This window comes from Chaetodon trifascialis, chromosome 10 (assembly GCF_039877785.1).
Source record: "Chaetodon trifascialis isolate fChaTrf1 chromosome 10, fChaTrf1.hap1, whole genome shotgun sequence".
In the NCBI taxonomy this organism is placed as follows: domain Eukaryota; kingdom Metazoa; phylum Chordata; class Actinopteri; order Chaetodontiformes; family Chaetodontidae; genus Chaetodon; species Chaetodon trifascialis.
The window spans coordinates 9,134,523-9,278,701 of record NC_092065.1 but is presented as its reverse complement, the minus strand read 5'-3'; the positions used below and the strand labels follow the sequence as shown (position 1 = coordinate 9,278,701).

Here is a 144,179-nt window from a genome sequence, read left to right as displayed (position 1 = left end):
ACAGGCTGCTGGCTGTATATTTAATGAAGTGTGTGAGTGGTATTGATCCTCTCTTCTAACTCTGGGTGAGAAAGCAATGCACTTATTCCCAAAATTACACTGCTTTGATGTCATGATGCTGAGTGCTAGATTGTAAAATCATACTTAAGAGAGTAAAGTCAGATTAGTTTGTCTTAAAATTCAAATCTCACAACATTTGCAGAATAAAAGCTCAGCAGAATTTGGACTTTTTTGGACTTTTTTTTTCAAAATACTCTCTTATCTTTCTCTGCTGTTTGCACTCTCAGTGTGGAAACGCCTTTTGTTTGGAAATCGTGCCACAAAATAAAGACGCGCATCATTATGTTTATCCCGAAGATCTTTACCACACACAGCCGTTGTGGAAGTCGGCATTTTATTTATACAGATGAGACAATACGCAGTCATTACTTGTGAGGAAAGTAATGAAAAAGTCTTGCAAGTGCAACAAATTGCTGCTTCTTGAGAGTTTCCTGGGGGATTAAGTAATATTATCTCTGTGAGAGTAATGAGTATTGCTTTCTGGAGAAACGAGCTCAGCACTGTTTTTGATTCCAGCAGCAGATAAGTGACAACTCTCAGATAGGCAGCTGATAGTTTTATTGTTTGTCCCTTGTTAATTATTCATGCTGTGCGCCACTCTCACAGCCACAAAACAAGAGCAGTGCTTTTGTGTCAGGTTTGGAGGGGGCGAGAGGGGGGCCTGAAGTGTTTTCTATCCCTCTGTGCTCCTCGTGTCACAAAATCTACTACAGATGGAGAGCAAGATAAGCGCTCCAGAGACTGATCTTTTTGCCTTCTCCTCTAAGGTCGTGACACTGACATTCCCGGTGGCATACGTGATACTTCCAACCCCCAGTCTCCTTGTGTTTTCTGTTGATCCCTTTCTTATTGGCCCTTAGGAATTCTGCAATTTTAAGAGCGCATTTGAAGTCAAGAATAAGCGACAACCAGCGGCTTAATGTGAAGTTTAAAACAAGGAAGAGATCAGCTTATGGGAAGGTTGGCTTCGATGGCTCGTCAGGATCTCGGCTCAGATGTAGGGCCTCTGCCTGTGTAAGAAAAGTATCGCAGGAATGGCTTGGCTGCAGAAGGAACAGCTGTGAGGTATTTTCTTTTTGGCTCCTTGGGTATTTTCAGAGGGCTCAGCGAGTAAAGAAAGGCTGAGGTGAATCACTGACTAAAGCGTCTCCTCCCCCTGCCTTTGAGCGCTCACATGGATCACTGGTGTTGGGAGAGGTCCTCTCTTCAGGCCCTGACACAGCTCAGCTCTGTCATTATTTGTTTTTCTTTGCTAATCAGTGATTGATCAACAACTGTAGTGATCTGTGACCCTGGGGATGTACTACACCAGTCGATACACAGCTCCAAAATGAGTTTACAGTCTCGGGTTTTGGCCTTTTAGTGATTGCCTGAGTCACTTTGCATAAAATCCAGGGAGATATTTCAAAATCCTAAACTCATTCAAGAAAGAAATCTTCCAAAACTGGCAACTGACACAAAAGAAAATGATGCTATTTACTCTGCAGACTCTAATTAATGACATTTGAGGTGACTCAGATGAGGTGATGGAAGCTTTTGTTGCCGCAGGGAACAAGAAGAATAAACTATTTACTTCAGTGAAAGCTTTCAATGAAGCCATGCGGATGTTAAACCTTAGGGAATTTGGATTGCACACTGTGTTCACTAAGTGTACAAAAATCATTTTTTTCTGGCATGATTTGGTGTACGGTCGACTTGTTCCTCCTACAGTCAGACTGCTGGCAAAAAAAAATTTACTCTTGTGTCCATGTTAATCACATAACACACACACACACTGAGAGGCGGACGATGCTAGCTTACAGGCCGTTCCTCACATGCACATTCTTATCGCACACAAACCCATTTAATTCAATTTACACAGCCCGCGCTTCAATTTCACACACATAGCATCATACCACATGCTATCTCATTAAACAGGCTGCGGACATGCTTCACAGGCTCTCACAAAGTAGGCCTTATTGTTGTGCACGCACACATACACACACAGATGTGCACAGGGGATGTAGTCTTAAGGAATTTCCGTGGCAACAGCATAGTAATTTAATATTGCATTTTTTAGTAATGTGGTAGTGTGATGCTGGATTGTTTTGTCTTTAGATGTTTTTTTTAATGTGTAAATATTAAAACACAGGATGCAGTTTCACCATTTTGTTCGGTGGTTGCTGCGTGGAGATAAAACTGTCTCTTCGTCGCGTTAAACGACACAACAACATGTAGTGCAGGTTTAAAACGACATGAAAGCTCTTTCTCCACTGCAGCTTCCTTTGTGTTGACTCTGACATGCATTGTGTGGAGCTCAAAAGAGCAGTTTGACATTTGAGGAAATACGCTTATTGGCTTTCTTGCTAAGGTTTGGATGAGAAGATTGATACCGCTGCACCAAGCAATTATGTTATCGATCTTTCAGTTTATTCAATTAATGTTATTCTATAAAATGTTAGTGTTAATGCCTGTTACAATTGCCCAGAGCCCTGCAAGATAAGTGCTTCTTTTGTCCAACCAAAACCAGTAAATACTCACTTGACACCATTCACAATAAAAAAAACAAGCCCAAAATTGCAGACACTGAAACGAGTAAATGTTTTGCCATTTTTGCTTGAAAAATGACATCAGTTATTGATTGATTATCAAAACATTTGCCAAAGAATTGTCTGTTGATCGACTATTTGTTTCAGCTCTGATGTGAAGTACAGTATGTGGCTCGAGCCAGGAGGCCATTAGCTTAGCTTAGCATAAAGACTGAAACCAGGGGGAAACGGCTAGCCTGGTTCTCTCCATGTTGTGTCTAATTTGTTTAATTCACACACAAACAGAAACAACAAGATGTGTCTTCACAGGGAAGAATGTGCTGGAAGTATTTCTTGGCCAGACGCAGCGACTTCTTGGAGTCTCCACTGGTTATAGCAACCTCACCTTGACCACAAGACTTGAAGTCTTTGTAATCAGTCTGTCAGCAGGAAATAGTTCCACCATGTGACCCTCATAAACAATAACTTGTCTTTATTACAGTCCCATGCCCAGCTGTTTCTTTTAAAAGTGAATTTTCTGTGGGCATCAGAATCAGACTCAGAGATTGAACATAGACTGATCGGATTAGGCTTGTTCGCAAAAAAAGGCAATTAAAAAGTTGTTTGGCAACTTTAGGAAAAGTAAATAGAGCAGAAATCGCAGCAGGAGGATGAGTCACAGAGCACTGGTGATTGCTTTTATGATTCATTTATTTTAGACTTTTTATTTCATTTGTTTGAACAAACAAAACAAAGCCACGGAAGTCTTTTCCCAACTGTGCGGTTTGCCTCCCATTACTCTGATAAATGTAACGTAAGAAACACACACACACAGATACATAAACACTGACGCACACACCAAGACGCTGAACACATCTTTGCAGCCTCAATCTGTCAGGGGGCATCAGCCAGCGCCCGGGGGAAACGTGCCATGCCATGCCCCCTCTATGACTCCAGCGCGATGATCAAACTGTGAGATGGGGTGTAGACGGGCAAGACGCATCTCCTTGGTGCCCTTTAGGCGAACCGCACACAGAAACACTCACTTACACTCATGCTGAATACGCTTGCAGTCCTTGATTTTCCATTATATTGTCTGAGTCATAATTTGGTTTTCCAGAATTTCACTTCACATGCATTTGTCTTGAGGTGAAACCTTTTGGAAAATAGTTCACCATAACCTTGATTTTGAAGCAGAAACCGTCTTCATGAGGCAAGTGGAAAACATGCTCCCACCCCCAAGAATTTGTCTGTGACACCACTCAAAATCAGTGTACATTCACATGAAATCATCAGTGAACTCATGCATCTCCATTTGGCTTCGTGAGCCTGTCTGCGTCTGTCACATAACCAAGCTGACAGAGAAGAGGGTAGAGGAAGGTGACAACAGAGACGACAGGTTCACTCTCTAGCTGGAAGGTAATGAATCATCTTTATTTGGAAACACCTTCATCTTAACAACTCCTGTGGTAATGCCGTGTGTTAGCAACAAGCCTGGAACACTGTTTGGAGGAGTAATTGGAAAAATCTGTCGGAAGAGGCGTGAAGAGGAAATCAGAGTATTAACACGCTGAAATCTGAAATTAGAAAGACATTAAAGATAGTCTTTAATGCTTGTGTGTTTCATTTTTACTGTCTCTCCGTTTCTGTGTGCATTCCTCTGCATTAAAAAACACCTGTGGGCGATGTAGAGTGAGGCTTTCCTCTACCTTAATAATTGCGGATGTCTACCTGCTGTAGCTCAGGCCGTGACAGGAGCCTGAGGATACGAGAAAGCGAGAGAGAGAGAGAGAAAGAGAGAAAGAGAGAGAACGAGGGAGGAAGAGTGGGAGGGAAAGTGGGAGATGAGCGTAGAGATGTGTGTCAATCTGCCCAGATATTTCATACTCTGCTTCTTTCAGGAATTCACACAAAAGAAACATCTGCCGGGTCTGAGCTTAGCCAAGCAGCCAGAAAACACACACGAGGCAGCGAGGCTGCAGAGCAAGAGTAAATGGAGAGTGGAAAGATGGAAACAAGGAATGACTGGACCATTTTTGCCCTTGCTCCCTCTTCATGTACAGTAAGTGTGCTGACTGACTGACCCCCCATTCCCAGCCCCTTGAGTGCAGCCATTTCTTTGCTCTGCTGCAGTGACAGGCCAAGCGTGGCTGAACTCCCTCCGTATACTGTACCTCCAGTGCTCCCATGAGGATGAACTGGCTGGTGAATGGAGAAAAGTAGGCCAGGGGAGCCAGCACTGCATCCCCTCCTCCTCCTCCTCCTCCTCCTCCTCCTCCTCCTCCTCCTCCTCCTCCTCCTCCAGAAATCTGATTCACGGGGAGGGAAAAGATCCATTTGTCTGTCACACAGAATTTCTCTCCTCGTCCATTTTTTTTTTTGGGGGGGGGGGGGGTTAGCATTTACCTCAGGTAGAGCATGTTTTTTTAACGCTGTAGATTTCTTCTATTCACTGCACTGCTATGCTTTCTCTGTGTTTTGACATCACTGTTTAGTTTAATTCAAACAGGTTCGAGCCACTTCTTCTGTCAGGGGACTGCGGTATGGAGCTCTGTGGTTATTGGTCCAGCCCAGACACATTTTCTGGTCAGGGAGTCTTGGAAGGTGGAACTGTGGGATATAAAAGATTTTAAAAAGTGAATTATGATTTGTGGATGAGGCCCTGTGGCCCGGTACACTGTAAAACATTACAAGGTAGTTAAACTTTAGAGCATAAAGAGAAACAGAGGCAATCTCTTTAAACTACAAATCTTCAAACTGAACTGATGATACAAATTCATCTTCATCCCTTTTTTAGCAGCTTTTAGCAGTGGAGCTCTCCTCACCAGTGACTGAAAGCACAGATGTTAACTTAAAGTATTTTACATCCTGGCAAAAAAATGTTTTTTTTTTTTTAAAGAAAGACTCCAACAGCCACAGCAAAAATCACGACGTGGTAATTGTTGAAAATAAATTGTTGAAAATTGTTGCTGAGCTATTAACCTAAAGGTGCTTTCAAACACCTCCATTATTTCCATTGTAATGCCGTCAAAGCTGGTGATGGTGCAGCTTTTTCCAACTTGCAGCTATAACCTGCCATGTGACTATGGTAACCACAACGTCCACAGAGAGAAAAACAACACAGGAGCTAATTTTGATGATACATGAATTATCACCAGCAGAGAACAAACTGATTATGTTGTAATGTGCCACGGATTAACAAGGATTGAACCTGAAATGCAGACCCAGAAGGCAGAGCTGGAGCAATTTTCTAAATGTATTAACATCAGTGACAAATACGATCAAGACTAACAGGATGGTGAGGTAGGTGAGGGTCAAAGGCAAAGTCAAAAGTCCAAATAAATCCAACAGCATAAGTCCAAAAAATGAGAAATCAAGCAAAGTGCAGTGGAAAAGAAAGCAAAAGTCCAAAATCACAGGGTGCACAGGGACAGACTGACAGAGGCAAGCACGTCTGACATAAAAGGTACAAAGATGATCTGGCATAGACTGAAGGACAAACTTGACTTAAATACACTATGAGGGAAGACTAACAAGGTACAGGTGAAAACACATGATGGACAGGTGACACAAACCAATCACAAGGGCGGGAAAACACAGGAGGTGAAACAAACGATAGCACATGAAGTAAGCTATCAGAATAAAACAGGAAATAATAAGACCAAACAAACCAGATCATGGCAGATTAATGTAAACAAATGAGTCCACACTGGTAAAGCTTTTCATCAACGGCGAGAACTGAGGGAGCTGAGGGCCTGAAAGGTGATGCCATGGTGGCTGTATTTCTGTTGGACAGGTAATTACCTGGTTGATCAGGGGGGATGTTTGTTGTTTATGTTCATTATGATAATGTTAGGTGTGTTCTTCCATGCGAATGAGATATGAGCTGGTTAGATAGCGATGATAATGCTGCGCTGAGCTCTTCTTCCCTCTGTGGCTGACTCGTCCTCCAGCAGCAGTCAGGCCATGAGCGTTCATGTTTTGGGGTAGTGGCTTTGAAGGGAAGCCTGAAGGGAGCCGATAGGAGTTTTTCAGTTGGATACTTTCAAAATCTGTCTTACTCTTGCTGGTTTCCCAATGCTACCCACCCCTGCTTTAAGCTACATCCTGCTCAGTTTAGCTCTGTGTTGAGACCTTAGGCTACCACGTGGATAGCAGCAGCCTGTGTTATGGTAGGCTGGTAGGATTCAGGGTTGCTGGTAGCTGCTGCAGTGATGTTGGGACCCAATGCGGGCACGACGGCTGCTACCCGCTGTCTGAAACCACTTTTAAAAATAATGCTTTAATAGACCTGCTGAACGCAGCAGCTTTAGCCAGTGACAGACTGAACATTACCATTGAACCGAAGACAGCCAAAATCAGTGCTGAAGTGATGCATTCACTTGCTGTCATACGTACTAAAATACATTTGGTAATGCGATCACTTTGCATTGTGTCAGTGGTTAAGAATTTTTGTATTGAAATTAACAAGATGACTGAAGATAGTGATTTCCGCCTCTAAGGAAAGCTTAATGAGCTTCAATGGGCATGTTCAATCAATGTAAGATGCACTCAACATTTCTTCTGTCACGCTGACATACATTACAGTCATATTTCCTTTCATGTTACACACTCTCAGCAGGAAGGGTCTGTTCTTCATTTGCCTCAAAGTCCTCCCAGCTTTGTTAACTTAGAAGTGTAAATTAAGAGGGAGTGATGTGAATACTTACCACCATCAAGGTTAGCACTGTTTCATTATTATCAAAGGAAACAACCACGACAAGATTTAACATGTGTTAAAAGACGCACATCAAGTCCCCGTCATGTATGATTTCTTGAAATGATAAGAAAGAAGCGTCTGTGTAGTCAGATTTATTATATCAGGATAAACCTCCTGAGATGGATCGTCTTGTTTTCAAATTACACTCACGAGAACAAACAGAATACAAGAAACAATATGAAACACAAAACACATGAACCTACAGAAAGAAAACTCAATAACAAAAACAAAAGAGACTTAGTAATTACAACCTCAGGACAGACACGTCAGAGGAGAAATGATCAAACTGTAGGGAAACAGTCAGCGGTTGCATTACTGAAAACACATCATTTGTTTTAGGGTAAGAGAGTTCAACACTTCAGAAGTCAGAAACACAAGTGGCCCTCAAGAAGAGCCTTGAGAGAAACCTTTTTGCTGAGTAAACAAATCTCATTTACGCCATTGTAAACCAACACATTGCCTCCTGCCTCTGAAGCATTAACACCCTAACATGCTGATCACTCCTCTTTAGAAACTTAATTTGATGAGTTTAATGGGCTCTTAGCTGTACATTCATTCAAATCATCATTTTAAATCACAAGACTTCAGCTTCGAGGATTTCCTGATGTTTTACAGTGTGCTCTGGTGGCACGTCTGCAGAGGTCTGGACGTCTGGTTTTGAGAGCGTTTAACTAGAAACCAGTAACCAGGTGTGGAAACAACGCTGTCATGGTGGTCACTGTTTTTCTCTGCCTTCAGCGGGTTGGAGACCCCTCTCGCCAAGATGAATGTGGAGACCTGTTAATACAGTTTGAGCTGGGGGCTTTCAGAACCATAACTCTTGCTACTGTCCTATCCCACCACTAACGTTGTTTTTTCATGTCCGCGACCCGATAATGACGTTCCCAGAGTTTATTTTGGACCTGCTACAATTTACGCTGCAGCCTTTTACAGATGCCCAGGTAATTTTCCCCCTTCCCTACCGAGAGCTAGTATACATAAATGAAATATGGATGCAGCTTGAAATCAACTCCAGCGGCATCCAATCTCTTGAATCAACTTTGGGGATGTTTCCCTGCCAACTCCTGCTTGGATACCAACACTTCCTTAGCAACTGCATGGCCAGCGGCTATATATGTGCATTTAATGCTGGCAGGAGCTGCAGGGCTCAGCTGTTGATGGAACACAGTTATCCTTTTTCTCATTACTGTCTGCTCTATGTGAGATCCACCAGGCCTGGGGACAACCATCAGGGACTTACGTGTGTGTGTGCATAGCGCGGCCAATAAGGAGAACAGGCCTGCTCCTTGGAAACACCTGTCCAATACCATGAACAGATATCTGAGCGTACAAACAAAGGATTTTTTTTCCTCATCACATTCCAGATGTCGTCAGATTTGGATGTAAACAAAACTCCCTGGGAAAAATGAAAATTGCTCAAACATGTTCATAGTGCCAGAACTCGCACGCATAATTTCATTTGAGACCATAAAACACAAATCAGGTGCTCTTCCCGTGACAGCAGTGTTTGCTAACCTGTTTCTACATGCACGAGAGCTGCAGCCCTGCTTCCAGGGACAAACACACAAGATAGGGAATTCCCAAAAATCAGTGTCCAAAACAAAACCCACCGTGCTGAATGTTTGTTGTGACACCTCAGGCTGGAGAAAAGGTGATGCCATATTTGGATATTTTTGTTCACCAGACAGCAGTCGTTAAAACTAGCTGTAAAATTAAAAATGTCAGAGGATTCTCATAAGGTCACTGGTGATCTCGGAGGAAAAAGCAATATAAACTCTGTATTTTTGCTTTATTGATCCCCCTCCGCTGCACGGTGGCGCAGCAGGTAGTGCGGGTGCCTCACAGCAAGAAGGTTGCCGGTTCGATCCCCGGGTCAGGCGGGGCCTTTCTGTGTGAAGTTTGCATGTTCTTCCCGTGCATGCGTGGGTTCTCTCCGGGTACTCCGGCTTCCTCCCACAGACCAAAAACATGCTCATTAGGTTAATTGATGACTCTAAATTGTCCGTAGGTGTGAGTGTGAGTGTGAATGTTTGTCTGTCTTTGCATGTGGCCCTGCAATCGGCTGGCGACCGGTTCAGGGTGTACCCCGCCTCTCGCCCATTGTAGCTGGGATAGGCTCCAGCCCCCCGCAACCCCGAAAGGGATAGGCGGTATAGATAATGGATGGATGGATGGATCCCCCTCCCCATACTGAACTTACTGTAAAGTGGGCTCCACACTCAGCCCCTTACTATCACATTAGCACTGGCTTTCATCTCTTCGACATCCCTGCAGCAAAAAACATTCAACATTCAAAAGCAGCGTTGAGTATTTTAAAAAACACAGCCGACAGGCCTTTAAATTTCAACTAAAATCTGGAAACATATAAATTTAATCAACAGAAAATGCAAAAATTGATTATTTTCTTGTTTGTTTAAAGTTCCTCTGATTAACATTTTATAATAAAAGTGGATCGAATGACAACATAAATGTGAAAATGGTCCCTCCTCGTGATAAATCCACAGATAGTTGGCACACTCTGCACCCCTTAGAGCGCTTTAACCTCGTTTTGCTCACTGTTCAGGTTTATGGCCCAAAACGTTGATTCACTCTCGCTGCTCTTATAGCTCAGCTAAAGCAGGCAGCAAAAAACTCTTAAAACCAGCAGTGCACGACCCACTGAGCACCAAACAGCAAGACACAGTTAGCAACTAGCTGGTGACCATCGTGGAGCATTCAGCAGCTAAATAGATTATTTACCTCAGGAGATGGTGGAGACTAAAGAGTTAGAAGAGAGTGAATATGGGACTAACATTAATCATGTAGACACAAACAGGACTTAAATTAAATGCTAATGTTGTTTAATATCTGCTGGATGTGGAAATAGGCAACTGTTTGCTAACAAGTTTGCCTCATCAGCTTTAAAGGTGATAGAGGTGATCTCTGTTGCAGCCAGTAAACTGATATCTCACAGGTTTAAATTTTGTATGCACAACTTAAAGCGAATTGAGTTGAATTGTTTGTTGTCTTCACTGGGGGATCAGGACACTTCAGCCCCAAGATGTTTGCCTTCATGGGGATTAAATACAGTATTCTGCTCACAACAACACCCAGCTGCTGCATCAGATACAGGAACCATTCTTTATGACCAATAAATAATACGTTAAAGAGAATTATGTACAACAAATTTTAAGATTACTGTAATGAATTCAACTCAAATGAAGATGGCAATAATGGTTCGGTCACCTATACTTTGACTGCAAAGGTCATATCTGTCAAAGACAGTGAAGTGATGGATAAGAAATGGACAGTTCTTTGTGCGTCGGGGCAAAGATGAGAGTCATCACGTCTGAGCGATGTGACACTTTATTTTACAGATGGATCTCAGTTTCATTATTTGAAGATGTGATCAGCGTCCTGAGATAATCCAGGTGATTGATTGGGACAGTCTATCATGAGAAAGTGAGGCAGAGTGGTGTAATTATTTCTATACAAGCACAAGACAAGGTGAAGGTGGAGAGTCTGATTTAACATTTAACCTTGGATCGGTGGTGATTCAAAGCTCAGCCAATGAGCTGACAGCATCAGTAGTGAAATATTGTCAGATCAAAGTCCTACCTCAAGATCAAGCATCACAGAATGAACGTCACACATATGAGATGGAGGACGTAATGAAAAGAGGAAGCAGCGAGAGGGGAAAAAAAGCAAATTGGAAAAGCAGCTCAGGTTGGCTCTTGTTTTCTTCGTCATTCAGAAAGTCAGCAGGCAGTTTCAGGGGAAACACCTGACTGCCGGGTTTCATATAAAAGCTCATTTTTAAATCATAAATCCAAGAGTCCTGGTCCATCAGGGGGGAATTGATGCCTCTTTCAGTTGGCAGCGTACACATTCTTAATAAAAAAGGATCTGATTCTTCAATGAGATATTTATATTCCCTCAGGGTGAATGTTCAATTTGCTCTGACTCTGTGATACTCACGCTCAGACAGTGACGGATACATGAAATTTTCTCGTGTGATGTGGATTCAGCCAATACTGCTCATATAAAAACATGTGCCGCTTCCATCAGTTTGAGATTTACAGAAAGTAAATCTGCTCTGACCACTCACGTTATGTCAAGAGCTTTCAACTCAGCTGCTTTCCCTTTCTTTATCAAACTGTTTATCCTGAAGGAAAGTGCATTAAGAAGCAGTAACAATACAGATGTTCGTTGCCGGAGGGCCTTGTTTAATAATTGAAGCGTTTTCCTCTCGTTGGCCAGGGATGTACACTACTAGTAAACTGGAACAAATTACTGCTTGTTTTCATTTAGGCCAACAGTGGTCAAAAGATACCACCCATGAGTCAAACTCGGGAATGAAAAGAGATATTATGACTACAGAGCATTTTTATTCCTGACTTTTATCTGTCATTATCTAGCACCACCAGAACAGCTGTAGAATAGGAAACAGAAAAACTGCATCAACAGACTTCCTCTCGTGGGCTAATGGTTTCATAGACAGGTAGACAAAGGCTTGACTGTAATTAGCCAGCAGCTTGACAGAGGTGAGTTCATGTCTTTCTCTAAAGTGGTGTACATTGTCTTATAGTGTCCAAATAAGGCCCTGTGGTACAAGCCAGGAAGCACTGGAACAGTATTTGATTAAATGAATAGAGTAGACATTTGCTTATCTTAGCTTAGCTTAGCTTAGCACAAAGACTGGAAACAGAAGGAAACAGCTAGCCTGGCTGTGTTAGTTAGCTTCATATTTACTGCACAGATGTAATCAGGTATCAGTGGTCTCATCTAACTCTAAGCAACAAAGTGAATAAAATAGACTACTTACCAAAAAGAAGTAAGCTTTTTATATACTAGGACACTAAGTTAATATATATTTTTCATATTCAGAAATGTTATTAGCTGATGTAGTAGAAGATACTTTCCATGTAAAAGGAAAGGTGGAACTATAATTGAATGTAATTTTTGAGGACAAGATGTGGGACGATTTATCTGCAGGTCGCCTCCAAGATATTAACAGTTCTTGGTGAAAAGAATTTCACTGGAAGTTGAAAATTAGTATTAAAAAAATGTAATAAAGACTTCAGCAGTAGTTTTAGTGTTGGAGGAAACTTGGACAAAGGAGCAAACATATATTTTCTACATCCTCTTATTAGCTGCTAAAGAATAGACAAATACATGATCATAAAGTGACTGAAACTAGTCCTAAAGACCCTCTTACATACAGAGTGACAGTCCATATGAGGAAGGCGATGAAATCTGTTCTACAAAGACTCCAGTCATATCGTGCCTGAGGCTACAGTATGCCCATCTGAAAAGAAGGACATGGTTTGTGGTGTTATTGTGTTTGAAAAGCCTTGACTGACTGTTTAAAATAGCGATATATATTAACTCTGTCTTCAAAGAGTAAATAGAGTCCAGCTTTGAATGACAGGAAAATATTGGAGCCTTTTGGCAGAGCTCCTTTTGTTTTTAACTAATGCTTTAAATCGGTGAAAAGTGCTTTTCTTCGGCGTGAGAGGCGAGGAGAGGAGAGGCCACATCCTCCATTCACCTCATTCCCTGTGAAGTCCTCTTCTAATGGCTATTTAATTCATAGTACTAACGGATTATCAAAGCCATTTAAATTAGTCATCATGGAGAGGATAGATTGCGAGACAGCCATGGGAGGTGGGTCACATTAACCAAGAGGCCTGGAGGAAAGATGAGGAAAGCATGCAAATGAAATAGAAAAAAAGATGATTATTCTTCTCTCCGTCTGTAGATTCCACAGGCTCTACTTATGATTTAATCTGCTATAAAGCTGAGCCCACTGTGCGAGGCCCTCGGGGAGGAGCTTCTATCCCACACTTTTACCAGAAATAATGTTATAGATTCAAGAGAACCTGAAGAGAAAGAGGAGAGACAAAAGAGGACGTGTGTGTTAGAGAACAAAGCTGGGGAGAGAAATGGAGGAGCGGCGCGACGAGCGTGAAACACAGGCGGCGCAGAAGCCAATAAAATATAGATCTCCCACATCACAGTGAAGCGACAGGGTGACCTTGTATTCAGTGAGTGCCACTTATGAAAAGCTAAGAAAAGTAAAAACAGGTTGGACTATTTATTTAATGTAAGTCTGATTTGCTCTTCCTGCTCTCTCTCTCTCCCACTGGACTGAATCCAGACACAGTAAAATCCCCATCACAATGAGACCAAAACCACTTCCCTGTCTGGTATTGAGGGCTGTATCAGTGTGAGAAAGATGTTGCCATCTTGGGTTATGGTAAAGGGATAGTTCGACATTTTGGTATATAGATTTACTCACTTTGAGCAGACTGGAACTACTCTGTTCAGTAGATATACAGCTAGAGTCAGCAGGCAGTTAGCTTAGCTTAGCATAAAGAGTGGAAACAGAGGGAAACAGATAGCCTGGCTATGTCCAAAGGTCATGACGTCCACCTATGAGCACCTCTAAAACTCAGTGAGTCTGTATGTCCTTTTCCCTGTGCAAGTACATTGAGTGCAGTGTTTATACTGGAGTGAAACTCCTTGTATGTGCAGACAATACACAACTACAGATTTCATCCTTTATCAGTTAATTTATCAGCTATTTTTGGATCAATCAATTCCTTGTTTTCATGTCAAACAACAGTGAACTCAATGGTGGCATCTTTCCATGCTTAATATGTCTGATTTAAGCTCTAAAATGGCAAAATATTCCAATTTATGATATTAAAGAGGAAAAAAACAATTAATTTTCACATTTAAGAAGCTCAAATCAGTCAGTTTAGTATTTTAGCTTGACAATTGAGTTACCTAATTAACAAATTACACAAACCATTGCCCATACATTTCTTTCTTGGTTGATTTATCATTGCAATCAACAAATTGTTGCAGCACTCTAGCGTCAAAGCATACAGTGCTGTAAACATACTGCAGCATCAGACTCTGCAGATTAATGAGTCCAATTTAGAAAATTGCTAGAGATGAGTGAGATTTACATGTATGTGAAACACAAAGCAGTTTTTGTGGTTGTTAAAATCCTACATTATTGTTCTAACTGTATAACCAGGTGAGATCAAAGGCTGCTGAGAGATGCACTTGTGCAGTCACAAATGTCTGACAGACCACTTCATTGGCTCATGTCTCTGCCCGCCACAGGCCGCCGCCTCTCCTCCACCGTGAAAATATCCTCTGAACCATATAAATATTTATGTCCATTAATAGTAAAGAGGCAGCACGAGTAGATGCATAATGCTCTGTGCTGGTCTTCTTTTTGTAGGAGATGCACTCCGACTGCCACGACGTCTCTGTCGCCATGACAACCGAGTTCAGCAAGCGAGCCAAAGCAGGACTCGGCCCCGTCGGTCTGCTCAGACAAAAGTAGCTTGATTCTCTCAGAGAGATACGTTGTGCACGTTAAGTGTGCTCCAGCAGCAGTGTGCATGCTAATGATAACTTGTAGTTAGTTAAAGATCACAAAGACATGAGTTTTAGCGAGAGAGAGTGCACAACACGCTTCAGGGCTACCTCTGTGAACAGGCTACACCGCAGATGTCAAAATGTGGACATGATTAGATGATCTCAGGCCATTTCTAGACATTGTTACCAAATAGCAGGAGCCACAGAATACTTTGACCATATAAAGATGTGGACGCTTATGAGGAAAGCAGATGTGAGGAATTACAAGCTATCACATTCACATTCCACAGACCAGTGTGTGCCTGAGTCCAAGTCCAAAATATTGTCTTAACAAGGAGCCGCAGATTTATTGTCCTCCTGCCGTCAGACTGTAGTCAATGTAAGAATTTTGAAAGAATCATTAAAGTACATATGAACACATTCGCTCATATAAACAGACAAATAATTTCATCCTCTGCTTCACTTCTTTCTCTCTCACGCACACACATGCCGCTCCTGGTGCTCTGGGCCGAGTCTGTCAGAGCGCTGAAGTTTTGTGATCACGGACACGATTCCTCTTTGTACTGACATCTCTTCTGGGAGCAGCGACGGCTCTGGGGTGGAAGATGGATGTAGGATGAAGAGGGGGATCTGTCCAGCTACAGCTGGTGGATGGGAACGAATGAAAGACAGGAAGCACAGATAAAGCTGCGGCGTGTGTCAGAAAACAGAAGCGGAGCGTTATTGGACTGTGTGTTGAACACAGCGGCTCCATGAGGGATTAGGAGGCCGAGCAGCAGGAGCGATTTGCTCCAGAGAGAACAGCTTACTGACTTTCTGCTTTCAAGGTAGCACAGCTTTCACTTCCAGACTCTGCATGCGTGCACGCTCGGGCTCAAAGTGCATACTGCAAGATTAACGAGGAAGTTTGCTCATTGTGTGAAGAAAATATCTTCCACCACAAGACGAGGATGGAAAAGTTGAAGCTTTTCCTGATGAAAAAAGTTTGTGAGGTAAGGGTTTACATTTAGTCATTTTCCCCGTGATGAGAGAGTTCCTCTGCAGTGACAAGCGTCTTTCCCTCAAGTTGTCCTCAAAGACATCCACTTTCCAGCAGAGAGATGACCCGTGAGAGAGTCGGGGCAAGTTTATTTATACTTTCAAACACAGAGGCAACTGAAAGAGCTTTACATAGGACAAAGACATGCTTTAAAAACAGTGACGTGGAAGAGTGAATCAATTAGAGTGAAAATTAAACAAAATAAAAATAGAAGCTTTTTGTCAAAAGATGTGGGAAACAAAAGATGTCTTAATGTAAATTGTAAAGTGGTTGAGTGTGTGGTGCAGGAACTAAATGCAGCTTCATTGTGCTTTGTTTGGGTGAAGCTCTTCTGGTTGACTTCTTCCTAAAGATATACTTGGTTTATATTCTCCAATGCATTCTGGCCCTGAGCCAGTGAAGTAATCTGTAAACTACCAGCAGCTCTTTAAAATCTGGTCTATGAGCTTCATGGAAGCCAGTGTACAGATTTAAAAGACAGGTCCTTTAATTAGTGCTTCTCCAAAATGTTCTTTCAACAATGACCATCAGACAACTGCAGCACAGTCTGCAGCCAAAGCTGAGCACATCACTGCTGTTCCTAAAGGAATATTACAACCTGGGTTTTCTTTTCAGAGTTTTAGACATCTTTTGCTGAAATCTAGCAAACTCATCGCAATAATCCACCAGAGAACGAAAGACAAGCAGCAGACAATCATACAGTGCACATGTAGTGTCTATAATGTCCCTCATTCCACAGGAAATCTGTGTGTGTGCACAGTTAGAGTGGAACCAGGAGCTGTGGTGCCTCATAACAGACAGCCTGGGTTAATAACACTTCACCTCTGTTTTCTCGTCTAAATAAGTTTGGCTCGCCAGATGATGAGCTTGTGTGAACAACTTGCCTGCCATTCGACACTGCTGTGCTGCCGACCCATTAGAGGTGCTGTTATTTGTTCAGACTGCGACCCTCAACACCCCCCTCCCCTATCTGAGTGGGAGTGGGAGAGAGAGAGACCCCATGTAGAGACAAAATAGACAAGGGTGTGGACGAAGACTGCCTGCCTGCGGTGACAGCAGGATGTTCCCATACACACACACACACACACACACACACACACACACACACACACACACACACACACTCACACACACACACACACACACACACACACACACACACACACACACACACACACACACACACACACTCACACACTCACACACACACACACACACACACACACACACACACACACACACACACTCTCCCTCTGTGTCCCACTGATACCCCCCAAAAAAGCTGTAACCCCAGACAGCAGGAGAGGAGGGTGGAGGGTCAGAGAATGTTTTTTTCAGAGGGGGTCTCAGCTGTGCCTGAGGACAGTGAGACAGCAAAATCCAGGACAGGAACACACACACATATGAATACACTTACACACACAGACACACACACAAACACAGAGCCATGCCACTCACTGTTATTAATACAGGTCGTCAATTAGGACTGACCTAGAAAGCTTGTCTGCACGAAGACTACACAACAAGCTGAAACAGACTGATGGGGCTCCAAATCCCTCCACTCAGCTCACTGTCTGAAAGCCTGGATTAACTCACACACATACAAACACACATTTTTGAGACAACACACACACTGACAGAAAATGGCACTTTAAAAAAAGCCTCTTCAGCCCCAAGAATTGATTTACAGATGCGGTAACGTGCAGAGAGGCGCACAAACGCTGCATGTCGCAGGACAAAAAAGACAGGCGGGGTGCCAACGCTGAAATTAGGCAACTAATTTAAACCCTTTGGAAGTGCTCCGTGTGCAGTTGTCAACAGAAGAAACAATTAGTTCCAGCATGTCTGTAACTTGTTTCTGTGGCTCTGCAGGTGCAGGATATGGCGAGGAAGCTGGCAAACCATGTAAACAACACTAACCTGCAGTGAGCGATATGGATACAGTCACCTTTCTGCCTCTGTGTTTTTCTTTCCGTCATCTACAGTGCAGGGAGCAACTGTCGCGAGTCTTAGGGGCCATGTTTGAGTGCATTAGCGGAGGAGGAGGGGGTCGACCGTTGAGGCAAAAGGATGTTCTGAAGGTGAGGAGGGTGAAAGTTGTCCTCCTGTGCCAGGCATGTGCTCTCAGTTAGCGGGCAAGGACGCGCCAGGGGCAAGCACTCATGTTTGGCTCTGTTCCCTGCACCCCGACCCTCTGCTTTCATTCACGGTCTCGACTTAAGAGCTTTTTCCTCCTCCATTGTTACACAAGGCCTATCTAAAGGGTTTATGCTTCTGACTCGTGCTAAGCACTCGGGGTGACAGAGCCAGAACTCGTCACAAATCCTAAAACCCTCTGCAAATGCTTTTCCTCCTTCCTCTCTGCTTTCTGCCTTTATTATTGTTTTTTACTGCCCCCCCTTCCCTCGGTCCCCTCCCTCCTCGCTCTCTGCTGTCTTCATATCTTAATGCTTCTATCTCCGCTCCACTCTCACTGTGACAGTGGAGCGCAGGCGGGCTCTAATCTAAGCCAGATGAGCTAGAAAAACACAGGCTTCCTCCGTCCTTTGCTTTCCCCATTAAGCAAGAGGCCCATCATCTCTCTCTCCAATCACAGGGCAGACTTCTGAGGTTTACCAGCACGTCTGCATATGCATTATAGCAGACGAGCCAGTAAAACTGCTCTATGACTGATTTATAATGACAGTTGATGGCTTTGCTGCTGTCATCTTCTATCTCCTCACCACAGACTATTGGACGGTGGCTCGGAGCCAGACTCATAACACCTGTTGAGAATACAGCAGTATCAAAGCCGTTTTACATAATGTTCACTTTTTATGGATGGGTGTGGGTTTCCAGCATATTCAGGATCCTGAGGGTACTTTTCCAGTGTTGCATGTAAACGTGGCTCCCGACCAGACCAGGCTGAGAGTCCAGTCGCCGTCAGGATTTGAGCTGAGGCTCCTTCCTCTCTGTCATGGTGAGTTTGGGCTGAGGCCTTCATTTAGGACCGGCTGACTCTCGCTCACTGGTGAGGCAGAAGGACATCACGTCCCTCTGGGGACAGTTGCCATCCCGCCCTGTCACTTTCACTCTGTTATCCACAGGCCACAAAGCACATGGCACACAAGTCCTGACTACAGGAGGGGGGAGAGGAGGGAAAGAGAGGGACACAGATAAACTGGGAACTATCATTTTTTAAATGATAGTTAAGAGTTTTTTACCCAATGTTTATCTGACTTAAAGGAACACTTTTTAGAAATAAGCTTATTGGCTTTCTTTTGAGCATTAGATGAGATGATCGACACCACTCTCATGACTGTGTGGTAAATATGAAGCTGGAGTCAGCAGCCTGACAGCATAAAAGACTGTCAGCAGTTTAGCTTAGCATAAAGGATTGATAAGGAAAACAGCTAATCTTGCTCCTTCCAAAGGGAAATCCAAATCTACTTACCAGCACCTCTGAAGCTCACTAATTAACACCTTATATCTTGTTCATTTAATCTGGACAAAAAAGCGTTAAAAAAATGACATGTTGTGGTTTTTAAGGTTTTGTGGAGAACTATTTCTTGGCTGGCGGCAGTCATTTCCTCGAGTCTAGCTGTTTCCCTCGGTTTCCAGTCATTGTGCTAAGATAAGTTAGTCAGCTGCTAGCTGTTGCTTCATATTTAGTGTATTATTCCTTTCATTAAATATGTTATATTGCTGTTTACAAAAGGCTTTTATTGAGAAATATAACCAAAACAAAGTTTTGAAAATCATGGCAAGTGATGATTTTATCTATTAGGCTACAAACTGTTTTATGTGAAACAGAGCCAGGCTGCTTCCTAACTAACCAGCTGCTTTTACTGTCAGTGTACAACATGCTTTAGCTGCACAGGAAACACATTTTGAGGATCATCATGGAGCGGCAAGAGTTCTGCTACGTGACAGAATAATGTTGCTGACAAATCAGAAAGCCAATTTTTCACCTGATTTCATGTGAACACAGGATTCATCACTCAAAATGAAACATGCACATAATGAAGCAGTAACATTAACCTAAAAACACCATATACACTAACAAACTCTTTGGATAATAACTGTTACTATTGATATTTCAATTTATCTGATAATACTTACACACTTTTACTTAAAACTGCAGTAGGTAAGATCGAGAAGAGAGCAGACTTAGCCTGAAAATTTGAACCAACACAAGTTCCACGTTAGTTCGCAGTGTGTGTGAGGACTGATTGACAGATGTCAGACACTCCCTCAGATGCTCCTCTGGCTCTGATTGGTTGTTTTGTGTCGGGCGCGGTGGATTCTTGCAAATCGCAGTGGGAGCAGTAGGTACTGTAGGACCAATCGAGCTGTTTTTTTGTTTTTTTTCACAGATTACATGTTTCATTTACTGCTGTCTGGGCATAGAGACAGTTTTAGCAAATATGACAAAAAATACTTTTATATAAGTTACCTACTGCAGCTTTAAGCAAGGTTTTGAATGCTTGGACTGATTATTATCACAGTGCAGCATTACTATTTTTACTTATGTAAAAGATCTGAATACTTCTTTCACCATCGACTGCACGCCAAGTCAAGCCTTTCTTAAATTCTTCTCCCTCACACTCCTCCATCTCCCACCTCCCTTGCGTTACCCCTTCATCCACCCACCTACACTTCACAGCCGAGGTTACAGTAAGTGAGGATGGTGAGATTTCTATCAGCATGGAGACTTAGGAAGGGAGGAAAAAAAATTAGGAAGTGAAACTTTCCTCGAACAATTTATCATTTTCCGAGTCCCCCCTGTGACTACTCCTCTTTTACAGGGCACATCAAGACACTAAGTTAATAACACAGGGAGGAGAGCATAGTGCGGCAGGAGAACAGGCTCAGGACTGCACAATAACACTCTCACTAGCGAGTCCCACATGAATCAAAATGACAAAGCCAATCTAGCGAAAAATTCTCTCTTGCTGGCAGTAAACTGCTCGGCTTTCTGGATGGGTGGATACGCGAGTACAAGCTGGGGAAATTGTGAGCTCAATTTAAAAAGTAAAATTCTGTTAGGTGTGCAGCCTCTATAACCCCACCTCTTATTCCCTGCGGTGGAGTTAATCACATCCTGGTTTATGGGACTAGTATTCCTCCCAGTGATACAGGCTTTCACTTTCTGCGGGTGCACATGTGCATCATAAAGGCCTGTCAGTGGAGACGGCGAAGGTCAGTAAAAGTCGAGTGAGTTCACTTATCCCTGCAGCTGCCTGTTGAGTATAAAACTAACCAGAACCACAAGCTAACCTCAAGTGGGCACAGTAATCTCTATATATACTGCTCGCCCTCACTGTTGAATTCTGCTGCAGAGCCGTGATGGCAACAGGTCATCAGAATAGAGGAGTCTCTGAGTGAAACATAGCTGGGATATATGGTGAGCAGCAAACTTGGAGTATGGAAAAAGCAGGGTTGAGAAGAGAAGGGGTTAAGGTTCTTTCTCCGTCCAGAGCCCAGGTGCACCATGTCCCACCCCGAGGCTGTGAGAGTCTCCATGCTGGGGAGACCTTTAATAGCCCTGAGATGGAAGCACACTATCCCTAAAAGCCTATAAAATACAGGGTTCCTCTGTCCTTTCCCCCCTATGTCTGGTATGGCCTCATAAAAGACTTAAGTGGTCTCACATGACTCCTCCTGTCCACTTGTGGAGTGATTGGCTGGATCCTCAGGTGCAGGAGATGTGATTGGATGGGGTTAGACTGTAAAGGACAAGGTGGTTCACAGCTGAGCTCATCCTGTCTTGCCATCTGGTCGGTGTGAAGAGGGGCCCTTCCTCCGCCAACATCAGCTGGGTCTGAGCCACTGGAGATAAATGTTGAAATATTACGAAGGAATGTTGACCAGTGTGTCAAACAGCTTAAATATCACTGATTTAGAATGACCTTGCTAAGACACTGTCAAACTCACAATAAAAAGAACAGCAAAATTGATGGGCAAAAACAGAAACACTGTCTTTTCTAAATCATGTATTATTCTCCCTCATCAAAACATGTTGCCTACATTACCCATGAGGCAACTCAGCTGCTGAGAGGTCAGTCAGAGGCTCAGTTGTGTTATGCCAGTAGTGGCTGATGTGTCCTTGAGCTGTTGGCCTCAGGCAGAGATGAGGAGCAGGCTGCAGAAGTAAATTCACCTCTTTGTAACTCCACAGATTTTTAAAAATGTCAAAGATGTAGTCTTCAGCCATAACCAGCGCTGGAAAGTAACTAACCTCATTTACTTACGTTACCTAAGTACCAATTTGCTGTAATTTACTTGGGTCTTTTCTCCATTTCTCTCTTCATTTTCTCCAGTCCATTTCTTACTTAATTAATCAACTAATCAGTTGACTGATGGTGTAAAAAATCAGATTAATCCAGAAAGAATATAATCAGTAGTTGCAGTTGTATGCAAAATAGTCCTAAATTAGCTCCACCTCAACCGACTACAACTGTAAAACCACAACAATTATTGGTTTAATTAAAAATACATGATAGCATAAAAATCACAGGGCATGATACTTTTCATACTGTGAGTATAAAGGTGAGGTTTACTGCATGCATATTTCAAATAGTGTTAATTATAGTCCCAGCAAAGTGCAATAAACTTCACCATGACCTCAGTGAATCTTCTATTGGAGGCGAGGAGCCAACTTCACACCTAAGTATAGATTTAAGCAAACCTTGCCTTACCCATCTGGGAATAACAAACCACTGAATAGTGTATCTACACATCAAAGAGTGAGCAGAATAAAAATGACCAACCAACAATAACTACAAGCAAAAAATAAGTAGAAATGAATGAATGGAACAGTCAAAGTGTGCCCACAGCCTGCAGCCGTACAGTCTGGACAGAAGCTGTGTACAGTAACATGTGGAGGACTTTGCCCTGGATGGTTGCTTGTGGTTTTCTTCTGCTGTTTTTCCTCAGCTGGGGGAAGTCGGGTGTTGTGACCAGAGTGCAAACGCAGCACCCTGGGATCCATCCCTCCATCTGACCTATGCTGACCTCTCCCTCTCTGTCACGACGCTCAGGCTGCAGCCGCTCAGCAAACATGGCTGAGGGAGCGTGTGGCCTGGGGGAGGCCATTAGTGCCGGCCTGACTTTTTGTTTTTCCTGTCCTGAAACAGGATCACCTACACACACAGACACACTTCTGCTTAATAGGGGCCACTTAAGTCTGGCAGAAAACACCTCCAGCCCCCTTTCCTGCTGTCCACAATCACAGTCTCAACTATTTCCTTAAAAACCTCTCTGTCGCCCCCGATTCTCCCTCTCTATCTCCCCCTCTCTCATACACACAGTCCTTTACAAACACACCCTCAGGCATTCCAACACATTTGTTTCTGTTTCTGCATCTGGCTAATGTTTTATTCTTCCATCTTTGTTCTTAAGTGCTCTGATGCCAAAAAAAGTAATTAGGTCGCAGTTTATCTGAACAACAATACTTGCGAAATAGTTGCATCTCCAGCTTTCTATCTTATGAATAGGATATGTGCACATGTGTCCTCAAACTAGCTGGATTAAGAGTTTCTTTCTGGGGTCAACAGAGCTGAAAGCCTCAGATGTTCTTGCTATGAACTCATCCTCAAGCTTATTGAGCTAAAACATCTGGGCCCCCTACTTTCTCTGCACAGCTTTCAACTGAGCCCAGAGATGGATCCTTTGGGATTTGGCTGGTGGGCAACACACATACTGTGTACACACAGACACACGCATACACACACTTGTGACACACATACTGAACCGCTCTGTTGAGTGACGGCACCTGAAAGTCTATGAGTGCTGCTTATAGGTGCAGAAACCGACAGCAGTGGCCCGTTTGTCATTACTCCTGTTGATGTCGCCCATCTGCCTGCCTGTCATGTGGCGTCACCCACACCTAAATCCCAAGGTGCTTTGCGTGTGTGTGCGTGTGTGTGCGTGTGTGTGTGTGTGTGTGTGTGTGTGTGTGTGTGTGTGTGTGTGTGTGTGTGTGTGTGTGTGTGTGTGTGTGTGCTGGCTGGCTGATCCTCCCACTTAAAGCCCCTCAGGAAGAAGACACAGGACGGCTGTGCAAAGCATGTGGTGTTAAAGGTATGACTCAACAACTGTGATCGTTTGAGTTTGGTGGAAAAGGCCAGATCCCCCGCCGTCTCAGTCCAGTGTAAACACAGTTCCCTCCACCAAGGAGAGACAGACCGAGAGGAAGAAAGTGGGAAAAAGAGCAAATTATGAGACGGCGATGGGGACAGAGAGAAAGGGACGGCACAGACAGCCTCAGCAGGGGGCATGCTGTTCTCCGTATTAGACTGTCAATGAATCTCATTAACATGGCTTCTCTAATCAGCATCTGAGAATATTCCACTGAAGGCCATCCGCTCAGCTCCGCACCTCCTTCCTCTCATTTGATTACACTGATGCATAAATTTACCATGACTTTTTTTCCCCCTTTCTATTAAAAGAGGACAATTTAAAGCGAGAAAGCCAAGTCTGTTGTTCCCTGCTTCCACTTTGTCCAGCAGCCTTTCTTCATGCAAGAAACAGAGCTGCCATGTTAAGGATATCCACTCTGCACGCGTCACACCGGGAGAGGCTTGTTTTCCACCATTTCAGCCCCACTCAATAAGCAGTGGAAATAAATGAGCACTCATGCTGAAAGCCTGTCTTTTCCATATGACAGCTAACTAGATAAATACAGTCAAATTACTTTCAAACGGTGCTCACAGTGACACTAAAAAATTTGGGTTTCTTCAACATAGCAAAGTCATTTCTAAGATGCCAGTAAGAGTACTTTTGCTTTTATCTTTTTAGATTTGTTGATACCACTTAATGGCGTCCTCTTCATATTTTTGCAGTTTATGTATGTGTGAATGAGAAGCACAAGGATGGCAGGATGTTTGCATTTTCAAAATTTAGGACAGTTTATGCACCGGAAAGTCGTGGATGAACTCCTAGGGACAAAGAGGTGCCACATGTGTTACATGACTGGGCCCCAACAGGAACCTGGCGAGTTGTTAAACAGGAAGGTCTGACCCCATGAAGGGGTGTTCCTCTTTTTTTTGTGTTTGCCCTGTGCTTCTCCTTAATGAGAGCAGCTGGTATCCAAACAAACAAACTCCAGCTATTGTCCAGAGACATCAAAACAGTAATATTTGATTGCCCTCTGAGAGATTTACATGGCATAAGATGAAACAGAGGAGATTAGAGGTTGGAAGCAAAGAGTCATGCCAGAGACATTCCCGACACCACACATGCTCATTCTTTAATCATGATCAAGTCCTGCCAATATTGGGAAATCTGAATTCCAAAGGCTGATCAGCGTCAAATGGGACCAGCGAAGCCTCGTCTGTCTATCTAACATCTGACAGAGTGACTAATGGGAGCTACTGAAGCTTTGCTTTCCCAAAACACCAAACCTAAAGACCCACAATGCACTCATAGACTCAGAGTGACTCCCTTTATGTCTTCTGAAGCAGCCTTGACTTCACATGCAACAGTTCTGACAACCATCTTTAGGTCCACGCTGATTTACTGTCGGTCCTCTAAGTCCTCTCTCTTTCTCTATATTCTCCAGCGAGGCAGCGCTCCACAGCCCTGTGTGCTGTCAGGGTGTGTTCCTGGCACTGAACGTGCAGATAGGATAAATAAATCACACACAGGCCCTCTGGAGAGAAAAAAAAATGACTGGAGCGGGCTACAGGGAATAAGGAAGACATCTGGCAGAGGAGCTGGAGCCTTCTGGTGAAGAGATGAGGACTTATAGAAAGACATTATGATAGGATGACTAGTGGAGCCTGTTACACCAGCGCTTCATATGTTCAGCCTCATCCATTATTACATGTTTTGAAGATTAGTAGTAACTAAATATTAACACCCAGTAACTGCAAGCAGTAGAAGGGAAATTGTGGGAATATTCCACTTTTCACTTGACTATATTTATTCATTTGATAGCTTTAGCTTGAGTTACAATTAAGATTTACCTATGAAACATGCAATCATGTTATATAATATCCATTGTTAAATATTCAACTATTTAACAATATATACTGGTAACTGTCAGGTGTGGGCTAATGGTCGCATGATGTTAGCTAACTGAACCAACTAACAAAGCTAACGGTAGCTTGCTAATGATCTATTAAGAGATAATATGAAGTCTAATATGGACAAAACTTGATAAAACGATGTTCAGTGACGACATAAACTGAAGGGTTTATCACCAAAATGGCACAACATGCCTCAAATTACAAAACGTCTTGCCAGTAACATTTTGCTAAAGGCCCAGCTAATAACATCAGCTAAGTTAGCATATTTCACACTGATTCTAAACTGCTTGAAAACACACGTTTGCGTATTTAAATAAAACAAAGTCTTAACTACATTTACAAAGAATTGGAAGAGATGTTAATATAATCATTGTTAATCATCATGTTAATATATCATTTGCCCCCTTAACACTGTAATTTTCATGCTACAACCCATGATGCTACACTGCTTGTAGCTAGCCTAGCTGATTGCTTTTGAAGATGTATCTTAGCAATCAATGTACACACGTCTTACGCTTTACTAGCTAAGAGATTTTTGTAAAAAACACAAACCTGTGAACTTATAACTACTGCAGCTGGTGCAACCAAAACCTGGTGTTTTAAGTAGAAAGAAGGCTGAGACAGTCTTCCAATTATGAGATAAAATGAACCACTGACCAGAAGGAGAGATCACATCTCTGTCAGCCGGCACATGAATCGACTCAGAGGGGCGTTTGTTGTGTGATAGCACATAGTGTTAGCCATTATGGAGAGGGCGCTGCATTTGTAGTCCATACACAAACTTGAACAGTTGATCTCCTATCAGCTGTGGTCCCTGTGAGTTAGTGAACACAGATCCTATTAAATACTGTATCTGCTGCGTTCAGTAGGCAAGGGGGGAAACCTGCACCAACCTCCATCTGCTATGGCCAGCTCTGGCACAGAGTCAGCAAGTCTTTCCAAACGGCGCAGCTTACTTTGCTTGTGCTTGTGTGCGTGAACGTACAAGAGTGCAGAAGAGATTGAGAACGAAAAGAGAAACAGAAGGAGATAGATGAAGCAGGGAGGGAAGTCAGGCGGAGGGGAAAAAAAGCGAAGAAGAAGCGAGAACAGCCATCCGCAACAAATGTGCTGTGAGGCTTTTGTATCAGGGTGACAGGTGCATTATCATAGGTTAATGAGAAGCCGAGTGCTGCCTGTAGCTTCAATCAGGGGAGCGCTGCCTCCACTGCCACCTCCATCAATCAGATCAGACATAAAATCCCACTCAGGAAGCACTCACACTCACATACAGCAGGTATATACAGTATGCCAAAGAATACAGCACAGGTGCACATACAAACATACAGCATCACCAAGTATTCAATGCAGAAGTAGGTTATTATAGTTTGGGGGGTACACTGATACAACAATATTGTGTCTGCATGTTTGTACAAGAGATTACAGTGCGATTATGAGGTATTTATGGGCACAATGAGAAATAATTAGCTCCTCAAGCACAGCCCACAGTTGTGATCATCAAAAGATGTTAGGTACAGCTGGTGCTGCAGTCTGCGGTCGCTGTTCAAACAGACAGTGGTGTTTTTCTCAGATGCTTTACTTCAAGGCCTTGACAATATTTCTCTCCTCAGTCAGATTGAATGGGTCACGGCATCCTACATGAGCACAGCATTCAGCCAGTTTTCACATGGCTGTGATGGAAAAAGGTGATGTCAGATAGCTCCATGCACCAATCAGTGTTTAGCACTATTAGTAGTGGAATTAGAATGTGATGACTGTAAATCCAATCTGATGAAGTCACACCCACACGGTGCGGATTATATTCATTAGCAGTTAACCACTGAAGCTTCCTGAGCCACCGAAGCAGCACATCTGTCTATAAAATCACCAGCTAGCTAGTTGTTTCTAAAATGACCAGAAAATGGGATTTAAATAGGAAAATATCTAAGAAAATGATGACATGAATTTGACCAAGCATTGTGTGCCAGTTGTCGGTATTTGACAGTTTTTAATACTTGATGCTACTGACACAAAGTACAAAGTACTAAGGTTCAATATCCGGCCCAAACCTTTACTATTGCATTACTGTTTAAATGGCATTTTATTGTTGCAGCTGATTTTAACTACCTCCAACTGGTAGTTGCATTGTATTTTATAAAGTGATAATATGTTTTTGATGTCAAATCTTTATCTGCAGAGTATCTATGAAGTAAAAAGTACAATATTATTCCTCTGAAATATCGTGGATTAATAAAAAACATGAAGTAGCTTCAACTTACTAAAAGCTAATGTTAGCTTGCTAATGACTATGCAAATAAAGTACAAGTCCATTAATATTGTAGATACAGTACTTGAGTAAATATACTTACACCACTAGAAATATCTTTTCTTTGCAAGCTACTGCTAGTGTGGTGTTTTGGGGGGAATACAGAAATAAGTGGCACCCAGGTGTAGTTTCTTTCTCTCTAATTCCACCCTCTTTCTCTCTCAACTCCATCTCACTGTGCAGGGGTAGAAAGTGTGTTTTTACTGAGTCACGTTGCTGAAGTTCACCGGTGTTTGGTGAGGCGGCAGCAGCATGACTTCAGAGGTCTTTACTCACTGAGGGCCAAAGAGGCCACGTGGAGAGAGGAGAGCTTGCCCTTATCACAATGGATTAGCCCACGAGAGGAATGAGAGAGAGAGAGAGAGAGAGAGAGAGAGAGAGAGAGAGAGAGAGAGAGAGAGAGAGAGAGGTATGAAGAGGAAGAGAGAGAAGGTGGCTCTGAGTGTGAGTCAGTATTTCTTTCTTCTCCGGTGCTGGATTCTACAAGCCGCTGGGCAGGAAATGAGGCGGAGGACACCCACTGACCTGCAGCCACTTGCCGCCTCTCAGCCTATCACAGAAACAATTTAAACAGCTAATGGAACTGGGCTGATCCTCTTTCCATCTCATACAGGGGCACTGTGACTCATACTGCTCATTTCTGATCAGAGCTCCTCAGGCTTTAAAGTAATCTACACCAGACAGGGGATAGCCCGGGCTAGTTATGTTATTATACATATCTATCAGACGGATACGTGTACGTGGGTTGACTGCACACTGTTTGTTTATGTATGATCCCTGAGAGAGATTAAAAACAGGAAAGCAAGCGAAGGTCTGTGCGGGAGGAAGGGACCAGGCAGATGGGTCAATCCACAGGTGGAGGTGGGGTCCACTGTGGGGTGACTGGGGGGCATGTGGGGGTGCTGCCTGAACATGTCCATGACACAATGTGAACAGGATGCTGGGAGGAAGAGCACAGCAGGCAGTGGGGCAGCCACAGAGAGCCCCCCCACCGTCATCTGTGCTGGATGAGCACCAATGGAGCAGAGATTTAACTAAAAACACACATTGACAGGGAGGCTAATAGTTGCAGAGGGAACATCCTGGTAAACACACATCTCATTTGTATGCGTGAGCTCTATGCAGTGGTGTAAAATGCATGTACAGTGTGCTCCACACTAAGAAAGGAGATGGTTATTAAAGTGTTACCTGCCCATCACATGTTCTCAAGAGACAATCAGCATTTTCTCTTAAATCAGTGCAGGTGACTTAGTGCTAACTGAACACGTGGACGTGACATCGTCATTATTCATCCTTTTATTTCATTTGGTCTCAGTGGGATCATCATCCGTCCCACTTCCTCTGCCCCGGACTCGCTGACTGACAGTTATGTGGAAAAAACAGGGGAAGCTTTCCTTCCTTGTCGTGTTTGGCATGGAAAATGTGTGTGTGGGTGCGTGTGTGTGTGTGATCTGATGAGCCCAGCAGCAGCAGCAGCAGCTGCAGCAGCACACTATCCTGCCTATAGGCCCCACTTCATTTCCCACAACCTGTTTGCAAAGAAAAAAATCCATCTCACATACATGACTGCAATCATTATTTTGATCATCAGTTAATCTGATGATTTCTTTTTCAAGCAATCTATTAAGGTTGCAGCTAATAATTGTTTTCATCATTTAATCATTAACGATCATTATCTTGATTGACTGATTCATAGTTTTGTCTATAGAATGTCAGAAAAGGGGATGTCTTCAAATGTCTTGTCTGAGCAACACATTGAATTTGCTACCATGTGTGACAAAGAAAAGCATCAGATCCGCACATCTGAAGCTGGAGAGAGCAAATAGTTTTTGCTTAAAAAAAATGACCAAATGATTTTTTTTTTATTATAATCATTGCAGCTCTATAATCCACACAAAAAAGTAGCCATCATGATTTCCCAGAGCCCAAGGTGACGTCTTCTAATGTCTTGTTTTGTTCTACCATCAATCCAAAATCCAGATATATTAACATTTATATTTCATATATTTCGATATATATAGTTCATATCGAAACAGAAAAAAAAAGCAAATCTTCAACTTTTAGGAGCTGGATAAAATCAGTTTTGTGCCATAAACCTGGCCTTTGGTCATGTTGGCCATTTGCGCGATGAAGATCCAGTTGAGTCGAGATTTGGCCTCTGTTTCATCCTGTAACACTCTGGGAGCTTTGATCCAGTTTGTGGATTCTCTCTTTCTTTTCTCAAGTAGCCCATAGCTGATATTCTGAAGTTGATGTTTGGCGCTTGAAGCACACAGCATGGACAGAGCTCCCTGATGAGATGAGGCTCTGTTGAGTTACTCCTCAACAGTCTCCTGAGACAGCGCTAAGCTCTACTCATTATACCGAGGCTAAGTGTCTTAGACGATAGAGGATTAGAGCAGAGAGGTCCGTGCTGTGATCGAGCTGTTTTGTTTAAAAGCAGCGCTGGTTGAGTCAGTGATGAGGTATTGGCCTCTGGCATGACATGACATCATGTGGCTCTCTTTCCTTGATAAGAGTCATTGCACTTAAATCTTATGAGAGGAAGTCTTGTGTATTTACAGCAGAGGAAAAATCGCGTTATTAGAGTGGAATGAAAGGATGTGGAGCTCTTTGTTCTGTTCAGACACAGAGTAGTCAGACTAAATTAACAAGAAAATGCAAACTCTAATAACGATAGATATGAATTCGCTTAGAGGTGTGGAAGTGGGAAGGTAGTAAAGTAAGTCATTTCTTTAGAATCTGCATGAAGCTCATAATTAAACCTGCAGCTTCGACAAATCAGGTTTTTAAAACACAATTAATGCACTGATGAAAAATCTTTCATTTTGCACTTAAAGTGACTAATTCTGCTCATCTTATGCAGATGCATTTCTGTCTGTGGCTGTGACACTGCTGATTATATACTGCCATCTTCTGGTTGCTTTAGGTACAAAAACTGACCAATGGAAAGATCAAAAACTAACCGGCCAAGTATCGGTCTACACATCAGGCTCTGTAACAACTGACAAACTAGGTTTTAAAAAAACACACAATGAAAGAAGTGTTCAACAGATCCTAGTGGGTTCAGGTTTATTAATACTTCTCAATAATAAAAAGAAACATTTGTTTTTAAACATGGCATACAGGTCCACAAATATTTTTTTCTACTTAACATCATTTTTTGTAAAAGCGTAAAAATATCTTAGACACACAGTAAAAAGCCTTCATCTCGCATTAAGTTAAATTAATCATTCAATTTGGCAGGTCAGAAAAGAACTGATAGATGACTGTTTTTTTTTTTTAATGACCGGCTTCCTCCCTCTTGTGTAACTGCAGCACGAGGAAAATAAATTGAAATGACTCATGAGAGATGGCATGAAAAACTACCAGCCACATGAAAGTGCAATCTATCAACCCCATTAACCATAAATTCAGCCATAATAGTGTGTTTGAAGTCAAGTGGAAGGACTGAGATGATGAGATGGATAAGTGGGATGAGGAAACTCAAAGCTACATCAAAAAACAGTTATAGAAAAGATAGCATGAGTTGATGAACAGCCACTGTCTGATCATGGCGGCCTCTGAAAATATGCAATCACCACTAGCTTCCAACATTTTTCTCTGCTCTCGTTACCGATAATATAAACCAGGCAATTTGACTTCTGCGAAAACAAACAATCAAGCAGAGAAGGGAAAATACACTGTGGTCACACAGCTGTTGTTTCATTTGTTACTGTTATGAAGGTAAAATGGAGGCAGGAGTGCGGAGCTTAAATAAAGATGTCCGAGCACACGCTATGGTAGGTTGTCTGTTCACAAACTCGTGCTTTGCTAAAGAAAATAAAGCTTCAAGACACAGTTACTCTGAAGGGTTCCCATTTCTCTGATTCAGACCTAAATAGTGCTGACGAGCTGCTGTGGAAGCCACATTCTGTACATCTAAAACAACAGACAGGAAATGAAGAACAATAGGACTCTTAAAACAAGAGCATGTGGGTGACAGCTTTCCCATATAAACGCTGACCAAGCACTAAAGTGCCATAATCCCTACCAAAGTCATATGTACAGTTGTAAAAAAAAAAAAAAAAAAAAGAGATGACACGAGATTATAAAAAAGAACAAAAAGAAATAAATCACTCACTCAACACGTCATACACACACTTACTTCATGCAAAACTAGTCATTTTGGAAAGCTACTGCTTACCAGTCAGACACACCCGAGAGGAGGACAGAGACGTGATTTAGAGACGCTAACAGATGGACAGCGGGAAGGAGGAAGAGCGGTGGCAGTGGGTGTAAACAGAGGTTAATATCAAGGCTACTGAGTACAAGGAGCTGATGAAAGAAGCCAGAACCTCCACCACAGCAGCCCTGCCCTGGCGCAGGCCAGGCCTCTCCTCCACCCTCTGCACCAAAAATACCAGCTGCAGGATCACAGAGTGGCATTAATCCTCACCACGCAGCCACCCACACCCTCCCGTCTCCCTCTCATCTCCGTGCCCCAGAGTCAGAAGATGCTCTCGGCTCACCAAATGCCACTAAAGTGCTCTCTCTACTAATGTGTTAAGCGCTTCGATGAGGTCAGCCAAGGAAAACAATAAAAAACACATAAATGAACAATTGCATAGTATCAAACTGGAAAAAGTCTCAGGCTTCCACCAAAAAAATCTTATTGAAACATTAGAAATGTCTGCTCAAAAAAAAAAAAACACTTAAAAAATCATAAGACAACAATGGTAACTTGTGGATTTGTGGTCCGACAAGCGTGTCAAGCTTGATTGAGAGATGTGTGTGTTTGTGTGTGTGTGGGACATATGGGGTGTGAGAAATCTGCACAGCTGTCGAGGCAGGAGAAGCTAAAATGGTGGAGACAGCTGTCTTAATTTGTGTGTGCGCATGTGTTCATAAGAATGTGAGACAAGGAGAAAGAGAGAGAGAGAGAGAGAGAGAGAGAGAGAGAGGAGAGGAGTCGTCCATCTGTGTGTGGTGTGAAGCTGGCTGTCTTCAGCTCAGTACTTCGGTACTTTGGTATAATCCTCCTGGACGACACTCTTGCACAGACACATGGAGAGGATCATCCCAAGGAGCTGGAGGAAATGGAGATGTCAGCTTAGTTATCAGAGTTGAAATTGACAAGTGAAGGTGGAAAACTGGTGGAAAACAAGGTTACTATCAATGCACCAACCTTTCCACCTCAGACAAATTAAAAAAAAAACCAAAACTTTACAGTCAGCTTTTTAATTGACCAATCCGCATGAGTTGATTAAATCCTTGGTCTATTAAATTACAGTAGATGGTAAAAATGGCATTCAAAAATAATCCATTTACTATCAAATCAGACACAGAAAAGCAGCAAATCCTAACATCTTGGTAGTTGGAGCAAGAAAATGTTTAGCATTTTGCTTGAAAAATAAACTACTATCAAATTATCAAAGCAGCTGTGTGATCACAGATGGCTGTTTTGATCGAGATCAGCAGATCACGCAACACGAGAATCCACCTTTCCAGACTAGTGGAGACCCATCAGGGTTGTGTGAGGAACTACTAGCAGCTACATGTGGATGTGGTTTAGGTGTGACAACAACACAATTATTTGTTTGAAAACAGCAATGGCTGATGTTAGCGTAGATGTATTTCTTCATTGAAAAAGGGCAACGAACAGCACTGAAGGCTTTTCTCCATAGATTCTTTCAATCGTCTCCTGATTGGCTTTGGCAAGTTTTAGTCTCCTGCAACATCATATGGTTCGCTGATTGTTTAAGTTAGCCTGTGAGAGACAGTGATAGGCAGAGGGTTCTTCCAATCACTTGCCAAGTGCTTTTTGAAAGTGCCTGCCTTGAAACAATTTCCCCCTGGGATCAATAAAGTATATCTGCTTCTGATTTTCCAAACAGTTTCCATGGACGACGTAACAAACCATCAGTACATCCATTCCTCACATGACTCCGCAGTCTTGTTCTGTTTAAAATTGCCTTTCAAAGATCAGCCAAAGCTAATATGAGGTTTCACAAGTCAGATTGTGACACACCTAGTTGGTATTTTGGTCATGGTAAGTGTAGGTTTACTGTCGCTGTTCTGTCTCACAAACAAACCCACGTGTGACCACCATGATATCCCGTCTTCCAGACTGATGAAACCTCATATTAGCTTTGGCTAAACTAAGAATGCATTTTCTGTGTGGATTCAGCCCTCCATCTTTCACAATGAAGTTGTGTCAGAGAGGGATTGATTCATAGGCATGAACAGGAGGAATGATAACAAACTGTTTCAACATACAGTACATGTGGTATGAGAGTATGATATTAACCTAGACCAGAAAAAAAATCAGATCTCATCCTTTAAGGCGAGTCTGAGGAAAAGACAGATACCTCAATGACTGCCACACCGACACAGATTCCCAAAATAACTCCACAGTTGTCCAGGAGCCATTTCTCCACAGTGCTTATACAACCCTAGAGGAGAGAACAAGAGAGGGAGAGACAGACAGAGGTTAAGAAAGACATGGTGACGGGGGGGCTGCAGGCCAACGAGCAGAGGAGAGATGAATGTCTACGTGATTCCAGCCGGACATGAACAGAGCCTTTTCAAAACACAACTGTTGGCTTTGGACGGAGTCAGTGAGGGGAAGAATAACACGGCTTAGCTGAGCCGAGGAAAACTGTAGAGAGAGAGAGAGCAAATTTCTGAAACACGCAGACCAAACAACAGAACAATGGAGCTTTCCCAGCGTTTGAACAAATCACACATCACAAACACGCCTCAGCTGTCGGTGTTCACTGTGCTGATTAAGGACGACCACAGTGCCACACTGAGCTGGCAGAGTTACACAACACGAGTCCAACCGGCTTACGTAATGAGGAAAGGTGTACAGTCTATCAGAGCAATGCAGGCGTGCGGGAGCACTGTACGCCCAGCTGAAGTAACACTGACCAGGGTTTAGACTGGGGTCTGCTAGCATTCACAGATAGCAGGTTACTATTCATTTATTAAAGAAGACAAGGTAGAGGTGTCATTGTGACAGCAGTGACAATGTAACTTACTCAATTACTGTTGTAAAGACATATTTTAGGGACACATTTGCTGCTAGTGCTTTTGCACCTTTACTTCGGTGGGATTTTTACTTGCGAGTAGAGAGTATTTTTTTATTGTGGTATTACTACTTTAACTTAAGAAAAAGACCTCAATACTTCCCATGTCACTGTAAACAGAGTGTAGAAGTATGACACAGACTTTCAAAGACTTCCTGTGGGTACCAAAATGTTGTAGCACTCACTTCCTGTCTGATGTTGCAAACCCTCTGATAAAGACTTGGTCTTAAGCCAACAAAAGTTTAAAAAACATTAAAAAGCATGTTATGTGTAATTTTGTGGTTTCACTTCAAGATATTGTGAATGAAAGCAAAAACAGCTGAACTCTGTGATACACATGTCTGCGTAGTGAATGAATCATGGCTGATCTTGGCCACAGGTAAAATCCTGCACTGAGGGAAAAAGTCCCAGCAGTTGGTTGATCACCGTGAGGCAGACTGCAGAACCAGGCGGCAGCTGCTCTCCACAGCAGTTTCACACGGTGCCTTTGTGACCACAAGAGCGATGAACTGAGTTGGAAGGATTTTACAACCGATTGGAAAAATATGCTACTCTGTAACAAAGAGTAATTCACATATACTGCTTGAGTAGTGTTTTCCATGTCAGCCTTGATACTTGATACTGAACTGAGATGGGGAAATTGGATAAACAGCTGTTGGCTTCATCAGCATGTTCACAATTCTGATTTTCAAAATGATTTTCAGCCTTGGTGCAGTAACAGCACTGCAGATTTTAGTGTTGTGTACCGTTTCGTAGATGGGGAGCTCTGTGGAGAGGTGCTCACACAGGCCGACGTCCTTCATGTCCGTGCCAGGCAGGGACTCGTTGCGACAGGAACATGAGTAGAGGTACTGGGAGCTGTTCTTGATTGCGAGGTTCTCAGACCAGTTGCCCGGACCAGTCCATCCACAGCACTTCATCTGGAGATATGAATGAGAGGGAGGATGTGAGTGAAAGGATTGGAGGTAAAAGGAAGAGCAGAGGATGGAGGACAGGTTGAGAGGTGGAAATTAATGCTAACATAAATAACATGTAGAGAAACTACAGTAGCAAATCCACTGGTTCAGTTAATGAGCATTTCTTTTATGGTTTTTGAGAACAGTCTCTTCCTGGCTGCTGTTTTCCTCAGAAAGATAAGAGATCGTGTAAAGAGGCTTGACAGGAAAGAGACAGACAGAGATAAGGAGTGAAGAAAATGCACGACGTTAATGGTGCAGGAGCAACCTGACTTCAGCTTGCTTCAGACCTGATTTTATTTGCTGTGGGCTTATTAGTTTAATGAGTCAGTTCATGCAAAGTACGAAAAACAAAAGAAAACAAACAAACAAAATGTACAAAAAATGCCTATAACAGAAACCTATTTTCTCACTGAGCCTTAAAGTGTTTGATCATCCAAATAGCTTCAATTTTACATGCTGTGATTCTGAGATATCTTTCTCTGAACCTGCTGCCAGCCCAAAACAACAGCAGTAAATGGAACTTTGTTTGTTCTCCTCAAAGCATTGAAACTTTGAATTTGAAAAACTCAGCAGTGACATGCTTTCCTCAGAACAACATCTCAGTTATTCAGGATAAACTATTTCATCAGTAGAGAAACGCTCCATTGAAAATTGTTCACTGTGAGGTTTGTGGCTTATCCAGAGAGAATGTCAAAGACAGGCTGCTGTTGACTTAACTAAATGTCATTTTTGTGTTCGGAGCACCCTGAACACAATTCCCATCACCTCCATTGTACAGAGATGGAGGCAGAAAACTAGATACTAATTTCAAAATGCTGTGCACATAAAATCAAAACTACCTCATGTGAATGTCTGTACACCGCTATGGTCACATCATATCGCTTATACAGCAATTATGAGCAGTTCCTTGTGGAGGGGGTTAAGAGCTCAAGTCACACTGGAGACACCCATTCTAAAAATATATGCACTCATGTTACTGATGTTACTGTAAGAGTCACTTTATATAACAACTCTGACCAAATGACATCTGTTAATCCAACCTGCTGCTGTTCATGTATCCCTGTAACACACATGAACGCAATGGGAGATAATAACTAATTAAGTAACTTCTGGTGTAGTGAACAGACTTATCAGCTGCTTCCTCTCTGAGAGAGGAAGGTGGCGACTGGTTTTGTTTCTTCTTCTTCTTCTTCTTTGAAGTTGTAATGGCGGTTGGCAAACAACTTCTGGTTCGTGACCTACTTCTTCTATGCTGTTTGCTACAGCCATGTGTGCCGTAGCCTGCTTGCTTGATATTTTGAATATTGGCAGTGTCATGGGCTGTTTTTCAAACTACAGGTGTATTAAGAACCACCTGAAGAAAATGATCATTCAAACTGTTCACTGTTACATTTGACCTTTGTGTCTCTTGTACAAACCAGGTTGAGGACTCAACTCACCGTCCTCTGAATGTAGTCCCAGGTGTGCTCTGTGGTCCTGTTCTGGCCAGTGTAGTTGGTTATCATGCCCTTTATGATATTGGACATCTCATATTTCAACTGGAAATGAGATGAGAAGACAGTTTATGCATCACACACACAATACTGATAACTTGTTTTTAAGCTGACACAAATATCATAAATAAAACTGGCTGTTCATGAACACTTTGTACATGCATGTTTGTCAAAGATAAGACTTTATTGATTCCACACCGGGGCAGGTTAGTATGTAATCCATAAAAAGAGCAAACAGATCGCCCGAATAGACATGAATCTTTGAAGCAGGGTAGAGAGTCAGCGTTGAGGAAAAGGAAAGAAACACAAAATTTACTACCAACATCTGAACTTGATGTTTCTTAGGGCAACACCTCAGGTGGTACTGCGCTGTGAAGTCTCAGGCTGGCCTGAAACACTGCACAAATACAACTGAGCAGGAGCTTGACTCTGTGTTTATATGCGTAAGACCACAGAGCAGAGGCAGCGATGTATCTTCAGAGCTCAACTGGAGATGAGTGACTGCCTCACCCTATTCTGGGAAAGGGCACCACCCTTCCCTGTGGTAAGCCTTAAACACAGAGAGTGTGTCTGAAGCTACAGACACACACATGCTCTCTGAAATACACACAAAAATGCATGCACACACACAAATGCAGTACACGCTGGAGGGCGATAGCTGCCTCTGCCTGTCCTGAGTGCTACAGGTGTGAGGTTTATCAAGGGAAAGGCTTTTTACGTCCTGGGAGGGAATGCCAGTGTATGAAACCAGTCTCAGAGGTTGGCGTGTCCAAACACACACACACACACACACACACAGTGCAAACAAACAGCCGGTTCTTTTGTTAAGGCCTGGTTTATTATTGCTTTGACCGCAGATTCAACAGGTTTTCGAGGAAAAACCCAGGAGATGAGAGCAAACCCTCCCTCTGTTTGATGGTCACCCCACTTATGCTGCCTTTTGTAACTTACAAAGTGTGTTGAGTGACCTGTTAAATATGCCCAAATCCCCTACAGATATACACCTCACAAACAACATGTGATATCTGGATGGACTTTGTACTATTAGATGAATTTTTGACATCCGGCTGCAGTGTTTTTTCTTCTAAGGTTTGGTTTCATACGTACTCTTCTACTGGTCTTGTTTTAGGTGAATCACTTGTGATTTGTCTTTGAACTAATTGGCTCGGCGAGGTACCCTGAACAAACGTGTCCTCTTGAAATGTGTAGTAGTGTTAGCATTGTATTGTCAGTACACAAAATTTTGCCACATTCAGAAAGTTCAGAAAGCCACATTTGTTTTCAGCTTTGTGACAATGCCTTTTTTGTTTTAGATAATCCAGTGGGTTTTTAGGGTGTTAATTTAGCTTAAGATGTGGAGCAAGGAACACTTCAGCATTCAGTTACTCAAAATTGATTCATTTATGAGACTCATAGTTTCACTGAACAGAGGCAGTACATTGTTTGTTGTGACCTGTCTGACTTGTTTTCTACTTAGCCCTGACTAATGACTAAAGTTTTCCTTGTGGTCTGTCTGTCTGTCTGTCTGTCTGTCTGTCTGTCTGTCTGTCTGTCTGTCTGTCTGTCTGTCTGTCTGTCTGTCTGTCTGTCTATCTATCTATCTATCTATCTATCTATCTATCTATCTATCTATCTATCTATCTATCTATCTATCTATCTATCTATCTATCTGCCAGCCTGTCTGTATATCTGCCTGTCTGTCTGTCAAAGGCTGCAGACATTGTTACAGCTTTTTGTTTGTTTTCCCAAAACAGGTTGACAAAACAGAAACATATTCAATCAACTCTGGTGAGTTGGCAATCTCACCTATAGGGGGCACTGTTTCATCAAAGACTTCAGTAGAAAGTGGTTTCTGTCCCTGGGGTGATAATTACAGTCTTGGGACATTGTTAGACATACCAATCTACTATGTCAGCATAGCCTAGCTTTAGCAACACTCAAAACATGAATTTGCCCTCTCCTTCTAACACAAAAACCCAAAACACCCAGTGGGGGATCTGAGACGACGATGGAGACATTCAGTGTAAGTATACACTCTCTTCCTCCCCTACGGTTCAAACATCTCTTTCTGTCTATATGCTTCATCTCACTTTCTACCAGCATCTAACGTCGCATCAGTCACAAACAGACATTTTGTCACTTTGCACTAATTGAGGTACAAATTTGTGTTTCATCACAGGATGCATGAGGTTCCCTAACAGGGTTAGCTAAGACCTAAATGAAGCCAGTCACAGCTGTGAAGGGGGAAGTACAAACACTCAGTAGGCCACAGCAGTACCAGCGAGAAGGGAGGGAGGGAGAAGGCATGAGGAGTGGGGGTTAAGTGTGAAAGGAGATCAAATTAGGACAGAGTAAAAAAAGGGCGGAAAAAAAACCTAAGAAGTCTAAAACACATAGTGTGATAACAAATTATAACGAAGTGAAATCAAGAAAAAAAGGAAAGGAGAAAAGTACAACCCTGATTCTAAAAAAGTTGGGCTGCTGTGTAAATCCTAAATAAATACAGGACATAACAGTTTTATGAAGTGTTCCTGAGCCCATGTAGTAATATCTTTTATACAGTCATGTGTTCACAAAGTGGTGAACCTCACTCCATGCTCGCTTGTGATTGACTGAGCCTTTCCAGGATTCCCCTTTCATAGCTAATCATGATACTATCACCTGTTACCAATCAACCTGTTTACCTGTGGAATGATCCAAACAGGTGTTTTGGGGGCATTCCACTACTTTCTGTCTTTAGTTGCTCCTGTCTCAACTTGTTTGAAATGTGTTGCTGCATCAAATTCAGAATAAGTGTGTATTTACAAAAATTAATGAGGTCAAACATTAAATATATTGTTTCTGTATTGTTTTCAATTGAGTATGTGTCAAAAAGCATTCTGTTTTATTGATGTTTTACACAGGGTCTCTGCTTTATTTGGTATCGGGGGAACTGTACACTGAATAAGAACATTGGAGCTAATGTCTTACCCGATCTCTTTGGAAGTAAATGAGAACTCCAGCAGTGACCTGGGCGATAAGGATGAGCAGGAGGCAGGTGAAGTACTGTGGGGATAAAGGAAAATGTCATCATAAAATATTTACAATCTATTATTTTAAAACATTGACAATACTGCAGGAAATCAGCAAGTTTATAAATTATGGAAAATCAAATAAAGAAAAAAACCCCCAGCTATAATCGAATATATCAAAGGGATTATCCCCTCAGCTTTACAGAGCTTTATAGAGAGTTTCAGATCATTGTTTCCTGCATGTAACTACTATTTTGGTTCATTCTCACTGCTCTCATATCGCATTTTTCAGCTGCAACAGGCAGCGGTTTTCAGAGGCCTGCTCAGCACTAAATGACAGACAGCTACAGTTAGCAGATAGCTTGTGAACATAGTGGAGAGTTTACCAGCTTTAGAGTCAGATACTTTTCTTTGGAGTCGTCGGAGACCAAAAACAGAGCTAAAAGACAGTCAATACTGGACTTCGATTCATGAGGTGGACAGAAAAATGACTCCAATTGAATGTCAATACCTGCTGCGTAGACAAGAAACTGTCAGCTTAGAGTTTGCCATATCAACCTAAAAGATGATGATATGTCAATATTGTGTCAAAAACTTGTTTTCGCTGCAGGTTTAAAAATCCCATATTATATAACAAAACAAGCAGAAAAGAAAAGCAGTCCCGGGTAGACATTTTTACCTTTAAGTAGTCATTAATCTGAGGTTACAGTCTTACACATAATCTCTAAAGCCTTCTTCAAGAATAATGTAAGCCATTAAAGATCCTTCCACAGCCTCATCTATGTCCTCTCTGAGTGTGAAGGTGGTGGTGGTGGTGGTGGTGGTGGTGGTGGGGTGTGTGTGTGTGCGTGTGTGTGATGGGGGGTCCTCTGCCAGCTGGTCACTGTCACTGGGAGAAGTAGGTCACAGCAGTTCTTCAGTTAACCCCTAGCAGGTTTAACGTTGTCAAGGGCATGTACCCATCCCCACTCTTGTTGTACCCCCTACATCTCACTGGCTTTATCCCTGTCACCCCCTCCCCTCTGTAAATCCACACATGCTGCGAGCCCCCAGCCCACACATAAGCAGAAATGCGGAAGGGCTTTACTGTCAGCAGGAATCTATCATGTGTTCTTAGCCAAGCTTGTAATCACATGCAGGTGTATTTAGGTGAATGTTTCACTCAAAAGATAAATGTTCAATAACTCTACACATAAAGTTGGCTGGTCCCATAGAAACAAAAAAAAAGAGTAAACTATGACATAATAGTCTTTAGTGGCGTTTTATGCCTGTGTCTGTAGCATGTCAGCATTGGAGCTTAAAGTGAATGCAGTTCCTCACCAGACCCAGCAGACAACGAATTTCGTAGATGGCTCCTATGCAGCCGAAGAAGCCCATGGCCATTGACAAGGAGCCCACTCCGATGAGGATGTAGGAAGCCACTTTCACCGTGTCTGATGATTCCTCTGGAGAAAACAGATGTGAACAGACAGAAAAACACAAGAAGAGTTCAGCTTACACAGAACCGCTGAAACCAACAGTATATGGGTGAAGAAAACTAGACACCTGCTACAAGTTTTATACAGTTTCTAGTTAAATTCAGCTCATTTTTAAAACAAAAAAACACAACCACAAGAAAATCAAAATGTCCCTGACACACATGCTTTCTGATGAGAGAACAGCAGAAATAGGGCCCTGATCTCTGCTCTTGTTTTTCTACTAAAACCACAGTGCATGTGCCTGCAAACAAATGCAGCTCAGAGGAAGGCCTCGTTCACATGCAAAACCATTTTCATGCAGTCAGAGCCAGCCAAAAATGATTCACAGCACAAACCTTCTACTTCTCTGAATTCGGAGCATTCTCGTGCTCCTCTCCCACAAAAGATTATTTTAATAGGCCACCAGAGAGAGTTGGACCAAGACAAGTCAATGTGTGGCGAGATTAATTGATTTCCCTCTTTGGTATGTAGAGCGGGAGAGCTCCTCGAGGAGGAGGACGCAGGGACTGAAATGGAAGATTGGAAGGTTGGAAAGGAGATAAATTGGAGCCATTATGTGGCTGTGTGTTATCTGGGGCTGGAGGAGCTCCAGAGAGTCAGAGCTCGGTCTGCAGATGAAGCCAGAATCTGAGCTCTGTGAAATGGCTCCAGCTCCTAAAGCTTCCTGGGCCAAGCGAACCAGCCAGAGCTATCAGATAACTCACTCCCATCCATTTGTTGAAGAAGCTGACAGCAGCTCCTCCACCGCTGCTCAATGAACACAATGCAATGCTGCTCATTGGCTTGCTCACTGGGCAGCTGAACAGATGTAGTTATTCTAAATTCCCCTCACCATATTAACTGCTGGTGCTTCATGCAGCAATTATCATATAGAGTATGCACTCTGGCAGATGGACAATCATTATAAATGATCCCATTGACTGTTTTCCAAGTACAACTCTGCTGTGTAAAAAGTCATGACTGTACTTACAATGAGTCAACATTTGTCCAAACATACACCACAACAGCCAGACTACAAGATGCTGCTTACAAAACACTCCATAATTTAGCACCACCTTACTCTGCAGACCTCCTCTGATACATGATTTTACATTCCACCATGTACTGTACACTCATTATCCCAGGATGCAGGCTATGTCCTTATCCCAAAAATGAATAAGCAATATGTAGGGCAGCAGAGCATTTTTCTATCATGCCCCAATTAATCACTATACTGGATCACAGACGCAAACACTAACGAGATTTTCAAATGCACAGTAAGTAATTTCTGCCGCTAGGGGGTCTCTCAGTCAAAACAATGACAAAAGATGGAGTTTGATGACATTGTGCAGTAGCGTGGGATCATGGGAGTTGTTGTGTTCACTGTTAAAAAACCTCCACTGCTGATAAAAATGAATAACTGTGCTCCATCTTGAGTGAGCAATATAAATAATGGAACACAATAGAGCGGGGAGTGAGCTCGCTCAACAACTTTCTTCCTCACTCTGATGCATCATTTGGTGTTTCTTTTGTTTCCCAGAAGCCAGAGCAAATCGAGTGGGCATGACGGCACTGACTAAATGAAATGCTGTACCTGGAATAAAATGATTCTTTACTGACATTTTTTACAAAAAGTGCACCAGGTAATCAGGAAAATCATTATTTTCAGCCCTTATGCCAAAAAATTTAGATTTTATGTACATCATATGACACTTAAAGGTTCACAAAGACATCATTACATGCACGTGCTTCGCTGGCTCGACATGGGTTACCAGGGCAGCACATGTGGTGGTTTGAGAATAATTGAAAGCTAAAACTACTTCAACATATGCAGAGTGCTTATGTGGCTAAAGGGTAGCATTTAAAGGGAGGCAGACAACCATACTGTATGTTCCATATCAAGCACTTTGTTGAAGCATGTTATTTCAGTCCCTCTCTCTCTGTCTCTCACACACACACACGCACACACATGCAGGGTCAAAAGCAACAGATGTCCACAAGTTCCACAAAACAGGAATTATCTGAAGAATTTGGGAAAATGCACGAAATGATTTAAACAGAATCATCTGTGACTGGTCAAGAGACTGAGTGAGACCATCAAAATACACTGAACATACCAAACCCAAGCTTGCAAGAGACTGCTGGGTGTCTAGTCAGAGGCACAACAGATAAATATGCAGAGCAGAGACAGATATAGAAAGCAGTGACGCATGTTTCAGTGCTCAAATGGGATAGTATGATACATCTTCATCACTTTTCCTGCTAGATACTATGATTACAGTCTTTAGCCTCAATGTTTGCTTTAAAGGGCTGAGCTACTTGTGGCACATTTAATCAACATGTAGATCCATGTAGATCACAAGCCAGTTCTCCATGATCATTAACTGTGGCAAGTATAATAGAGATTGATGTTTGTGTGTGGCTTCCCTGCAGGCCACTGATTAAATGAACACTTGTTCCAGCAAAAACATACAGTACACCCTGGAGTTAGAGGAAACGTCATGCAACACTAATGCAACCTCAAAATGATTCTCCGCCCTGACCACTTCTAAAGTTTTCATTGAAGGAGTTTTCTAATATTCTTGGCAATACATCTAACCTTTGGACTGACTATTTCCTCCAACATCATGCAGCATCAGTAGCTAAAAATGAAACATATTCAGGGGGACTTTAACTGCTTAGTTGTTATTTGTATTCTACATTCTTAAAATGAAAGTGCAACTCAAAAAAAGCCCCTCTGCCAGGTGGAGCAAAGGTGAAGAGCAACCAATGCTGAACTTTACAGCCATTCTGCTGTGGAGCTAGCATCTGTGCTCTGTGGTAATTTCACATACACCTTTTTTCAAGTCAGCATGTGTTTGCCTAGTTTCTGTGCTGTTCTGTTGTGTAATGTGGCAAGCTTCCATGTAGGACTCTGCGAGATATTCTAAAATAGTTCCTTAGGTGGTTTCCATGGAACTTTCCATTTTAAGAGGCAAGAATCATGGTGCCCTTCAAGAAAGCTGCTGAGGGAGGCAGGGGACTGTTTGGTACTGCAAGTCCTTGTGTAAACATGGCCAGAGTCACACATTCAGCTTGTACAGAGCTGACAAAAAAAGTCATGGTTGACATTACGTACAGATTTAACATGTAAACATAAGTAGATCAAAGTGGTGTGACATGAAGCACCCCCCCCCCCCCCCCCATTCAAGCAGGCAAGCTGTGTTTTGGCAAGTGCCAGCAAAATGAACTCAAGGCATCACAGCGCTGAAGTTAAATATTACTAACACTGTGCTGATATAGAGGGGTGTACACTAAGGGGAAGATCCCTTTTAACCTAAAAATAAGGGACCAGAAACCAAAACATTCCCAAAGTTCCCCTGCCTGAAGTCATTGGGACAGCTGCAGGGGCCTCTATTAATATAACTCATAAAGAATGGAAACTGAAAACACACAGATCCTGTTTATGATCAGGCACTGTTAAAACTTCTGAGGGGAACACACAGTCAATAAACAGAGTTGCTTGCAGCACTGGTTTTGGTTCCTCTACAGGGTGCTAAGAGATTCCAAGTAAGGATAGAAATCCAGGGGCCCAGCGTGGAGCTGAGGTTGACCCATCCTTGGTACAAGCAACAAAAATACATGGGAGGAGAGAAGGTCATCAAAACCCACACAGGAAGGGATATCCCTGCTATCTCTGGAGGAACAGCTGGATTATCATAACAATAGGACTGGGGCTGGCAGGGATGATGAATACTGTACTGCCTTTATGTTCTGGATGCCTGACTGGAGATAAGCAATCTCAGCTCAATAATAACCTTGGAGCAATTCCTCCCTGTGTAGTGACCTCGAGAGCTGAAATATGAGCTGGAGAAAGACAAGGCTGGGTCTGACTTGTTCTGGACACAAGGTCAGTTTTGGTCAGTCTTCGTCAAAACTCCAGCCTTTTCAACCACTAATCAGTCAAAGCAGCACAGTCCTCCAGCCTAAATATAGATTTCTCCAGCTTTGCTCAGCCCTCAGAGACTGGTCTTTCTCATCAAAAAACTTCACATTGTTACGGACTGCAAACACAAGCTAAAAAAGTTAGAGCTGAAACCTACAGTACAACTATTTTCACCAACGATTAATCTGCCAGTTATTTTCTTATTTAATGAGTTTATCTTTATGTCTGCAAAATGTCAAAAAATAGTGAAAACCACAACATCCCAGAGCAGCACAAAACCAAAAGACATTCACAATGATATAAAAAAGACAGAAGCAGCAAATCCTCATGTTTGAGAAGCTGGGAACATCTGGCATTTCTGATTGAAGAAGAACTTAAAATTGAACAGTATCAACTAATACTTTCAGCTCAGAAAAAGTTCTTTGAGAGTGGCACAGTGTTGTATGTTATGACCCCATCTGAGCTTGAATTGAGTAGATTAAAACTCATCATCAGACATAACTTTGGGACCCACACCATATGCTCATCTCCCAATTTAAGGGGGTTATCTCATCAAAAGAAACACTGTATTTGACTTGAAACACATATTAAGCAGGCAGATAATAAACTGAAAGAATTCTTCTTTATAGACTGATGTTGGGAAAAAAATCCTGCTCTCTGCAATGCTCCATCTGGGATGAATACACTGAAAGCATTTATTACAAGATTTATGGCAACTAACAGTTTCCATCCGTGGTTCCTCGGTCTTTTCAGGCAAGGCTGGAACAGGGTTTCATTATGCCTTCTTTGGTGTCTTCCTGGTAGATAAAGTAAGTTAGATATATTGTCGTATAAGACTAAGCTTTTAACTTAGCCTGTTAGGAGAATGCCATTTGGAGGCTTGATTTATTTTTCCACTATGCAGCGTCTACAAATAGATCTGTGACAACATCTGTGAAGGTGAGAGGTGTGGTGGGAGATTCTATCTGAGCACCTCTGCCGTCTGGCAAGTTCAAAGTACAACTGTGAAAACTGTGAGGAACCTAAAGGTGTTATTTTCCAACTTAAGATAAAACAACTTGAGATGCCTTAATAATCACCAGTCTGTCACCTCCCCTGACTAACCTACTCCCCTGGATATCCACAGATGTGTTTGTCTGTGTGTCGGCTTGTCTACCAGGCAAGTTTTCTGAGTGGCTGAGGAAGTCATTAAATTTCATCTGTGAGTCACATTTTTGGTTCGGTGCAAACATCCCTTTGTGCCTCCCTGGGAAGGAGTCCTATGGGGTAAAATCCACATAAGCTAAGAGGCAAAGACATTTTAGGATTTGACAAGCATGCTCTCCCATCTCTATTTCTGCTTGCACTGTGCTCAGGACAGCTGAACCGACATAGGTCAAATGTGCTGAATGTTTGCTGACATGAGGATTATCACGAAAAGAGGTGGCAACAGGACAGCGGGTGTGTGTGAGTGTTACAACACTTACGCAGGACAGCAATGAAGCTCTGGTTATCGAAGAGGACCCACAGACCAAAGCCCATGATCAACGCTCCGAAGATCTGTGGAGGCGGAAGAGAAAAGAATCAGGCGCCAAATCTCCTATGAGGGTAGAACACAGAATCTGTGCTGGCGTGTCTTAAACAGAGGGCCTTATTTTTGCTTCGTCAGTCCGTCACATCTGGGATTAATCAGATCCTGACTCTTCTCTCTGTCTCTTTCTCTCACAGCAGAGGGAAAGAGGATGTGGAAAGGATCAAGAGACCCACTCTGCTGGTTTTTCTCACAATTAAGACGAAGCCAGCCACACGTCTACTTGTCATCATCAGTCTTCAATATCTCATCGGGAACAGCAAAGTGAACAGTGTTAAGGAAGGATGAAGAAGAAAAGAAATGAGAAGAATCATCACCTCTAGACTGGAAAACATTTTCACTGGCGTCTGAAAGCCTCAGAAAATGATCAGTTTTACCTTATGTATCCTTGTAATGAGGTTATGAAGTGCAGAACTTCTATGTAATTAAGAGGGCCGCTGTTTAGACATTGTGGGGCACTGCAGCGGGGGCAAAATCCATAGATGAGAGGCTCTGTTGATTCACCAGCTTCCCCCCTTGCACCGCCACCCCTCCCCAACCCCACAACAGTCATTAGAGCCCCGGTTAAAAGCTGTTCATTTAGAAGGACTGTTGAGCTCCCGGCAGCCATCATTAGCCCACCACTTCCTGGCTTCCCCTAGCCTCCACTAAACTAATCTGTCCACATGGACAAACACTGACACAGACACACACGCTTCCTATTAGACACCATTGGAGTGTTCACATCAAACGGCCTGCGTCAGGTTTACAGGCGCAGTCTCATTGGAAAGGTCTGGACATCCTTGCAGAGGCAGTTTTAGGAGTCTAGGGAAATATCAGCCCCTGAACTTTATGTTGTGGCCAGTGTGAGAGCGCAGGAAACAAACAGAAACCATCTGCCGCTGTTTAGACCTGGCTGTGCTGAGGTATGCTGTAAAGCATCTCTTCCCAGGCAGAGTAACAGGAACATTCCCCTACGTATCTCCACTAATCTCTGGTGCTATTTGAATACGGATGCTTATTCAAATAAAAACCACTGAAAGGCATCAGTCGGCTCTCAATGTGTCTGACTGAGCTGAAGTAGCACAGCATATCTAACTTTCTATCTTAGGTAAACAACAGAGCTGACAAAGTGGAGGTCACGTGACATATTGACAATGCACGCTATGTGCAGCGCAGCCACCGAAGCAATGTGATTACTTACAAAGAAGAGGAGGTTGAAGAGGAATAGAAAGTACTTGGTGACTGTGATGCATCCTTTCCCCATGGCTGCGCCTCTGGAAGACAGAAGTAAACAGAATTTATTGGCCTATTTAAACATCAGATGGTAATATTGCAGTATAGTATGGGTGTGTGAAATAAAAAGTGAAGACAGACAAAAGATGGAGAAAAGATACAATTACAAAACAAAGAAGGCTAGCCTTGACATGGTCTTGCTTTAACAGTATAATAAGGGAGCCACAGAACAAGGACACAGGAAAATCTGCACAGTTGGGTTCCTGATTAAACACTTTAATCCCCAAACAACATCAGCCTCATTGATTTTCAACAGCCGCATTTCTCCAGCCTTACACAGCGCAACGCGCTCTAATCTCCGCTTTTACAAGACATTAAAGGCTGTTGCCTTAAAATATTACATTTTATGACGTGTTTTTCAAAGCAAGTTTGTTAACAAATATAGTTTTATTCTTGACAAACAAGGGGAACCACCCTGGTGAAAAACGTATCGGAGGGAAGACCACCACAAAAGTGTCAAGTGGTGAAGTCATGATGAGTGCGTGGAAACCATGACAGCGTGTGGTTAGCCATGCTAGTGTCATCACAAGCAGATGGAAACAAGGCTGATCTTCAAATGTGTTTACTAGCAGCAACAAGCTTGGTTAGAAGCAGTGTTTTACAGTGAGTTTAGGGAACTATTTCAAGGCAAATGCGCAACAAGAGCATCCCATTTAAAGCCATATGCAGCCATATTGTAATGTGATATAACCACATGACAGACAACACAATAATGCTGTGACTCAGACCCTCAAAGCAAGCTGAGAACTGTCCCTGTCTGACGTTTTAAGTTTGGGCATGTTACACTGACGTCTTCACTGTTTTCCAATCAGTTTACCACCCTGTGGGTGAGAAACACACATCTAGATGCATCTAGATGTGTGTTTCTCACCCACACAGATGTATACATGCACAACCCTGCACATGTGACAGCAATGCACAGAGACTTTCCTGTGAGTAACATGTTCCTTTGAGGAAACACCTGTACGCCAGGCCCGTGCCACACTTACAGTGCAGTGGGGACACTTTATGAAACTCGGCTCCACGAATCCAAAGAAAATATTCACCACAACCAGACCTTTTCCTTCACTGGGAGCACTGAAAATACAACCAGCCATTGTGGTTATTTGAGGAGTCTGAAAATATCTTATAAAGACAACTCCCCATGTATCCGATGACAAGCTGTTCTCTTCTCCCTGTCTCTTTCACATCAAAACTGTATGTTCTTCCTGATGTATGTGTCCATAATGGTGTGTTTTTAGTTCTATTTTTAACAGTGTATACTACTTTTGGAAGCAAAAACCCATGACCTTATGTTTACTGTGCATCTGAATAGAAAGGATAGCTACATATTTTGCACTGATTTGACTTTGTTTTATCCTTGTCTAACATACTTGTTTTGTAATAGTGAATTCCTTGTTTAGAGACTTAATTAAAGACAAGAGCATGACACTGAACATTAACATTGGGTTATGAGCAGAGCAAGTGCTGGCTGGGTAAGTAAAAACCACAATCTTTCATTAAGCAAAACCTCCCTTTCTACAAAGACTAGCATGTTGCATTACCCCTTTAAATTACTTTTGAGTTACTCTGAAAACACGCAGTCAAATAACTTATAATAACTGGCATCTCTCAGTCACATCTGACTTTCATCTTCCTCTTCAGTTAGTTAGTGGTGTGTCTGTGTTTACACACACCAGTAAAAGTGACGCTATAATATCCAAGCATTAAATGCATCATGAAAACAGGAAATGAACTGCGGCCTAATCTAAATATGAGACAGGGTATTTAAAAAGAACACCACCTGTCTAGTTATTTATGGTAACAAAATACAAATATGGACAAGTGAATACTATATATCTTTCCAATCCAAAATGCTTGGCTGGGGTTTCAGTTTCATATGGAGGAGAACAGGCCTGTCAAAAGACGACTGAGGTTAATATTAATATTACTAACCTATAAGACGTACTTGATAACCTAAACATCAACACAATTTGATGTTTACAAAATCGAACACAGTATAAAGCCCAAACCACAGAGCAGATACCCCTGCAAAGTAGATAATCCTTAAAGGAGATTGCTGGTCTTTATGTCTAGATGGTGAGCAGCAGGACGGATTAAAAAAGGATTAGTTATGACAACCATTGTTTGTTGACTGAGCCCCGTCCATCTGAAAAGAATTCCAAGCAGTGCCTCAATGCTCGACCAACAGGCCCAGCCCAATCCATTCTGAGGCAGCCATCCGCCTCTACTGAGGTTAGCAGGGAAGCCAAACCATAAATACAATCAAAGATTTTGGAGAACTCCCATGCAAGCTCACACATTCAGCAGATACTGTAAACTATGGGGATATTTTATAGGTTTATTTTTGCTGAACCTACCTAGACAAACCCAGTCACACTGGACTCCCTGAAAGCGAATGACAAATCTGTTCCAAGGTGAAAATAAAGAGTGGAAAGTGCAATGGAAATTCAAAGCAGAGCCAAATGGGAACTTCAAGTAACAGTTGCACTATAATCTTGTGTAACAGCTAGTATTCATAATGCCGATGGCATCAAAAGACAGTGTAATTCATCTGAAATGTGACAGCAGAAACAGACAGGAGTAAGCTGGGGCTTTTGATGCAAAAAGCACAAGCAGAAAAGAAATAATGTGTTCTAAGAAATGAGTCACCTGAACTTTCCAAACTCTGTGACCTCACGCAGCCATTCTTTCTGCCTTTGCAGCCCCCATTTCAAGGTGTGATTACCATCAAACAGTGTTTGGGGCGCAGGTGGTGTTCAACTGAAATTATTGTTTTAGTGAACAAATGGCCAGGATAAAAACATAGGGTCCAGAGATGACAGCATTAGTGACAGATGGCATCGATTGTGTCTGTAATGGACTCAGCATGGATCAACTGTAGCCCTGTTGTACTCAAAAAGTCAGGCAATGTGCCAACCTCCATCTAAAACCACGTCCTACCATATCCATATTTGACCCATTTACACATCTGTGAGGCCATCACGCTGGCATGAACCTGCTCAATCTTGATACTAAAAGCCTTGATACCACACCAGAATGCTGCTTTACCATCACTAACAATATTGTATAGCTCTCTGTAGAGACAGGATGTGGCTCATTGTCTACAGTGGTGTTTTGGTGACTAAACTAAAACAATTTGCATTTCTGTTCCAGTATGAGGAAACAGCTTTGCCACATATACATATTCAGGTACAGCTATTGCTGCTAGTAATGATGTAATATTGTGGGGTGAAATCCCAAAAAGGGGTTCAGTGCCAGGCAATGACCCACCATCCAGTGGAAATGATGAAGAATCTGTGGCAACAAAACTGAAGGGAGCAGAGGGAAAGTTACTTAAAACTGCTTTCTGAGTTTGACCAGCTAAAACCAGACATTAAAGGGTTAGGGTTATATTTTATGATATAAAATAAAAAGAAGAAAAAGATGTGGCTTTGGTGGGAGGATGTCCACCTCAGCTCTCACCAACAGGGTCATTTTTTTCTATTTCCGCTGAGGTGAAACATGAAAAACTCGTGTTTCTGTCACAACCACCTTCAAAAGTGTTGCAAATACCACTCTATTAACCTCTCGATGCCCAGTTTGAGCATCATCAGTGCCTGCAATGGAATCAGCAGTATAGGACTTCATTTACAAATGCGGTCATCAAACCACTCACCTCCAGCGATCTACTGTGGCTTTTCAAGTACCGTCGTATGGGTATATGAGGGGTTAAGGACTTTGTAATGCAGTGGTATACTGAAGTTTGCAAATGTGACGCATACACCAAATACATGACTAGCTTAATAGTGATGGTGGCCAATGGGAACATTTTGCTAAACCCAAAGGTATAACCAGTAATATAGATGTACATTCATAAAGGTATGAATTTGGCTTATTCCACTGCCTGCCCAGATATGAATCATCTCTGCTTGTACCTTACGAGCACTGTGGCAATGGGATGTTGCCTTGAATGCTGGGGGTAGGCCTCTTACTCAGTTTGCTGCCTATGTACAGCTCACAACCTTTTTCCTGTCAAGCAATCTTATACACACACATATCCGAAGAAAAATAAGTTTGTGTCCCACTGAGACCTCTGACAGCTTTGAACAAATGTCCCAGACAATAGCTGCACATAACCAAGGCTTTGGTTAAAGAATGCAACTATACACATGCATACACAAAATTAAGGCTGGAGCTAACGCTAATTTTCATTGTCGATCAATCTGACTCAAACTCATTATCGATTATCAAAATAGTTGCCGAGTAATTTAATTGTTGACAACTAATCAACTAATGCAGCTCTACACAAAATATTTTGGTAATAAACTTCATCAAAACTGATGTCTCCATAACTCAGGTGTGGGATGCTAAAGTACTCTTTAAAGCTGAGACAATGACCTATTTGCTGAGGAGTTATTCTGACACAGTACATTCTCTAACTTGGATAATAGCTTAAAGTGACATTCTGACATAAGGACACATGCTGGACCTGTGTCAGAATCATTGTTCGGACATCTGTTTTAACATTTTCATTTAACTTATGAGATTCAGACCAACAGCAGTGAACTACCGTGACTTAAAAGAGAAACAGTAAAACATGGAAAATGACGGCGTAAGTAAGTAAGCAGTCTGTTACTGTTACAGCCCGTTTAAGTTAACGTTACTCCTTCTTTGGCAGACACTGAGGGATGAGTCCACACCGAAATTCACTGACTGACACTAATTTGTTCACTTTTTTTTTTTTTTTTCCAGCATTTTATCGAAGGTCGTCCAACATTTGACTACATCACTTCGGTTAGTCATTTCGAAGACATTATCGATCGTTAAGGACGTTATCTTTACGTTAACGTCAACTGACGCAGACACAGCCAACAAACGGCTGTAACATGTTAGATAACTTTCTGTTAGTTTAGCAAACAGAATTTAGTTTTTTGCCATTAGCGGTTTCTCTGGAGCTACAGAACGCTTTCTACAGGTAAAACAGACGGCGCTTAACTGACCATGATAACTTTACATATTCCGTCGTAGCTAAATTTGGAGCACTGCTAGCTAACGTTCGTCATATGAACACATTAAACTTACTTTGACTTGTTGTCCAGAGGTGGTAAGTCTCGGCTGAGCGTTCGACCGTCTTCTGTCTTACTGTCTGTGGGACTGAATCGTTTCTGTGAGAAACAAGAACCGTGTGTGTGTGTGTGTGTGTGTGTGTGTGTGTGTATCTGGGTGGCGTTCACACCCCTACCGTCTGGCAGTCTTTTTTAACCCTCTCCTGCCCTGCCGAGACAACTTCACAGACGGTCCCAGAGAACACACAGATGCCTTTTCTTATGATAACCAGAAGTGGAGGAAGTATTCAGATCCTTTACTTTAGAAAAAATACTAATACCACACTGTAAAAATACGCTATTTTAAGTAAACTGGTAAGTAACTGGTAACTCAAGCTGTCAAAAGAATGTGGTGGAGTGAGAAGTACAATATTTCCCACCGAAATGTCGTGTACAAGAAGTAGACAGAAGCTCAAATTTGTACATAAGTAGAGAACTTGAGTAAATGTACGTTTGTTTTGTTTTTTTTATGAGGGTTTTTGTAAACATGAGAGAAGGAAGCTTTTTAGACCACAAAAGAAATGTTCTTTGCTCCTGTAAAAACATAAAAAGCACTTAAAGCCAGTGCTGTGCAGGAGATGATCAACCAGCTATATTTACATGTATGCTGATCATAAGCTGTTGCTGGGGGAGCCCAACAAAATGTTTGAGACTGCCTTTTAAATGTTCCTTTGTAAGCCCTTTTAAAATACTGTTTACGGCCATGCCTCAAGAAATAAACCAGGACTAGGAACATATTGACTGGAAAGTATGGGGAGAATGCATACACAGGGACACATGGGAGCTTTTTGCCTATAAACAGCCCGAACCACACACACATTTCCTGTGCCACACAATCCCCCTTTTCACCCTTTGCCCAATGTGTGTCTAAAGGAGCGAGCGCACGGGGGGTGGGAAAAGTTAGGCAGGATTATGTGGTGAGCTCCACCAGGTAGATTCATTTACATTCACAGACAAGATCTTTGTGCAGAGCTGAAGATGGTCATGTTATGACATGTTCAGCACCTTCCAAACACCAAACAAAGGGTGACATTACATAACAGTCCTCTCGTTTATTTGTTGAGACACGTCAGAACAAAGTTGTAGGTTCTGAGTAATATGTTTTATTGAATTTTGAATTTTTCTGAAAGCTTTCCACTTTCAAGGTTACTGCAGGTAAATGAAAGGATAGAACAGCCCGTTCTAGGCTGTTGGATATCAAATTTAAGAATGTATACCTGTGCAGGTCTCACCCTTGCTGTTGGGCATCACTTATACAAGTTTACAGCAGACTCAGGCTCATCTCACAGAGAAAACATGATCGAGTGGAGAGCTTTCCTCAACTTTAGGATTTATGTGTATGCATTTCTGGTATTTCAGTGTGTTTGAAGTGGTTGCTTTGTCAGCTTTTCAGATTCAATTTCTAACCCCTAAAATGAGAATACATTATTAGTCCAGAAGACAACTGCGGTTCCATGTGGAAACATAATAAGTGACACAACTTACATTAGTGATCGCTAATGTAAGTAACAGTATATTTCCAAAGCGGCTAGGAGTAGACAATTCATTGTTCGACAGAAGATTAATCAGCAACTACTTGATAATCAATGAATTGTTTTAAGTCAATTTTCAAACTAGAATGCCAAACAGTCTCTGGCTCCTGCTTCTCAAAAGTGAGGATTTGCTGTTAGACTCTTGGTCAGAAAAACAGATCTTACCCTGGCCTTAAGGAAATTGTGACTTTTGACTACTTTCTGACATTTTAAAGACCAAATGATTAGAAGATTAATTTAGAAACTAATCTGCACAGTAAATGATAATAAAATAACACTTTGTTGCAGCCCCACTTTATGTTTATCGGAAAGGACAAGGAACAAGGATGATTATATCACTTTTGAAGTCTTCAAAATAAACAATAGTGTCCTTTATTTCAAACTAAATAGTGGAAATCCATAACAATTCATTTCTGAGGTACAGTATAGCACATATATACATAAAAACACAATGCTACAACTTGAAACAGTTTGACCTGGTATGCTATTCACAACAGTACAATATATGCTGGACATCAGAGGGAATGAATAGCTCAACTCACCATTCCTCTAAAATTTCAAGGACACAACTTACCAATGTTTCTAACTAACTGACGTCAGAGAACCAGGAGGATGAAAGAGATATTTCTTTGCCTCCTTTCTTCTGCCCGTCCCCCTGCAACTGCCCATCTCTCCTAAAATAACCTGCTTTACAGATCTTTTTCATTTCGCAAGGCTGATGATTTGAGGCCTGCAGTATCGACGGAAATGGAATGACATTTTTCTTGAACTCCATAATTACCATGCTAGTGAGGACAGAGCAGTAGGTTGGGGCACACAATGTCACTAGGGAGAGCTGCATCTAATTAAACACTGGAAAAGTATAATTACAACTTTTCAGGAGTACAGGAGACCTCACCCATGTTTCACGTTCCCTATCTGAACTGAAAGCTCACCCATGTAACAAGCACATCTGCCTTCAGTGCTGGACTCCCTAACTGCAAACCCTCAATCACTCTGACCTCAGGACCACTCCCTTCTGGGGCACGACTGAACGTGGTCATTTGCAACAATATGGACCACCTTTGGAGGAGACCTACAGTATGTTTCTTGTTGGACTTAAAATAGGGTTTCACGTTGATTTTACAAAATGGGTCAACTATCTTTAAGGTGTCTTTTCAACTGGCCTGATGGTAGGTGCTGAGGAGTATGATTTACAGAGATTTGAAATGACAAATTAGCACTGCACTAAACCACTGAGCTGGGATGTCGCGTACCTGAGGGCGTGCCACGTATCAGGAGGTAGAAAACGTACTGAATGGGTAATGTGTTGGGTAATATCTGTTTTATAGCACATATACTGCAGTTTAACTGCCTTAAAATTACATTTTCCTGTTAAGGCTTTTTTGCCATTTTTAGCATCCATTCACCACCATTAAGATCCTTATTTATGAGCGTTGGGTTCTAGATGCAGGCAGCTTGCTACACGGTTTGAGCTATTTCTTTTCCTGGATTATATCGCATGCATGACGTCAAAAATACAAATGTCACTTAAATAGGTACAAAATAACACACGGCAAGAGAAAGATCAACTTCTGAAAATCATTAAACTAATACTGAACAAGTTCCCTGTTCTGTTCACAAGAACACCACATTATAGTAAATAGTTTTATTTACATATATACACAAGAAGTAGGATGCAGTGTCAATGACTGTTCTTTAAAGCAGTTTTAAGGCAAGGCTAAGGATATAGTGCATGTAAAAAACTGTGCTACATCACTGAAGAGGAACCAGCTCATGTTTGTTTGGCCTGCACGCTGACATGCTCGGCTTGTGACTCGTTTTTACAGTAAAGGTGTTATATACTTTCTGTAAGATCGCTCAGGCTAAACTCCTGCCTAACAGAGCACACACAAGGAGAGAACTGCACTGCTTCTCTTCCACGAGTCAGTTCACATGTGCGTTATACATGTGCTACTCTCAGTATTGTAAATTCTCAGTACAAAACAATTTACTTTGGTAGAACTTCTTAACCTCAAGGAATAAGAAAAAAAAAATCACCTTGTCCCTGAAAAATGTTTCGATTGAGCATTTTTTGGGGTTGTCTAAATCTAAATATGATTGATGGGCATGATTGAGAGTAAAAACTGAGCTTCAGGAGTTTCCTCAGTGCACTGAGTTTAGCTTATCTGACTGCACCTTAATCTTACACTAAGCACAGTTGATGCTTTTTCAATTCAGTGAGCTCACTGGAGAGCTGTCAGAGAAGCATGCACGAGCACAGATATTCAGGCTCAACTTTAGCATACATACAGTATGATTTAACTAAAACAGCATCAAACCAGGAACACATTGTAACACAAAGTCATGGTCCTTGAGTGTGATTAAGAAGCAGTGTCAGGATGCAGTTTATCAGAAAACACCAAAATACTGAATCTGGAAGTCATGTAGCTGTACATGAACACAGTCAGATGTTTGAAATTACTCGGTACTGTACATATTAAATCATATAACTAGTTCACACAAGAATACAATGCACTACAAACTGCTTGCTCCTTCTTTATAACAACAGCACTCAGAACTGAACAAAGAAGGAATGCGTGTCAAGAGGGGCTTGACCTCACAGCCCAGTGAAAGACTAATTTACTTTCACTACGAGGTTTCTCGTTCTTGTTGTAGAGTCTGGAATGTGACACTGTGCTCATCTGTTGAATATTGGTGGTTACAATAGGCTAGGTCCCATGGGCAGGGGTGGGTGGGTGGGTGGGTGGCATGGGGCATCCACTGCTAATGCTTCAAGCCCCAATCAAATAATATTCCAAACCTTCTGACCCCGTGTTTGTGATCTGTGCTCAGATGTCCCCCTCCCTGGAAGTATCACACAGTCAGCTCAGATCTTCTTCGCCTTGCGCCCCAGGTGGTAGTAGTAAGCCATTGTGACCACCAGGAAGAGCACTCGACTGAGGAGCAGGAGCATGGCGGCATTGGGCAGGATGCCGATCTCCATTAGAGTGATGGATGTCACTGAAACCACAAAGCAACATTTAGTACTTGAAATAGGATTTTTTTCTTTACTATCAGCAAATGTAACATTACACATGATTTTCCCAGCTTTATTGATCCATGGAAAGTGGAACTCAAATGTTTTTTCAAATCTGTCTTTAACAGTAACTCACATGCCAATATGTACAGTCACAGAGCTGTCAATCTCTGGAAGTTACAGTCTTTTTAGTACAAAATTCCCTTTTAGTGTTCCTTTAGTGTTGACAATAACAAAGAGGGAATTTTGTACTGTAAGACCATGGAAGAAACCAACTTGATTCGTGTACTTGACAGCTGAAGCCTCATTTTAGATTCATCTGAACTTGAGAAGACATTTTTCCACAGAAGCAGGACTGTAGTTTATCTCACATCACTTGCATTGAAATTGTTTGAGGAAATGATTGGTTGTAGAGACCAAAAACTGTTTCAATGATCATATCCAGCAATTTAATACAAGGCTATGAGTCCACACTCTGAACACAAGAGGGCAGTATCAACACATACATTTGATAATTTCTCTGGATAACTCAGTTCTGACTAATGGTCTGTCACCATTAAAGTGAGATAGTAAAGGGGGGATGTCTAATGCGGTGATTATAACAACTAGGGACAAAAAGACATAACAAGAACAGTAAAATAATGGACTGGAAATGTTTAATCACCTAGAAACTGGACAGCAAAGTAGCAGGCTTCACTGAGCAGAGTCCACTGGATAACGATCTTCTCTGCTGTGTAGAGACCATTCCACATGATGAGGGCCAGGCCTGGAAAAGGATGTGATAAAAGGGAATTTATAGGTTCAGGGGCATGGGAATGAAAATGGAAAGAAAGGGGAAGCTCAGGAAAGACGATTCCTACACACTCCGTTAACGCAAACTGTAAGAGCAGTTTACTTACAGCTGTACTCCAACTGTAATCAGTGATGCCGTGAGCACATGGTGATAATTGGCCTATTGATTCTGTTGAATGCTCGGACTCACTGGTTGATTCTGATAAAAGCCTGTGCTCAATCGTTTCATTCCCCATTCTCATTCTCATTCAAGTTAATTGTCCTGTATTTCACTCCTACACACGTACACACACACACGCATGCACACACCAGTGAAATGATGGAACGAGCAGAGGTGGGCAGAAAGGTGGGAGGGCTGATAGACTGTATCCTCTCCCTGCCAGGATCCATCTGTGTGGCAGATGAGACCCCGTCCTTCACCTCCTCCATCACTCCTCGTCTTGCAAGACATCACCCTTTTTTTTGCTAATCCCAACAGCCCTGCTGACATTTAAAATACAGAAGCACATCTTTTGTTGGCCTTATGAGATTGAAAGCTGGTTCATTCATATCTTCCTCCACAGTGACGTGTTTAAGGTTTTATCCCTCCTCAGGCAATGCAATAATCATACAGAGGATGGTTTTTGATTTGTTCAGATTTTGCATTGTACAGACTTATCAAGATAAGTTAATAATGTGTTAAAGTACAGTCAGAGGTTCTGCTTGGTCCTCCCATAAATGTCTTTTGAGGAGGGAGGAGTGGAACATATTTAATGTCTTAAATATTTTGTGCTCCTATGTCTATATAAAGTCTAGATGCTGATGTTCTGACATATGGAAGAGCTCAAACCAAAGGAGTTCTGGACAGATTTATCCCTGATTCTCTCCTCCCAACAATCTGAAGAGAAATCTGGTCTGGGAACTTGTTCGGTGCCTATGTTCAGCTGAAATTACCTGGTAATGTGGGGGGTTTACAGATGCACATTTAAACCTCCTGGACTGCTTCCACATTCATCAGGGCCACCCAAAAAATTTCAAACATTATTATTTAGGATTTAAAGTCTGGATGATCGAATCAGTAATTTCTGTGCAGGAATACAACAGCCAATGAGAGAAGGCTAGTGAGAGAAGCAGCTGACAGTGTTACCAAGCAACCATAAACACTCTAGCCCTTGAAGCTAACATTATTTAGCATAGTGCTAGTGACAGATATTAAAACTGACAGTTCAAATCTCACCTCCAGTTCTCGTTGAAGAATACACGACACATGTTGACCGCGTTTCACCAACCCAATCTCATCCAGCTGCTTTTGTTTTGTTCTCATTGCAAAGCATCACTACAGCACGCTGTTGCACCGCATCGGTCTCCATTTTGTTTCCACCTGCTTCCCCATCGTCATATGAAATCATGTGAGGTGGTGCACTGCTTTCTCTTGCAAGACAGTCTTAATAATATCCTGTAGTGTGTGATGCCCCATTATTTACCAATCTTGTACAGTATGCGTGTTAGAGATTAGAGAGGAAAACATCTGTGAAGTTTCTCCTTATGCGCGTGATGCAACCCAATTTTAGGATTTTGAAACCAGCTTTAGCTGAGAGCGACAACCTGACAAAATTTACTCAATATTTAACTGCTAAACCTTTGCCCTCATTCTTCTTCGTTTCCCTGCTTACTTTCCCATCAAGAGCAACATGTATAACCAGCCTGTGTCACAATCATATTGTGGCCCTTCATAGAGCCATCACAAACCCTGTAATCACTGTAATCACTTGCCTGACAGCCTTCTCTCAAACTAAGGCCATTAAAATAATCACTCACACCTCCAATATAATTGTTCTGTGACAGAGGAGCAAAGCACAAATGCCATAATTAACTGGCATATTTATGAGCATCGATTGTCTCCCATGGGTGCTGTGGCACAGAGGAGCAAAAAACAAAATAAAAAACAAAACAAACAAACAACTATTTAATGCGTGATTGAGTGAGCAGAGATCCTGTCCAAACCACATCCACGCACACGCACGCACGCACGCACGCACGCACGCACGCACGCACGCACGCACGCACGCACGCACGCACGCACGCACGCACGCACGCACGCACGCACGCACGCAAACACACTCAGTACAATACACTATCCTGCCATTCCTCACTGTGTTCCCACCAGATTTAGACCTGATATACGGGGCGACACAGAGGCGACTCAAGCCTTTGCTGAATATTCTGGAGAATTAGGCTCTGTACCCATCAGGACATCATAATGAAGTGTGGATAGACAGAACTGAATGACATTATACAACCTCTGTTTGTAGCCTAAAGGAATGATTGTGTGGCAAGAAGGGAGCTTTTTTGTTCATCATCTGAATGCGTGTGTGCGAACTGTAATGAATGCATAAGAAGGCATTATCACAAGAAACCACGAGCGGTGAAGCAGTGTGCATTTTTAGCATGTCCATGGCTAAACAGAAAAATTATGTGTGTCAGTATTGTTGCAGCACAGTGAATGTACTCCCTCATGCATAGCTACAGCATATGCACTGTGCTGCAGCTATGCATGAGGAAGCATGAATAGCTCTATGCATTTATAATCTGTGTGTCTTTCTTCATTTTTAGGAGTGAAGACTTACTAAGCAGTGCTCCTCCATAAAGGCGAATGGAGATGTTGGTCGTGGAGAGCTCCTCCTCAAAAACAACCTCATATAGCTGGTTGGGAAATATCAGGGCCTGTGTAGGAAAACAAAAGCACAACTCTGTCATATCAACACAACAGCATTCTGTCCACCCAAAATGCAGCAGCGTTGACAAAGTCTTCCTGTCTGTGAGTCAGAAGCACTGCATACGCCATGAACACTGAGGATATTGAGCATTTAGGTGGTATGGCCGACAAAGACTTTGCTGTATCTCCAGATGTCCCTCGCTGATGGGTTGTAAAAGAATCTACAGTAACTGGCTGCTGGGTTTACATGATTTTTCCTCTTAAGTCATGAATGTGAAACAACGTCTTCATTGTGTTGATAATTTAAGCAACACTTACCATCAGGGCCATAACTGTGAAACCCACTGCTGAGATGAGTATCCACACCCTAAGAGGAGAAACATGACATGACTGACTGTATCCTTCCTGCAACCAGTGCTGAAAGTACATCTGCTTCAGCATTTGCAAGATGTTGAACTTTACTGGAAGTGATATGCAGATGACCTCACACAGTCTGCTGTGTTTACTGTGTTCTGAGCAGCTGAAGTCTCACCTCAGCCCGATGGGCTCTCGCACTGCAAATTTCATCTCATTTCCGAGCATCTGACTGATCTGTGAGCAAACAAGGCAAGACAAAAGAAAAAGGAAATGAGCTATGAGAACAGAAGTGTAACAGCAATCATGTCATTTTAACAGATATCTATTATGACAGCCTTCCACAAAGAGCCACATAACCAAGAATAAAGTGTGCTCCATGGAGGTGTATTCGATGTTGTCAGCACATCCATAGAAAGCTACTGGAAAGAAGTATATTAAATAAAGCAGTGGAGAGAGAAGAAAAGATCAAAGAAGGACCATTAAAGATGTTAATTTAGAAACTAAATATCTTCACCTCCTTAATCATCCACTGAAGATTAAGAGGGTATGTCATGACAACATCTTGCAGTGAATTCTGGAGGAATAACCAACTACCAAGCCAATGCCAAAAGAAAAGCCTTATTTGCTACAAATGAACTTAATCCTAGCAACACCAGCACCAAGCAATACTCAATTTGTAATCCTGAGAGCTTGAAACATTTAGTGGGAGAAAATTATAACAAAGTCTAAGTAATTACTCATTCATCCAGTTGAACAGAACAATTGTTAATATTTCATGAAATGCCACACAGAACGAATCTTATCATACAGTATTATGGAGAAGGCACACCCAAGCGTTTCCCCGGTACGTAATATGTGTTAGGATAAGCATCTCTTATCACAGATGCTAGAAGATGATGGAATGCGAATAATTGGAATCTTGTTTTTCTAACTCTGCTCCATCATGTACATGAATACATTCGCATGAAACTCTCCAAAAAACACAAATATGAAAGCATCCAAGTGATCTTCTTATTCAACTGTCTGAGTGCTGGTACGATGCAGTGAATAAACAATTAGCCAAAACATAGTCGATAGTGAGAAAATCGATCACACACACGTTATGAGGAATAACCCTTTGAGATACACCATCTCATTTTCAAGGGGGTCGGTCCTCAATGACAATACAATACAAACACGAAACATAAATGTCAAAAAAAGAAATTAAAAAACAGTAGATCATACTCCCAATACAGCATGAAAAAGTATCATTCATTCAAAGATTATAGAAAAGTATTATTGTCTGCGAGTAATAAAACAAAACATAAGTACAGTGAGATCTTCTGAAGAACTTTTGCGCCTCAAACCAGCCATATGCAGTATGTTCCAAGTGCAACAAAATTGAAATACCAAGGTCTAAATGTATGGGGAAAAGACACCATATTTTTTTAAGTCTAAAATACACAAGGACAGGGAGGTAAACAAACTGATCCACATGAACTGCACAAAGGGCATGAGAAAAAACAAACAAACCCAGTTTTCTGCCCGAACAGACAGTAACCCACAGATAAATTACAATCGTTGGTTGGCTGAGACGATGAATTCCTTCATCCAAAGCCTTCAGGTCCTATCATTTCCCTAACATCAATGAGTTTCCTTCATCATTAAACATTTCCAAGAAACTGTTCTTGGGTTGCAGTGAGATAGCATCACTCAAACCAAAAATACAATGAAACATGAAAACCACTAAACCGAAAAAGATGAATCAGTTTCTGACTTGTAGTGTTTTCAGGGAAGGCACTATCAGTGGGAAAGCAGTTTTCTGCATGACGGGCCTGCAAAATGTCAAAGTGAATGAAACAAAATGAGTCATGTCATATCATGGAAAACAAGGGTTTTCAAGGGTTTTGCCACCATGTAAGTGAAACTGAGCACTGCATCTGGAACGTTATGAAAAAAACCCCCAAAAAACTGTGTTTTGCAGTCTTGTGACTCAATCAAATCATATCATGAAAAGAATCCTCATGAAGTCACATATGATGATGTGGTTTATCATATTATTGCTTTGCAAATTTCTTTTATCCACATTACTTATTCCAGGAAAGGTAGAAAATCAAAATGAACAAAACTTGTTTTTGAAAGATTTTAAACATAAGACACCTCACAGTGGAACATAGTTCATAGCTCTGAACTTCAGTTTCATAATTTTATCTGTGATTCTGCATACATTTGCCATATTGTAATGAATATTGATAGAAAAAAATGATAATTCATGCATAACACCCAGTCCTACTGGCATAGCACATTAAATGTTACATACATTACTCAAAAGCAGTAAAACATATGCAATGTATGCACTTTAGAAAAAATATGATAAGATATTATTTCATGAACGCATTGGCAGCATACAGCCATGCATTCAGGCACAAATGGCCCAAAAAAGCCTCATTAAAGTAGCTTTGTGGAAAAGGCATTTTATGTCAAAAATAAAAAAGGAAAAGGGAATTTCTTTTGTTTCTTTAACATTTCCTCTCAGTAGATCTACTGCTACAAACTTTGATTTCAGAGCAGAGGCCTTAAGAAAATACAGCCTTGAAGTTAAGCTCCAAAAATATTCAGATTCACAGTTACAGACTAGACCAATTACATCTCTCCTTGCACTGCAGCTGAAGTGCCTTTACATGAATCCATCTGTGCCAGCTGTGATCACGTGACCAGGTGAATCAGCCTTCCTGTTTCATGATTTCAGGGGTTGTTTTTGACAGGAACGCATAAATATTCATGACTGGCATGAGAAATACTCAAAGGGAGCTGAGCGTCAACTGATGGTACAGGGCTGGCTTGGGGTGGAATAGAGCGGATGGGAGTTGGGGAGGGAGGGAGAAACAGGAAAAGGAAGAAATCACAATGCTGTATGTGGAAAGAGATGCTTAATCACAGCTGCTATGGTCTGGCCTTGTCATCAGTCACTCAGTCAGCTACACGCAGTAAACAAAGGGCAACTCTGAAAAATATTCAGGAGAAATCAGTTATCCAACAAACTAAAATTTGTCATTTGAGTATGCACGCATCTCGTCTGATGAATGATGTCAGTTTGTGCAGTCAAACATTTATGAAGGCCTGGGCTCATGCTGTCAGTGCTCAGTTGTTGCTAGATGATGTTACCACTAAAATAACATACCAGTCGGTTAAAAAAGTTAAAAATGTCACAATAGGTAAGAAGGGCCGTGTGTCTTTGCAGAGTTGCACTCATACATGACAGCACAAATACACAAAGCCTCTTTCTCACCTGAAGTATAAGCAATAGCAACAGTGTCCTTATCTCTAAGCAGTTAAAAACGCAGGAAGAGACAGTCAGTGGGCTAGAGGAGCACTTCCCTCCTTTGTTTACAAGGACCACAGGCATGAAGTCAACTGTTTCCCCTCCAAACCAACTCCTCCAATGGAGCTGACTTTATTGTTAGATCCCAGGGGTCTTTTTACGACAACCACTTAATGCAAGGATAAATGGAACAGCTCAAGAATAACAGCACAATGCAGTAGAAGAAGTGAACAATTACATGGTAAGTACAACAATTTAATTTCTAAATCAGGGTCAATGACACAATTAAATAGGGAAACCTACTATTCAAAACAGCACATACAATAAACCACATTATTCTGAGTATTGTGTTACGGCACTTAGACTATTGCTAGATCACCATTCAGTCATTACAGCCAGTAGCTAACCTCCAAAATCTTTCTCAAATTAAATATGGGACATGGATGCAGAGGCAATCACTGTTTCTCTTTCTTTGTCAGCACATGTATCCCTCAGTAAGCTATGTGAAAGGGATCTGAGTGGCAGATGTCTGGTTTAGGCTTCTTGCAAAAACGTTGAGAGAGAAAACAAACACTCAGGAGGGCTGAGAAAAGAGGGCCAACATGTCATCACAAGCTATCAGCCACCACCGTATGCCCGCTCCCTTCTGTTCTGTTCCTTTCTCCCACTTGCTGATTAATATTTCAGTGAGGAACAGTCTGCTCAGCCTATCATTCTGATGCAATCTGATAAAAAAAAAAAGAAAAAAAAGGAGAAAGCAATCTTGATATTTTAGTTCACTGAAATGGAACAAGAAATGCCTGTGAGTCTGCAACTGTGCAACTCAACATATGACAAGCGTTTTTGCGCTTCCTGGCATGAACCAGCATTTGCGCTGTTGTGTTTTTGGTAAATACATCACTGTGCATCTACATGAATGTGTATATACATGTGAGGAACGAATATAACAAATGAGATGCAAGAGGCAGGGAGTCTCCCAGAGGAGGCAGTCACATCTCAGTGGAGCTACGAGAGCTCATGGGATTACGTGATCTAGATTCAGTGAAGCGTAAGGAGCAAATGCACACAATGGGACACCATGAGAGTGATGAGCCAATTAGCAGGCCATTGTGGCTTTTAAAAGGAATCCATAGTTCTTCTCAGGGTTAATGAATGCATCTCTGGTTAAGTGCCATTTTTCCTTATGCATTGGTGCAATTTTATCCATTTGAGAGATGATGGTTGAACACATCTGCCTACTTTTACTTTAAGTTATTTGTTGCTATAACACACTAGCTATTTGCTCTCTGCATATATCTGCATCACTGGCCATATTAAACAAAAGGGACACGAATAAAACATCATGTGATGTAATCTGACCTTTGAGCGGTGCACTTCACCATCATCATCCTCTCCACCAACTCCAAGGATCTTCCGGCTCTTCAGGCGGCTTATCAGGTCTGTCTGGCTGTGCTTCTTCATTAGAGGAGGGTGAGGTTTAGACGCCATGGTGAACACACCTAAGAGAAGTAGAAAGAGAGGTACATAGAGGTGGGTCAGTGTGTGTGTGTGGTAGTAATATTGGAGGAAATGAATAAATGAAATAGAGAAAAAAGGAAAGAAGATGGAAAAAAATATATTAATTTGGAGTTTCCAGAATTTCTGTTATTACCCCTCCCTTTGAAGAAGGCACCTCTCAACAGCACAGGCAGGAAGAGGTATCATCCAATCTACCAATAATCCCCTTGAGGACTTGACTTATGCAACACAATTGCATAACACGGGTCCAGCAAATACAGGCAACCAATAAAACCCTCCTCTTAAGTCAGACTGGAAGCAGGAGCCAGATGTCCTCTAGGTCTGCCGAGAGGCCAGCGGACGCAGGTGCCTGCTCAAAGACTACAGGCACACGCACATGGACACACACATGCATGCACACACAGTCCTGTGTCCATCATTTTTGGAGACATTACATAGACTTACATTCATTTGCTGGAGACTTACCATAACCATAACCATAACCATAACCATAGCCATAACCATAACCATAACCATAACCACTACTTGCCTAATCCTAACCGTAATCTAAACCTAACCTTACCCTAACCTTAGCCCTTAACCCACAGGAGCTAGTTTCAAAAGAAGATCATTTACGTGCCATGTATTTGTATTATTCTGCCTATGTTGGCTGTTAGCTGTGATAGGAGGATACACTGCGGTGGTCCTATTGATCAGTGTTAATGAAAAAAGCCTGTGGATTCAGTGGGAACAAGCAACGGTTGAATCAAAAGAGATCACCATCATCATCATCATCATCATTGTGTGCCCAGACGTACAATGGGATGGTCTGTCTACAAACTGATGGCTACTCGACATGGCAATTCTCTCGCAGAGTGAAACAAGAGCAGTTATTAAGCTGCTCTCTTAAGGATGGGGACAGTACCTCTAACAGAGAGCTTTGTGGCCAGGAAAGGAAAAAAAACAGTGTTCAGTTTTCCAGGAATGTATCACCATAGTTAGAGACAAAGGGTAGGTATCAAGTACATTAACAATCCAAAGCTCTACAGCAGTCTGTGGGATACATATTCCATTTTCTTGCAAGCTCAGAGTTTCTTGAGCTGATTAATCAATTTAATCAGATAAAAATACTAAGTACTTGCTGATTCAAGTGTCTCAAATGTGATGATTTGCTGTTTCTATTTCACAATATGTTTAATATATATTTGGTGTTTTGACTGCTGATGAGAGACAATAACAAACGGCAAGACATTACTTTGGCGAGAACCCATGCCAGAGCCATACTTGGACAGTATTACCTTGTAAGGTCATCCACATACTTCGTTCTCCTTCTTGTGTGTTTGGAGGGGACAGACAGGTGGGTACTAGGAAGTGTGCTAATCTGAGCACATTTCTGTCTGTGAGACGTAAGGGAAGCTTTGACAACATTCCCTTGTGTTGGCACGCATACATAGGATTGCAGAGGTCAGTGAAGGTTACACAGCATGTGTTCAGTCTTCTGTTGTCAAACATTCCACTTGGACTCCCACACTGCGCCCCAAGGCACTAGACTTTCCCTTTTCTGTAACTATCAGCAGGTAGAGGCACGACAGAAGGAAAAAAGAGAGAAGCGAAACTTTGCTACACAGGCTAACTTATTTTTCACAACCAGTACAGGGAATCTGATGATGGGCTTCAGCAAAGCCTGTGTTCATGGGCTGAACCTTATGGAAAAAATAAGATTTATTTTTGATTTTTTTGGCAATTTATGCTGCATTTACATGTAGTAATTTAAGTTACATCATTTCACCAGATATACAGTACGCAGTTACAAAATTTGGTAGTTCAATTTGCAAAAAACAGTTGTTCCTCATCTTAACAAATTGTTTCATGGAAAAATCTATGAGAACTTGACTTTGTTTTTATGCTCAATGAATCAGTACACTACCATAATGACTGTGATGAGGCATTTGTTTCTGGCTAAATTATGATAATTTTCAGATTAAATGAATTTTTTTTAGATTAGTCACTAAAAAAGTAAACTTTTTTGGTTATGAAGCAGTAAAATCAAGCGGATCATGGTGGGCCAAATTTGATTTATTACATTGTATCTTTTGTAATGTGATTAGTCCATATGCATACATTGCTATATCAAGGTTGAAACAATATATTCTTCAGCCCAACACTCATTTCATGCAGTAAAGTGACAACTGTATCCTTCCCATTTACAGAAAAGCAAACAGACAAATCTGGCAAATGTCCCTGCTTTCACTGCCACATCATTGGGTTTGTCTGAGAAGCAAAAGGAAAACATGCTTTGCATTGTGTCACTGTAAATGACAAAACTCCCAGAATGTCAGTGTGGCCCCCTGAATGCTGATGTCCTCCACCACCATAACCCCATCACAAGCTACGATAAAGCAGTGAATAAGACACACCTCACTGCACGCATTTCTCCCACATGCAAACATACCCTTGCATGGCTCACCATTTCAATCCCCCTACCAGCACTTCTTCACTTTCCAGAGGGATGCTGATGGAGTTGCCTAGCAACTGCAAATGGGCCAAAAGCATCTTCATTATTGAGAACACCTTTCATGATTGAAACCACCTTTGATGATGAGGTCTCTGCTAAGAGCCACTCATGACATGTCGTTCTCCTTGCTGTTATAGGTGACATTTTGGGATAAATGAAGACTTTGATCTGTCTACAACCTGCTGCAGTCAAGACATGCTTTCCTAATTTGCAACTTCTTGCCAGCATAAAAGACTTTAAGAGGGATGTTATGTAACTAATGAAATGTGCTACATATGTAATCTCGTTCCTTCAGAATGGCAACGTACATTTTTACCAGAGTTGTGAACCAAACCAAACCTAGATGATGAAAGAGGGGTCATACATCAAGATGAAAATAAGATCTGACTTTGGCAAAACAATGAATTATTGAGTGAGCTGGACAGGATGAATGAAGAGAGGCTGTATTTAGGAGCAGATCAACTAAGACAGCAGTTCATTTGTTGGGCACCCATGAGCAAAATTCCAACAATCACAGAAGATGTATCGCGATATGTGGCCACCCAGGTCAAGGCTGGTCTCTCTCTACTTACTATGCTACCCTGAAGTGGGCATGCGATATCCTGACGTAACCACGCAGCTGGTCCTGGAACTCATGCTTGCGCGGGACACACAAAAACAAAGATGGAGGGAATTCAATCAGCCCCATCCTCATTTAAGGCAAAGATTTGGACTCAGTTAGGTTTTTACCAAATACCAGGAAGACCGAGCTTGACACGAGCTTCGCAGTCTGCAAGGTTTGCAAAATGAAGATTAAGCACTTCGGGAACACCACAAATGCGCGGGCTCACATCACCGGGCATCACCCAGAGTTAAAGGTCACAGTGCAGAGTCAGCCACCAGCGGCAGACCAACGCACACTGCAGTGCTTCATCAAACTCTCTGCCAACTCCGAGCGGGCTAAAAAAATTACCAGGTCTATCGCCTGCTTCATCGCCAAAGACTTACAGCCTTACAGTGTGGTGGAGAACGAAGGGTTTATCTGCATGTTGCAGACAGCGGAGCCAAGGTACGCTATACCATCCCGTAAGTTTTTCACTGAGACAGCTGTGCCACAGCTTTACCAAGAGACTAAAAGAAAAGTCGCCAGTGCCTTGACCAAAACAACCAGAGTGGCACTAACATGTGATGCATGGACATCGAGAGCAACCCAGTCTTTTGTGACATTCACAGCTCACTATATAACTGATACGTGGCTGCTCAAATCCCGTGTTTTGCAAACTCATGTGATGCACAAAAGCCACACGGCCGTGAATGTCAATGCAATGTTCAACTGTACCATTTTTATTATACAGAAGCACTTTTTTTTTCAGCTTATTTCATAGCCAGCTACATAGAGTAGCAGTTGTGGTCCACACACCGTTTTTGTGGAAAACGCACTTCCTTAGATTTCAAAACTTAAATAAATAAAATAAATAAATAAAAAAATACATAAATGTAAAAAAAGACACTTTAATGTCTCCATTTGTCATTCTGTCTTGCAAAGCAGACTGGAGTAGATCATGACGATCCTTGGCACACCTATAGATTGAAGTAGAAATCATTATCAATCAAATCGTTTTGAATCGAAAATCGTTTTGAATCAAAAATCGATTCTGAACTGAATCGTAGACCCAAAAATCTGAATCAAATCGAATCATGAGATAGTCAAAGATTCCCAGCCCTAATATAATCTCTCTTAAACATTTGACAGGAAGGGAAAACAGTCATGTTCAATGGCGCTACCTTTACAGCTTCTGCTTCTGTGAAACCATTCAACTGACATGCATTTCTGTAATTAAATTAGAGTAGAGTGAAAAGCAAACTGTCATTACTGATGAGACCAGAAGAACGGCAAGTGAAATATTACGAAAGACGCGCGAATATGTCAGCATCCAAAAATACCTCCAGAACACTCATCATCTCACCAAGACAAGAACTGAAACAGTCGATAATCAGTGCTATAATGGAATAACTTTCTAGAAGACATCGGTGTTCCTGGACTAACTGCTTACTGACAATATACCATTTCTATTCAGGAGATCCCATTTCCCATTTTAGATGTATTTTTTCATAGAATTTAAAGATAAGAACACCCTCACTAAAACAACAGCTCATTAACGCAACAAATTTCAGCAATATATGGGTGACTAATGTCTTTCTTTAGAAGACTATCATGCACAATCAAGAACTTTGAAAAAAATCAAAGTACATCTGCAGATTAAAAAAGCATTGCAGGCCAGCGTATTTTACAATTGTTTGCATATAGAGTAAAGACAAATTTAGTAAGGATCAACCAAAATTAGTTGTTCAGGGCCGAAATCAAGGAGACCAACAACCAATATTCAGTGCAATTCTGAGGTTCTTGTACTTTATTTCCATTTTCAGTTTGTTTTTTTTTTAAACAGTGGCGTGCAAAAGATTGGCCACTACTTGTCACAATTTCTGTCACTGAATAGCTAAGGGAGTAGAAGATGAACAGATGTCCAAAAGGTATTAAAGGTAAAAAAGAAAAGTGCGAGTAGGTCTATTCATTGTGTTTAAACCTTGTATTTCTGCACAGCGGCAGATAAAGGCTATGCTAAGATTATTTGTATTACACTAGCTGTAGAATTAGATTGTCATGGTCGCTGTGGGAGATTGTTTCCGACTCCAAATCCAATTTCCAACAAGTCCGAATGTCAAAAAAATACAGATGTAATCATTTCCAAAATTCACATTGTGTTTGAATCAAACAAAATATTCTGCCTCAATCCATTCATCCATCTTTTCAAAAACATTTTCACTGCAGTCAAAAAACTGTTTGCTCTCCTATTTGCCACACACAAAAGGAGGCACGCACCTGTATTATCTGGGTGGTCCAGCGGCAATAAGCCTAAGGTTGTGATTATTATTTCATCATTATTTTATGCCTTTACTAGATTAGCCTGCTGCCCACATGTATTTATGATGATTTAACAGAGAATGGGCTAACTTGTATAATCAAATGAATTACTTTATTCAAATTGAGGATTTCGTTAGAGCATTATATTTTTAGGGTGATACCGTCATAAAACGTTACGACAGACATTCAAAGATTCATTCAGGGGAAAAAAAAATGACATTCTGTACAGCTCTAGTATTTGTGATGATGATATACTTTAAATGTGCTCAGGGGTTTTAGAAAAAAGACAAGAGTCAGATGTATCAGATGTGTGATGTATACTGGAAAGCCTGCCTTTGCTTCTTGTGACATGTGACATGTGACATGTGCCATGGAAATGCAAAGCAGCTAAACATAGAAGGACGATATTGAGGAAAAGGTGCAAACTCCCTTAGAGATCTCTGGTTATTGACTAGAAAGATGCAAAAAATGAGTGTATCATATGAACAAAGCAGTGTGTGGGTGTAGAGGAGCAACTGTGAACAAATGTGTTACTCAAAATAAGAAAGCAGACTATACAGCATGCCCATCTCCTCCGGCTTTCCATTAATAACATGAGATACAGTTGCCCAATTGCCTCTAAATCCCCTCACCGTCATGTTTGGGATATATAACAGCACCACATAACGCCACGAGAGATAACACACAAAACAACACCTCTACTCAACAGACTCTGGAGACAAGTGCGAGCAGTTCAATGAAATGTCTGTTTCTTGCCCACAAAGAATACTTCACTGACCTATTTTGAATGTATCACCGCTCATGGTTAGTGTATGGTATGATTTGCTCATTCAATTAGGAATACTGGTGTACTGGTGCTGGTATATAGCACGGTATAATGTTAAGGTGAAGACAGAAAGATCCAGTCTTCCGTGTTCTGATGTCATATGGTCAAGCATCCTTGACCCTCATTGGATTCCAGATGTCTTAACAATGTTAAGACTTGCTTGTTTGCATTGTCCTGCTGTCAGCAGCTGAGGTTGGAGCTGTAACCCAGGAAGAGAAATCTGAAGATGCTAAGAACAAATATGTTCATGGATGGCAATGTCAGTGTGGGTCAGTGGAAATATTCTAAAAGCTATTGGATGGATTGCCATGACATTATGTACACACATTTATGGTGTCCAGAGGACGAAGAGCCCCAACTTAATGGACATAACAAACACACGCAACTAACATATTTAACTTAATTCAAACCATCCTCAATATAGGTGCCTAAACATAACTAAGCTGTGACCATTTCACATAAGAACATGCTAATTATGACCACTGACCACGCTGACATATTTGAGTTGGGAGTGAGAACATGCTGGAAATGATTCAACACCCACTGAATTCCATTAAATTTAGTACAGATATCTACAGGCTTTTCCTTTAGCACCACCAGCAGGTTTCCATTTTTCACTCATCCAGTGAAATATCTCTACATCTACAAGATGGACTGGCACAGATTTTTGCACAGACATGATGGCTCATGGTTAAGATACATTCTTGGATAAGATATCTGGTTCTTTCAGGTCTTACCCCTGATTAAGTATCATTACTTTGCAGTGACTACCAGTCATCAGCACTTGAACTGATCTGTTTGTTGCTGTGGAAAGTAGCTGGAAAATTACTCTGATGAAAATGTGGATTTGTGTCATCAAATTAGTGTATATCTGATTGTGTGCAACCACACCCAATCACTGAGGAAGATGGAGGCACAAGCTTTCCTCGATGCAGGCCAACATGACTGTCTAGTGCCCTTGGGCGAGTGGAGCTGGGTTACTGAAGGACTTGGCACTTTGAAGTCTGTGAGTGCTCAGCATTTCCACAACAACCTCAGATACCTCCTCAGTAGTGATAAACTGATTCACTTCCACCACCTCCACGAAATGCTTGTTTTTGGATAGATTACTGCAGCCTCCAGCATCATGAGCAATACTGATCACAACTGATGTCAACAGTACAGTACATAGAAAAGCCTTGATCACATTGACGGTGTGTTGTCATTCAAGATTTGTCCCTAAGTGGGAGCCTGTTTTATTTAAAAGCTTACTTAATTTTCTTTTCTTTTTCAGTGTTTTTCCTCACAAATCAAAATAAAATGCTCCATTACATTCCAGTTCCAGCCTTACTGTTTTCTGATCCGCTTGCATTAATCTTCCATAACCTACAAGTTCATTTTGTAGATTTATTGTCACTGTTGTATTAATCAATTCCACGGTATTTCTACAAATTTGATCCAAATAAGAGTGATTACAGTAACCAGAAATTGTAGCCTCAAATAGAGCTGAAGCAACATTTGTCTGACACTGTCACAACAAAACTGTATTTACTGCAGTTAAATTGTAATAAACACTGGATTGTACAAAATAGCACCTAATGTTACAGTATGCAGCAGCAACAAAACTACTGACAGAGGAGCATGACGAGCCTTAAATGGTGCCTTTTTCTCTGCCTGTGGCCTGCATGATCACACACTTTACACATTCAACATGACATCAGTACAGCTCAGTCGAGGGTTGGCTCTGGTAACAGAGGTAACATTATAACATGCAAATGGAGAGATTGATCCTGTAGATGCATCCAGCTATGCAGGGGTTTTAAAGCTCAGATTTCTTCAAATCACCTAAAGTAATGGTTTCCCTGCCTAACAGATGCATGCTCTGGTGTAGTGGAAATTACAAATGAGGTTCAGTTGTAGCAGAGAAAACAGATGAGCACAGAACGCAGTGCTCATGACAGCTGGTGATAAACAAAGGAGAATGGAGAAGGCAGTGAATTCCTATCTTGAGTCAGAACAGGCCACCAATGAATGCCCTAGAAACTGTACAAGCAGTCAGTCTGAGGAGAAAACTGCTCCTCAGTCTTGATCAATAGATCATTGTGCTGAGTCAGATTAATACTGTTAAATCATCTGGGGACAGTTAGCAAAGAATTAACTAGTCCTAATGATTCCTGGGATTTGGAGTTTCCCTGCCTAATATTGCATTATTACATCACACTGCAGCAAGGGAAATTACCCTCTTGTTGGCTGACTTACTTCAATGTGATTATGTAATAGTGTTCCTAGAGTGACACTTTGGGGAGTCACAATTACACACAAAACTGAGAATCCCAGGAGTCACTATCATTGTAATGAGACATTACAACATTCTTAACAATGTAAAGCAGTTAAAAGCCTAGTTTCACAATTACAACAATAAAAATTGAATTTTACATGAGTTCCCTCCATATTGATCAAGAATGTACATTTCTGAACAACAAATTCACATACAGTCCTATGAACTCAGCTGTGTTGAGTTGAGTTCACAGTACAGCAGTCCAGCCAGGTCTTAGTAGAAACAGCTCTTTATCCCTCCACCTTGCACTGCAACAACGTCATAAATCAATTGCAAGAAGAAAATAATACAGGACTGTAATATATTATTGTAATATATTGCTTTTTCATAGCTGGTTTGAGCACTGCTGTGTTCACCCTTGCTTTTACTAAAGATGAGATACCAGAAGTAAAAACAGTAAATCTGACTTGGTAAATGTACTGTAGTGGCCTGAACATAAGATGGAACAATAAAAATACAAAAAACTTTTACAGGTTTATTCCCTCCATGACAAACATGTTACACAAGCCATCATACATTCCAGTACAGTAAACCTGCCTCCCTAAATACTTTTAGACACACTGTAAATCGAATTAAAGAAACTTGCTAGTCTAGTAACATTAAGGTCACCAGCAACCCACAACGCAACACTATACAATAAAAGCCTCACGCAGTAGGAGCCATTACTTGCTCCATTCATAGAGAAGTGCTGTGATTATGTAAATGTCTATGAAAGCAAACCACTGTGAGGGACTGCAGACAGGTGGGTTATTTTTACTATCTGTCACATGAACTGGGGAGGGCCCTCTAGTAGTGATTATTTGGTGTTTCTATCTCTGGAGCCATCTTGACACGGCAGGCTCACTGTGAAGTCAAGGCAGAAGCAGCAAAGATGAGGTGAGGTAAAGCTGAGCTGACACTTAGTGCACACGCGCAGCTGGGAGGTGAATGATCTCCTCCAAGGAGCAAAACCATCAGAGCTCAGCATGGACCGAGCACACACAGAGAAAACATGATGAGAATGAAATCCTGCCTTCAAACGCCACACACCAACAAGGCTGACACGAAGCTTCAGAGCGCTCTTTGCTGTACTGTAGGACACTGCTGCGAGAAACAGCCAACCAGTAATTATTACTACTTATATATAATTATTATTTTTACTGTTACTCAGTGACGAACAGTTAGGGTTATTGTTGATTTCCTCGTCTCTGCAGCAGCATATAATTGGACTGTCACTACGATTTTAAGATATGCGGTAATTATAATTGTGCAGGTTAGAAAACAGAAGCAGATATTCTGTTTCCTTATTGTAGAGCAAGAAAAACCTACTAAAACTGCAAAACTTTCAAAAAGGAGCTCTTTTTGGAAGATTAACTTTGTGGTGCTCTTGAACTGTATTGTATTATATATTATATAGTATATATTGTGTTTCTGTTGCTTAGCCCAGACCTCTTTATATTAATGGGATGAACATTATGTACATGGATCTGCAGAGTTAAATCAGGAGAATTGAAGGCAATGGCGGTGTAGGGGAGTCACAGGTAGCTAGAAATACCAGATGTCAAATGCTTGTTGTCCAGGGTAACTGTTAGCCAAGACTAATTAAATGATTGAATGAAGCAGGCTTTAATGACGCACAACAAATGGTTATTAGAGATAAAGCTCTGCACACCCAATTATGTTCCCCTCAAGACTGCTGGCATATTAGAGAAGATTTTTAAGCATCTCGATGGGAACCACAGACCCTTCACCACACAAAACACCATTACAGTAAAAGGGGTTGTGTTACTGCACTTTGTGGATCAAAGACTGTGGATTGCCACGGAAAGATCATGGTGAATTGCTAGAATCCTGTAATTTTTCACTCGTGGGGAACAATCAGAATTATTACTTGCATAGCCTTAAAATGCAGGCAGTAACAGACACAGTGGTACACTTAAAAGTGCTGCAAAATTAATTTTGCTTGGGAGAACAAGAATTACCATGGTTATGGGGTTGTATTGTGCATCTTGGTAGGAGCTGTGAAAATTTGATTAGCTGTTTCACTAAGTAAATAACAACAGGTAATGATCAGCAATGGTGACATTTTGAAATCACAGCAGTGGTTCAATCACAAATAAGCACTCCTCAGTTGCTTTATACTCAAACAATAATCTTGTGTTGCCTAGTTGGCTGTCAATTCCTTTCAGCAAGCAGATTTTCAGACAGCTCTTCAGATTTTCAGTGGCCTGTAGATACAAAGATTATTTCACTCCCCTTTGGAATGGAAGTGAAGAGGTTCAGTGAAACACACTATGAAGAACTGTATACATACAGTAAGTCCTAGGGCTTTGGAGGTATAGGTTTAGTTTCAATCAGTAAGGGGAGAACTGCACATTTGGTCTGGGGTTCTTTTGACCCTAAAATCTTGGCCTCAGGATATGATGTATACTCTAGGACTCCAAGACTAAAAACATTAAACATTTTTTAAAGCAGGAAATGTAAGCAAAACCACACTCTTCTTTATCAATCTCACAATCCTTTTAACTGTATGCCCTCTTTATAACTTTCCTTTCCACATTCTTGTGATTCTCTCATCTTGTTGACCATTGTGCTAAAGTACTAAAAAGGGAGTGTGGTAATCCGCAATTTCTATAAGTAGAACAGACATGCTTCTGTGTTCCTAGGGAACCCCACAGGGCTGGAAACATTTACTTTCTCGCCCTGACAAAAAGTAAGTGTTAAAGCAACTGAAACAGCTTTTTGGCTGTCCATGTCAAGAGAGCACCCAGACTATGAACAGCAGTAGAATGGAAACACCTTCTTTCAATTAATTTAAAAGTCCTGTCATACTTACAATGTGAAATACTTCAGTAGGTGCTACCAAGTACAGCAGCTTTTGTCATGGCTCTCACTATTGATATAAAGACATTAGCACAAATCAATAAGTGTGTCTCACAATTAATGAAACAATGTTAATTGTGCAGAGGATTGATCCCTGAGGCTTTAAAATCTGACTAATTCAAGTGTTTGACCTGGCCCCTCCTTCCTCAGCTTGTCATGCTTGCTGAAGCACTACCTGGTTGCTAAGCAGCCCTGCTGGATGATGAAGAGTATTCATTTGAGGGCTCAATCTGTGTCTTAAGGATTTTGTGTGGAATTAACTGGTTGGTAAAAGTCAAAAAAAGATCCTCCAAAATGCTGTAATCTGTATTCAATCTATACTCATCTAGTAACATGTAGTTCATTTTATTAAATGTTTGCATTTTTACCCTCTATTAACTCATTGCCTCTCCTGAACATGTGTCAGAAAGCTTGTTACATAATCCTCTGCTCATGGATGCACACACACAGATGTACGTTGGTTTACACAGCAATAAACACATTTCTATTGCCCATAAAGTTCAAATGAGGCAACAAGAGGGTTCCACAGTAAGAGGCAACAACATCAACATTATTGTGTGTTGGTGGCCAAGCACAGCAACTTCCATCTTGCTATCAGGCTAGAATATTGACTTTAAATTTTGGCGTCAAAAATAAAATTTCGCATATCTCTTTTCCTGGGGTCTGCTCCTAAACCTCTGGCATGACCACACACGTAGCATAGCATAGTATGCAAGTATGTTAAGTCTGTTTCACTGTGCTGTGAGTCTGGCAGAGGTCTGCTGGAACAAACACTTACTTTAGCTATTATTGCGAATGTTTTCTCATTATTTTGCAGATATGTAAATCACACTCTCCTTGCCCCTCCCCTCTAACCCTTCCTCTCCATACCAAAACAGTGACAGAGGGTTGAAAGACATCAAAACACAAGAAAATAAATATCTAAATAAAAAAAGTTTCAGTGCCAATACATTTTTGTTCCAATATACGTGTTTCAATGCCAATATTTCCTTTTTCCACCAAAGCTTGAACTTTATTTTAAAGTTCAAGCAACAAGGATCGATGATGTTGACATTTAATTTGCTAGCTGGCGGGTGCGACAAATCAACTGTTTCTATAGTTCACACTAAGAGCAATGAAGAAAACGTCAAAACAAATGGAACTGCAATTACCGGGAATGTGCTACCTGCCTCACAATTTACAAGCAGCTGGGTCAACTAAATCATCTCTGATATAATAGAGATTGTTCACTATTTTAATGGCTTTAGAGCAATAACCTTGAAAATGAAAAGGCCATCATTTTCTCACAAATACCAAGTAGTGATGAAATGCCACACTCCGCTGCATGTTTATGTTGCAGCTCCTGAAGCAGGTTTGTTACGCAACTACAGCGATTTCTTGTGACAGTCTAGTTTGCACTTCACAGTGTCAATGTCTCAATGTCTGAAATCTGCACCACTTCTAAAGTGGTCTGATAAGATAAGTCTTGATAAGACAATGGTGCCTTTTTTACCTATTTGTCTATTTGATTTATTGAAGTACACCAAACCGCTTAATGCATATTTGTTAAGTATAAAAATGCCTAAAAAGAATTTAGTCTTTAGTGAGAAAATGTAAATTTGTTAAGAATAAAAATGCCTTAATAGAATATAGTCTTTAGCGAGAAAATGTAAATCAGGAAATATCTGTTAAGTAAACAAGCCTTGGACCATGTTCAGACAGATATCAGCACCACATTAAAAAAGCACAGCCCCCTCATTCATTAGAATAGGACCACTGAGTTGATTCAGTAGACACCCTACGCACAGGCAAAGAGCTGAACCTGGCTCAAATTTTATATCAAAGTATCATTACTTGTTGTGCAATGTCCTAGCATCTCAAAAGCCTTCAAACTCTATACAGTGATGTTTTCTGTCTGTACATCCACTAAGAATCTCACCAAGCATGCTCAACAGACACAATTTAGTTGTCGCTCAAGTATTTAAGTTCTACACCTCAGCCTAATTATTCAAGACACTTAAACGAGTACAAGAGCTCAGCGAGTGATTGTATATAAATTTAACATATTGAACAAAAACAGAAATAATTCACCTGCAGAGGTCAGCAGATTAGAATGTCCTTTGTACATGACCATTGTCTCCGAGTTTACAGCTATCCCTCTATCTAAAGCAAAGAACATGATTTCAATGTTTCATCTGACTATCATTGTTTCTGTTACTGAGCTCTGATGCTATGACTGAAACACTTGAATCAATTCCCCCTATCAGTGAGCAGGGCACCTTCTACGAATAGTAAACACAGCTGCATTCATACCAACACAGGCACATACCATTCTTGTTACTATTCAGACACTGTGATTTGGTTGTTCATCGTTCTCCCACACTGCAGACGGAGTGCAAATAATAAAGGCTCTCTGTGACAGAAAATCAATACTTGGAACACGGCATGTTACAGCTGCCCTAAAATTTCAACCTTTCTCTTGGCTGCAGAAAATACAAATCAATCTTTAAAAATACAAGGTACCTCTAAACAGCATGCCATTCAACATCAACTTGTTCAATTACACAGATAACGTAGCAGCTCTTTGTTGGTGGACAGCGATGAAATGTCCAAAATAATTTGGTGACATACATTAGAATTTCATGTCACAGTCATGTCCTTTGAGAAGTCACCAGAGGTAATCGGCACAGCCTGCTGTACAAGCAGACAGACGGGTCTAAAAAAGTCTTTGTTTGTCAGTGGGTATTGGTTTTGTCTGACTCTGGACCAGCTCTAACTCTTAAAAATGACCCTAAATTCTGTTGGAGTATGTGTGCGTGAGTAAGGCCTTTGATGTAAGGAACGTACCCTTTTGCCCCAAATGCATTCAAGCCATGTTAGACTGCCAGAAAAAGCTCCGTCAGCTTGTTACTAAAGCTAATTAGATCACTTTTCACTTTCACAGTGAGGAAAAAAGAAGAAACTGCAAGGCCATGGCCAGTGAATAAAACCATCCCTGAATAATGTGTTTATGCTCCAGCACATGATGTTTGCTCTGAATATCTCCATGGATAACACTTTTATATTTCCTACTGACATCCAGAATAAGGTTCCCTACTACTGGGCCATTTTTGTCACACTCTATACTGTTAATTCATCTTCAGATATGCCCCTTGGCAAATGTGAATACACCCACGCAGCTTGCTAATCAGGTTTTTACTGAGCATCACAAATGCCATGAGGGCTCAGCTAAGTTTACACAGAAACAAATGAGGGAATCAACCTTCGTCACTGGTAAATGCTGATGTTTGAGCATGATGAGGTAGATATTTAATTGGGGAAAAGGTTGCATTTGTCTCCTGGCCGTATTAGCTTGTTTATTCCCTTGGCAAGAGCCTGCCAGTGACTGCATGATTTCAATCTATTTAGAAGCAAATTAAACCTTTCAATCGTAAGAAGTTGTTCACTCAGTCTGATTAATGTCAGAAATCTTGCTGGAGCCAGCAATCATCCAAATAATATATTGACAGTTGTAAAATACCATCAAGCCTGGGCAATATATAGTAGTAGTGAAAATCAATGTATTAATGAAATGTTGGCATAATGACCAAAAATTTGGACAACAGAATTTTGTAACGCAACAAAATATGATCAGATTAAGATATGATTCCACTGAAAGTTAATTAACTATAATATTAACTAATTGGCCAGGCCTTAAGAGGTAATACAGATTGTCTACCCAGGCCTCCCAGAAATGGGAGTCAAATAGTATTTTACTCAGTGGGCAATGCATAATGCTTTGACCTTTGCTTGAGCTCTCATACTGAGGAAAGGTGTGTGTGTGTGTGTGTGTGTGTGTGTGTGTGCGTGCGTGCGTGCGTGCGTGCGTGTGTGTGTGTGTGTGTGATTTCTAAATTGACATCAAGGCAGAATTAGCATCATACTTGGGATTCTATTATTTTGAACAACAGGCTGTTAGCATGCATTTGCATGAATTTGCATAGAATACACTTCATCCTTGAGCAAGTGTGACTTATTTCTAATGTATTTGCACAATAATAGAGTATGTTTGTAGTAGATAGAAACTTAAAAATCTCAAATCAGAAACTGTTTCTATTCAATCCGAATGTAGTGCAGACAAAGGAAAGTGCAATGCCTGCAGGTGACGTGTTTGTTCAGAGTGTATGTGACGGCTGTATCGGTGACATTTCGTATTGGAACCACCAGCATGCGTCACTCTTCACAGCATGTCAGGTGTGAAAGGGTATAAAACAGGAGCCCCTGCTGTTGAGCTACCATGTCTGCCTTTTCTGTTCATTACGTACTGGATAGTATACACAGTCTGAAAACCATTAGTATTTCTAAGTGCTTTCCACTTAGAAGTACTGTGACCTGGATGAATGAGAAGTAAGTGTAGTGTAGTTCGAATAACTCATTGTTGGAAAACTGAATTCACTAATTAGTGATGTACGGTGATGTAGTAGCATGTGTATTGTTCCTTGGAAGGAAACCTGCACACTGGGACTGGACACCACTGGTTTGGAGAGTACACTGGTAACCAGTCTTGCCAGTTATATTGGTACTACTCCATCTTAGCCAGGAAAGGTCTGAATCCATGATTGGACCAGACATCCAAATTCAGACGAAAACTATTTTGGGACTGCGTTACAAGAATGAGATTCCCATACTTATCCAAACCATCAAAACAGGAAAAGTCACTTTAAAGACATATTGTGAACAGATGTCAGCCAAATTGGACCAAGGCCATCTATTCTGCTGACAACCACTGCTGCAGCTGAATGTATTCTTTAGCCATATTTCACAGTTTACACCAACTTCAGCTTCTCTGCAAGCATGTCTTACCCTACGTTTACACGTAGCAGGGTATTTTGGAAAACAGATATTTTAGCCCCTCCGTTTTCAAAAATAACATCGTGCACAGAACAATGTTTTCAAAAATGTCGTTTACATGAACCCAGATAAATACGCCATCGAGTGCTATCACAACTATGCCAAACCTATGGACGTGAGTGTAAACATAGGTCGCTCACATGACAATAAGTATTTTCGGTCGCATGTTGTGACGTTTCGGAACCTAAAACGCCGTTTAACCCTGTTTACACGTCAACACATAACTGGCCTTTTCAGAAATCTCCACTTTGGCCTGAGTTTTTAAAAATGATCATTTTCCGTGAAAAAACTCAGTTTGTGTGTAAACGAGAGGCCAAACCGCATGAAAACATATGCATTTTCCCTAAATGTAAACGTAGGCTTAGATACATCTGAAATTGGTAATCCAGTCATTCCATTAAGACAGTGTTTCTCAATTCCGGTCCTCGGGCCCCACTGCCCTGCATGTTTTAGATGTTTCCTGCTCCAACACACCTGATTCAAATGAGTGGCTCGTTATCAGGTCACTGCAGAGCTTGATGACGAGCTGATCATTTGAATCAGGTGTGGTGGAGCAGGAAACATCTAAAACATGCAGGGCAGTGGGGCCCGAGGACCGGAATTGAGAAACACAGCATTAAGAGATTAACCAATCAACAGAAAACAAACAGTTCTGATAATCTGTTTAAGATTATCTGTTTTTTGGCAATAATGCCAAAGATCCTCTTGCTTCAGCTTGTCACTTCTATGATATCAAATTGATTATATTTAGGTTTTGTGCTGTTTGTGAGCCAAAAGAAGACTGAATGGGTCTACTTGGGCTCTAGAAAAATGGCAGATGACATTTTCCACCATTTTCTTGACCAAACCAATTAACTGAGAAAAAATGTACTTATTCATTGAAAATAAAAACAATGATTAGTTGCAGCTTTATTTTACTAAAATTGGCTCGTTTTTCAAACTATGACAACACAGACACAGAGAAACTACAAAAGTGAAGCAACCTCTAGATGAACCTGGCATGTTAAGTGATCCATTATGCAGTATATATGAGCAACACTTGTCAGTTCAGTGAGAACCAGTTGTGATGAGCTGCTGCTGAGTTCCAATGTCCAAATGGAATCAGCAAGTAAATGAAAAAGACAGAATACCAGTAGGAGAGGGATTAGCAACCTGAATGGGGGTGGCTCTGAGGTGATAGGGTGAGCCTATGGAGAGATAAAGCTGTCTTCTCAATTCTTAACATTTAGCAGCTGAAATATTTCAATTCCCATCATCATACTGCAGCAGTTTAGTACTTCAAGTAAAAGGTTGCCAGGAGGTCACTTAACCAGACATCCTATGCAAGTGTTGAAAATGTTAGATGTGATGTACGAGTGCTGCTGAGGAGAACTGAAAGGTAACTTTGTTCAAATAGCAAAGGGGAAATGTGAAACCATATTAAAAAAAAAAACTCAAAGCACTCTTGCACACACAAGCGTGCACACATGCACACACACACAAGTAGCTAAAACAATCACAATGCTCCACTGTGAGCATGAATACATACAGACTCCAAACAACCAGGCCACACAGCATGGCTCTTTGAACGGCTGACCAGCACAGCCTGGTATATTCCTCATTTCGGGTGACTGCAGGCCATTTACTACAAACTGACTACTAAACAACTATAAATAGTCAACTATAAAAAAAAACAAAAAAAACATCTTTCACTTACTGAATACAGATACTACTAGATGTGGAGTTCACACCTTGCTCTTAACCCCAAGTGATGATGATGCTGCTGCTGCCACTACTCCATTCTTCCAAAGGTACTCTGGTGTTCCTTAAAGTTTATCCGTCAATTAAAAATTATAGCATTTTTTTTAATGAGGACTGTCCTTTCTTTTCTTTAAAATGTCTTTAGACCATGAAAGCCCCAGAAATATCTTGTGAGCAAACATAAGATGATGCAAGCAAGTTAAACAAAAGATAGCACCACATGTTGTACAACATCACAATATAAGTAAAGGGATTATCAAAGATAATGAATCCTAAATGAGATTTTGCTGAGTTTATGCAGACAGCTGGAACTGCCTGAGGGAAATGACTTGCCAAATATACACAGAAATTGTCGACAGCGCTTTGCCACCATTCAACAATGGAATTGCTTTTCTGTCTTCCCCAGATGTAATTAATGAGTTGGGCAGCCCATCATTGCCATAAAACAGCAAAGCCTGAAAAGCAACATATGGTCTTAGCTTCCCTAATCTTGTCCACTGGAAATACACAGTAGCACATCTGTTGTAGTGTCTTTATTAAAGGCTACGACTAGCCCAGTGTCACACCAGATAGTAGGAAATTATATGTGAAAGGAAGATAGCCATCCTCATTGGCAGGAGAATATTGCTGGTACAGTAGTCCCTAGAGACAGACCAGATGTCATTGCAGAAAAATGAAACTAAATATAGCTAACTACCATTTTGCTGAGGTAAATCATATTTGTTGCTAGTTACAATTACCAAAACAATGTTCGCAGAAGACATCTACATTGAGCTGTAATTGTTAAAAAAAAAAAAAAATGCATAGTCTACCCATTCTCTAGATAAATCACCTTGTGGTACTGCACTTCAGGAGCCATAAATACTACCCTCACACTTTCAATTGCCTGCACATGCACATACATATTTGTGCAGCTAAACTAAATCTAAACATTAAAATTGGAAGTATTACAGTTTGTTGTGTAATTTATGGACAGTGCTGTGAATGGAAGTGTTAAATAATCACTGAGGGGTTAAAACAAAAAAAGCGGTCACCATGTGCTTTGGCTACCCAGCATGCAGCATGCCAAGAGCGTGTGAAGGGCCTGAGGGACTGCCCAGGGCTGTACTCAGTGCGGCTGCCTGCCTCTGTGCCTCTTCACAGAGAACTACACAGAGACACATATCCATCTACATATGCTACTGCCTAACTCTCCACAGATCAGTTCAACCTCACAGCCTGGCTCCACTGAGAACAGGTTAGCTCTCCATGCAGTCTGGTGGAGTGTACGGGGACACATTTAAAAATTACAAAGAAAAACGGTTGATTTTTAACTTAGCTTTATAGACAATATAGTACTGCTTCCACCAACAGTACTCCCACAGTGAATCTGCTCTATTCAATAAGGAGGTCCTAACATAATGTAATATTTCAGTGGTTCAGACAGTTATTAAGTACAGTTGTAAGATGTGTGCGCCACTTCTAGGTGACACACAGAGCTGTGCTGTTGCCCTGCATGAGAGCCATTAGTGAGAAGAGTTTGCAACTACAGCTGAAAGAGTCTTTGAGGTTGGCTGAGGTAACAATATCCCGCAGTCACAAGCATTCACGGAAAAAGAAAACAGTCTGAAAAGGTCAACATCAGGCCAGATCTGACCCATTTACCAGAGCCACCCTTACATTCAGAAAGTAGAGTCCAGTACGTTAACAGTGAAAAGATCTAATGGTTTGATCGGCTGTGCTTTGGTTGTTGTTGTTGAAGTTGTTGAACACAAACCCCAAGCCAGAAAAACTGCTGATGGCTCCATCAGCACAGCCACAGTATCCTCACCAGATATCCACTGCTGCCCACTCCACACCAATTTTATTAATTTTCCACAAAGCTGAAAACTTTGTCACCATGGGCACAAAAACAGAGAAGGAAGCCCTATTTCATCTATCCTATTTCCTCAGCCAATTAGAATCCCCCGCCCGCCCACAGAGCCTGGATGACATGTTGATTCCTGATCACAAGGCGATTAGAGAAAAACAGTGCGACTGCTGCCATGAGAATAAGGTTTGTTCAGGAAAAGACAAACCAAATATGCAATTTTTAATGCTTCACATGGAGGGGTAAAATAAAAATCCCTCATTTGTCTCCATATTCTAGGTCACGTTCTTCCTTTAGAGACCAAGAAATGCAAGAGGCACCCTGTCGCTTCCCTCATGTTATTGCCTTCTGTTTGACCGTAGCCAGCATCATGGGTTGGGATTTGAGTTAAAATGCTTGTCGCATTACAGGTGTGGGCATGTCAATGCACGCTGCATTCAACAGTGGTGTCATTCTAAGGGAAAAACACCACTGCTCATGGTCATGGTCATTAATAGGAAGCTGCAAAGTAAGTTAAGCTTAAATTTCAGCCATCCAATGAGCAATCCTCAGGGAAACTGGACTGAGACTTTCCCTGCAGTTTGCTGTTAGTCATTTCACAGCACTGACAAAATGACGAAATCCACATGTTGATTGTGAGAGCGCTGCAGCATTGCCGAACTGCACCTAGGACAAGTCCTGACACACAAAACAATTGCCTGAAGTGTTAGGTGTTAAGCAGACTCACGGTGAATGAATCACCTCTCCAACAGCTGCAACTCTGTTTGGGGGGGGGGGGGGATTCGGTCATATAAATAAGAACTGAAGAATAAGAATGTTTATATAAACAGTACAGCATGCTATCCTGTATGACTCCCCTCTAACCACAGCTGGTAACGTTACATTGCCCTTTTTTTTTCGTTAAGCTAAATAAAGTCAAGTGCTGCTCTAACTATGCAATTTCTACTGCTGAAACATCCAAACATCGGTGTGTTTTGGCTCTTGCTGTCCCACCACACCGGTTCATCCACTTTCATCTGATAAGCAGACACCCCTGCCACCTCCTTCTGGAAACTTACCTTTTTCAAGGGACTTTGGTTGGCGAAACGCAGCAACACCACGCAGTCTATGAGAGCGTTCACCTCTGCCGTGTTTAATAATGACAGCACATTTTTCCAGCCTCTTAACTGGGTAATAATTAGTTGCTCGCTAACGTTAAACCTCTGGCTGCTGAATAACTTCACAGCTGCTGGGTGGGGTGAAGCAGCCCAGCCGTTAATACGGTTATGGAGGAAAACGATTAAAAGAAACAGAGAATGAATGAAGAAGCTAATCTTCTGTTTAAGATAAGCGTGTTCCTGAACGTTACATGTAACTGATACGAAGGAACACCATTTGTGTTTTTCTTTAACCGTTTATTTGAAAGAGGTGTCGACCAAGCTTAACTTCATTTTCCAAGCTTTTGAAATACTTTCAAGAAAATTTAACAAAACAACTCAACCGCAACATGAAATAAAACATCTCTCACAAAACTAGTCGACAAGCTCTTCCAAACACGCAGTGCGAAATTACTTTTATTTAAGCTAGCAGTCAACTCTCCAAGACGAGGACAGAGAGGAAACAGAGCTTGAAGCATCTTAAAGTAAAAATGTAGTTCGAGGGAAAGACGGTAGTTCCCATATAGAAAGCACAGAATGTATGTGTAACTTACAGCGGGAAGCGGAGGGGTCTCCTGAGTGTGCTTCAGAGCGTAACGTTAGCCGTTCAGTCAGCAGACCGTGCAGACAGTGTGGCAGCACCGCGTAGAGCTCCTGCTCCCTCAAAGCGCGGAGCAGCGAACAATCCAGGGGAGCTGGACAGTACCGTAATAACCGGCGCTAATACGAAAGCGCACATTTGATTGTCTGTACCGTAATACAGGGGCTAACACCATAAATGTGACGCGCAATAAAAACAAATGCTAGTTTCAACCAGGGGTGAAAGAAGTATTCGTATATTTTACCTGCGTAAAAGTACAGTGTAAAAATACTCTGTTACAAGTAAAATTCCTGCATTCAAACTCTTATTATGTACAACAGTAGGAGCATCTAAATATACTCATGAGTGCCTAAAGTTTTTATGCAGAAGAGCCCAATTTTAGAATCATATATGTAATATATGTGATATATTACTGGATTACAAATAGTGATGCCTTCACGTGTACATCATCTTAATGTAGTTACTGGTAAGGGTGGGGCTAATTTTAATTACTTTATATACTTATAGGTAGCTTATCCTTGAATAGTATATCATAATTTAGGCTTTTAGTTCATTTAAATTTTGTATCAATAATCCAAAACACAAAGTAACTGCAGGATGCCCCGTTCAAACCCCATCATGATACTACCACCTGTTTCCAATGAACCTGTTTACTTGTGGAATGTTTCAAACAGGTGTTTTTGGAGGATTCCTCATCTTTCCCGCACTATTGCCCCTGACCCATCTTAGATGGGGTTTGACCCCTGGGTTGGGAGAAACTAAAACTAACAAGGGTCCAGAAAAGGCTAACAGGCAAGTGCTGCTTATTAACAGACGCATTAACAAATCAATGTAATGTAATATCTAATAACATATCAATAAAAAGGTCATTATTTCTGCTGAATGTTTAATACATTTTATTAATTTTGCTGGTAATATAGGGTTTTGAATGCAGGTCTTTTGCTTATAATGGAGTATGTTTAAATTACTGTATAGCTTCCACCACTACTGTAGAGTGAAGACAAACTTCTTAGTAGAACACATGCACGTTAATTCAGAACTACTGAAGGAACGCTCCCGTCTGGCAGCAGCATGCCATCGACCTCACTCATGATATTCTGTCTTACTCTGCTTAAAAGTATTTTCCATGACGTAACCATCTTCTTCATGTGTCAGCTGTAATGTATGCAGCATATTTTGTCTGTCTTCCCTTTGTCTCCTCTTGTGTGTCAAACGCTTCTTCTGTCCAAACCACAACATAATGTATAGATTGTATATGAGCAGCCAGTCGTCTTTCTCTGATGTCTGCCTGTTCCAAATTCAGGAACTGGAAGTAAAGCTTAGTATCAGCCATTGTGGTGTAACTGATACTTCATGAGTTGCACCTGTAAACTAAAATTGACAACATGTGGTGGGTTGGAGTAAAATTTGAGGATTTAATATGTAACAGACTTAATTTCAAGATTCATCCATTATCAATACTTTTTCTGGCAGTCCTGAAAATCGTGTAATATTTGCATTTGAAAGGCGACAGAAGTTAAAGGATATAGATTTATAAACTTGGGGGGTGATAACAGCAAGCAAAAGCACCTGACTACTGATCCAACAGTGTTTTTGTGAAGACTGACACAATGAACAAGATGAACAAAGTATCAAAGGAAAGAGAAATGACATATAAATGAGCAGAGGATTTAAGAGTTTGCACAGCGATTTGAGAATAATGCTTTTCTTTCGATGATTGTGCCAAGGCAATTGAGAAAAAGTAAGATTCACTGCAGACATTAATCCTTGAGTAATATGCTTCTACACAAAAGTAATGGTTTGAATGTGTTGCTTCTGCTTTGAAATATGCCACTCCCTTGAGGTGCAAAACATCCTGCACATACCTGAGTACACATACAGATTCATGTACACTGTATTGTTATTCTCAATGCTGATTTCAGCCATTCCAACATGTACAGGATAGGCACCATTATTGTACATAAACAGTTTGGTCCTTGGGCTTTCTTTCTATCTACCTATTCAGAAAACAAATGAACACTGGTTGGAAATAGCTGCTCCTGCTTCCTTAATATCTACCCGGTATTTCAACATCAAGACTTTCTTAATATTACCAAACAGTTACAGTTTAGCAGTGTTCTGTTTCCACATTTTGTCTTCAGAACCTGAGGGGGGAAAGGCAGGGTTATTTGTCTTTAATTGCTTTTGTAACAGCATCAGGGACTCACATGCAGGTGCTAATAAAACAAGATCCCCAGCCTTGAATAGAGGTGCTGAATTAGTGTTGGGGGAAGGACCTCTGAGGATTCACTGGCAGGAGCAGAATGAAAGGTGTGGGAGGGAACAGGTGCTCAGAGGTTGACAGCCAGATGGAGTAGAATAGCTTTATGGTAACAAACTGCATGGTAGTATACACACATCTATCTATCTATCTATCTATCTATCTATCTATCTATCTATCTATCTATCTATCTATCTATCTATCTATCTATCTATCTATCTATCTATCTATCTATCTATCTATCTATCTATCTATCTATCCCAGTAACGGCTGAACAGTCATGTCAGATTGTTGATGTGACTCTTTCCTCAGTCTTGAATGAAGACTGTAATGCAGGTGTTCAGCAGAGAGAAGGTGAGGTGTTCTATAATTATTAGGAATGTTGCTGGCGATGCAGGTGAGACCACAGAATGTGGCTGAGACACTAAAACAACTCAAGACTTGAACAAAAGATGTAGATGCATAGAATGTAGATTTATATTGATTTTGGCAATAATTTACTAAATAAACTTAGCACTTTATTTCATTTGGTGGCTTAAGTTTTGTTCTTTTGCACATGCAGGTCAATTTGATCTTAAAAACCATAATGTGAACACCCAATAAAAACAAACCTGAGTAATAAGTCAGAAGGTTCCCTTATTTGGTGTAAATCAGCATTTCTAAGTAAACAATCTTTAAATAAATAGACTCTTTCGACACAAAACAGGCTTCACCTATAATAAGGTGTAATGTAGATGTTACAGTACTATCTCCATAGTGTAGCCAGATCTATTTATTACCAAGGAAATCCGCTTCCAGTTTCCATTTTTACCTTTTCTATTTCACCAGATGGGTCTTGCGGTTAATTAGCATGGGAATAACCTACGGAAGGATATTGGAGAACATTTGAAGACAGGACATAGTCATGTTTCCGTGGCATTTTCTCCCACCTGCACGATTATGACCTCCACCCTTCAGGATACTGCACATTCAAGCAGTCAAGGGAAACAGTGACATTTGAGAGGGGCTGATAATAGCTGTGGGTGGATGTTGCAGGTGAATGGCAGACAGCGGCTATTTGTTGAGGAAGGGTGGGAGGTTAGGTAGACTGGTGTGAGAGGAGCAAAGATGTGAAGGAAAATACATTCATCCATTCAACCTTTAATTATACAGCATGATCCAGTGAGAGCAGTTCACTCTCTTTTGCAAGGGACAATAAGAGAAAAGGCAAAAAATCCAACAGTTAGACAAACAGCGAGTTAAACAAAATGTGAAACCAACAATGGGATAAAACTGAATCTGAAGCCAAAGTCAACCCTAAAAATCCACACCCCACCAAGATCTGACAGTGCAGGTACATAAATAGTCAATGGACTCATGAAATGTTAGAATCTGCACAAAAAATCAGGTGATCCAACTTCAAATCATGCTGAAATTGATACTGAGATTCCTGATATGAATCTCAGAACACCGTGACACAAAAATATACAGAGTTGGGGGAGCGGCACAGTCCAGTGCTGACAAGACTATTGTGATTTGGGTGGAAAGACATGAGGGGTTGAGACAGAAATATTTTCACTTTCATTTTGTTTATAACATTTTTCAATAGTACCATTTTGAGCCCACAGACACAGCAACATGCACATGTGCTGGATGCACTTTGAGCAATGAAGTAGAAAATATGGGCTCTAAGAAAGGGGCTGGTATGTGGGAGGCATGTGTGCTTTGTCTTCACCCACACTCAAACCTGTCAAACAAACAACACTCTTCATCCACCCCCAAACTGCAGGAACCAATCATGTTTCAGTACTGTAAAAAACCCAATTTATTGCCTCTGGCCTGTACTGTCTCAAACAAGACATTCTGTAACAAGGTGTTTGGCTATTGTTTGTGAAGACAGGAAACTATTCAAACCTGTTTAGTGTACTTTCATGCTTAATTATTCTACAACTTTCTGATATAATAATTCATTAATTGAATATTTTCTCAGAGATATCCAGTTGACAAGGACCAAGTGCTTGACTTTCACTGCTTATGGAGGAAATAAAAATATCTTTACTACACTGAAACTCAAAAGAAAAACATTTCCCGCAATGCAAGAAAATCAGGGTTCTTGGTCAGGACCACTCAATTTCATCACCAAGGACAAAGGATAATTATAAAAAATAAAAATCATGCTCCTTCTCCTTCAAGAAAAGTCCCAGATCAGCTCCTTATACACCTCAGTGGACGTTGGTGTCACCAAGGTCTTGTTATCAGCTCCCTTACAGACGTCCCACCTCTTCAGCTAATCGTGTTAGACAGCCCTCGAGGCATTAATCTTAAATTCTCCTGCTGTGCTTCATCTCACTTCACGTCCTGAGATTTCAGGGTGTTTTTAAAGCATGAGATATCTCTCGCATATTATAATCATATGGCCATAAAAATGTATGAAAAATCTTATCCCCTTAATCCTCCCTTGCCTCCAGAAAGCAGGATATGCTGTTTAAGAGCAAGATTGTGATATTTCTTTCATTTTAAGGAATGAATTATTTAGGATTATTGCCAGCGGCCTGAGAAAACTGAAACATCATCACATCAGTAAGACTGTGGGCAATCGAGGAGGATAGTGACTTCCTGGAAAAGAGCAAGAATCAGCCGATACTGTCCACAGCCAATAATGCCAATACCACCGGAAGTAGAGAGGTGATTTCTGGAGAGGGGGTGAAAATGGAGTGAAGGTTACTTGTGATGTATTTTACCCCAGGGCATTTTGTTCTGTGGAGGAAACATTTCCTAAAATGGTTGTTATGTAAAAAGTTTACTGCATCAAGAGAACAACAGTCCAGGGCCCTGTTCTTCAAATGTGACTGGACTATTTCAGGCTAACATGCTGTTAGCAGGCTAAATTTACCTTGTTTATTCTCATCCTGCCAATTTAAGAAACCGCTCTTGGATAGAGAGTTGAAACTACAATCAGTGAATGGTTGATCATATGATTTCAGGTTCATAAGGAAGAATGCCCCCACTTGTTGCACGGATGCAGCTGCAGGTTAATTTTAACCCAATTTCAAGGAAAAATTAATAATGTCAAAGTTCACAGTATAACTGGAAGTCAGTTATCGACTCATTACCTAACACTGGTGACTGTGCGTTTAGGTCACATGTAAACACAGAAATGGGGATTGGACAGGAGTAGTGGGGTGGAGGGTGTGACGAGCAGCAGTCAGCTGTGGCTTGGCTGTTTATTCATCGGTCAGAATCTCATGAGGCTCGGATTTAGCCCAGCAGTTGCTCCAAAGTGGAAGGAGGCAAAGGTCAAGTATTATCTGAGCACACTCTCTCTCCCCTCCATTCTGTCTGCAAGCAGCCTTATTGACCTCGCCTGCACCACACTGGACAAATGCACAGGCAGTCAATCATTTACGTGGCTCATCCTTTACCTTGAGATTAATCATTATTTGCTCTATCCAATCCTGGACAGAATTAGAGGACCCACTAATCCAGTAATAATCAGAACACAAACTGAGTTGCCTTTCCACTGAAAAACTTCCACAAAGAAGTGAATGATTGGAGACAAAAAAAAAAACAAAAAACAGGAGCAAAGCAATGTGTTTCTGGTACACAATCATGCTGTTGTATGTTAGAAAAGCAGTTTGGAAATCTGCATCCTAAGCACTGCCTACAGATTGCATAATTTGGTATATTCAAAAAGATTAGGCAAATGGAAATAGTCTTTGATATGAAGGAGCTCTCCAAGGCTTTTGGCACATTGTGCTGCTACGTGGGCTCCAACTAAATATTTAGCGCCTAAGCTGCTCTTCTTATGGAAACAATGGTGTCCCTTCTTTCAAGTATAATTAAATTTCCTCTTTGCCTCAGCCAAGAACTATTTTGAGTACCTAGCCTGTATTTGTTCCAAGCAGGAGAAAATCATTAACCCAAACATAGGCTTAGTTCAGATTTGTGGGCATTTTACCCCCCAATTTTGACAACAGAGTCTGAGTAGTTGACTCAACAGGAGCGAAATCTAATTTTACATGATGTATGAAACATAAAAGCCTGACAAAATGAAAGATGTCCCTGGGGTGTATTAGAATAATTAAAACCACATAGGAAAACATAAGCTTCAATATAAGGCGCCAACAGGTCCCGCTAGAAAAAATGCTAATAACTTCATTAAATACAGATTAATTCTAATTAATTCTCGTTTGGAATTAAAATAGGTATTGACTGCAGCATCAGCTGGCTGGATGCACAAATAAGGCTGAGTGCTTGATAAACAGCAAACTTGAACCTTTTAGAATAATAAATGCAATTGAAATTGATCAAAATCACTCCTGTAACACCCACATCTATTTGATATGTCCCACAGATGATATACATCCAGGGCTGTACAGCATCTCCCTCTGGATCAACACACTCATCACTCCTCTGGCATGAATGTATGATTTCCTGCACACAGCTGCATACACAATTTACATAATATTTCTTCATTAAGGAATACAACTGCTCAGTCCAAGATGTGAATAATTTCATAACTGATGCAGGCTGGCTCCCGTCCACCCATGAGCACTGCAGACAGACCATCGAACACACTGCAGCATCCTGAACTGAGCACTGTTTAAATATTTTATAGAGACTTTTGTTTTGCTGTACAACACAGACATGGAGTGCTAAATGAGATATGTAGGTGTGGGAGCATGAAATACCTTGGCCTTTTAGACAACTGCTGTTACCCACAATATGAGCACCATCTGTGTCTCGTAGCCAAGAATGTCTGTAGAATCAGAGGGCAAATTATGATTTGACACTAGTGTCACTACACAGGCAATTCTGCCATATCTCACAAGAAAAAAGGCCAGTAAGCCTTTTTAAATAAAGGTAAGTCTATTCATATATTAACCTTTATGTATGTATACATTGCATAATGAAAAGTTCAGTTTCATAAACAGCTGAGACAAATCATTGTGTACCAACGCCAGCAGCATGGCTTGATGGAAGGCAGTGACTTTTCCTTCAGTGTCACCAGGAGATTAGCAATTCTGATTTTTAACTGTCTTACTGAATATTGGGATTGGGATTGCCGTGAAATTTGATACACACATTTACATTCCCCTCAGGACTGCTAAATTGTTGCAGCTTTGCAGAAGTCTTCAAGGTACAATGTGTAAGATCTGGCCAAAATCTTAGTTTATAGTTTAAAACATGCTGCCTGAGCCAACACATGACTGCACAATGTTCCACAGCTCCCCCAACCTCCACTGGACTGGTCTTAAGCTTTTAACCACACTCCTCTGCCTCTGCTGCCAACTCTGTATAACAAAGGTTTTCTGACCACTATGTAAGATCTGGTCTTAGATTAGGATTCACCGTTTCTTGAGGACTTTAGCTGCAATCTGCATGCATTTAGATGGGAAGTCAAATACCGACTGGTAACTATCGACTTCTAACTTGCAATGGATTGCAGCATTTGACCTTTTTTTCCTATTTCCTCTCTCATTTTCCAGCCCCTCCCTGCCTTTAGCTGCCCTGCATCATGCCTGCTGCCTGACTTATTCACCCTCACGAACAAACAAAATCCCAACTTGTTTCCTTTTTGCATCCAGTGAGTTTACTTCAGCACTTGGTTGTGTCTGCAGGTGAGACAGACTTCGCTTTACACCCTGACAGAATGTGCTGAAGTGAAGCTATACCTGCACACAGGATCTGTTGAGCCCTCGCATTTACTAAGATTTTGGAGAGATAGAAGTGTACTATACATCGCCTCTGGCACGAATCTAATCCTGCCTGCTTCTATGCCCCACACTTCCCTCCAGCTAAGTTTCTTCTTTTCTATGTTTTCCTTACTCATCCGCTGACCCTGCTTTGCCTAAGAGACTACACTTGCACATCGAGCAGCCTCTTCCTGCCTCTGAATCTGCTCTACAACCACTTTCCCCCTGGCAACTGCTATTGCTTTGCTCCTTGTAGGTTGTGCTATTTTTAGTCCAGTATATATCATGATATTTACTACTCGCACCATTCTGGGTAACATTACGTATGATTCATCCATTGGGGAAACATCTTGAGCTGTGATCCAGAGGGAGATGTTAAGCGTACGAATGTAAAAAAAGATTACAAAGGAGCTCAATTTGGTGCCAGTGACAAAGGAGGATGGTTTAAAGTTCTTGGGGTGTATCTCGTGCAAACTGGGAGGTTGGAGCTGAGGCTGTGAGTGAACCGGGCTGTCTTTGTCAAGGTTCACACCTCACCAAACAACCCACAGGCACAGGAAAAACAGGAGGAAGAAAAGCAAGAGAACAAAGAAGTTTTCTTTTTATCGCTAATAAATGGGCAGAACTTAACTCCTCAAGCCTAACACAGCAGTGATGGTAGACCTGCACTGGACATGAAATATGTGCTCCTTTAATAAATGTCTTCGGAAAAGTTTTAGTTGCCTCAGTTAAAAAAGTAAATAAACTCAAAATCTGGCTATTTTAAGTGCAGGTGAATGAGAAGTGTGCATGAGGTGCATCTCGTGCCTTGATATCAAGCTGAGAGCAGCTCTGACAACCTCAGCTCATCAAAGACGCTCTCATGTAAAGGCACACATTGATTCGTGCTGTATCCTGCTGACAGGCTGGTCGTTGCATCGATGAGAAGAGAGGGAACTGAAAGTACTGTATCTTTCTTTCCTCTCCAATGGGGAGGTGTAATGAGACCTTGGCTGACACTCTTCAAAGTCTCTGCTTTGACTGGTGGAAATATGACAGCTCTCCGGCAGGCATGTAATTGCTATGGGGGACGGGGTTGTGTCCCCTCCGATATATGAAATATGGAAATGTGTCCCCCTGTAATGGTCCTAATGGCCTTGTGTACTTTGTTCTGTATTTCACAGAACACCCAGCAGTGCAGTAACTGCTGATTGAAGAGCTTGTTTTTACACAACAAGCTCTTACACAGACTTTGTTCAATGGTTGTGCACAGTTGGATGCAAACAGGAGCCAGACTGACAGGTGAGACAACTGGTTTATTTGAGATTGTGAACGGAGCCAAGCCAAATGTACAGTATAACACATTGTATAAGATTTCCCTGTTGCTCTCTGGGTTTAGAGAAGGACAGCCGACTTCTCTTACACTTCCCTCCAGTGCTTTATCTGTGGATCAGGACATGCTCTACTTTGGAGCACGCACAGAGCTAAAGGCAAAGTCAATGTGATCAGCTCCTTCAAAATGTTATTTCAGGCCAGCGATGTCTTTATCATCACTGGCTCAAACCATATTTGGAAATAATTCTGACTTTGTATAAACCTTCATGAAGATTAATATTTCCCTTCTTTTTTGTGAAAGCATGCAAAATTGATTTTCAAGTACTTTTTTCTTTCACTGTCTCAACTTAAAACTATAGTGGGGAAACTGGCAGTGAGACATAAAGTAACTGTTGGGAAATTCAATCAAAATGTATCAAGAAATAATGCAGCATGTAGTGAAACTTTGGCTCTTGGTAAGGTCCAGATCCAGACCGAAAAATCTCAACAACTATTGCTGAGACATGACATACATGTTCCCTTGAATCCTACTGACTTTGGTGATCCCCTGATTATTCCTCTAGCGCCACCATGAGAAGAAGACGAAGAGACAGACAGAGATGACATCCTTTATTGTCACACGTGAGTGCTCAAAAACTATTGGATGCCTTGGATCAGATGAACTGTTGATGATCCCTCAACATTTCACACAGCTCCATCATGAGGTTACAGTTTTAAAATGTCTGATACTTTGATTTATGACCAAATTGAGGTAAGATAAGATCTAACTTTATTGATTCACATGCCTGGGAAATTACATTCTTACAGAGAGCAATAATAGCAAGAATAAAGAAAGAGATGTAGAAACAGTGCAAATAAACAATACAAAGGAATTAAAATATATATATATACATACTGTTACATACTGTGCAAGAAGTGTACCTTTATAAGGATGGCTCAGTTTATGATTGGGAACACAATCAGAAAACTAATGTGAACATTTCACCTAAATACCATATTAGCATTGTTGCTGTGATCATGTTAGCATGTTAGCTGACATTAGCCTTTAGCTAGCTTAGCACATGAAATGTACCAAAAAAGACAATCTGGTGAGTGATATTTTTGCTTGACAAAATTTGTGTTTGTTAGTGTCGAGGACAGACATTTTATTGACTGTTTGTGCAGAGCAGTATCCTTATCTGACCCAGAGCATGCAGCACATTCACAGCGGCAACACTTGAAGATAGAACACTCCTCTCTGCTACAGCTCTGCGCTGTGATTCAAGTTGTTGAGTGTTTTGTTTGATAAGTGCTATGTGAAGTATATTATTTTTACATATAATATCCAACCTAATGCATTGTTAAAGCACTCGTGATACTTCAGGACCATTGTGGCAAACACCACCTACACACTTACCTTGTAACAAAGTAGGCCGAAGGAAAAACCTTTTGGTATGTCTAGAAAACTAAAATGGCTGAAATGCAGGAACATTAATGGTATAAAGTTTGATGTTGTGACATCAAACTTTCCCTTTGTTGAGCGTCCATTGAGGTAAATTTTTTTGTCAGGCTCAAGCAAGATAAGGATGTAAATGAAAGGCAGAGATGGAGGGAGGTGTATTCAGGTGTGACCAGCCAGCTGCACCAGGGAGACAGACGTTATTCACATTTCACAATGAGACTGAATTTGAGATGTGAATAAATCACTGGAGTCAGCAAAAGCTTGGAGACAAATGACAGCGTGAGAAGATGAGAGAGAGAGAGTGAACTGTGGGAATTCATAATGAGCCAAAAGCAAGTTCAAGTAAAAATGAAAGAAATAGCAAGAATATTTTGTTTTAAACTTAAGACATCCTTTATTCGTCACGCCACACAACATGCACATACACACCATGCTGAGTGAAATTCTTCTTCTGTGTTTAACCCATCCTGGTAAGTCCTTCCTCCGTGGAACCGCAGGAGCCGACCGGTGCCCGGGGACCCAGTTCCCTCTTCGTCACCATTGATCAGGTGGTGATCTTCATGCATGTTTTTGGAGGGGTTTTCTTTTTTATGGAGGACACCTCAGGTGAACACAGGGAGAACATGCAAACTCCACACAGAAAGGCCCCTTTCCTTGAAGGGCAGCAGGCACCAAAAGCATGGTGGAGGACACGCCTTCAGCGTCCCAGGCCGGAATCGAGCCCGGGACCTTCTCGCTGTGAGGCGACAGTTTTGCCACTGTCCCACCTTGCCACGGATGGGCGTGCATCATCAGGGGGATTTAGGGACAGATCATATTTCAGGGTTTTTCTCACACAGAAATAACCACTGGCACAAATAACTACCTGCTCATTACAAAGACAATGAAAACACCCCCTACAACAATGATTTGTAGCTTCTCAGACACCTGGACTGAAGATGCCCAGACTGCAATATGTGCACTGATATTATTAGTGTTCATAAAAACAGCAATAACATCGTGATTCATATCGAATATTTCCATCCACAGCTCAAACAGTAACATACCAATTACCTCGAAAGCTGTGAAGCCTCCGTCTCCACCAGTGATAGAAAAACATACCAGAGAGCTGAAAGTACGCCCAGGAGGAAGGAAGGGGAAATGAAAATGTTGGATGATTACAATAAGAGTGCAATACGTTTGCACCAAAAAGGCCTGATTGCACTGGGCAGAATTTATGGCCTGGTCATTTCAGCTCCCGGTCACAAAGCTGCCGTGCGTGGAAATGCCAGACGTTTTCTGCTTCACAATAGTTCAATGCCTGTGCATCTGCTCGAGGTCAGGAGCGCTCCTGGCTGACATTTTGATGGTGTAGGTGGAGGAGAAATATAGCAAGTAATCACCCAGACTCACCATTAAAGACGTTGCGTGATAAATGAACCTTAATTGCCTTGATTGTTTCAATTATACTGTACTATATATCACCAGAAACAAAGTAATCAACACAGTGAGGCAGGGTGGTGCACTGATCCTGCTACGTGGATTATAACTCTGCATGTGTTTCCCCATGGCACTCTGAAATATCATTAGACCAAATGCAAAATAAATGCTGTGATTGACTGCACATGCTTGAGTGTGGAAAGCAGTATCTGCAGCCTTAGTCACTCCTCTCCTCTGGAACTGCTGCCATGTTGATTCTCATGGGAGATAGCTTTACTTCTATTAACTGGTAGCTTCATGTTCGCCCATTATTATTTATGCCTTTTGACTTCAATGGTCATCTTTCATCCTGCTGCACTGTCACGTATTGTCATTTGCTCACTTGATGAGAATTAGGTGAGAAGATCAATGTCACTTTCATCGGTCAGTTAGCTTAGCATGAAGGCTGGAAACAAGGGAGGAATAGCCTAGCTGTCCTGGCTCTGCCCGACGGTAACAAAAGCCATCAGTGAGCACCCCTAAAGCTCACTGATGACCAGTGTTGTGAAAGTTTGCACTTCACAAAAACTTGCTCCAAATTCTGTTCACACATGAAAACAAACTCATGGTGACATTCAGAGCGCATAATTTAAAATTTTGAATGAAGTCCTAAAAAATTAACTTGTTCACATTTATTTCTTCTTCTTCTTCTTCTTCTTCTTCTTCTTCTTCTTCTTCTTCTTCTTCTTCTTTTTTAATGAGCTGCAAAAGCTGCAGTTCTGCAACAGCACACATTTATTGAGTTAATTATTGTTGAGAAATAAGGTAACTGATCCCAAACTGACGTTTGACTTTGGAGGAAGAATTTGCAGCCTCTGGCCCAGTGGGTACAATTTGCATAAAAATGAAAGTCTTTTTTCTGTGGCAATCTGTCTAATCTGGCCCCTAGAGGTGCTGGGAGGTGGATTTTGTTAACTTTAGACAGAGCCAGGTTAGCTGTTTCCCCATTTTCAGTCTTTATGCTAAGCTAAGATAAGCTAACAGGTACTAGCTATAGCTTCATATTCAGATATGAGAGCAGAGATTTTCTCATCTAACTTTCAGCAAGAAAGGGAATAAGCATATTTCCCAAAAATGCCAAACTATTCCTTTAAATACACTGTCCCTCCATGATTTGAGAAGTCTGTGTGTGTGTGTGTGTGTGTGTGTGTGTGTGTGTGTGTGTGTGTGTGTGTGTGTGTGTGAGTGAGAAGTTATATCTGAAGAGGGTCACAGGAGTCCACAGCTTTGACAGAAATAATGAACTTTCAGACTGTGAAAATGTGCTCTGAGCTCCACTGAAGCACTGTGGAAAGAGACAAAACAATCAGCCATCACCGCAATGCAGTGCAGTTAAAAGACTAAAAACAAGAAAGCTCCATCTCTCTGCTGATTGTGTGTGCGATGAGCAACCTGCAAACTCCGGCCAGAACAAGACACCGCATCAGAGGTGAAAGCTGAGAGATCAGAGCCCCAACTGTGTCTGTCTGGAAACGAAGTTACAGGATGATCAGAGCCAAAGTGCCGGTTCAGTTCATCTCTGCACATATCATTTCATGAAATCCTGCAAAGGGCACAAGGGACACAAGGGAGCTAAATAGTTTAGGAACTTAAGAAAATCTGACAGACTCTTTACTGACTGGCAACTCAATTAAGTGTATCTGAATTGTCCTCATGGGATAAGTCCTACACACTGGGCATCCAAAGAAAGTCAGCTATCTTTTGCAAATACTAGTCACGGCAGCCACAGAGGGACAGAAAAACTAGACCATGTTACTGCACTGATAGACATCTATGTCTCCAGCTGCAGATCCAGCTCTTCGTTTGAAAACTTTGAAGCTTGAAAACCATCGTCCGAGTAGTATTGAGGTGTAACACTTTTGCTATTAAATCTCCCTTGGCATTAACCTTTCTTCTAGCATTGGTTTTTTAAAAATGAAAGCGTTCACATCGGAAGCTGGTGTTTCCACCCACTGCTTTCTACCAGAGGCTGCACTCTCTGCTTTATTCACCAAACCTTTTCAGCCACATCGACGTCCTTTATCAGGGCAGCTTGTCTGGTTTCCTTACATACAGTTCATTGATCAGTCATGTGACATAGATCTGATCTCGTCCCTTAAAATAACTACATAGAAATCAAGATGGTATTTTTGTCAAGGAGAGCTGAAGAAGCTTCATGTTGGATTTCAAGACATTTTTGTTGAATCCTCTGTTTTAAATCTGGAATCTTTTGAGAACAGCGCATAATTAAGTTAAAGGATGTATGTCCTCAGAGTCAACTTTATTGTCCCCGAGGGGACATTTGGCTTGGGCTCAGTGCTACAGTCTGTTGCTTCACATAAAAAACGAATAAATATGTACGTATATGTCATATATATGTTAGTCTTATGATGAATTAGATTGATTTTGAAATAAATTAGGATTATCCATAAACATAAAGAGATGTGTTTTAACAAACTGACTGCATTGTATCGAAAAAGAGACTCAACACTTGATCCACTGATGATGAAAAATTAGCTTTGCTAAGTTGGTTGTAATATTATTATTTTTCTTTGCTTCTGCGTTTAATGTAAATCTCTGTCATGAGAGCAAAAACCCCCTCTGCTAACATGTCCTTGACCAAGATACTGAATCCCAGCCACTTCCTGAGGCTCTGCCTGCTGCTGACCCTGCTCTGACCTTTCTGCTGAGGGGCCAAGTGAAAAGAGCAGCAGGCCAGACAAATAAATAATTGAAGCTAAAGACACTGCAGATATTCTGACCGATGGCAGAAAGAAGAGGGGGGTGGGGGTACAGTACGTGGGATGGAGGAGGCAGAGAAAGACAGGCACCATACAGCTGACAATAGAGAATGTTAGAAATAGATGCTGCTGCTGTTTTGTCCTAATATTAATGTGATGACATGTTATAAGCGTTGAAGGGCAAAGCTACTAAATGACAGTCAGGGACAGATGATTACACATGAATGCATATGAGGTATAATTGTATGCTATTCAAGTAAAATACACTGTGTGCGTGGCAGCGTGCTTTCATTCCTTTTCACGCATTTAGAAAAACTGCAAACAATCAAGTGTAATCACACAGGACTCAACAGCAGCACAGACGGACGTGAGATTTGGTTTTCGTCAAATTGGATTTCGTCAATTCCGCGCTGGCAGTTGCAGAGATGGACTTGCTTCGGGTAAGTCAGGAGGCGTTTTCTGTGGGGCAGTAAATTGATTTGCCTGGGGAAAGGCGAAGGAGGAGAAAAGGCTTGTCACTCAACAATAGGCCCATCACATCTTCTGTCTCAGATTTCCATGCACCGTGCCAAGCCTGGCAGGTGACTGAGTCAGACACGTGAGGCATCCGGCTCACCTGAGCTCACCAACCGTTGCCATGGCTACAGGAGGGACGGTGGTGTGTAGACATAGTGCCAACCCCTGGTCATACTTGCACAGGCAGTGCACTTGTGTGACTGTTGTGGTGTTTCACAGAACATACGGCATCGTTAAACAGACGTGTTTCCCCTGAAAGTAGTTCACAGGCTCACAGATGAGAGATCTGCTCTCGTCTTTCTCTGGTTGTTCTCAGGTGACAAAGAGTTTCACATATAGCCACCGACCAGCATTAATGGAGGGCACAGCTGCAGCCAAACCAAATGAAACTCTTTGTTTTAAAAAAACCATTCAAATCAAATCATTTAACACAGAATCAGATGTTTGGCAGCCAGTGATATTTCACCAAATATGTCTTTTTATTTATCAATGACTCTTCAACTACATGTTTGAATGGTAAAATCTCAGGTCTTTACTGAAGGACCATGTCGCCCAAAAACATGATGGCTCTTTAAAGTGCTTTTAATTATTTCTGGACAACAGTTTTTGCACATACTGTAGGCATGAACTTGATCAAGCTTTGGCTACACAATGTGAAAATCAGCACTGTTTTCTAAAGGATTTGTTGATAATACAAAAGGAAAAATAACGAGCATTACTTTTGAATGGATACAATAAAGACGGAGCTGAGGACATCTGCACAAATATTGTGTTAGCTTAAGCAGATAAATATCAATAAACAGTTTTTGAAATAGACTGGAAACAGCTGTATATCCCAAAGAAGACAGCGGCATGCATGAGCAGTCGCCTCTCTGCTGCCTGTTGACAAGCTGGTAAAGTGGACTGCGAGCTGATTTGTGCCCTCTCTGGAGCAAGATGCTGTCATACCGTTAATGAGTAAGAGCCTCCTAATGAGCACAAACCCAAATTAGCATACATCCAATTACTCCATAACTCAAGTCCCAGACTCCGTTCAACAGCTTGTGTGATGCAGGAGCAGCTGAAAGTCAGTAAATGGAAGTAAATGCTTGATGTATAATGTACGCTCTTGGTGTTGCTTGAGAAATTAAGGTAACGCCGTCTTACTGGAAAATTATATATCTGTAGGCTGTAATCAGTGGTTTTCTATATACGTAAAGGCAATCGCGCCACACAAAGCTAAGTAAGCATCAGGTTTTCAAAAAGGACACAGACCCAGCAATGTTTGGAAAACCCAGAAGGACATTCAAGTACATGTGACTCTGTTCTGAAGGTATTTCTAAAATCCATGAAGCGTCCTAGAACCATCTGGGGTTTCCTAATTCACACAAACAGCAGCCGGAAACAACATGACATCAACCAGAATTTTATTATTTTTTATTATTTTCCAGAATATCGGATGCTCCATAACTGAAATGTAAAGCTAATACAAGACAGACACAAACTGGGGCTGTCAGGAAAACTGAAAATCTTGTTGGACTTGTCACACTGTACACACTGAGTGGACTTTGTGTCGCTCAAATCAGTGGGTTTGACTGAACTTTACCCAGGAGGGGACGGCTGATTCGGGGCAGAATTTCAAATGGAAGAATGCAAATTGAATTGGCTGCTGCTGTCAGCCCAGGAGGAACAGCAATCTGTGCTGCAGTCATTATTACTTCCACAAAAGACCCAAAAAGAGGCTTTCGCGTTCAGGGGCCGACACCCAATGGTGCAATATATCACAATCTCAAAGTGAACAAGAAATTGCTTAACCTCTGAGCAATCTAACACAAGGTCAAAGACGACAAGAGCGACATTTGGTGGCATGGAGAAGACGGTCTAAGTGGAAAGCTTGCTGCCCACCATCTGGAAGAAAATCTCTGACCTCTGCAATTTCATGCTATTCCACTTTCCATCCTGACAACAATGGCGGGAGACAAAAGCATGCAATCTAAAGGAGAGTGCTGATGAGGAAAGCTTTGCTTATGAGACCACTTTGACCTGCTCGCTGCACTACTCCACTGACTGGAGAAGAAAGGCATTTCCTGCATAAACAAATGAGATTAATGGAAGACTAGTTTCAATAGTTCAATGAATTTAGATTTCCCTTTAATTAAATATTGATTTTAAAGCAAAGCGCACCCTCTATTGCCTGGCTTTCTGCTCCTAATCTGCACCTGATGCCTGTTTGCCTCAGTGGAAAGGAACAATATATTACTCCAAATCAACCCAGAATTTCCCCAGAAGCTTACTGTCATCGTAATTCAAAGGCTTTTCAGCAACAAGACCAGGCTGTATCCTCTTGAGTAATTTATCACTGTACACTGCCACACCAGTGACACGGTCATTTAGGGATTTGGTTCTATACATATGCCTCTGGGACACAAATACCTGAGTGCATTTCACCACAGCAGCCACGAGCAGAAAGGACTATCTCATTATGCAAGGACATTTTGACAAGTAGATACTTTGGGATATGTGGGACTCATGGGATCACTAATGAAGACCCTAGCCCTTTATTTAGTTACGCCCCATTAGTAGCAAATGTACTGTAGCTGTCTGGAGCTCTCAATACTTCATCACGTACACTTTATTCCTTCTAACTATGTGACACGTTGGTCCCTGCCAACATGGTATAAGCGCTAAGCTCATTTAATTTAATGGTAAGAAGCCTGGAAAAGCTTTCAAGAGCCTGGCTGAGATTGAGAGAGAGACCCCTGGATGGACAGGGAGATGAGAATTTAATTATCCTGACTGTTACAGCCCCTCCTCCTCTCTCCCTCTCAGAAATGTCTTGTATCCTGCCTTCATGTGCCAGCTGAGGAAGAAAGAAAGAAACCCCACAGAGGATTTCTGACTACCCTTCCTTCGTGTGGCTGCAAGTGTGAAATTGTTGCTATGGTTGACTGGTGCACCTGTGTGGATTCGAGCTTCTCAAATGACTGAAATTATGCCAAACGAAAGTCTGTCAGAAGAAGCAGACATTTTTGAGAAATTAGTTCTTAAAAGAAAAAGACACACATCTTGGTAAGACCTTGCTCTTTACAAAGCTGTTCCCGAGCTCTCCTGTACACGCTCAATTAAGACTTTGAGTCAGTCCTTTTCAGAAGTACTTAAACTGCATTTATTACTGTCAGTCTGAAGGATTTTAAGCTACTCAGGTAGCCAACAAGCTTGGATCATTCTTGATCCACGGCCAGCTGTCCCTGAACCACCGGCATGCAGGGGCTCCACCGAGTTTATGTAAAACACCACTTTGATCCCTCTCAATGACGTCAACCACAGACCCCCGGTCAGAGTGAATGAGCCTCAGAGTTTGCAAGGAGGAGGGGAACTTAAGAGCGATCTGTGATGCTGTGAGGAGTTTGTGCCAAAGGCTGTGTTTGTTATGGGTAAAGCTCACATGCTGCGGGGGCAGTGAGAGTTCAAAGTTAGCACACTATCACCTGTTGAGGGGAAACACGCCACCCACTCACACACCTGTGTTTCCATTTAAACACAAGCAGGAACTATGAAGGCAAGACGCAATTCAGGTTTTACTTTGCTTTTTAAACTCTGGCTTTTTATTACTGTAAAAAGACAATGGCTCACCACAGGATCAAAGATACATTGAAGATGAGATATAAAGAACATCTGCAACATTTTTAATGACATTCAGAATGGAAATATGATCTAAATCAGCCTGTTATTGATCTGCACTGATAATGTGCCTCCCATGTAAAAACTTGTCACTTGTTCGATCGAAAATTAAAAACATATAAAAGTTAAAATCCTGACACCAAACATATGCTACATGTACAATGTACAATGTACAATGATGAGCATTTCTGGCATGGTACAACTCCACCACTATCATGTGGTGTGAAATCATATTTAAGGATTTTTTACAAAAGTATAGTACACTGTAGCAAGAAGCAGAGAGAAATTTACAAATTAGGCTATTTAATGATGCTGATGAAGTGGTTTTAACATATAAAAAAGGCACATGGTTTTCATGGATTCTGTAAATTTTCAGTAGGACTGATATGCCAGTAATGCATGGTTTACGACTGGAACAGATCACAGATGGCCAGGTGTGTTTTCGACACAGACAAGGCTGGGTAGAGAGGGTCAGTAAATCTGTGCTTGTAGGAATGCATTAAAGCTAGACTGCCCCCTGGTGTCACATTAAAGAATGATAAAATACCCTCCTCAAAGTCGAGGTACACTCCCACCCTCTGCAGCCCGCCTGCATCCACAGGAACTGCCACCTTGTTATGCAGAGCTTCCACCTTCCTTCTGTCACAGGCCAGGCACCAGGAGAACGAGTTGAAGCCCAGGCGAGAGTTGTCCTTTTGACCTTTCCTCTCGATCTGACCCTCACACAGCCCCACCTTCCAGCGGCCCTCATCGACAGATACATTCACTTCCCAGTACCAGCGACCACCCTCCAGGGCACCAGAGGCCAGGACCTGTGGGAAGGAGCTGAAGCGAACCTCGTGCTCCGTGTAGGGCTGCTGGGTTTCACTGTAGGCCACCTTCCTGTTGTTATCAGACAGCTGCAGCTTGGGATGTGCTGTATCTGCATCCAAGAGAGGGAGGGTGCCATCTGTACAGGCAGGAAAGGGAATTAAAGAAGAATTTACATGAGGACATTAAGACTGATTAAATATGTGTCCTTTGGGCCTACAGGATGCAGTTAGTCCTTTGGTTTAATTAGCTGTTATTCATCAAGTGAGTTGTTATTAAAAAAAAAAAAAAAAAAAAAGAAGCAACAAAAGCACTCTTCTCACAGAGAAGTCTGTAGAGGTCTCTGTCTTGGCCGGGCACAGTGATGATAACTGTGTCCAATCGTTTTTCAGTCCACCTCTGCAGACATTTAAGACGTGTCCGATCCACTTCCTCTGGAGCCTCGAACTGGCCCACACAGTTCTCAATGTTACTGGCCCTGGAGAGGAAGAGCAGAGACCATAAAGACTTCAGACTATTAAACTTCTTATTTCCTTGATGACCTCTTCAGGAGGTGCATGTCCATAGTTACACATAAAAATTGTGGTATCTACCATGCAGATAGATAAAATCTTGTCCCTTGTCGACAGATTCTACATTCATATGCACATATCTGTTAATAGACATTGCAGGGGCACTGATTCTTTAAAGGCACACTGCTGTTACTTCTTCAATGTAATTCCTCAATCCACTGTACTGGGAACAGAGGCTGAGAAAGAGGTTTCAAAATTTTGACACATAAAACCAAAACTATCCATATGGCTCGACACCACTGGTGGTAAATGATCGTGACCTGACCCTTTAGGACTTTAAATGCTGTCTACTGAAGATTTGTTGGCAGCAAATCTATCTATCAACATGTTCAGCAAATTACCACTCTTCAACAATGAGGCAGAAGTCAAGAGGAAGTCACTTACAGTTGGGCAGTCTTGCTGTATTCCTGTCATGTGAGAAAGAAAAAAAAAAGCATTTCCTTGTGTTAGTGTCTGTAAGCCAGCAGCAGACCTTATATTCAACCATCAATCAGGGTTATCTCCTAACATCCAACACACCATTATGAAAGCCTGGTCCTGAATGCACTTGTCTCCTTTGGCATCAGCCAGCCCCTCCAGGATGTGGAGGCCTTGCTGGATGGACTGCAGGGAGCTCCGGAGGTGGCCGAGTTTGTCCTCTAGTCCCCCCAGAACTTTGCTCTCCTCCTTCGTCACACACGCAAGAGCTGATTGCTCCTCCTGCTCCAGGGCCTCCCTGATGGCTCCATACTGCTGCTGCACGCCTGCTCGTGCCTCACTTAAAATCACCTGGACAGACAAAATGAAAATCAATGTCATGTTACCCAACGATCTCGATTCTTAAAAAGCTGTTCTTATTGCAGTTAGAGGACTCTGATGTCCGATTATTGAAACAGTCTGATCAGATTATGTTTTCTCAAGTAACATGAACTTCACACCGACTTTAAATAGCAAACACAAACAATTTTAAAATTGCAAAACACTACTGATGCATTTAATTAATCTGATTTTCATCTATTTAATTCAAGGTGTACCATGGAGATGAGAAAATATAAAATTAAAAATAAATGTTGATAAATGAACTCTTACTGGGCATTCTTAAAACAAATTTAACTCTTCTCTAATCTGAGGATTACTTATATAAGGAGGTCAAGTCTTCCAAGATATGAAAGTGTGTGCGTGGTACACACATTTGTAGAAATTTGTTATCCATGTGTAGCTGCTCATAACTGCTTACTACCAAAAATGTCATCTCTATACAACAGCTGCATTATGAAACTTTTCCCCTTGAATATGTGTAGATTAGTTGGTGCATCCTTATAAACATGCTCCTCAGACTGAGTTGGAGTAACAAAAATAAATTTATCTTGTAATTCCAAGAAAATAACATAAATAAATGCATGATTCAGTGACACCTATAGAGATAACTTTCTTACTCTGAAAGTCTCTTTCTTTTGTGTGAGTTCAGTCACTTTGTCCTTCACTTGCTCTTCAGCCTCCTGCAGCTGCCTGATCTCTTCTTTTAGGTTCCCCTGAGGAAGAATGTGCACCGTGATAAAATATTATTATTAGCAAAACTAGTCATTGCTGTGGTTGTATTTACATATATCTACTGTGTATCTACAGTATATGTGGTGCTGGAAGGTCACCACTTACCCTGAGCTCTCTCTCTGCCTCCCTGATGCTGATGCAGACGTGGTTGCGGTGTGAGCCTATGACAGTACACACCGTGCACACACACATGCTACATTGCCGGCAGTAGATGCGGTTTATCTCCTGGTGCTCCTGGCACCTCCAGGTAGAAATGTCCTCCATGGGAGGAACCAGCGTGTGATTCTGGAAGACAGGGGATTCCAGGTGGGGACGTAGGTGCTCTGCACACATGGAAGCTCCACACACCAGACAGGTCTTTACAGCAGACTGATATCCAGTTTTAGGGCAATAATGGCAGGGCACAGGGCTGGCATTTTTGCTCTCCGACCTGGGGAAGATGCCGACATGACTTCGAGATCCTGAAGCAGGGGCGGGACGCTTGGTGGATATCAGAGGAGACTTGGAGATGGGAGACTTATCTTTCCCTGGAGTTGAAACCCCAGGAGAGGAATAAGAGTTGGCAGGTGAGGCAGGTTTCTTTGGCGATGCATGAATTCCTATCACTTGTGTGTCTTTCTTGGGGGTTGCAGGAAGAGGTACATCACATATATCTACTTCATTGGAACTGTCAGACTCATCTAATGAGATGACTTCCTCTGATACATGCTGGTTCTGCTGGATTGAGATGTCATGTGGCACAACACTTGCAGGTACTGCCTTGCTGTCAGAGTTGTCATTGGAGGATATGCCATCAACACGCTCACAATGTGCAGATTCAGGGCGCACTGCTTTCTCAGATGTCTCCACACTAGTCGACTGCCCAGGTTTATCTAAGAGAGAGTCTGACAAGGAAGTGGTAGGAGTCTCGGAGTCATTGGACCGCTCACGGGGAGCTTCCACAGTTGATCGCTTTGGGTCAGGTTGCTCTGCTGCGGGTGTGCTGGCCTTCCTCTTCCCCAGAAGTCGGCTGGTGAGTGAGGGCCTCCTCAGTACAGTGTCAAATGTGTTTTGTTCAATATTATTGGATGTGCCTTTAAAAACAGAGTGCAAACAAAACAGAATTGGTCAGGGGGGAAGTTGACTGAGCACTTTTAAATAATACTTCACAAAAGCACCTGTAACTGCCTTCTGCCCAGCACAAGTGCACTCAAATTTTACTGCCACTGAGCAGTTTCACTTAATGCAACTCAAGCACTGACTATCTGGGTTGCTCACACTTAAGTGAGTTATTATGATGCCCTGTAAGATCATTCTGAAAAGCTGTCAGAGCTGGCAGTCTGCCATGAGTGAATGAATATCTGGCAGTGAAAACAATGGCTGACACCTGATACACTTAATAGGGCCATTATCAACAAGATACTGACCCTAAAATACAAAAGTTAGAATGTGGAGAGGAAAAGTCCTAAAAAACGACGACTCATGCAAAACACATGAAAAACACGTGAACACGTACTAATGAACGCATGCCATAAGCTGGTCAGACCTTTACCCTAACTGACTGTTTGCTTACGGAAATAACAAACTCTGGCCTCAAAATGACAGTTAGATTAAGCATCAGACCTTTGACACGGTAAACAAACAGCACAGCACTGCTATTACATTATAAAAGTCCTAACGTTAACGTTTTTTAAAGCCATTTAAATATGTTAATTTAATTCTACCTCCTCCTTTTTAAATTACTGTCAGAATTACTGACAATAAAGTAGCTACAGAATAACGTTAGCTAGCATTAGCAGCTTTCTAACGTGAGTGCGATGTTAGCCGGGGACAGTTTAAGTGACGTTCATGTGTCATGTGAGAGGGAAGCCACTGATGCTACCTAACTGCCGGTTAGCTACACCTTCATGTATTCATCCACCTGCGGCCGAGAACACGGTACCGGGAACATGAGAAGACACCTGGTTAGCTTGTAACCACTCACCGGGCACCTTATAATGAATTAAAAGCAAAAGTTTACAGTACCTGCGGTGCTGCGAGGCGGATCCCGCCGACTGTTGGTGGGCGGCCGTATCAAACTGCTATCGAACGGCAGCGTCCGGTACACTGTTTTACACCTCCACTCCGGACAATGGTACGGCCCGTTCGGGACAACACTCCACAAGTCTCCAATACATCGTTGGCAGAACCGGTGGTTACATTTCAGGGTGACGGGGTCCCCTGTCAGCTCGTTGCACAAAGGACACGTCGTCGGTGTGCCCAACGATGCACCCATTTTGTTTTGGGTGATGTTTGGTTTCTGTTTCCGCGATAACAAGCAGCAGAGGCGGAGCTAAAATGTTTGAATGCCGCTCCGACCCCCCCGCGGTGTATGTCTTAAAGGTACAGTCCATGGATGCATGAGTTATCGTCACTAAAATAAATGAATACATAAACGCAGTATAAAAATACTCAATACCTGACTGAGTTTGACTGACATCTCTCTGAGTTTATTGTAGAGCTGTAAATAATGACTGTTTTCCGTGTCAAATTGGCAGATTGTCATTAACAATTAATCATCTTCTTTATAAAATTCAGTGAAAAATGCTTTCACTATGATTTCCCTCTATCTAAGGTTATATCTTCAAATTGCTTTGTCTGACCAGCAGTCCAAAACCCAAATCTATTAAATCTACAATGATTTAAAATAGACAAAAGCAGAGAAAATCCTCACATTGGTGAAGCTGGGACCAGAGAATAATATGCTAAATGAATGTAATTTATCATGTAATAAGCCATGATAACTTAAAACACCTGTTTGGATGTGCTAGAGTAGTGCATAGCCAGTCTTCTGTTTTAAATGCAAAATCGAATTACCTGGTTACTATAGTTATCCAATAAATGTAGCTGAGTAAAAAGTACATTTTGGACCTTTAAAAAGTATGAGAGTTTCCACTCAGTCACTTTCAGCCATCACAGGTTTTTAATGCAAAAGGTTGACATTTGACTGTGTGTTGTGTGAGGACACTGATAAAGTCCACTGGTGTTGTAATTGTAAATAATGCAAGTGCTGCTGCAGTTTTCACCATCTTTTTGCAAGAACATGAGCCAGAGCTAAACTTCCCTCTAAAATTTTCACAGGTACCTGTTTGTATCGTGACTCATTTTGTTCTGGGTTTACCCAGAGGAGCCCAATCCTTCATTTACTAACTGTGATTTATTTAAAAGGGTTGCATAACTGTTTATAACATAAAGGAGCTGATAACTAACAATTAGCCTACCAATTCACTCTTTGTGCTGTAATGAAATGCAGTAAAACTAAATGAAGTTATCCCTCATCTCACCCCTTGGATGCCCCCAAAGGACTCTCACAAGGACCATGAACCACACACAACCACACACAAACTGTTTATACTGATCTGTTCTTTGGTTTTCTGGTCTTTTTGTTGCTGCTATGTCTTAAAGCATCAGCTGCAAACAGTTAATGTGGTATCTTTCTTATTTTCACGTTTCTCTCCCCCACAACATTCTTTCCCTTATGGTGGTCTAAACATGTGACTTGGATAAAAAGCTATTGTGATTTGTGAGTGAGAGGTTAATCTTTCATAATCTCAAAGAAATGTTATCTCTCAAAGAAACAGCGTTTTCTTATGTGTACTGCCTGGAAGTATGAGGTGAGAGTTGTGGCTATATTTATCATAACTATATTTGAATTTAAGCTCTGACTTTCAAATGCCATGAAAAGTTAAGGTACCATTAAAATTATATTATATCCTGCTTTATTTTAATTGATAAACACATTGAGAATTATCTTTAAACGCAAAGAGCATTCCTCTCAAAGCCACAATTTTAAAATCAGCTCTTTCAAATCTCTCAGATTTTCGCAGCATCCATAGTCCATCCATCTATAGTTGCCACTTTAAAGGGTATTCTGGCAGTTTTGTAATGCACCATCATAAAGTCTGAGACTCGCAAGAGACAGATTTTTAAAAAATGGTTGATGAAGCAGCAACAGCTGTTTCAACTGGCTTAAGTAATCTAATCTTCATGTGTAAAATCAACTGAGTGGCCCTTAAACAAAAACTAACCTTTGTCAAAATGAACAAAAAAACCCACAACAGCATTTTACAGTGAAAACCTTTATTAAGTGTTCATATATTCTTAAAGGAATCCCTTTAATTACTCTAAGTTAATCACCTTCTCCATATTTGCTAATTGTTTGGCATCTATAGAATATCTATTTACACAGGAACATATCCACAGGTGAGGCTGGGACAGACCTTACTGAGCCATTACCACTAGAGTTCACTCCAGTCACTATACACAATACTGCAACTGCATCATGTTACCCTGTATGTCCCAACAAAACAAAGCGAGAAAGAGAGTCGAAACAGAACGAGAGAGAGCTGGAGACGAAGACAGAGACAAACAGACTTAGCTACACAACCGGACAATTGTGTGTGAGGCTGGCATATTGCTTCACGAGCCCAACAAACACAATGCACTCACACCAGCTTTCACATTATGTGCATGCACTCAGACTCACTCACACACACCCACAGACTTCCCTACACACACATACAGAAGCACACTCACACAGCAGCTACGAGTCCTGCAGCACACAGTCCTAATAGCCCCCATCACAGTGTAGATACGACAGACTATAAAATCTTAGATTTCTTCTCAAACTGAAGCGCTGTGCAAAGTTGGCTAGCAGGGTTTTGAATGGATTTAGGTAAAATTCCTAGAACATCTTTAATATTCACTGTACATACTTTGTAATACAAGTTTTTTCTCTTTTGGGTGATAATATTCTTATAAAACAGTCTTAAATATCTTTTTTTTTTCAGTAAATGAAGAGGAACAAAGGGGTGTACAGTATGAGCAAAAAAAGAAGAAACTAGAACGTTCATTTCATTGTCAAACCTTACATATGAAACACAATAGATTTACATCAGCCCGATATATCTGAAAATGAGCAGTTTCTTCTTTTCACAAATAAAACATGACACACACATTCTGACGGTGGTACACACGGCTAAGTGTTAACATAGTTTAATACTTGTAATTACAGAGTTTGTGGATGTTTTGTTTGAATGTACTGTATGTGCGTTGTGTTACAGAGCTGTGTTTGTGCATATGAGGCGTGAGGCGGCGCTTGTGTGTGTGTACAGCATGTGTGTTTGTGTCTGTGCTCGTATGGCAGGTGTACAATGTCAACCCTGTGCCTTCTCAGGTAGGTAGTGGGTAGTCCATATACGTCTTAATAGGATAACAGTCTCTGCCCCTGTCATGGTTTATGAGATGTTGTGCAAAGGTTAGCTCTGCAGACACATTGGGATAAAAGTGCACTGGGCTCCATCTAAGTGCTGGGGATGATGATTTAGGGATTGCAAGCAGGATGGGTGGACTTCAAGGGGAGGTTACACTGGGTTTATGGCAGGTAGATGTGACAGGCAGGCTGGCTGGTTCCACAGTATTCCTCTCCTTCGGAGGCCTGGATTGCCTCCCTCCTTTAAGATGATGTTGAGGGACTGGTACTTCATGACAACAGACACATGGAAATTCAGGAACCTGAAAGAAAGAAAGATAAAGAGATGGTGTGTTTGTAAATGCTGAGGGCAGCGGTGGAAAGGGAGTAAGTAAGTGAATAAGTGCCCTGTACTTTCTGGTCCATTTTTACTCATATTTCCATATTTTCATGCTACTTTAAATTTTTGCTCCACTTTATATCAAAATACTTATAATGGAGTTTTAAATTCTTTTATTTGTACTTTCACTTAAGTAAAGAATAAAGTAAAGAGTATTTCTTCTTCCTCTCAACACTGATATTGAGGTATTTGTACTTTCCTTGAGTTTTTCCATTTTATGATACTTTAAGCTACATTTCAGTGAAATATTCCACTTTTTCTCCACTACTATTTACTTGACAGCAGTAGTTACTAGTTGGATTAAGATTTAATTCATATTATTATATATTCACTGCTACTTTTGCCAAAGTAAAGCATCTGCGTAATAATTCCACCGCTGGCTGAAGGGGTTCCAGGAGGCGAAGAGTGAGGAAGAGTGTAAATTGTTTATGCTCTGAATAATTGATTTACATTGCATTTGTGCTGCTGTACTGTGCACTGGGACGCAAATGACATTTCACGGCTGTCAGATATTAAAGATCACATTGTGCATGCTTACGTAATGAGAGCAGCTTTTTATCATTTGATAGATCAACATGTATATATCTCAAGATGTATGTTTTGTCCTTACCTCAGCATTTGATTAGGCGTTGCCTCCCTCTGCAAACACAGAGACACAGAGAAAAATGTAAAAGTGCTACAACAGGGTTCTCAAGGTCATGCTATTAATAGACTGCCATGTTCACACACTGCTAAACGCATGCATCCTTCACTGGGACTGGTTGTGTTGCACAAAAACACCAGTAGATGGCACCAGGGATGAGTTAAATGGTAAAACACTGCTGAGCTGTAATGAATTATCAGTACATGGTAGATTCTCCAGAGCCCTAAACTAAGGAACGCTTTCATCACACTGCATAGAGAGGCTGTTTATTGCCTGGTAAAGATACTGATAAGTTTCCTCCTCTTTCATCTTTGTCTCATACTGTATTTGTCGTTTGAAGGTCACTGTAGTTTGAGCTGAGAAAACACACATTGCACAGATCTCTTTTACTCTGTTGAGGATGGTTTAAGATGGCGCCTTGATGACATTACATGTGTATTTTCTCTCACAATAAGAAATCACACTATGCTCATTTTAAATATCTACTCTTAATTCTCCCCACTTTTGCCTATTACACTACAGGGCATGAGCAAACTAATCCCACTTCCCACTGGGAGATGCACCTGGATACACCTTTTTTCACAGCAAATCACCATATATGCATGGACACCAGTGCATAGACCAGGCCATTTACATGATTACATCATGACAACCTCTGACTGTATGATGGAGCTTTGAAGTCTGTCAGACATCCTGTCTGTCGACGGTTGTACAGCCAGGATCAGATATGTGACTTGCAAGACAGTTATGGTTAGATATGACTGAAATGCCCTTTAACGATGTAAAACTCCTTCAGCAGATGATCAGGAAGAGGGTTTGTTGCCTCGTTGGTTCCTGTCTGGTTCTCAACCTTGACTCTATCTGTGCTCCTCATATCATAGTCCAATATTTCAGCAACAGCAGTTGTAAAAACAACCAAAAAAACTTAAAGCTTCTAGTATTTTATTGTAGGTGTTATTTTTCAGGCTTGTTGGCAAACATTGGTGCTTATTAAGGGGTTAAAATGAGTGCATGAGTGGTTGCTGATGTCGTTTTTAAGCACATTAAGCCCATTACTCAAAAGCAGGCTCATGCAGTCCTTTTAGTTGTGTTCAAATTCTTTTATAGCTTCCTAAATTTAGCTTTGTTTTTACAGAGGCTGCATCAAAAGCTCATTACATCAAAACTTTGGCTTGAAAATACAAGAGCATACCAAATGCAATCCTTCTCTGAATTCAGCTCATGCAATCTGTTTGCCAGACTGTTTTATCACTACCTTAATGAGTGCACACTTTCTATTTTCAGTTTTCAGAGCTGTGTTCTTAAAGAGAAATTTAAAGTATTCTCATTTACTTCAAGTGTATGCTTTTGCCAGCCCACTATAGCACAAAGATCCAACATCAGTGACATTTATAACCCAATACCCCAAAGATTTAAAATCATTAAATAATTCAGGGGTTTCCACCTCTTCCCCCAAATATTTAAGATTTCACTTAATTGATTCCAAAAATAGAATTAGGGATTTTGTGAAAAGGGTAGCCTAATGGTTAAAGAAGCTGTCCTACACCCAAAAGTAAGGATTTTAAGTTCACATCCGGGCAAGCAGCAGTCCTGTTCAAGTCTTCTTAAATGAGGCACTGAATCCCAGCATGCTCCTGGAGTGCTACTCTGAACCTGGCTCTGACTTCCAGTGCGGTGCACGAGCAAAGAGCGACTTTCCCAAAAGAAATCAATAAAATATCATATCTTTAATCAGACCAGATAGTAGATGCTCACCCTTGCTCTCAGCCAGCAGCTCTTCTGTCATGAGTCCATCCTGCCGGTTCCCCAGGACGAAGGCCAGGAAGGAGAGGATGAGAGCGTCGAGGATGCCCATAATAGCCAAGATGTAGGCCCAACGCACCGAGCAGGCCCCCAGGCTGTATTTATCTGTCTGCTCGCCGCACATCCGCCGCACCTCGTCGCTGTCCCAACCATCAGGATAGATCATACAGCCGAGCACCAGACAGACACCTAGTGAGAGGCAGAGCGGGGAGGAAGGGAGACATTAGGAGGGACAGTGTGCGACAGTGAGGGAGAATGAGCGTAAAGAGGAACAAAAGGTATAAGCAGAACAGAAATGAGTTTGGGGAAAAGTGCGGCGTAATAAATGAGGCCAGGGATAATGAGATTTCGTGGGGCAAATGAGAGATAAAGAAGAATGATCATTTCAAGTGCTTCAAGAATCTCTTCCCTTATGCTCTCCTCTGTGCAGATTTTGCTGTGTTTCTATTGCGTTTATCACATTGATTTTCATTCCCTCCCTTAGGCGGGAAATAAGCGTCTAGACACAATGAGTGCTGGTGGAGGAACAGTAAAAACAGCAGTAAACAACCACAACAACAGTCACTGCCAGACACAATGGCAGCAAGAGATTTAGAGCAGAGTGATAATATGAAGGGTCCTGAAAAACCTGCCGGGCAATTCCTCACATTCACAAAGTTTACTTGTTTTGTTAAAAAACTTCAACGCCTCTCTGCCTTTTAGATTTTAAATAGTGGTAATATTAGATTTTAACTGGCTGCTCCTCATTCTCAGTTGCTGCCTGAAGTGTAAAATGTCTCTCATCTTCAATTTGGATCTCTCTTGTCTTCAGTTTAAAAGAGACTCTTCTCTGAGGTGATGCTGCGGCAGAGCAGCACAAGAAAAACCAAAGCACAGGCGCAGGCTTGCAGCCTTTTTCCCCCCGTTTTTGGATTTTAACTAAGCACTCCTCATTCTCAGTTTTTGCCTGAGGGATAAAATCTCTCTCATCCTCAATTTGGATGAGGTTCCCCTCTGGGGTGATTTTGCAGCAGAATAGCAGCAGACCTGGAAAAAGAAGCTGACTGCACAATTATCCAGAGTGCATTGCTCATTAATAATAAAACATACACCCCATTTTTTTAACCCCAAACACTTGCTTGCAATGTTTCTTCCCTGAATGCTGCTTGTTTGTGTATCTAAGTGTAGGTTTTTGAACATTATTCCAGTTTGCTACCCATCTGCATTTCCAAGGTCCTGTATGCTGCTTTTAAACAGAAATGTAATGTGTCATTGTCCTTTTCTGTATCTTCTTCCTGGCTTCTCCACAGTCTTACAACCATCTTTTTCACATGCATTCACAAGCTGCCCACACATACGCATTTATACGCATTAAAGCACTCGCATACTGCAGTTTGTTACAGAAGCGCTGCAGTCTTTAACAGTGCTGAAAGACTTCAGGGGGTGTTGAGAGACATTTCAGAGAGAGCAAGTAAGTAAGAGGCAGATTACAGAGCAATATATGCTGCAGACAAACTGCATGCCTAACAGAGCAGAGCATCCCCTGGACTCCTCCTCTACCTCCCCCCGTGGCTCTAACTGTCATAACAAATTCATGTGCACACAGAGGTTCAGAGAGCGAGGACTCAGGTACTGATTCAGACTCATGATGGATGGAGGAGTGCCGCAATGAACTATTCTGTTTCAGACATTTCTCTGCTGTTTGGCTCAGAAAACATTCTGTTACATCACTTCATAGCTATGTGAGCCAACAGCATGTCATTAAGCAACAGAAGTCAGCCTCATACACTGTAGCAGTACCACAAGGGTTGTACTACAACTCTGGTTTTATGAATGATGAGCACACTTTTGACGTCTCAGGCAGCACCACTGAATCAAGAGACAGACGCTTTTCATTTAAGCCAGCCTTAACTAGGCCTTGATAGGGCATCACTGTGACCTATGTCACTCAGCCTGTCATCACAGTCTGTCAAACATCCACCAGGCTCTTCATGATTCACCTCCTGAGTGAGTGTCACGGAGGAGATGTGACTAGTGAGCGTGCAGATGGTGAAAAGGTCCACTTCTACCTGCATCACATGAAATCAAACCTGCACAATCTGTTTGCCTTTCCACTTCTTACTAACAAGTCTCCAGTGTCCCTGGTACACTGACAAGACAATAGCTGACTGTGGCCACAGAGCCTCAGCCTTAACACAAATGTGGCAGTGTCGCACAAACAAAACCACCTCAATCCTCTCTGTGAAGTGGCTCAGAGCAAACCAGACTATCTCAAGCTCTGGTACAGAAGACAGTCCTCATGTTTCTCTCAGTGTCTTTCTGTTTTGTTCAGCAATGCCAGGTGTCTGACAAACAGTAACAATAGTTTTTCATCTGCCTTTAAACGTGCAATTTCTGATTTTTGGAGTCGTGTTTCTGGCCACCTGGTAGATAGAAGTCCAATATTTACCGTCATTTTAACTCTGTTCTTAGGAAATCATCTCTCTCTTTAGCTGCTAAATGCTCCGCTATGTTCACCAGCTCGTTGCTAAATGTGTCTGCTGTTTGGTGCTGAGCAGGTAGTGTACAGTGAGATTTTCAGAGCTTTTTTTTCTGCTGAAAATAGCTGCCTGTTGCAGCCAATGTCGCTGCTATGAGAGCAGTGAGAGAGAACTAAAACAGTAAAGCTGAGGAGGGAAGCAGCTAAACAATGAGCCGAAACTCTCTACAACGCTAAGTCGAGGGGAGCTGCAGATGATTCAGGTTATAATTCAGTTGACACTGTTTCCTCATTATCACCTGATACACTGATATTCTAAAAACAGTGATTGTGGCCTCATGAGTATAATCTAAAACAAAGTAAAACAATAAAAAGGTGATTACAGATGCAAAATCTGGCTCTTTTACAGGGAGCTGTCCACCCTGAGGTGGTGCTGAAGAGCTGAACTCATCCGTCAGCTGTCATGTTATCTAAGAGGAAAGCTGTCCATACATTCTCTGAGTGTTCCTCCATTGGGACTTTGGGGAATGGGCAATCTTAAATAAGTAACTTTTTCACCTCGGGACAAGAATGAGATCCTGCCAGCTATGCTTCTCGAGCTGCGTGAATACTGTGTACATCAGGGGAGTTTATGTAACAGGTTTCACTTAACAGAGGGAGAGCCATGGAAGACCAAATAACATTTGATATTCTGTGAGTCAACACCCGTCGCTATTCTCTCTCCCTCGTGATGCATTTACTACAAAGGTAACAAAAGCTTTTCCAGATCCTTCTGGGTGTCTCCTGCACGCCTTTGGCTCGATTCAACGCCATCATGAATATTACATTGAGACTCAGGAGGAGAGAGAAGAGGCGCACAGGGCTCTGGAGCAAGTGTGAGAGAAAGAGACGGAGGATGCAGGAAAAAGACGAAAATAAGAGGTGTACACTGACAAATGCTGATAGCATCAGGGGAGGGAGACCAAAAGAGAACAAGAGCTACAAGAGCGGTAAAATATCTGTGACTGTCGCCACCGAACACTAAAATATCTCTCCAAAGCCTGCCTCTGCAGATGAACATCTCTAAGGGATGCACTGGTGAGGATTATACCAACAGAGGGTGCCACATATGCCGCTCCTGTTTCCAGAAACAGCTTGTGCATAGAGGAGGAGCACATGTCCCCTCCATACAGTGTAACAGTAAGCCTGCAGTCAACTAATCCATAACCACACAACACAACCCAGCAGGCCTATCCCAGCATGCACTTACATAATGAGGGGCTTAATCAAAATTCACAGAGGAAAAAGGCAAACTATAGCACCTTACAGCCTGCACCCATGTTAATAACACCAAGCGAGGAATGAAGGGCACACAAGCAGCATGACATTCCTATGTACACTCTTTAGCAACAGTATCTTGTGCAACACCGTTCATTCAGATGTTACTAGGCACATACTGTTTAGTGAAAGGAGACAAATCAACGCAGATGCAAAATGCAAGTCAACAGTACATTGAGTTCGAGGTACTAGAGAAAATATTTAGCATAAAACATGTTGTGACAGTATTATTAGCAGCGCTGACAGGGCAGTTTACCACACATACAAGCAAAACACGACAATGTGTCTTCATATGAATTTTAGTACAGTTGAAATTGACATGTGGATTTCAGACTGCTGGTTGAACAAAAAACAATTTGCAGACATTATCTTTGATGTTACTGGCATTTGTTTTGTGACATTTTATTGTGACTACACAATTAAGCAACTGATTAAAAAAAATAATGAAAATAATCATTATTTGCTGTTATCATAGAATAAATAGTAACACTTCGACTTAGCATTTATGATACACCCAACAAATGCTTCATAACACACCACAATGTAGTTGTAAGCAGCTGTTTATTATTGTTATTTGGAAATATTATTAAGTATTTGGCAACAATTATAACTATATAATTCTATAACTGTAACATTAAATACGTGGAGGCTGGTATATAAACAGATAATGAATGGTAATAAGACACAGTTGCAATAACATAAAACGTGTCTTCATAGGAGAACTTATAATTGTTGACAAATACTGTACATGAATAAACACTTTAAAATTACCTCACAGCTGCTTTCAAGCACCTTATAGTGTGTAAAAATCATTTATTAAAAAAGAGACTTAAAGTGAAGTGTTGCCAAAAAAGAATTATCTCCTCATCGGATGGTATCTGCTGGCTTCGCCCACTCGCTCTGCATTGGAGGAGAACTGCAGTAATAAGCGGTGCGCTCCAAATCCTGGCTACAGAAAAAACAGCACACCTGACAGAATGCAGCTGTCAGTCTGAGCAGAGACGAGATATTAACTGACGGCATTATCCGACCCTTTCAGCTTTGCCCTTCTCTCCGTCTCTTTCCTGCTGTCTCTGGAGAGCAGGAGGGGAGCGGCAGACAGGCGCAGGGGGCGAGGAGAGACAGATCATGAGGAAGGGCGAGGCAGAGATGCACAGAGGGAGAAAGAGGAGAGGTGGCGAGAGACGGAGCCCGTGTGGGGTGCCGTGCTCCGGCCCCGCGTGCGGCCGCCAGCAAGTACCCAGCACCGCGCTAACGTCATGAGCACTGGCTGCCATATGCTGGAGGCCCTCGGCGGAGCTATTCTCAGCATTTACTCATTTCTGTCTTTTCCGCACACACACACTGTTTGTCTCCTTTCTCTCCCTGGGAACACGGGGATCATGCGAGTGGAAAAACTGGACTGAGAAATGGTTGTTGGCTAACAGCGTCTTATGTAAGAGACTGTAGGTAGGGCAGATTAGGTGTGAACAGCGCTGCAGGAGAGTCTGAGGGCAGGCGGGCAGATGGTGCAGAATGGTATGATGGCAGTAGATTTGTCAGAAGCACATTGGCTCATCTTCCCAAAGAGACTGCTAAATCCCATCGATACTGAGAGATCCCATTGCCTCCTATAATCTCTGCGTGTCACTTGCAAGTGGTGTAGATGACTGGGGGTCCAATTCGACCTCCAGAGCAGCAGCTTGATTGGATTTGTGTGTCTGGTTTGCAGACAAAGAAAATAAACCACATATACTGCACATTGCGTTCGAAAGACTATAGGGTTTAATCCACCTCCACAGCATCTGGCTCATGTTTTACTGTGTTTTCAGTGTTTCAGCATGTCATTGATTGCACCGGGTGTCAGATGGAAACACACAGTTATTTGTATTTCCTGTTCCTTCCATCACTTTACACATCTGCGGCACATCTAAGCAGCCATGAAAAGGGATTCACATTTTTTAACTCCCACAGCCCTTTGTGGATCCCATTTTCTCCTCTCCACATTTAAATAGCTGTGACAAACTGAATTATGCATACACACATCCCAAACTGCTCTATCTCACACTGCATATGGATCCAGTTCTAATGCAAACACATGCACAGGCACACATGATGTTGCCCACCGGTAAACATGCTGACCCTTTGTGTAAAATATACACGGTTTCTTAAGTGCTCAACATTGTTTTGTCACTTCTCCTCGTGACACATCTTGGTGCTGATGAATAAGTCAGCCTTTCTGTTGAGAGAGCCCACGGCTGGCAAAGTGGCATTTAAGGTAAAAACTAAAAGTCAGCTCAAAAAAGAAAAAAATAGGCGCACAGACTCTGGGAAGAGCTTTGAGTGTTTATCCCGTCGGGGCTTCCCATGAATATGCATAGGTGAGTTTGCTTTAATGTAATCACTAAAGTTACACTCCCACAGGTGAAATAGTGACCTGAATGTGGGCAAAATCTCACTCGTTCAGTTCAAAGGGTTCCTTCTACAGTCTTTTATGCTTTTTTTTTTGCTGACGGAAACACAAGAAGAGATAGAAAAAGACAGGAACATTATTACTCACATCCAAAAAGAACAAAGTAACAGCTTGTGATTGTTCTTCACTGGCTAGTAATGTGATCCACAACCCCTAAAGACATGGTTCATCCCTGATGCTTGTTGTCTGCTGTTCTCAGCATGAAGCTCCAGGCGGAGTGAGATTCCTGCCAGTGCTGAGGCACAGTGTGACAGCGTGGCTGCGTGTTTGGATGACTCACGTTGCTGAGACTGGAGACAAGCAGCCCAAACACCACGCTGTGGGAGAGAGGTGGGAGCGGTAGCAATAGCCTAAAGTTTCAAGGACCAAATGGTCGGTTCTGCATGTTTTAACGAGTTTGACGTCAAACTGTGCATGTTTTACATTTCTGCAGAGCTTTTCAAAAAGCATGCTGGATGAGGGAGTATTCCGCAAGCACTTGAATGCAACAAGGTAAGAGCTTCCAAAACACTGCTTCCTCAGGACGGCATTATAGCATCATTCAGTGTCTGGGGGGAAAAATAAAGAACACTACATGTTTCAATGTGTACAAGTAGATTCTTATACCATACTGGCATGAGCTGAAACCGTCGCTTTACTGTGAAGTCTGTCTAAAAATGGAAGCTTCCTTCTTGCTGGAGGAAAGTGACACTCATCCCTTTCTTCATCTGTAAACAGCTTCAGCTGGAGAGCTCTTGAACAAGTCCCTCCTGCAGAGCTCCTCAGTATTTGTCCTACAAGACATGAGTTAATATTTGCGGCTCTATTCTGCTCCCACACACCACTGCTCTGGATAAGGGCCGAGTCGGCATGCTTGACCATGTGCAGGTGTATTTATACACTGTATTAAATTTAGGGCTCTCACTCATCGATGTTAAACCAGATTTTTTTATGTTTATTTTTATCTTTATTGGAAATCGCCACTTTATCTCTGTGTTTCAGATCAAAAATGAGTTAAAACTGTCAGGGCCTGTGTTTTTTGTGTTTTTCCTTGTGCTGCCTTAGCCTGCAGTGTTTTTTGTTGAACACTAATAAACTGTTTGAACTGTTTGGATTGTGTCCGGCTCCGCTACAGTTGGTCCAAATCTACGTACCGTAACAAAAACAGCATTAAATATCATTAGCATCACATGACAGGATTTAGTTTTTGGCCATTGTTGGTCTGAGTAGTAAAAGACCTGTCAATCCATTTAGGAGTGACTGCAGGTTCAGTCTCTGTGCTTTGAATTTTGATGGTGATGGATGAGATGCATTATGCGTATAAGAGTTAGTTAGGCCGTTAGAACCAAGGCACATTCAGCAGAGTTGAAAGGCTTGGAACAAGTGTCCACCACCAACAGAGGAACATTTTGTCACGGCAGACAGAACAGGAGCAAAAAGGTTTATGGCCACTGTGCTGCCAAGATGGCCACTGAGAGTATTATGGACAAATACTGTCAAGTTAGATGTTATACGCAGTATTTTATGAGGCTGAATATGATTATCTGCCAGAATCCTAAAGGATTTCATTTTAAATCTGAATCTGTGAAAGTCCAAAACCAAAATATGGTTTGATCCCTGACCCAACATGCTTCACAGGCTCTTTTCAGGGGCCTCTATGGCGTCAGACTGCATTTGTTCCAAATCATTTTCCAGATGTTATCATCAGAAATGTATGTAGACTTCCATAATTTTATAGATGATCTGGTCTGTGATTGGCTTTTCTCATATAATATGCTTCAAATATAGTTCACAAACAGTCCAGTCCAGACTACCACAGTGTGGACAGCACCCTCCTCATCCCACTGGACAATTAAGATGTCTCCCTGGTTCCAAAGATGAGCCAATGGCTACCACAGAAACACGACCCGAGACTATGACAATGATATGCTGTAATTGCATCCAGATAAATGGGGCTATTAAGAGCGCATGATAGTGGGACTAAATGGAGTGTGAAAATGTGTCACCACTTAAGCCTGCTTCATGGTCCCGGCTTATGTGGACGAAAGACAGAGGGTTACAAATGTGGGGATAGTGCCATTATAGAAAGTTTATTGTGTTGCTTTAAGAATATGTGTCAGTTTGTGTGGCTGTTAGAGCCAAAATAATGAGAAATATACAGGAGTTTCATAGTTTCACAGAGTACACAGACAGGAGACGAACATTCATTTTGACAGCCGGCTGGACACAAATTTAAAACAGCTCTCTGAAAAATATTTCCAAAGTGTCAAGGATACGGTGGAAAGTGGAGCAAGAGAAACTTTTAAAACTGACTCCAGCTATCTCCCCTGGAAGATGAGGAACATGCTTCTTGAGATGAACTGTCTACAGTCCAAATCTATTTCTGCTTCAGTTGCTGGCAAAACTCAGTGGTTGCTAGAGGGGAGCAAGGAGCTTCCAGGCATCCTCTGTATCCCGCTCCGTCAACATCTTCAGCAATTTTGTGCACAACGAGCACATAATGCCCACAGCTTACCTACCAATTCAATTCAAAAGATTAGAGGAGCAAGAAATGGCTTATTTCATCAAATCATCTCTGCTCTGTGCCAGGACAAGACTTGGAAAACTTTTTAATCATCTTGCAATGCTGCAAATAATCTTCCCACATGAGCATATTGCATATTATAGCATACCTGTAGGCTGCAGGAAGTGCTCTGACTTTTACAACAGGGAATAAAACTCAACTAGAAACACTAGAAATATCGTTTTGATGACAGCTTCAGAAGAAGCCTGATGTGTGATGTGTGAATCCAAAAAAAGAGAGGGAAAAAGACGCCTCTCAGGAGAGGATGAAACATCTCACCTGCCACACACTAATACCTCAAACTGTCCAGACATCAATTAAAAAGCAACTGGACTGGGTTAAACCAGCTGAATTATTGCTAATTTGCTAGTTACAACTAACTAGTTTCAAACCAGTGTTTAATAAAATGCACCATTAAAAAGATGTCTCCAGTACTGTGTAATAGATCTATAAAGCCATTCAATTAAGAAGCGACTAAAGCATCAGGAACAGTAATATAATGTCCAAAAGAACAGTCTGTCTGTCTATCTGTCTCATTGTGTCCTTGGAGTTAATGATCACAGTCATCTTTAAAAGCTTTTTTTAAACCATGCGTACTTTGGCCCAATGCTGTCTATTCAGACGCGCGTGTGTGCTCTGACTCCTAAAGTCCACACAAACTATCCGGTGAGACGGACTCTCATTATGGCACATTGATTAAAGTTGGTGTTAGAAAGGAGAGCAGGCTGCCTACAGATGAAGCAGGACATGCAGGAGGTGGGACACAGTGTGCTCTGAAATTACCAAGTGATTATACTCAAGTGAAGGTTGACACAGGAGTGAGACATGCGCCTCTGTATTAATAAATGCAGCACTTCAGGCTAAAGCTGAGGTGCGGATGTGGAGGTAGAGGGAGGAGGGAGGGGGAGAGGAGTCGAGGGAGGAGTGCAGAGTAAACCGCAGTGAGCAGAGCAGGAGGGAGTCAGGCTGGGGTGGAGGGCTTATGTAACAGGTTCAGATGTGGCCTGTACCTCCACAGAGGATAAGGACTGACAAGGGCAAAGGGGATCAAAAGAGACCTTTGAATTCTCTGTGAAAAATACTGAGTGGACCACCAGCTCGGGGACGATAGAGGCAAACAGCCACGGCTTATGCAGGACTGCTCGCTCTCAGCCAACAGTTAACAGCTTACACCCGGGACAGACAAACCAATGATGATGAAGCAAAGACAGCATTTTCAGTGAAAACAGAAAATTAAAAATGAACCTAAAAATACAAGATTTCATAAATGCTCACTCCAGCCAGCACTTCCTAACAAAACAGTGCTTCAGAGCGAGGCCGATTCACAAACTACTTCTATGTGTTTTGCATATGTAGTGGTTGAATAAGTCTTCCAGTAAAGGCAGCAATACTTAAAAATAAAATTATGTAATTATTAGCAACAAAAATGTACTTTAAGTAACAAAAGTTAAGGTACTCATAATGCAGAACAGACCCTGTCAGTGATATATTACCATACCACTGGATTATTATTATTACTGCTGTATTCATATGTAAGCAGTTCTTTAATGTTGAACAAAAAGAACATTTCCCATTTCCGCCATGTAGGAGAGCAGAAGTATAAATTAGTATGGAAATATTTAAGTTCGAGTACCTCATAATGTTACTTAAGTACAGCACTTGAGTAATACACTCAGTCCGTTCATACATGAACCTGTGCACTCTCAGCATTACTGTTCGAACAGCACGGAAAGTTTTTTCCTGGGTCACAGTGTCCTTGCTGTCCCACCTCGTCCCTCCCTCTGTGGAATACATCAGCTGCCTCCCCCTCCTCAGCTCTGGCCTGAGCCAGGCCACTTGTGAGATCACGGGGATTAACTCTGGCAAATCTATAGTCCACACCCTGCAGGGCTCCAGGGACACAAAACACAGCAGAGTCATGATGATGACTTGGCTGGCATGTAGAGATTTTGTATTCCAGTGCCACATTCACACTCACCAGGTGTGGGCTAATGAATTAGTATTGATTTGTTTTGCACAATGTGGCGTGCCTCCCTGGTGGGGCATAGAGCCACTGCGGGAGGAGGGACTTGCCCACACATGTGTGGATATTTAGCAAATGCATTTTCCTCTCAGCCTCATTCACATGCAAATGTAGCTTTAGGTCTTCTGAAGAGCAGATCTTTCAAAACTCTGGATTTTCTATATCTGTGTGAATGAAGTTTTGGAAACGATGTCATCACTTCAGTTAATGCACGCCCATTGGTGCTTTGTGTAACGAGCGTTTGGTTGGCACTGTGAGACATTGTGCCACAAAAGTGTTAAATAACTACAAAGAGATGAATAATTAGCTTCTACTGTTTGTACCTTCAAGTTTCTAGTGCAAAAGGAAAATAAACTCTCTACGCATGCAGAGAATGTTCTTCTCTGGCATTTGGCGAATCGTTGATATGGACTTTATCGCCACCTACTGGCCCAGCATTCTTGTATTTTCAGTATTTGGAGTCATTTTTGTGTTTCCGTGTTGAAGAAGATAATTTGTAAAACTAGGGTTCTGTGGAAAAATAAGTTAATCCAATTACTCCTAGCAGTTTTGCTGATGCTACAGGGCTAACATTTATTTCACTCAAATTCAACTTGCATTTTATTACTTGCTCCCACCATCATTGTTAATGATTGATAAAAATTGCGGGTGCATGCCAGCAAAAATCAAAAACCACTGAATTAAACCGACTGTTCTGCATTCACAAATAAATCAACTAAGTATGGATTAGGAGAATAGCAGCACACGAGCATCCCTGTAAATATCTTGCTGTGCTGGAAAAAGCTCTCTGTGGGATGCAATTACTGGAAAAATGTACAGTACATGCATGTAAATAACTATGTGTACGTGTGCAGTATGTGTGATGGTGTGTGCGCAGATGTCCGCCATCCATCCTTTCCTCCTGCTGTCCATTGTCAGCAGGACTGTGCGCTGCATGGATGATGGTTCCCCAATGCCGCCCGCTGGCTATAATTAGGTGGTTCAACTACATGTAGCTGTATGTGGTTCTTAATTAGAAAGACGCAGGAGTGGAAAGGTGTTGATTTGAAGACAGATGAGCATAAAAAAACAAGATTGCTCATGTGATTGTATAAGAAAACAGGTGGAATAAAGAGTCACAACGATGAATTTGTTCTCTAAAGATCATCCCTATCTCACCTTTAAATGCTGAGCTGCCTGCTGCGAAGGCGCCACATGTGGATTAGTGCACAAGGCAGCGTTGTGCATCCACTTGATTTGATTCAAAAAAGGTTGTGGGTCAGCACATTCACTTTCAGCGCTGCTCTGAAAAGACCCAGTGAGAATACAGATCGGCTCTGAAATTATCCTGAACCAGCTGTCATCACTTCTCTGTACCACCTGACTGCCACTGTCCTGCACCCCAGACAGCCGGGATGGGTTGCAGCCAAAGATTTCGGAAGCCTACTTAGGATATGAGAACAACTCTGCAGGGGATTAATATTTCTGATGCTTCAAAATCTCTGGTCTTGTTTGTTATGTCACTAACATCAATATGAGGCCAGTTTCTTGTTTTTTTTTCACTGGTGTTTCGTACTTAAAAGCAGTGATGCAGCTTATAACAGCAGACAGCACTTTCCCATGTTGTTTCACTCTCACAGATCTGCCCCACTGGGTATCTGACTTGATGTGCTGTGGAGAGACATTACTCCTTGCTCTGTATGTAGCCGCAGCAGCACGACTGACAGGATACATCAGACTGTTTCTAACATGGTGATGATAACCGGCAGCCCCCAAACTGTCACAGACTGCTGTAAAATAACAAAAAGGTCTGAAGTAAAATGAACCTCCTGCCACAGGCTGCAGTTTGGGCACTTCAGTGTTGGGTTCATGAAGGTTTCAGATGAGTCTGCTGCACATTCATACATCCAAATGAAAGTAGACTGCACGGAGAGGTGGTGCACACTCATGAAGACAGACCACAGTAATATATTTATCGGATCAGGGGTGAAATTTGGATACTGGGAGGCCACAAAAAGTAAAATCCCTCTATTATTTTTCTATTTAGCAAAAATGAAAAATGTGAATTGACAGTGTTGGTCAGTCACTGTTTTTTTCACCCCCCTGACATTATTCCCATCAGATTGCTTTCTAAAATTATGAGGCAGGTGTAGGGCTGGGCGATAAAACGATAACGATATGTCTCGCGATAGACACGTAATCAATGTCAATAAAAAATGCGTTTGATAAAATATTCGATAATTTTTTTTCTTCGTCTGAAGAAAGCAAAAGTTGTGAAGTGAGGTTGGTTGCATGAACAAAGGCACTCGCTCTCAGGTAACCGAGCAACGTAGGGAGTAATCAGTGATCAGTGGGAGTGACACGCTAACACGCCAATCATATAATAGTATCAAGTTCGGTTGCGCCATCTTGCTGTCTCGTGTTCGGTGCTCCGCGAGGAGTGAGATGCGAAAGAGAAAGTGAGCGCTACAGTGAGCGAAGAAATTGTCAATAAAACAGGGAAAGTCAGCTCGCCAGTATGGCAGTTTTTTGGATTTTATAAGTCGGGCCGTAGTCAGACCAATGTGGTCTGTAACTTATGCAAGACTGTTGTCCTCACCAAGACCAGTAATACCATAAACTTGTTTAACCACCTTAGCCGCGCTCACTCTTTGGAGCGCAGCCGTATTCGCCAACGTCCAACAACACCACCGCACAAGCAGCTAACCACCACGCAGAGGTATCTGCTTCAGTGCCTGATGACAAATCATCAATCAAGACATAACGGAGGCAGCGGCATATCATACGGCTAAAGACATGCTTCACTGAGCACTGTGGAGAAGCCAGGTTATAAACATCTCTTACACGTACTTTTTTTTTTTCTTAAAGACACTTGCAATAAAAATATAATTGAATAGTTCATGTATGTTTAGAGTAAGAAGAGTGACTAAAGTTGTTCATATGTCTAGGCTGGTTTTATAGTTCAGTCAGTGTTACTGTACTGTCTATCATGTTTGTTTGTTTGTATTTTACAGATGTCAAGTCTTCCTCAGTTTCTGCTATGTTTCCAAAACACGGCACATATATGAAAACATTTTATTCAGCAGAAGGTGAATCAGCTTGTGAACTTTCTGCACTAAACCTGCAGAAAAAAAGTTCTCAGGTTTCTCTCTGTTTACATTTTTACACTTTCATTTACATTTATTATTTGAGTGTTTTCCATGGTTGTGTTGACATTTCCTTTCCTTTCTGCTTTCCTTTCTGATAGCTGAGGGGATTACAATCAGAGGAAGGTTCAATTTAAAATAAATTTTTTAAATTTCTCCTGGTCCTCATTTTAAATAGGTCATATAAAATATCAATAATTATCGATATCGACCGATATACATATATATAATATATAAACATTTATATCGCAATAGAGTTTTCAGCCATATCGCCCAGCCCTAGGCAGGTGTGTCTTTGACTAACTCAGCTACAAGTTTTTGTACATCTTCCAGAAATACCATCCGGCACAAAGGTTTTGCAAAGCACGTTTTACGAGTATCAATATCAAACAAACTACATTTTGACTGAAAACATGGCTGAAACTATATGAAGCACATGATGTACAAGTTGCTCTGCAGCAACTGAATGCCACTTAGATTCCAAAAAGGAAATGTGAATCTAATTTGATAAGGAAGCCAGTATGATACAGTACTTCATATTGACTGCATTAGCTAACCTAACTCTAAATAACATTTATTTTTTACACTTCACTCTATTTAAATGTGCAGTGACTTAATGTTACATTAACATTAACATATTCTCACTGTATAAAAGTGGTATGGCAAACATGGTACAGGGCAGCATTATTTGGAGTCAATATTTACTTGCATTTTGGCTCTGTTTTTGGTCTCCACCAGCTCCTGAGAGAAATACCTGAGTATTTAGCAGCTAAATGCTCTACTAGGTTCACCAGATAGTTGCTAACTTTGTCTGTTTACTGTTTGGTGATAAATAGGAAATGTAGAGTTGTTTTTTAGAGTTTATGTGCCGCAAATAGCTTCCTGCTGTGACTGCAAACTGTGCTGAGATTGGTGAGATTAGCTGAGGGGGACTGCAGAGTTGGGCGATAATTATGTGTAGGTTGATTATTATGGACATTACATGTAGTCAGTGATCCATTGTTAGTGTAGGAATATTAATTCAACAGCTTTTAGTAAGAGCAGTCAAGATGTGGCAGCATTTTTTTTAATTCTCAAAAGACAAGAATTTTCCTTTGCTGCATGAACTTAGTTTTTCAAAGTGCTACACAAAGTCAAACCAAACTGAAGGGAAATGAACTGTGGATACACAATAATTCATTGGCTTTGACAGAGCAGTACAATATTACCTTAAACCTTTTGGGTAAATATAGAGCTGTGTGAAAATGGTCAGGCTCACTCACTTGAACTCGATGCGACATGCAGTCAAGATGCAGAAGGTCATTCGAGGATGAACGACGGAAAAGCTGCAAAACTCTGTCGAAGAAAGTCGATACAACTTGTTTGTTTTGTTTATTACTTTTGGATCAAGGCAATTATGGAAGAATTATGGTTTAACAGCACTTCATCAAATTAAAGTCAACTGTTTTGTGCAGTTTAATAGACATTTTGTTAATTTATATGCTAATTTTTGTTATAACACGATGCTGTTTACGACTGGCAGCTTGAGGAAGTTGCTTTTCAACAAAGGTGAACATGGCCAACAAAGTTAATTAAATCCTGGGCAGGGATGGTCATGTATTAGCACGCAGACAAAGGATGTGCATCTATTATGTCTACCGTACCGTATATATTGAATATTGCTGTGAAGCAATGTGAAACATGCACACATAAACGCACAAACACAGCAAGGCAAGAGTAACAGAATTAGCCTTTTCCTCTGTCAAGCACTAATCTGCTTTTAAAGGCCTGATAGGTATCCAGACAAAAGTGCTCATTTGCAGCATTAATTCTGGAGAGCTGGAGCACACGAGCCTGGTCCCGCTGCAGTGAAAAGCACAGCTCTATGACAGTCGCTCTCATGCCGAGCTCCGACTCTTTCCACCTCTGCATTCAACTAGGCTTTAATGGCTGTTTCAGAACAAGCCTCTCAATAGAGCTAACGGACCACGGGAGTGAGAGGCAGCTGCAGAGAAACACAGATAATGATACAGAGAGAAGGAAAGAGATGACCCAAAGGATCAGTATGTCTTCTCAGCGCTGTTGTCTGATTTGTTTTCTGTCTCTCTCTCTCTCTCTCTCTCTGACCTCATGCTACTCTCTCATATGTCATCTCCCGGTTAGTTTGCTCTTTATTGTCATCTCTGTTTGCCCATCATCTTGCCACTGTCCTTTCTCACCAGGCAATAAAGGTTTAAAGTTTGAATGTGTTGATCCCAGTGGTGGAGAATCCTTTACTTAAGTAAAAGTATTAATACCACACTGTCAAAATACTTCATTACAAGTATACATTCTGTATGTCTGTAGGGCCTCGGCAGTCCACACTCCGAAGTATCCTTGGGCAAGATACTGAACCCCAAAAGTGCCCCTGATGCTATGCCATCGGTGTGTGAATTGATATGTACGTCGTTTTGGATAAAAGCGTCTGCCAAACGACTAATTGTAATTGTATCTAAAATCTTACTTAAGTAAAAGTATGTAAATATAATCAGGAAAACAGTATTAGTTTACTCAGTGTGAAGGTAGGCTGACTCAGCTAATCTTATTGGTTACCTTCCCTTTAAACTACATCCACATAAAAAAAAAGTCATTAATGTGTTAGTCTCATTAACAGTGTAATTATTAGTGTAAAGCTCTTTCTCACAGCAGACACTGCGACTTGTCGCAGAACAAAAAGCACAGGTGTCACTAATAACATTAACAATGGCTCCACTCTACTCAAGTGCCTCCGTAAATCATGACAGCGAGCCAGCATGCACGATACAGGACCCTGAAAGCCATCGTTCATTTTATCTTTTCCACCTGTGACATGTCAGCGTGTCCTCTGTGAAAAAGGTCTGATGTCCTAAAATTTAATTATTCCTTTAAAGGTTACGCTTACCTCGTTTTGAAGCATGCAAACTTCTTGTCCAACCTGATGCACCTTTTGTGACAGTATCACGAAATGAAGCTTGAATCCCTCACAACATTAATGAAAGTGCGTCTATTTCACAGTACATGTGAATGCGGCATGAGCAAGGAAGCTACATGTACATGCGGCGGATCATATGGCAGTTAGAAATAGGCTTGCCAAGATTAGCTCATTAGACAAATGTTTATTATGTATAAATATACTTCGGCTTCTCATCAGAGGAAGCCATGCGAGTGGAGCAGAAAGCACAGGCTGGTGCACAATCTGAAGAGTCATCCCTAAAGTATTAACCAAAGACTTCAAAGCAGAGGATGCTTCAGAGTGCAACTTCGTCATTTTGCTATGAAGTCTAAAGCAAATCTTTTCTTTCCTAATTATTTCCGGGAAAAACAACAAACCAGGCTTGCACTGACAGAACGGACCGCATGATAAAACAAACAAAAAGAGGGAAAAATAGGATTCTGACCTGTAAGTAAATACAGCCCTTTGAAAACAGTTCAGTCTGTATCTTTCCAAATAGGCCACCCCCAGTCTGCAAATTTGTTCTGCTGACTTTACAAAGCTCACGACTGTAAGCGTATGACTCATATGTTTTTGAGAAGAAACAATGTCGTCAAATACAGAAAAAGGCTGCCAGCCGACATAACGGCGTGAGTAGACAAGGTATATAACGGTGAAGTAATTATCATTGACCTCCCAGTCTTCTTAGTTAATTGGCGTGCAGACCCCTGAAGAACTGCAGCTCCATGGCAGAAAGAGAGAGATGAAAGGCACATACTGTACTCACTGAAACAAGCTGATGAAGAGGAGAGACGGGGAAAGAGGAGAGGGGAGTTATAGACAAGAGAAGGTATGAAAAGAGAGTGGAAACGGAGATACGGTGAGGTCAAAATGAGCAAGTGAAAAGCTGAGATGCACAGAAGGGTGAAATTGTGTGAAGGTAGCAGAAAGAGATAAGGTAAAGGAGCTTGTGCATCATGTACCTCGCTGTGCTCGGCTCAGCGGAAAAAACACACGCTTACATCTGCATGGCGTGGACTTGAGCAGATGCACAGACGGAAATAGCCCTGGCGAGGAAAGCGAAAGAAGGATGGAAGTCCATCTAGGGCAGGATGGACGCAGGAGCATCTCTGCACTCTGCTTTGGCTGAGGTAGACATTTAGAGAGATCTAATGTGTCCTGGTGGTTTGCCTGCTCATCAAACATTCAGCCTTTTTACCTGGGCTTCGCAGACAACACTCTTCCTGGAGATGGTTAGAGATGTGTGTGTGTGTGTGTGTGTGCTCTCACGGACTGATTCATCGGAGAGGAGCTCTGTGCAATGGCATGAATTTGTTGTAAAGTGTTTATGCACAACCTTCTGACCTCTGCCCAAGGGGATTTGTGAAAGCTGCAGCAAGAGTGGCTTACAGTATATCACTTCAATTGCATATGCGTAGCCAATACAGTATGGCCTTGATACTGAGCTAGAATATCTGAATAGGCCCGTTTCTCAGTGAGGCGCGTCGCTGTTATAAGCTGAAAGAAACTAAAATGTAGCCTTACAGAGAGAAAACAAAGAGGCCGCTGGGTGACAACAAGCTAAGGCTGCGTCCATTCTAATTTCAGTTTGCTTTACTGGTATAAGATGTGACATATTTGTGCAGCCAGAATGCTTCAAGAAGGAAAATATTGGATAAAGACAATGGTTTCTCACTCCTGCATCTCCTTCTCTTGCACACACACACACACACACACACACAAACTTTCTGGTCTGTCATTTATCACTGTTATATTGATGATATGTACCTCCCTATCAAAACATCAGCTGACAGCAAGGGGCCCATTACAGATGCCTGTGGGCCACCTGTCCTCCACAGAGCTAGTAAGGGAAGGCAGCGTGAGTTTAACCTTCAGCTAAGTGTAATGAAGTTTGACAGTGCTAAGCAGCCAGGCTCGCTCATTAGGCATCTCTGTGCCAGCTTGCCGTGGTCAGGGTCTCTCCTCTTGGCTTTCTCTTTCATCTCTTAGCTGCAGAAGCACAAAGCCCGGCGGTCTCCTCATTAGACAGGCCTATTGCATTAATTCAGCCCAACATAGCAAACAGAGCTGGAGCTGGTCCAAATAATCCCCGCCATTTGTATCTGTTTGCGAACAGGAATCCGACTGCTTCGACCACTGGTGCAGCTGAGCTGACCCGTGTTTGGCAGCTCCTTTCAGATGATGGAGGCCTCCGCTCACACCGCATGACATTAGCCTGCAGTTACAATGATAAAACGCTGCCAGCAGCTGAACCACTGACCTCTGCACCGTTTTAAACACCCTCAACACCCCTAACTCTACCACACAAACACACACACATCTGTTGGCTACAGATCACATGATATGAGGTGGCATTGTAGCCATACCTCTTAGGTGCTGTGATACCAACATCATCACGTAATTAAGAAAAAAAAATTGATATAACTATAACTATAAAGCCACATTCCACCCTTATATTATCCAATCACACCGGACCATCGCGTTTGACCAATAATGAGAGGAGATACATGCTTTTCAGAGGTTTAAGCTGCACACATGTGCACTTATGTCAAGGTGATGTATTATGATAAAAAACGTGGAGATAAATTTGCATCAAGGTGTCAGTGTCTCTATATTGTTATTTAAAGCAAAGACTGGTTTCATTTTACAAGCACAAAACAAGTTCCTAATTTAAACAAGAGAGCTGCTACCAAAATTCAAAACACAGGACTGGAGCTAGAAATACACTGATGCAGCCTTTTTCCTTCCTGACACCGAGCCCCATACCTCCATTCAGGGTACCAATCCAAAACCAGTGCTCTCCAACACCTCAGCGTGTGGACCTCACTGGGATCATTATCATGTGAGGTGACATGAGACCAGGGATCAGTGGAACAAATGGTCCTCTAATGAGGTTAGAGGAAACAATTTGAATTGAATAATGACACAGAAATTGGTTTGGTCACCTCATGGCCCGTAGCTGATGTGCTTATCAGTATCGGACCAATAATGATCACATCAGATCCCAAAGTGGAACCTGCTGTCACTCCCAAATTGATTGACAGGTTTTCTGACACTCATACAAACACAAGGAGGCAAAGTTATCAATTTCCTGAGCTGCTGATGGTTCGTAAGAAATGCTAATTATAACAGGGTTTTATGAGAAATGCCTCATATGTGACTACACCTGTAGCAGTCAACAGAGTGACTGTCACTTAGGTAGCAGCGTCCTTCATGGACAGCAGGAGCAGTGGTGGCTGACAGCTCCAGAGGAGATCCTGCACTCTGTCTGCTTACTGTATCTTCACTCTGGCTGCTCCCACTGACACTTAATTCATCTAATCAACTGATGGATCAAAGTAAAATCCATCCCAGTGTTTAGGAGTTTCAGGGGAGAGGACCCTAAGCAGAAAGAAACTGGACCCCTGAGATCCTCATTTGATAACCTTATTTTTTCACTGTGTGGAGTGTAGCTGCGAAGATAACAGAGGAAAGTTTTCACATTTATACATGCTCCCCCTTCATTTAGTGAATACGCTGACAATAAACTATCCGCTAAGCCCCTTTGAAGGTCCCCTCCAGCCGCTGCACCCCACTTGAAAGGCACTTACCTGATGCTGCTTGCATCCAGCCGCAGATCTTGTACACGGTGGAGGTGCTGAGGAGGAAGAAGAGACTGAAGCAGCCGATGCAGGTGACAACCAGCATCATGGACATTCCAATGAAGAAGGAGGCGGCCTTGAACGCACTCGAGGGGATAGCGGAGAACTCAGTGAAGCTGCCCTGGCAGGCCAGCTCTCTGGAGATTCCGTCTCCGACGCAGTAGTGAAAAAGGCCGAAATAGCCGGCCTGCGGCGTATCCACGCCATCCCCGATCCAATAGGGCTGTGAGAAGATGGTCACGTTAACAATACCGAAGAGGATAGTGAAGATGGCCCATAAAAGTCCGATGACACGGGAGTTGCGGACGTAATTGGTCTGGTACAATTTCGCAGCTTCTGCAGATGGTAGCATTGATGCGGCAGATCCAGGTATCATTTTATGCAATCCCGAAGACTAAATGAATGCTGCGATCTGTCGGAGCGCACAGCGAGGACTTCACATTTATCACACGGACCGTCTCACGGAATCAGAGCCCGGAACAGGGAGAACAATCTAAGCCCGTGCGACTGCAACACAGCAACATCTGCCAGGCGCGATCAACTCATGACGTCGCATCCTAAAGCCAGGTGCTGAACCAAGTGAGGAGCTACGGCAGAGCGCTGGAAACCTGGATGTGAGCGATAACTCTGAAAACTCAATGATTACAGGAGCAGAAGCAGCTTCCCTCCCACTTGCTCCGTGTAGCCGTCAGACGTGCACATCGCTGCCGCACCGTGTCGCTCTCTGATGCCCTTGGAAAGCCTCGAAAAAGCACCGAGCGCAGGAGAAATATATTATTCACACCGGTCTCGGTTACACAAATGATGCGCTCGTATATGGCAGCCTGAATAAAAACAGCCAATGACAAGCAGGTTGTAGCCTTTTATAGCGCTGAATGAGGTCGCATCCAGTAACACATTATAGGCTTGTACTTACAAATTAATGCAGCCTACCATCATAACCATTCAGAAAATACGACGGCCCCCTTCAGGATCGTTAACGGGGATTTATTCTCCGGTTTATGACAGCATCACCGGGCTGCTGGGAGTCAGAGAGGGAGGGGCACAGACGGCAGACGCAGAGGCAGCGCGTAATGCGCGCGTCTGTCCGTGCAAACACCTTCTGGGTGACGCTGCGTCAACATCCACCGAGCTGACGAAAGATCAGACCTTAAATGTGTTAATAAAAAAATTATATATATATATATAAAAAAAACTTGAATGCAGTTAGATTTTTCTTTTCTTAACAATTTCCGGCCAATTCTCTCGCGAGTCGTCCTGCTTGTCAGAGTACCTGCGGTGTTGACGCGGCTCGGCTTCATGAGGCGCGCTGCTTTGCTGCCAGGATGTTATGTAACACTTCATGAGACTGCACATGATGGCCTGAGGGGAAAACAGACACAGAATCATAGAGTAAACACGCTGCATAGTGAATGCTCGTTTCCACTCGTACATTAATGAGCTCTGTGTATGTTAAAGCTTCATTAAAAACATGGCTTCCAATGACATTACTCTCCCTCCTCCAGAGAAGAATATTATATGAAGAAAACAACGTTTCTCCTCCCACCTTTCCCCAGTTCCAGCAGAAGTGGCTGTTGTGTATTTGTGTCAAACATCCAAGTGCCCAGCTTACATGGACACAAGACACCAATTACTGCTGCAGTGGTGAAGCAACCTCTTAAATAAAACATTGCAATCTTTGTCGTCTTTCTCGAGCCCTGCAAGCAAATTCTGCCACAAAAAAGGCAATGAAAGAAACAAATCTTCTTGTAATGCAACCAGAGGAAGTCGGCAGAAATTAAGGCTGTATTTGTAAAACATAAAAAAACCAAAATAAATCACCCTGAACTCCTCATATAATGAGCAGTAAATGGAAACTGGCCTTTGTTTTTCAGTCTCACTTAAATCCGTCCTCTTCAAACACCCCATTAAACTGACCAATAGCTAATGGTTGTGTAACTGAAGGTAAATGTGCACACAAACATGTTTTACCTTTTTCTTTTAAAGCAAACCATAGTGTCAATTTCTAGTCAATTTATAAGTCTGGTCATGATTTAAGGATTTATCATGGGTTACATGCGTTTAATCCTCATTATTTCTCACCACATTACCAGGATAACCTGACTGTTTCCAGCTAAGACCAATGCTTGGTGCTGCTCTGTACTGTAGCACTTTAAATCACTGTGGTGGCTTTTTTTCTCCGTTAGATGCATTGTCGCTATTTTGCTGCTGTCCTTATTTTGCTCCCTTGATGGCTACTGTGCACAATGCCAGTTGTTCATGGATTAGTGCTCGGAGGATTTACTCTCTGAGTTCAATGCTGATTGAAAGCACAGATGAATTGGAGTTTATTCATCCGAGTGAGAAGAGGCAGCAGACTCATGGCATCAGTGGGGTCACTATCCTGAAACAGACGTTTCACAATTTGTTTTACTTCTAGAAATGCAAAATATGTACAACTATTTAGGTGAGCTTCGGCAAACAATGAACAATCAATATGCATCTATTCAAATATCAAAAAGACAGCTGCCTGAGCCTAATCCGGATCTTTGTATGGAGGCCAGAGACATTTAATAACAATTTAATCGTGGTGATGGAGGAATGTTTTAGTAAATATCTGATTTAAAAAAAATTATTTTAAGTAAAATAAATCGTATATGTGAGATTCTGTAAATGTGAAAAGGGCTTTCCGTACTGCATCACTGTTTGAGATTACATGCAGCATAATGAAGCATAATTTTCATGTATTCATGAAATAAGGAAAGCTTACACCATCAGTGTTTTAATCACACCTGTAAAATATGAAAGCAAAGTATGATGGTGTTGGACTGAACTGCATTATTTTTCCTTCTGCACCCCTCATGTACCATATGGACAAAGCATGGATCAGTGCTGCGGTCAAAAAGACCTGAAGCATCAGGAGTGACGTTGATATCTGAATAAAGTGTCAAAACTGGATGCCGTTTTAAAGTATGAATTTCAATGAAAATATATATTTATATAATGCTACGTTGATTCAGGCTAAGATAACTTGAGCAGTGTGGCTAACATGTTAGCTTAACTAGCTAACTTTCAATGTAGCATTCATTGTTGCATGCATACATGGTACATTTATACGCAACTGGAAAATTACAGCTGGTATTTTGCAAGATTGAAATTAGGAGAGAGTTTAAGAAAACATGCAGCAGGTGTTCGTGTAAAGTTACACTCAAAATTAAATGTAAGGAGCCTTAATGCATAATTATAGAGTTGGTACAGCGTGTTCTCTTATTTTGAAGGAAAAAAGTCCCGATATGAGAGCAACGTGAACCGGATGTCCGGTTTTTGAAAAAGTTTGCGTACCCCTGAAGCCAGGTGATACCGTCCTTTCACCGACTCTGGTAAAGTCAAACCCCAGGTAAATTGTTAAAGCAATATTTGGTTAGAAAGGTAGGAAGTTAGACTTTACTTCAACGCCATTATATCAACTGAAGACATCACACGATTATTTATATAAGTAGTGAATAGTGAATAGTGAAGTGAATTTTGCGTTGATTGTAACCATGGTGATGTCCGGGTGTGGAAATGGCGACGTTAGCTAAAACAAGACAAGGCCGCGACCAGGTGTGTTGCTTATTTTGTCCAAGTTACACCTTACCTCACAGCATAATGCAGATAACTCTTAACACCACATATTAGGGCCTTCTTCTTCTTCTTCTTCTTCTTCTTCTTCTTCTCTGAGATGAGCTCCAGAAAACAGTCCAGGTTTTTTTTTTTTTTTTTTTTTTTTAACTTTCACAGGTTAATTAAGAAGTACTCCTGTTAAAATCCAGTGAGCTATTACTCCAGAAAAAAATGAGGGAGTTAATCTGAAGATAAATGCTTCAACCATTTTAAGTTTTTTGTTTGTTTTCAAGCCACATCTGCTCCACCTCATTTTACCAGCTCCTGTGGTCTCTTCTCCCAGCTCTCTTCCATTGTTAGGGACACTTTTATTGACATCCAGCTCCCACTGGAAGTCTAGAGGGTCACATTTGTTGTTAAAGTGCTGTAAAACTGCATCTTGTAGTCTCTCTTTCATTACCACACTCTTTGTAGTCCTCATAAAGTTTTTCCATCTCATTTATTTTCATATTTGTGTCCACTGCCCCATTGTTATGCAGTGGTACTGTGCAGAAGAAAATGGAAAAACAAAACGATTGCAAAAAGTGTTTCCTTGTTTTCTGCTGACATGTCAGTAACACCCTATTAGTCTTCACTTTTCACCTCATTAGATCTGTAAATAATGCAGAGTTTACTTAAATTGACCAAGTGATAATTAAATGAAGATACAAGAGGCCTCACTCAATAAATACAGTGGTTAACACTTCTATATCTTCCCTTCATATTGGTATAATATTCAATCAACAATGTTCATATTAATTAAAGGATGAAAAAGTGAACAAATTGCATTTATTGCTGATGGCCTGTGCCTGCTGAACTAATGGGCAAAGCTGGTGGAAAGGAGATAATTATAACATCACAGTTAGACCTGCAACTGACTTATTTGGATCATGGGTTAATCTGTTGGTTATACTCAATAAAATGCCACCAAATAATGAAGTGCCCATCACTGTTCCTCAGTTCCTATAATCTAATTTGACATTTTCACATATATAAGTTGCAAGTTCATTTATTCTTGCATGAAGATGCTGATTTAATATGTTTCATTGCTCAATGAGATGAAGAAGAATCTGTTTTTCATATCTGTGCAGGAATGTTGCTGTCTCATTCTTTTTGAATAAACTTTTCCAAAGGGATCAAGTCATGTGCAGGTGGCAACTTTACATTTTTTGGAATTTGACAGCAATTGTTTCAGCCAGTTTTTCTTGTAAACACGACCAAACATTCTCCATGTATTACACAAAACCCCTCAGCCTGATTTACAGTAACTGTAGTACTTCATCTGACCACCAAGGATCAGTATAGCCCAACATAAGACCGCA

At 41.6% G+C, this 144,179-nt stretch overlaps 4 protein-coding genes across 4 annotated transcripts; all 4 read right to left on the bottom strand.

Moving 5' to 3' along the window:
- Positions 1–31,108: 31,108 nt before the first annotated feature.
- On the bottom strand, positions 31,109–53,964 carry cd82b (CD82 molecule b). Its single transcript, XM_070973065.1, has 9 exons — positions 53,885–53,964; positions 48,729–48,801; positions 47,442–47,514; positions 41,914–42,038; positions 40,553–40,627; positions 37,529–37,627; positions 35,877–36,050; positions 34,411–34,494; positions 31,109–33,129 (listed from the first exon to the last, which is right to left on the bottom strand). The coding sequence occupies exons 2-9, from the start codon at positions 48,789–48,791 to the stop codon at positions 33,052–33,054; spliced, it is 771 nt and encodes a 256-aa protein (XP_070829166.1). The 5' UTR covers positions 48,792–48,801; positions 53,885–53,964; the 3' UTR covers positions 31,109–33,051.
- A 1,811-nt stretch (positions 53,965–55,775) lies between these two features.
- Positions 55,776–88,774, bottom strand: tp53i11b (tumor protein p53 inducible protein 11b). The gene is made up of 7 exons (XM_070972942.1): positions 88,671–88,774; positions 66,963–67,102; positions 62,478–62,536; positions 62,264–62,312; positions 61,857–61,953; positions 59,123–59,224; positions 55,776–58,442 (listed from the first exon to the last, which is right to left on the bottom strand). Exons 2-7 carry the CDS (start codon positions 67,089–67,091, stop codon positions 58,309–58,311), a joined length of 570 nt encoding a protein of 189 aa, XP_070829043.1. The 5' UTR covers positions 67,092–67,102; positions 88,671–88,774; the 3' UTR covers positions 55,776–58,308.
- Positions 88,775–107,665: 18,891 nt separating this feature from the next.
- On the bottom strand, positions 107,666–112,947 carry LOC139338034 (tripartite motif-containing protein 14). Its single transcript, XM_070972928.1, has 7 exons — positions 112,678–112,947; positions 110,779–111,746; positions 110,559–110,654; positions 109,663–109,911; positions 109,528–109,550; positions 108,895–109,049; positions 107,666–108,710 (listed from the first exon to the last, which is right to left on the bottom strand). Exons 1-7 carry the CDS (start codon positions 112,925–112,927, stop codon positions 108,166–108,168), a joined length of 2,286 nt encoding a protein of 761 aa, XP_070829029.1. The 5' UTR covers positions 112,928–112,947; the 3' UTR covers positions 107,666–108,165.
- A 1,811-nt stretch (positions 112,948–114,758) lies between these two features.
- On the bottom strand, positions 114,759–140,552 carry LOC139337464 (LHFPL tetraspan subfamily member 3 protein-like). The gene is made up of 4 exons (XM_070972045.1): positions 139,186–140,552; positions 118,681–118,917; positions 116,893–116,921; positions 114,759–116,205 (listed from the first exon to the last, which is right to left on the bottom strand). The coding sequence occupies exons 1-3, from the start codon at positions 139,610–139,612 to the stop codon at positions 116,905–116,907; spliced, it is 681 nt and encodes a 226-aa protein (XP_070828146.1). The 5' UTR covers positions 139,613–140,552; the 3' UTR covers positions 114,759–116,205; positions 116,893–116,904.
- Positions 140,553–144,179: the final 3,627 nt, after the last annotated feature.

What these genes read in the sequence shown, in the direction of transcription:
- cd82b (XM_070973065.1), bottom strand. Translation starts at nt 48,791, where the DNA reads ATGGGGAAAGGATGCATCACAGTCACCAAGTACTTTCTATTCCTCTTC. An exon ending in GAGCTTCATTGCTGTCCTGC is followed by an intron (nt 42,039 to 47,441) that starts GTAAGTGTTGTA and finishes TGTTTTCTCCAG; the next exon opens with AGGAATCATCAGACACGGTG. An exon ending in TTCGTTGTCTGCTGGGTCTG is followed by an intron (nt 40,628 to 41,913) that starts GTGAGGAACTGC and finishes TTATCCCCACAG; the next exon opens with TACTTCACCTGCCTCCTGCT.
- LOC139338034 (XM_070972928.1), bottom strand. Translation starts at nt 112,927, where the DNA reads ATGGGTGCATCGTTGGGCACACCGACGACGTGTCCTTTGTGCAACGAG. An exon ending in AGGCAGAGAGAGAGCTCAGG is followed by an intron (nt 110,655 to 110,778) that starts GTAAGTGGTGAC and finishes ATTCTTCCTCAG; the next exon opens with GGGAACCTAAAAGAAGAGAT. An exon ending in AAAAGAAAGAGACTTTCAGA is followed by an intron (nt 109,912 to 110,558) that starts GTAAGAAAGTTA and finishes TTGTCTGTCCAG; the next exon opens with GTGATTTTAAGTGAGGCACG.
- tp53i11b (XM_070972942.1), bottom strand. Translation starts at nt 67,091, where the DNA reads ATGGCGTCTAAACCTCACCCTCCTCTAATGAAGAAGCACAGCCAGACA. An exon ending in TCACAGTTATGGCCCTGATG is followed by an intron (nt 61,954 to 62,263) that starts GTAAGTGTTGCT and finishes TTTCCTACACAG; the next exon opens with GCCCTGATATTTCCCAACCA. An exon ending in TTATGGAGGAGCACTGCTTA is followed by an intron (nt 59,225 to 61,856) that starts GTAAGTCTTCAC and finishes ATCCTTTTCCAG; the next exon opens with GCCTGGCCCTCATCATGTGG.
- LOC139337464 (XM_070972045.1), bottom strand. Translation starts at nt 139,612, where the DNA reads ATGATACCTGGATCTGCCGCATCAATGCTACCATCTGCAGAAGCTGCG. An exon ending in CTGGATGCAAGCAGCATCAG is followed by an intron (nt 118,918 to 139,185) that starts GTAAGTGCCTTT and finishes GCCTCTCACTAG; the next exon opens with GTGTCTGTCTGGTGCTCGGC.